Raw genomic sequence first — 144,179 nt, forward strand, 5'->3', positions numbered from 1 at the left:
TATCATATGGTTGTACAGCACAGTACTCAAATTATATTATAGCATATCTTATGATTGTATAGCACAGTGTTCTCAGTATATCATATGGTTGTACAGCACAATACTCAAATTATATCATAGCATATCTTATGATTGTTATAACACAGTGTTTTAAATATATCATATAGTTGTACAACAGAGGACTCATATTATATCATGGCAGTATATCATAGGGTTGAACTAGTTAAACATAAAAATTTGCTATAGCACTGGAAAAACACATCGCAATAACAACTAGCACAAAACATTAACAAGTGAACATCATGAAAAGACTATAGCAGGAACTAAACACAACACAATAAATACCTATATTATACACAACTTACGTAGTGATCAGTTGAGTGTTCCTGTCTAGTGTGTCAGCTACATTAGACTTCCTTACTCTAAGTGCTGCATCAGTAGGTCTCTGGTATGGAGTCGGGGTATGGAGTGTGCTGCTCTGCCAGATCTAGCTTAGCGAATCCAAGCTTTTTAATGGGTTCTGGAACATGAGAGACCTCTAATGACAACTAGATAATTATGAAAGAGTTTTAGACTATCTATGGAATGTTATTGCTCTTAATTAACTAGAATTCGTTGATCATTTCTCAAAGGCTGTTTATAAACTGTTGTACACTTAACCTTAGTGAATGGTGAAACTATTGCTACAGACATTAAAGGTTGACTTGCAACAAAATTCACATTACAGTTATTTGATATGAAAAGATTCACCATGTCTTACTCTGTTGTGTTGAAAGTGCAAAATATGTGGAAAGGTGATTACAAGCTCTTAAAAGCTCAAAAAAGAGCAGAAAATCGCAGCCACACGAGACCGCCGTAGTTTGGATTCTCTTTCCAAAACAACTCAAATGTGACGTATTTGTGAGAGATGGTTTCTGTTTACACTTTCATGCAACCTTATTCGTCGAAATATTTTCACAAATATACTTAACGCATTCAATAAAACCATGTCTATTGTTCTTACGCGTCTGTTTTATCGTCATCGAAATGCTGTTACTTTTAACAGCGATAACCTATAACTTACCGTAAAAATTTGTTTAATTTTTCAGCCTTAGCTTGAAGGAGTACATATTATTGTCTGATAATCATGACGAGCCTGTTGGTCACCTGTGATAATCGAAAAGTGCTGCAGAAATTATTTGCGAAGTATTGGGTCACATGATCAGATTATGACTTGCCGATTAGACCAAACTGAAACAAAACTGTAAAGTAGCGAGCATCTATATTTGATACGGGGTCTTCGGTAAAACCCGAAGTGTTTGTCATAAACTGCTGCTACGATAATTTTTATATTGAGCTTTTTATTGGCCTTTCAATTTACGTGAGAACATCACGTGACGAGACAATAACCAAATTTCATGGCTACGTCATCGAAATAAAAAGATTCCAATCTATGGGGGCTTTTCATTTTTGAGCTTTTAAGAGCTTGTAATCACATTTCCACGTATTTGGCACTTAAAACACAACAGAGTAAGACATGGTGAATCTTTTGATACTAAATAACTGTAATGTGAATTTTATTGCAAGTCAACCTTTAAGATTAGCACTCAACAGAGAGTGGACAACTCATGGTTGTGATGCTCAATGGGAATACTCATCTCATAAGTTGAGCAGAAAATAATTAAGTTTACAATCAATTAAGCCTGTGATCTACATGTAGATCAGGAAACTCATCACCCACTTCGCAATCATCTTCTGTCATACAGAATAGAATTCCAGGCCTTTAATAAAAACAAGCAAAAGTCAGATGGTTGGCGTAGCAGCCACTTGCAACAAAGGTAAAAAGCTGAAGCCCATCTGTATGTGCCAGGTATATGTATAAGAAAACCAGCAGCCATTCAACCCAGTGCAATAATTATTAGATACAATACGATTAGCAACTATTTTACAACTCTACCCAGTATATTAGTGACACCCAGTTTACTAGTAACACCCAGTGTACTAGTGACACCCAGTGTACTAGTGACACCCAGTGTACTAGTGACACTCAGTGTACTAGTGACACTCAGTGTACTATTGACACCCAGTGTACTAGTGACACTCAGTGTACTAGTGACACTCAGTGTACTATTGACACCCAGTGTACTAGTAACACCCAGTGTACTAGTGACACTCAGTGTGCTAATGACACTCAGTGTACAAGTGATGCCCTGTGTATTAGTAACACTCAGTGTACTAGTGACACTCAGTGTACTAGTGACACTCAGTGTACTAGTGACACCCAGTGTACTAGTGACACCCAGTGTACTAGTAACACCCAGTGTACTAGTGACACTCAGTGTGCTAATGACACTCAGTGTACTAGTGACACCCAGTGTACTAGTGACACTCAGTGTACTAGTGACACTCAGTGTACTATTGACACCCAGTGTACTAGTAACACCCAGTGTACTAGTGACACTCAGTGTGCTAATGACACTCAGTGTACTAGTGATGCCCTGTGTATTAGTAACACTCAGTGTACTAGAGTACCAATCAAATAACATCCTCATCACAAGTATGCAACCCAAATCAATTGCAGCATCCCGTTGTTATGGCAACTTGTTTCCCAAAAGAAAGGGTACTGAGATTACATTACTCAGCAGCTTCTGGAATAAATAAATTTCACAATCATTTTCAACAGAAAACTTCTAAATATTCATATCCAAATTTTTGTCTCACTCAAATGGCATTATTCATTGTCAATGTACATTGGTAGTGGTGTCGTGAAATATTGCTAAGTATGCCAGTAAATCACAGAGAATAAGTCTGTGCACAACTATTCCAAAATCCATGAAACTTGACCCTTAGCGCAGGTGATAGCGTGCCAGGCAGAGCATAGTGAGTTTGAACCCGCATGTTGCAATCTTTTTTCATTTTCAACTGCGGACAGACAGACAATTTTTGTTATACTAAAGATTTGCTAGTTCCTCTGCACATATTAGGAATTTTATAATGATCTCTGTTATTTTGTCTTACTTGAATATCAGACAATTTTGTGCTGCTTGGATATCAGTCTAAGTATGATGTCTACTTGATAGATTCTACTTACACTCTGTTATTCTCTTCCTTTTAACATTATTAAACCTGCAGGTTCCTTTCCACTGCATTTAACTTCCTTCAGTGTAGGATGAGATAACTCTACATTTAAATGAACAGCCTGATGAACCTAAAAAGTAAACCAGAGAATGTAATTATTACAATTGAGAAACTAGCACCAAACTGAAAGGTAATCTAGAGTGGCATTGTTCATTTACCCCACAGTAGTACTTGACTACAAATATCAATGATTTGTAGTTAGTTTATTCTTTAAAGGTTAGTTATAAATACTAGTAATGCTTGCTTCTTTAATAGCTCTTGAAAAGTTAAACAATTATATTTCTACCATCAACTTCTTTTAAAGACAGTTCTGTGTGATTCCTATTAGAGGCACCAAATCATTGATGACTGATGTTTGTCTTTGTTTGGTGATGAAATAAAGTTTAACAGAAAACTCCAAAAGACCACTCTAGTTTGTAACAATATTTTACCTTCATTTATTTATTTATATTTTACCTTATTTTTCTTGTTGGGTGATGAAACAACGTTTTAAGATGTGGTTGCGTCAAAAATATCGATTTAAAAAAATTAAAACCAATAAAAGGCTAAAACCTCAGCTACAGTTTGATGTCATTTTTGTCTTTGTACACCAATCCTGTCCAGAGACATATTCGTTTGAATGAGGCCATCTTTTAAAAAGCTCACATTCCAACGGGTACTTCATTCGTGACGTAACTATATAGTGATACATCTGAAAAGAGTCCACGAGCGATAAATATAAGGTCGCTTCAATAGCCAATTACCAGCACGAAATTTTTATATAGGTAGTAATAAATGTTTTCACTCGTAAAACACGTTGTCTGTGATCTCAAATTGAGGGGTTTTACTCCATTATTAAATCGCATGGGCATCGATATTTACTAAATTAATTAACATCGTTACTTTAATGAATTACTCGATCGACACGTTTTATTGACGAACAACAGAATTGTACAAATTGTCGTAAAGTTACTGCGTAGATGACTCCGGGGGGGGGGGGGGGGGGCTTTTGGGAGGCTGTATATCGTTAGTGTGGGCAGCGACGGAATTGTGCGATACAAAGACCTTATTCTACATAGTTTGCTTGACAGCATTACCGTAGACCGGTAGAATTGGTAGTCAGTACTAAGATTCAGAAGAAGCTAATATGACAAGTTTTTAATTTTCCTTGTTTGAGGCCTTTGAGACATTGGTAACAATGTATCTGTAGCTGGATTTAAAATTTTATTCTAGCCAACCCGAGCAAATACAAGACAAAATATATGCCAATTAAGCCGTGTAGAACTAGACTTTTATCGCAATAGCCAATGTGAATACGAGAGATAGAGACAGGCTGTATCACACGTTACATCATTTTGGGCAAGTCTGATCATGCTTTTTTAGCCTGAGCGTTTTTATCGCAATCGAATTTTTTCGAATTTAATCTTCAAATATCTTGACAATGAAATCCCCTAACACAATAAACAACATATCAACTGATAGACAAAGAAAAACACTTTCTTTCAAAATCAACTATATATCAACTAATAATCATTGGAATAAAATAAGAAATATGCATTCATATTTAAATTAATAAAATAAAAATTGAAAGCTCCAACTTTTTGCAGTGCAGCCCAAAAGATTTTCATAAGTTAATTGCAAGCAATAATAACCAACTTGTAAAACAATTTTTCAACTTTCCAATGTATATTTATTTGGAGATCCATGACCAGTTGGAGATAAGTTAGGTCAGCCTTTCCGTAACCATAGCAAACGATAAAATTGCTAACCGACAGGCTCGATTCGCTGAACAATTCTCACGCGTTAGGCTCGGTAGAAAACACATACATCAAAAACTCAAGCATCACTCATCAACAAATGAGTACACCCATTGTTTTATTATCTATAGTCAAAAACCTTATAAAAATAGGCTAAATACCAAACATCATTGCATTAGTACAACGTTCTATGAGCCTGAAATGATTTCTAAAGGCGGTAAATTGTATGACAAGCAAAAATCAGATAAACTACATATAAATTTCAGCACTGCATGAGTAGTCCATACCTTAATTCAGAAATGTGGTTTTAATCTCATTCTAAACTAACCTCTGCACGCGCAAGAAAAAAAAACGAATAAAAATATTAAATTTATCGGCTGTAGTCTAGCTTGGTTTTATTTACAACACCGGGTTTATACAAACTTTTAAAAATTGTTAGGATTTTGGGTTATTATAAATAAACAGCATCACACGGAATCACTAAAAATGATATAGTGACTTTCTTTTAATGACATGACAGGTGTGACAACTTCTCAATACTTACATCCTCAATTTGTGATTATTTCAGTCATGGTCCTAATAAAACATGATATACAAGTATACCAGGTCTAAATGAGAAGCCATGTAAATGGTTAATTACCTGAGTTCTAAATACTATTTTTAGCATCTCTCAAATTTCTAAAGCTTCTCTAAAATTTCATCATTTCTCAAAACAAAAGTTTGACTGGTACAAACCTAAATATTCTGCTATGTATTCAACAGTTGCTTAATAAAATCTTTACTACTCAAGTAATACAGATGGTATATTATGAGCCAATGTTTATCATAAATCCGTGTAGTAGTGATCTTGTGTGATTGGCATAAAGTTATTAAATTTTATTATTTTGTTGAACTTTTAACTGAAACTATCTATACAACATAAGAGACAAAAATAACATACTATATTGGCAAATTCATATAGTGATGCAGAATCAAATAAAACTTTATTGAACGGTTGATACCAGTCATCTGGTTATAATATTTAAATAGACCATTCACAATATCGTTATGAACAAATGAGAACGCATGGATATAAATAAATTAGAAGTTGTCTTCTATACACAATAACTCCTGTGCAAGAGCTTGTGATAAGATAGCCAAACAGAAAAGTGTTCTATTGTTTTTTCAGTTAGTGGAGGAGTGTAGCCACGAAATAGGTAGAGCTTTTTACCATCAGTTGGTAAAGACATCAGGGTGGGCTGCTGTCTGCTTACTCTTGGATATCTGTTGTTAATCTCTATGCTTTTCGCTCTTACCTTCTTAGCTATCTACAAGGTGAAGGATACTTCAGTCTACCGGGTAAATGTCACTATTCAATTTTACTTCCTGAGTCATAAAATAAACAGAGTGTTCTTACGGTTTATCAAATAATAAAACCTACTTAACAAATCTGAACCGCTCTTCGTTACGGCATAACGAATTTTATTCTTGCTCTCCTGTGAGTGCAAGTAGTTAGCCTTATTAGTGGGCTTACTCAAATTAGCCATTGGCAATGTGCCACACTAATGGCAAGTAGCAGGCAACTACATTACCTCCAGTTGTTTATAATCTGATTTCTAATACCTGTGTGAAGCCCTGCATTCCGCTAGTATTCACTATGATAATGTTTAGTCAGAGGTGAAAAATGAATAAAGAGAGTAATTGACACTATTATAGCTATTACTAGGTAGTACCTGCTCCTCAAACAGCCTCTTTACATCACGATGACAGCAGTGTTTATAGAAAGCTTCAACAAGAGCTCTTATAAAGAAGGAACCATGAGCATAATCTCTTGTGGAGATCTAATCTGTAAATACCAACACAGCAGTAGCTCCATTTACTCACAAGCTGTTACTTACAGAACTAGAATACTCATTATTACATTATATAATATTAGCAGAATAAACAGCTCTTATTGGTAACCATGAGATATTGTAGCAAGGGAAGACAAGTCATAACACAATATAAAAAGGTTTCTGAAATGTTTATGTATCATTTGGTAACTCTAAGCCATGAAAATGAGGAGCTTTGGCAACTTTACAGAGATATTTGTTACCAGTGGAAACAGTGCAACTTCACATTGAAGATGATCTATTCAAATACAGATTAAAAATTACAAAAACTGGTCAATTAATAACTGAGAAACCTTTTTCAAGGGGCGCGTACATGACACCCAGCATGTAATATTGACACCCGGTATATACTAGTGACAGTCGGCCTATAATGGTGACATCTAATATACTGGTTAGTGACACCAGGTGTACTAATTAAATATCGCTATACCAAACTAAAAATTGATTGAAACTCAATTGCAGCATCCTATTGCTGTGTCAACTCATTTCCAAATTTGAAGGAAGAATCATCACTTCATTGCTGAGTCTCTGGGTTATTCTGGTTACAAAACCACATGAAATGTATTGCTTGCTTTCTGCTAAATATTCTGCTCAATAAATCCTCAGTAAACGTACACAATTAAAAATAAGAGAAACTATTACCAACAAACAGCTAATTTTAAAAAAATCTTTGGATCCAACCAATGCGTTGTCTGGCAACACAACAGATGTGGAATAGACAACTCCTTAATATTTATACTTGGAAATTGTATAATTTGCTGGTTATTCTGAACATATTAGGAATGTGAAAACTCTTTCCGTTAATTTGTGCTACTTGAATACCAGTTAGTGTACATGATAGAAATTGCACATGATACAAACTATGTAGCGATGTCAGTCAAACAAAATATTATATATTATTTGCTATTAAATGTTCATCAAACTTGCGCATGGGTAATAAAGTGATGAAATTGATCAGCTAATAAGTATTTACTCATCAGGAGATATAATCTCATATTCAAACATGTTTGTATCAGGTCTTATTGTATCCACTTGATGGATTCTACTCTTTCACTCGCCTGTTCTTCCTTCATTAATATTGTAAAACCTGAGGATTGTGTTCCTTCAGTGCAGGATGAGATAACTCTAAAGTTGAATGAACAGTCTAAGGAGCTCCTACAAATGTTCAACTTGGTGCATCATTTTTGAAAATAATGAAAAACTAGCATTTTTTGGCAAAACATTCAAAAGAAATGCTATGCAAAAGTATTTAACTACACCAAGGCAGGACCTGATGACAGAGATTGATGATTTGTATTTAGTTTCTTCCTTGAAAGTAAATTACAAAATACTAGTATTGCTTGCTGCTACAATCTTTACTATAATAAGAGCCGTGTGTGTCTGTACTTCTGTCTGTCTAAAGACAAGACAAGAGAATTATAAATAATAACTATAAGTAACTAGACAATCTTTACTATAATAAGAGCCGTGTGTGTCTGTCTTTCTGTCTGTCTAAATCCAAGTCAAGACAAGAGAATTATAAATAATAACTATAAGTAACTAGACAATCTTTACTATAATAAGAGCTGTGTATGTCTGTCCTTCTGTCTGTCTAAAGACAAGACAAGAGAATTATAAATAATAACTATAAGTAACTAGACAATCTTTACTATAATAAGAGCCGTGTGTGTCTGTCCTTCTGTCTGTCTAAAGACAAGACAAGAGAATGATAAATAATAACTAAAAGTAACTAGACAATCTTTACTATAACAAGAACCGTGTGTGTCTGTCTTTCTGTCTGTTTAAAGTCAAGTCAAGAGAATTATAAATAATAACTATAAGTAACTAGACAATCTTTACAATAATAAGAACCGTGTGTGTCTGTCTTTCTGTCTGTTTAAAGTCAAGACAAGAGAATTATAAATAATAACTATAAGTAACTAGACAATCTTTACTATAATAAGAGCCGTGTGTGTCTGTCCTTCTGTCTGTCTAAAGACAAGAGAATGATAAATAATAACTAAAAGTAACTAGACAATCTTTACTATAATAAGAACCGTGTGTGTCTGTCCTTCTGTCTGTCTAAAGACAAGACAAGAGAATGATAAATAATAACTAAAAGTAACTAGACAATCTTTACTATAATAAGAACCGTGTGTGTCTGTCTTTCTGTCTGTTTAAAGTCAAGTCAAGAGAATTATAAATAATAACTATAAGTAACTAGACAATCTTTACAATAATAAGAGCCGTGTGTGTCTGTCCTTCTGTCTGTCTAAAGACAAAACAAGAGAATGATAAATAATAACTAAAAGTAACTAGACAATCTTTACTATAATAAGAACCGTGTGTGTCTGTCTTTCTGTCTGTTTAAAGTCAAGTCAAGAGAATTATAAATAATAACTATAAGTAACTAGACAATCTTTACTATAATAAGAGCCGTGTGTGTCTGTCCTTCTGGCTGTCTAAAGACAAGACAAGAGAATAATAAATAATAACTATAAGGAACTAGACAATCTTTACTATAATAAGAGCCGTGTGTGTCTGTCCTTCTGGCTGTCTAAAGACAAGACAAGAGAATTATAAATAATAACTATAAGTAACTAGACAATCTTTACTATAATAAGAGCCGTGTGTATCTGTCCTTCTGTCTGTCTAAAGTCAAGACAAGAGAATTATAAATAATAACTATAAGTAACTAGACAATCTTTACTATAATAAGAGCCGTGTGTGTCTGTCCTTCTGTCTGTCTAAAGTCAAGACAAGAGAATTATAAATAATAACTATAAGTAACTAGACAATCTTTACTATAATAAGAGCCGTGTGTGTCTGTCCTTCTGTCTGTCTAAATCCAAGACAAGAGAATGATAAATAATAACTATAAGTAACTAGACAATCTTTACAATAATAAGAGCCGTGTGTATCTGTCCTTCTGTCTGTCTAAAGACAAGACAAGAGAATTATAAATAATAACTATAAGTAACTAGACAATCTTTACTATAATAAGAGCCGTGTGTGTCTGTCCTTCTGTCTGTCTAAATCCAAGACAAGAGAATGATAAATAATAACTATAAGTAACTAGACAATCTTTACTATAATAAGAGCCGTGTGTGTCTGTCTTTCTGTCTGCCTAAATCCAAGTCAAGAGAATTATAAATAATAACTATAAGTAACTAGACAATCTTTACTATAATAAGAGCCGTGTGTGTCTGTCCTTCTGTCTGTATAAAGTCAAGACAAGAGAATTATAAATAATAACTATAAGTAACTAGACAATCTTTACTATAATAAGAGCCGTGTGTGTCTGTCTTTCTGTCTGTCTAAAGACAAGTCAAGAGAATTATAAATAATAACTATAAGTAACTAGACAATCTTTACTATAATAAGAGCCGTGTGTGTCTGTCTTTCTGTCTGTATAAAGTCAAGTCAAGAGAATTATAAATAATAACTATAAGTAACTAGACAATCTTTACTATAATAAGAGCCGTGTGTGTCTGTCCTTCTGTCTGTCTAAATCCAAGACAAGAGAATGATAAATAATAACTATAAGTAACTAGACAATCTTTACTATAATAAGAGCCGTGTGTGTCTGTCTTTCTGTCTGCCTAAATCCAAGTCAAGAGAATTATAAATAATAACTATAAGTAACTAGACAATCTTTACTATAATAAGAGCCGTGTGTATCTGTCCTTCTGTCTGCCTAAATCCAAGTCAAGAGAATTATAAATAATAACTATAAGTAACTAGACAATCTTTACTATAATAAGAGCCGTGTGTGTCTGTCTTTCTGTCTGTCTAAAGACAAGTCAAGAGAATTATAAATAATAACTATAAGTAACTAGACAATCTTTACTATAATAAGAGCCGTGTGTGTCTGTCCTTCTGTCTGTATAAAGTCAAGACAAGAGAATTATAAATAATAACTATAAGTAACTAGACAATCTTTACTATAATAAGAGCCGTGTGTGTCTGTCTTTCTGTCTGTCTAAAGACAAGTCAAGAGAATTATAAATAATAACTATAAGTAACTAGACAATCTTTACTATAATAAGAGCCGTGTGTGTCTGTCCTTCTGTCTGTATAAAGTCAAGACAAGAGAATTATAAATAATAACTATAAGTAACTAGACAATCTTTACTATAATAAGAGCCGTGTGTGTCTGTCTTTCTGTCTGTCTAAATCCAAGTCAAGAGAATTATAAATAATAACTATAAGTAACTAGACAATCTTTACTATAATAAGAGCCGTGTGTGTCTGTCTTTCTGTCTGTCTAAAGACAAGTCAAGAGAATTATAAATAATAACTATAAGTAACTAGACAATCTTTACTATAATAAGAGCGGTGTATGTCTGTCCTTCTGTCTGTCTAAAGACAAGTCAAGAGAATTATAAATAATAACTATAAGTAACTAGACAATCTTTACTATAATAAGAGCGGTGTATGTCTGTCCTTCTGTCTGTCTAAAGACAAGTCAAGAGAATAATAAATAATAACTATAAGTAACTAGACAATCTTTACTATAATAAGAGCCGTGTGTGTCTGTCCTTCTGTCTGTATAAAGTCAAGACAAGAGAATTATAAATAATAACTATAAGTAACTAGACAATCTTTACTATAATAAGAGCCGTGTGTGTCTGTCTTTCTGTCTGTCTAAATCCAAGTCAAGAGAATTATAATTAATAACTATAAGTAACTAGACAATCTTTACTATAATAAGAGCCGTGTGTGTCTGTCTTTCTGTCTGTCTAAAGACAAGTCAAGAGAATTATAAATAATAACTATAAGTAACTAGACAATCTTTACTATAATAAGAGCCGTGTGTGTCTGTCTTTCTGTCTGTCTAAAGTCAAGACAAGAGAATTATAAATAATAACTATAAGTAACTAGACAATCTTTACTATAATAAGAGCCAAGTGTGTCTGTCCTTCTGTCTGTCTGTCTAAATCCAAGTCAAGAGAATGATAAAGAATAACTATAAATTGAAAAAAATCATATTTCAAAAAAGATTATAAAGTGCTACCTCCTACTTGAGAAGCTGGTATGTATCAAGCTGCAGAAACAGTCATACACATCCAGGTGCTTTAAAGTAAATATGATAACTTCCACCTTTTTACGTACACCAGCATTCATAGCAAAAAGTACCAACTTTAACCAGTTTAAGCAGCTATCATTCCACTAAATGAGTTGACCTGATATAAACCATACATGGATTTTGGAAATATTTTTCCTTTTTATAAATCGCGGTAAGACAACTCCCATTAAACAAGGATAACATGTTTTAAGCAGACCTGCACATATAGTAAACATGTTCTCCATTTAGGTAAAAGAATTAAAACAATTCCCTTTTATTCGTATAAATAAAATAACAATAACAAATTTAAAAGTCTAAATTATCAAAAGTTGAAAAATTATTAATAATATAATTATTAATATTATGACGTTGGTACCGGATGAAAATAATAAGAGATGAAAATATGCCTACTTTTAACATAACAGAGTTGGACAATTATTCCAAAATAAGAAGCCATAATGAACAGGTTAGTAAACAGAAAAGGTCTTTATAAGCTTTTTTGACAAAAATTTAATTTAATTGTGAATTTTAAGTTTTTGTCAATGTAAAATTGTGCTCCATTTGCATGAAAAATTCCATTACATATAATAATGGTGTAGGTCAATATATTTTATGAATCACCAAATGTGATGAGACTGTATAAAGTTACATTAGCTGCCCTCATGCTGACTGAAATACTGAAGTACTTTCATAATGCTGCTGTTTGGGCGGCTCTATAACATGACATCTTCTCATGGATTGACAGCATGTAAACATGTCAGTTGATATAATGTTTCTAAGCTCATCTTGTTTTCTGCTTATACACTGTGAGACCAATAACCTGTCTTTACATGTCCAAAAGCTTATGACACAAGGATTAGCATGATTCAATTGCGCTGCTGGGCACACCTGCACTTAGAGTCAGATACTAAAGTAACTAGATGGGCTAACAGGGTTAAACACATATGGGACAAACATTGTTAAACTCGTCTGAGACTAACAGGGTTGAACACAACAGGGAATAACAGAGTTAAAAAAGCTGTCCGGTCAAGACCTACAGATGCTAACCTACATAAAAACATTTATATTACGCACTACGGTAGATACGAATGGTGTTGTTCATACAGACACTAACCTATAACTCTTTATAACTATATTTAACAGTGTTACATGGAAGCTCATTGCACTAAGTGATATGTTTGCTACAGTTTGCATCTAATCAGGCTTTTTATGTGCAATAGAAAATGAGTTAGGAGCATCGATCCATTGTAGCCAAGTGTACGTAACCGCAAGGATGCAATCAAATAACATGCTATAGACCCGCAAGCTTATAAGTTATATACATATAGATAATCTATCAAATGCTATATATTCAAAAATAAGTGACATAAACAGCCAATCATTATAGTTATGCTAATTATGCTATCAAATAATATGTTATAAACCTGCAAGCTTATAAGTTTTTTAATATTTACCGAATGCTACAAATAGATATTTAAAAACAAGTGACATAAACAACCCATAATTATAATACATGCAAAAGCTCAAATTACACTTTTTGAACAAAAATCTTTGCATCATTTGCTCGGCAGGTTGCATCCTGATTGCTTTCTTTGGAACAATTTTATTTCCTCGCTGTTCAAAACCTTTCAAAGTGTCTGCTGACTTCAAATCTTTTTCTGCACTGCTAAACTAGTCGATATTAGTGTCTAAATAATTGCTTTAGCAAAACAAAACTTTTACGATCTTCTATTTAAAAAACTTTTCTGAATAATGATAATCCTTTAGCCGAGGATCACTGCACAAGTTATAGTGCAAGACAACTTACGAACAAATTCGTTTACCAAATTACCGTCTGAAACGCATCTCATCTGTAAAGTTGGAATCTGAGCGTCGGTACTACAATGAACTAAGACAATAGGAAGGATGGTGCTACATACAAACACATGGAAAACTGCTTGTGTATAAAAACCTACCGAGTTCTGGATACTCCAGCACCTCTACCTTTTTAATGCTGTTCTGAGCCAAAACGGCTGCTGTGCCTACTATTGACCCTAAATAGAATCCTCCATGTGTCTCACAGACAAACTTTACCTGTAAAACAAGTTACAAGCCTATGATACAAAATATTAGCCTGGGAGACAAAATATTAGCGTGTGACATAAGATATTAACATATGAGACAAGATATTGGCCTGTGAACAAAGACAGTAGCCTGTGAGACAAGACATTAAACTGTAAGACAAAGCATTAGCCTGTGAAACCATGCAAAAGCTAATACCTGCAGGTATTAGCTTTTGAGATAAGATATTAGCCTGTGAAACAAGATATTAGCCTGTGAGACAAGAAATTAGAATGTGAGACATTCATGAGTTGTCATCCTTTTGTCATCATTTGTCATTTAAATAATCCTATGCTAGTAGTTGTCATATTCATGGCCTACCAATGAGTGTTGTCTTACACACATCTTATTATCAGACATATACTAGCTTCCTGTAACTCTTGTACTTATATATTCACAAGCACCTGTCAAGAGGTGTCATACTTACAGCCTTCATTCCAGCTCCGTTAGCAAGCATGAACCTGCCGCTGCCGGCGACCTTGAATTCTTCAACATATGAGTCCATTCGCCCAACTGTTGTTGACCCGAATAAGCCACAGGCATAACCCTGCAAAGGTCAGCAGCAATCCATAATAGCCTCATAGTTTCTAGGGTTAGGCCAGTAAGGAGTTATTTGCTCTTACCGACACCGAGGGATTTCCGGTATCCGGGAAAACCAATCATTTTCGGTGACAGCTAGTTATCCGCGGCCGGTTTGATATGATCGGTATTTATCTGTAAGAGCCTATCGGTAAATGGTTATCCGGATAGATTTCTGTTTTTGACAGACTACAGCATTACCAGTGACGTGATGTGACGAATGAACTGCTTATGAAAGAGCTCATTTGACGTCTCGCACACAATCGCCATGTAACGGAATGAGACTACAATCGTGCGTCAATTGATGTTATGGTTAATTGCAAAAACACCTCTTTGTCGAACACGACAATCAAAAAGAGTCTCTCGGCGCACATTGGCAATCACAACTTTTTTTTTCAGACATTCTGAAAACACAACACAACCATATACCGAACTACAATACCCACAATACCGAACTTTCTTAGTTGGCAAAGGATACCGAAGATGGTGAATACCGAGGATACGGACACCGGGAAAATCGACTAAAAAGTGCAAGGATATCCTATCCGGCACTAAATTATATACTAGCCCAACACTAATAGTTTCCATAGAGGCAAAGATTTCAGCATTAATCAGTTCAAAAACAATGAAACCTACACACATTTGTAATCATCCTACTCTGGAAACATGAGTGAACAACTCTAACTAATCAGCAAATGAGAATATGGTACATGTAGCAAGGCTACACGGTACACATAATATGTCAACAGTTTAAAACAACAAACAAAGGCATATTAGTATTACCCGGGGAACTTTATGGTGAAAATGCTTTTTTGATACGACTAGCAAAAATACCTCATGTTGCCGGGATTACTTCTATGAAAGGAAATTCACATGTGGTTACTTTTCAACTTTATTAATCAATCTCATCATATTCTATAATAATTATCACTTCAAATAATATAACACTAATCTCTGGATATATTATTAAGCAATGTTGTCTTATTCAATAAAAAACTATAAATGGGCGTGGAAAATTCAGATCTCCTCCTTATATAAACTTCAAAAAAGAAATATGTTGAAGAATGTCAAATAGGTAATTTATCTAAGGGAAATCTATCTATTGTATTTATCTTGGCGAAATTATTCTGGGGTTTTGGCAAGTGGCTGATTAGATCCAATTTGGATTGAAGCGTCAATCCAATAAGATGAGGGTCATAGGTCAGCTGAAACTCAACTAAGCCAAACTTTTTTGCGAAATCGCGTTCAGCGTTATTTTCTTTAAAACAACTTTTTATGTCTAAAACCTGGAGGAGTATCAAAGTAAACCACATGCAGATTTCTACAGAGGACAAACAGACAGACAAACAAAGACAAATTATTTATACATAAATTAATAGACTACCACCAGAGTTTCCAGAGAGTGATTTCAGTCTAACCAAACTTCTGATATCTTTACCAACCCAGTCTACAGTTGTATTTATATGTTTCCTGTAAACTAGGCTAGATTAACTACCTCTGGTGTCTTAGCAGGTCCTGCATAATAGACTGGGTATTTCAGCATATAATCAGGCATGCCCTCTCCATTGCCTAACCTCTCTTTAAGCTTGGCATGAGCAATATCTCGGGCTACCACTAAAGTTCCTGTTAAACTCAACCTGGTCTTGACAGGATGTTTGCTCAGATCAGAGAGTATCTCAGACATGGGCTTGTTTAGGTTGATCTAGAGACAAAAAATATTTTAATCAGAAATGCCCTGTAGTTGTTGCGTTGAGTGAATGACACGGTTTTCTACATATCCTGTCTGAATGTCCAGCATTACACGAGTAATAAAAACAGCTTATAAACAGTGACAAGGAATGTAGTTGCCATTGGCTAAGTTCACTAAGTTACCAATGACAAACTTGGCAAATTTGACTAACTTAAGCTAGTATATAGCTATACTTACTATAATAAGTTCAATGAGCTGTACAGACCGTGAAGCCAGAATGTGTGACCTTATGTGTCACACCACAGCGTTATGTGCATCTTAAAGGATATGATGAGTATCTCCATGAGTAATCCTTTGTATCACAACAAGCCTGTGTGGTTTAGTGGATAGACTGTCTGCCTGCACACCAATAGGTTCAGAGTTCAAATCCAGTGAAAAGTGGATTTTTTGGTCCTAAAACTTTATTGCTATAACCAGACACATGATGTCTATATATAGATACAACGCATGCAGAAATGCTCAAATTGCAAAGAGTAATCTGCAGCTAGAATGATTATTTTAGCTACAGATTACTCTGATCAATCAATGATTATTCAATGAAATATGATCTTTTACTCAAATATCATTTTATGGAACAATTTTTCAAAAACAAACACGATCTTCAAATCTGATTTTAAATCTTATTATTGTGTTTATAGAAGTACTCAAGTGTGCAGGACATTACAATTAGCATGGTCATGCAGGAGGAGATAACAAATGTTGTGCAGGCGTCAGTGCTGAGGAAATCTGCTGAGCCAAATCTGTTGGTATTAACTAAATTTGGTCTTCTGTTTAACATCGTTTTATGAATTCCATTTTCATTGATCAACAGGAAGTTACTTTAAACCACCCATTACCCAATGATATCTTAATAACTGCAGACTGTCAACATGTTTAATGACAAATAGAAGTAAATAGATAAAAGACATCATTACCTTCACAACATCAGAGCTGAGGGACTGTGAGGTAACATCAGGCATATATTTTAAATGTCTGTTTCAAGCTTTTCAAGAAATATACCCTCAGATGTGATCTTTCTCCAAGCCTACCAATAATATACATCTAAATATAGTCTTGTCACTCCCTGGCAGGTGTTCCACACTAAAAGCCTACGTGTGACTTTTTTTCTGACATATTCCATCGACTCTCTTTCCATGAGCCGAGATTAGATATTAAAGACTCTCAATAGAAATAGTTGTGAAAATACGACATAGTCGCTTGTGTATAAAGGTTTTTTGGCCAAAAAAAATTCAGTGTTTGACATTGTTTGACAATATTCGCTGGTTTATCCTTGTTGTTTTAAAAATATTTGCAAAAACAAGATTAACAAGGTCAAACACATCTGGGATTAACAAGGTCAAACACATCTGGGACTAACATGGTTAAACACATCTGGGATTAACATGGTTAAACACATCTGGGATTAACAAGGTTAAACACATCTGGGATTAACATGGTTAAACACATCTGGGATTAACATGGTTAAACACATCTGGGATTAACAGGGTTAAAAAATTGGTCCTACAGCACTAACAGATGCTATCCTACACATAACCATTTGTGTTACAAACTATGGTAGATACCAATTGTGTTGATCATACAGACTCCACCTTATAATCCTTCATAGCTATATTAAACAGTGTTGCATTAAAGCTCATCACACTCAGTGATATGTTTGCTACAGTTTGCATCCGTTCAGGCTTTTTAGTTGCAATAGAAAATGAGTTAGGAGCATCGATCCATTGTAGCCAAGTGTACGTAACCGCAAGGATGCAATCAAATAACATGCTATAGACCCGCAAGCTTATAAGTTATATACATATAGATAATCTATCAAATGCTATATATTAAAAAACAAGTGACATAAACAGCCAATCATTATAGTACACGCAGAAACCTAAATGAAACTTTTTGAACCAAAAACCTTTGCTTCATTTGCTCGGCAGGTTTCATTCTGATTGTCGCTTTATTTGGGACAATTTTATCTTCTAGCTGTTCAAAATCTTACATAGTGTGTGCTAACCTGAACTTTTCTGCACTGCTGAATTAGTCGATATTAGTGTCTAAACAATTATTTTAGCAGAGCAAAACTTTTACGCCCTTCTATTTGAAGAACTTCTCGCAAAAAATAATGATAACCCTTTAGCCCATGCATACTGCACAAGTTATAGTGCGAGACAACTTACGAACAAATTCACTTAACGAATGACTGTCTGAAACGCATCTGATCTGTAAACTGGGGAGAGTCTGTACTACAATGAACTAAGCAAAGAGGAAGGATGGTGCTACATACAAACACATAGAGAACTGCTTATATATAAAAACCTACCGAGTTCTGGATACTCCAGCACCTCTACCTTCTTAGTGTTGTTCTGAGCCAAGGCTGCTGCAGGACCTATTATTGACCCTAAATAGAATCCTCCATGTACCTTACAGGCCTTCATTACCTGTAAGACAAGATATTAGCATGTGAACAAAAATATTAGCCTGTGAGACAAGACATCGGCCTGCGAGACAAGATAAGTTTGTGAGACAAAATATTAGCCTGTGAGCAAAAACATATATTTTATATTCATTTATATATACATTTTGTACTATAAAACTACATGCATAAAACCATAAAATATAAAATTATATACTATACAGAATATAAAGCTAGACACCGCAATGATATCGATAATTAAATTTGAACAGTCCTGTTTTGCAGTTGTTAAACAAATATTATTTTAATGTAGCCAAGAATTGGGGTAATATTTTTAATTGGGGAGGGGGTGGTGAACACCCAACACTTCTATTGTTCGGTCCCTGAGAACCTTCGCTGCTCATTACTTATGACAAAAACTGGTCAGTTAATATATAGATGAGTTTCTAAAGATTCTAACTGGATTGGGGCTTTTGACCTATGACCCCCTTCTAAGGCGAGCCTGAATCACAAATACGAATATCACGTTTGTATCAATAGCAAATATAATTTTATTTGTATTTATAATTATAACACAAATCATGTGCAAATTCTTCTAAATACCGTACACCAGAAATATGTGTAGAAAGCACTGAGAAAAATAAACCAGGGCGCTCATCATTCTAAATAAACTTTAGTGTACGAGAAGGTTCATAAATGAAATTCCTGAAAAAATACCAATACAAACTATTCACCTAGCAACAGAACTATTGACTGAGTTGAAAACAAGTTGTTGCTAAGCAACGAAGCCACCTTACGTAACAGCTAATACTAATAGAAGTGCACCTGCTAGTATAGCCAGGTTCTTTAAAAAATTTGTTGAGGGTCCAAAATAGAGCCCATCTGCAGCTAGTCGACATATGATCATGAACTGATGCTACTAGATATGCAGAAAATGTACTGTGATGCATGCCTACATCTGTCAACGACAACAAAAGCTGGAAAGTCCTCAACTTCAATCTTCCATATTGCCTCCATTCCTAAAGAGTAACCAATCCAGCACAATAATGAAAGTTGTTGTATTATGGGATTTGTTAGGCTCAGGCTATATTGGCCTCCGAGCTCACAGGTGGTCTTGGCTCACAAGCAGTACAGGTGGTCTTGACAATTACGGGAAGTGAATAAAGCTGGATAAAGCTAGTGAATAAAGCTAGTGGGTAAAGCTAGTAGATTAGGTAGTATAAGGCAGTATGGGGAGTATGTAAGGAAGTGTAACGAAAAGTAAGCCTATTATATGTAAGTCTATTTATTGATACAAAATGGTGCAGTTGACAAAATTCTAGATTTTTTGTGGTGTTATCGCTAGCACTAATTTTCTGGTTGTGTTATTAGTTTAATGTTTGACAGGACCCTTTCACGGGCGTGCAGGTGAGGTGATGTGTGGTAGTGTAGCGTTTTGCCGACGAGTTGTGAGGCTGTGAGGCGTTGAAGCAGTGAAGTGTCAAGTGTCGGAGAGGTACAGAAATTTCTTATTCGTTCAGCTGTAGAAGTTGAGAATAAAAAAATTAAACGGAAGATGTAGAGTGAGTTAGTGGCGTAAAATATATTGCGTTGTGACGTGATGGAGATCGGTTATCCAAAGTTGATGTTTGGTGAGCATGGTGATGGTTCGTGGGAGATATTTATAGAAGAAATGAATTTATGTATCGGAAGTGCAGTTGAGAGGAGAGGCTATAAAGATGATGATGACGAAAGAGTGCCTATTATGAGGGGTAGAGCTAGGTTAGTGCCACTATTGAGAGCTATTGGAAATTATAAAAATATAAAATTATTATAAAAATTATAAAATAAAAACTCCGCAAAAACAACAGTTTGTCAAGACAGGCTACCTGAGGATGCACTGTACTTGCTTATCATTTCACATTTAAACTCTTTTACAGAAAACACTTTCTCATGATATTAAGTTGGAAAGTTGGAATGGTAACTGTTATATGTGAAATGGAAATAAACTTTCTGTGCATAAATTTTTTTGTTACTCATGCAACGCCAGGCATTCCCCTAGTATACTATGTATAACAAAGAGACCTGATGAGTGACACCATGAAATAGATTAGTAGTTAGGAAAAATTCAACTTTTCAGATAATTTTTAGTCTAAACAAACAGTCCACTTATTACTATTAGTGTAGCTTTGAATTTTACCTTGACTTATTTATGTTTAGTCATAGAACTAGAGTTGCCCCGATTTCAATATCGGAATCGGTATCGGTGCCGATATGGGTTTTAAGTATCTGAATCGGTATCGGCCGATCTTTTCTTAAAAAATCGGTAACTTCAAATACTTTTTGCAGATCAACTATTTAGCAGAAAACCGTATTTTAGCCTGCTACACTAATCATCAGCTGCAAGTTCCTTACTTTTACCTAATGAATTCCAGGCCTGTCACACAATCTATTTTATGTCTATAGCCTGATAAACATCAACACAGCTGAGGAATCTTTTGGCTTTAGTCAGGACGTAATTGCCTAGTGCAGTATTTCCCAATTACAGCGATATGATTTACTGTAGCCAATTACGAACAAGAGACCAATGATGGGAAACAACAATGCGGTGTAATATTTCTATGTACTAGCATTACGAAAGTAATTTGAGCAGTCGATGCATAAAGCTATGCATCTCTCTTGATCCTGATGATATGATGTATCGTTTGCATCGCATAGAATAAACTCAGTGGTTTATCGGTATTTAGCCTGTTTTCCATCATCTGTGGCAAGTGAATCCTTCTTCAGTACAACTGGCTACATCGCTAGTGATGGAAGATAAGGACGTCTCACTGAGATAATTGAATCACTAACGGTAATTTAGATAAACGTTTATTTGCTCTAAACTTGTACAGATGCATCAGTTCGTTCAGCAGACTTCGTTCTTCTGACTTCTGACTTCGTTCAGAAGACAGACTTCATTATCACAGAGAAAGCTGTACCACTAACAGTAATTACCATTATTAATAGCAGATTACAAGAAACATGGACTGTTTTGTTACTAGATGCTCGGTATGTCAGTAGGTGAATATATATACATGTATATCTTTTTTTCATAAATACAAACAAATAATGTAAATACATCAATATTTATATTTTCTTTGCATTATACTTGTATAATAAAATTAACAATTATCTATGCAATACAAAAAATCTGAATCGGTATCTGAATCGGAATATTTTTCAATAAGAATCGGTATATCGGATCGGTATCTGAATCGGCTGGTGAAATTAGAATCGGGGCATCTCTACATAGAACTACTTTTGAACATAACGTATTATAACTATCTACTGCTACATATCATATTACCGTACTTTTCGGACTATAAACCGCACCCCTATATATGTCGTATCTGCTTTATTTTCCAAAAACCAGTAATAAAACAATATAGGCTGCACCTTTGTATAGGCCGCAGAACTCAGGACGGTGCTTTTTAACACAGTGGCAACTTTGCTGTTTAAAACGGAACAGTGTCTAACGGCACTGTTTCGTATTAACCGATGCTTTTTAACCTAGTGCCTAACGGAACAGTATCGTTAGGCATTGTTTCATATTTTACACAAGTATGATACAAATACTAACTATATAGTATTTACAAATAGTATACAAATACTAACTGCGAATACCTGGGGTTGCACAGGTATTAAAACAGCTTATAAACATTGGCAGGTGATGTAGTTGCCTGCCACTTGCCATTAGCCTGGCACATTGCCAATGACTAATTTAGGTAAGCTACTATCCTATTGCTAAACTTACTAATAAGAGCTGTGAGAGCAAGCTTTAGTGACTTTGCGTAACACAGGGTGCTATGTGTATTTTAACTGACATAATGACTAATATCGCCTAACGAATCCATTGCATCTCGCGTAGCATAGCTGGTTAGATAATCGCCTGGTGAATGGTAGGTTCCGAGATCAAATTCAGCATGAAACGGATCTTCCATTCCTAGATTTTAATAGCTATAAAAAATAATAGCTGCCTTACTGAGCAACAGCGCTTGATCAATTCCCGAGGCAATATACAGTATGACACTATATGGAAGCAAATAGGCTAGTGCTTTCAGTCATGATGTAAAGTCATAGCGTAACGATGTAGAAGCCATAGCTCTTATTAGTAAGCTTACTCAAATTTTTTATTGGCAATGTGCCAGGCTAATAGCAAATGACAGGCAACACTCAATACCTTTCAATGTTTATAAACTGATTTGCAATACCCGGGCAATGTTAGGTACCACAGCTAGTGTATGTATACATAACAAATGAAATTAGTGTTGAACACATCTAAAACTAACGAGGTTACACAAAGCTGTCCTGTCGGCGACTACTACAATGAACTAAACAAATAGGAAGGATGGTGCTACATACAAACACATAAAGAACTACTTGTGTATAAAAACCTACCGAGTTCTGGATATTCCAGCACCTCTACCTTCTTAATGCTGTTTTGAGCTAAGACTGCCGCAGGGCCCCCTATTGACCCTAAATAGAATCCTCCATGTGTCTTACACGCCTTCGTTACCTGTAAGACAAGATGTTAGCCTGTGAACATAAATATTAGCCTATTAACCAAGATAAAAAAGAATGGAAGGCATACGCTTTTTCTAAAAAAAGTACAAACTAACATCACCTGTAAAACTTAGCGGAAAACAAGCGCTGTCAAATAAAAAAGGCAAGATAATTCCAGTTTAAAACCAAACGTCTTCAAAGTTATTTCAATTATATTGCCTAGAAATTAATATTTGTGTCATTTACAACAAAATATCATAAGTTTATGAGCATTTGTCATACAAATAATCCTATGTTAGCAGTTGTTACAATCATGGCCTATTGATGAGCGCTGTCTGAATACATCTTATTGTCAGACATATAATAGTCTCTTGTAAATCTTGTACTTACCGTAAAACCTTTAATTGAACACCATGGCGCTCTATTTTTCAACCCTTACTCTATAGAAGACTAGAAGTAGTCAATTGGAGGGGGTGCTCGAATAGAGACTGGCGGTGTATTTTTCCAATGGCCCATAAGAAATTAGGAAAAATAAATTTAGTTCTATTACGGGTGAAACGAATCTCGCCTATAATTTCACTCTTTTTCCGGTGGAGCGATATCAAACCTCTTGGATGCAATAAATCTGCTAACTCACCTCCAACTTGTCAAAAATCTCTTAGTAAATATGAATCGAAAAACTGAGAAATATCGCTACCAGCTGATATCTATCGCTTGCAATTGACCTGCGATGATATTACAGCCTGTGTCATTCTTTGCAATTTGTTGGCATTTTCAATTTGTATTTCATTCAAAATTTGAAGATATATTTTTATTTTTTATCTATATTTAACATAGTTGAATAAAAGATGATTGCACTCACAGATATGTTTGCTATAGTTTGCAGCTGAAACTAACTAACTGAAACTAAGTGCAATATAAGTGGAGTTATGAGTATCGATCCATTGCATGATCAGATTACCGCAATGATCCTATCAAATAATATGCTATAAATTTGCAATTTTATAAGTTATATAACGATAATCTATGAAATGCTATAAATATATATTCATGAACAAGTGACATAAACAAACCATACTTACATGTATATTACATGCAGAAACACAAATTACCATTTTTAAAACAAAAATATTTCCATCGTTTACTCGGATAGTTCCATTCTGATTGTTGCTTTCGATGGAACAAACATCTTCTAGTTGTCCAATACTTTTCACAATGTCTTCTGGCCTCAACTTTTTTTCTGCACTGCTGCACAGTGGATATTAGTGCCCAAACAATTTTTTGGGAGAGCAAAACTTTTACGCCCTGTGTTTAGCACAAATACAATGTGTAAAGGTTTGCACACTAAGCATAACCTTTGACCCAAAACTTGCAAACCGTTTTTATATGCATGTTCTTCGAATTAAAAAGCCGCTTTAAGCAAGGAAATATTATTAGCCTGAGATCGTTATTCATTATTTCTATGGTGCTGCTTTCAGAGTTTTAACGAAACAATTGCAAAGATTTGGAGTGGACAATAAGAGAATTGAGAGACAATGATTGTTGTTAATGTTAACAATTCATTATGAATATGATTTTGTGGACACTTTTCTACTGATCACTTGGTACTATGGGTTCATAAAAATCAAACATAGTCAAGCTACTACTCAAATGGAGGTGGTGTTCAAATAGAGGGTGGCGCTCTATTTTTCAACCCTTCTTCCATAGCGGTGATCAAATAAAGGTGATGTTCAAATAGAGAGTGGCGCTCTATTTTTCAACCCTTCTTTCATAGCGGTGATCAAATAGAGGTGACGTTCATATAAAGGTTTTACGGTATATATTCACCATATAAGTACATGTCAGGCGTTGTCATACTTACAGCCTTGCTTCTGTTTCCTTTAGCAAGCATGACCATACTGCCGCCAACAGCCTGGAATTCTTCAACATAGGAGTCCATTCGTCCAGCTGTTGTTGGTCCAAATGAGCCACTGGCATAACCCTGCAATGGTCAGCAGCAATACAAAATAGCCTCATAGTTTCCATGACGGCAGATTTCATTAATTAGTTTAAAAAATCAAAGAAACTTACATTTGTAATCGTCCTACTCTGGAGATTTAAGAGAACAACTCTAACTTGATAGAAATAGAGAATGTGATACATGTAGCAAAAACATACATTACACATAATATGTCAACAGTTTAAAACAAGAAACTAAGACATTAGTAGCTTTAAAATGAGAAAACGACTCCAACTTATCAGCAACTGAGCATGTGGTACACTTAGTAAGGGCATACACTACACATGATATGTCAATAGTTTAAAACAAGAAACTGAGGCATATTAGCAGCTGTAAGATCTGCATTAAGCAATAATATATGGTAAATAATATTCAGCTTTATATAGTTTATATATAACTTTAAAAAGTTCCCTGCGGCTAACTGTTTACAGTATATAGACTCTGTGACCATAAGCCTACCTGGCAGACATTAAATTGTAAAAGATCATTTTTAATATAACTAGTAGAAATACTCAGTGTTGCGAGAGTCACCCTATAGAATGAAATTCGCATTTGGTTAATTTTCAACTTTATTCATCAATCCTATCATATTCTACAATAATTATTACTCTCGCTGAATATGAACACTAATATCTGGATATACTATGAAGCAACGTTGTCTTGTTCAATGAAAAACTATAAATGGGAGTGGCAATGTAAGATCTTCCCTTAATATAACCTTCAAGAAACTTTTAGATGTTGAAGAATCTGAAATGAGTAATTTATCTAAATGGGCAATGACACAATTATTTTGAGGTTTTTGGAATGTAGCTGAGTAGCTCAGTTGGTTGAAGCATCAGTCCAATAAGCTGAGTGTCATGTGTTCAAACCTCATACGGACTGGATTTTTTATTTTTTTAATTAAAAAAACTTTTGTGTCTAAAACCTGGGGGAGTATCATAGCAAACCACATGCAAATTTCTATTGAGGACAAACAAACAGACAAACAAAAACAAATTATTCATACATAACTTAGAGACTACCAGAAGAGTTTCCAGAGAGTGATTTCAGTCTAACCAAACTTCTGATATCTTTACCAACCCAGTCTACAATTGTATTTATATGTTTCCTGTAAACTAGGATAGATTAACTACCTCTGGTGTCTTAGCAGGTCCTGCATAATAGACTGGGTACTTCAGCATATAATCAGGCATGCCCTCTCCATTGTCTAACCTCTCCTTAAGCTTGGCATGAGCAATATCTCGGGCTACCACTAAAGTTCCTGTTAAACTCAACCTGGTCTTGACAGGATGTTTGCTCAGATCAGAGAGTATCTCAGACATGGGCTTGTTTAGGTTGATCTGCAGACAAAAAATATTCTAATAAAGGACGATCTGTAGTTGTTGCATTGAGTGTATGACACGGTTTTCTACATATCCTAGATGAATGTCCGGCATTGCACGAGTAATAAAACCAGCTTATAAACAGTGGCAGGTTATGTAGTTGCCATTGGCTAAGTTCACTAAGTTACCAATGACAAATTTAGTAAATTGGCAAATTTGACTAACTTAAGCTAGTATATAGCTAAACTTACTATAATAAGAGCCATGAGCAGGCCAGACCGTGAAGCCAGATTTTGTGACGTTATGTCTCACACCACAGTGGTATGTGTATCTTAAATCTTAATGACTATCTGCATAATTAATCCAATGCATCGCAAGAAGCACGCAAAAAGAACGTGTGGCTTAGTGGATAGACTGCCTGCCTGCAGACCAATAGATAGGTCTGGAGTTCAGTTGACAGTTACTTTACAGTTGACGATGGCGCACCTTTGTCGCCAAGTCCCTGACTCGGCCGACCAGTCTTTACTCGCCTCGCAGTTGACAATCGCGCTAAGAGCGTGGTTCCCATATACGTAGCAAAGCACCGACGGTAATATCGCGCAGCAAAACACTTGCGGTGCTCGGCGCAGTGTAATGTTCACATAAAAGCCACATCGCTAATAATATCGTAAACATAATTGCGTAATCAAATAAAATGTTCACTCGCCATGCCATTCCTATAATGGTGACCTTTACCCGTACAGTGCATTTCGGGAAGGTTTTGCCTGCGGTCGTTTGCGAAATTTGAACATGCACAAACTCTTGCGTTGACCGCCGGCATCCACCGGCGGTGCACTGCGATCCGCGGCGTGTAGGTTCCCATTTTATCGCAATAGCCTGCGTTGCTGTCGCCGGTGCTTTGCGGCGTATATGGGAACCAGGCTTTACACTCGCCTCGCAATTAATCGCCTCGCAATCATTTGCCTTGCAATCAATCGGCTCGCACTTGCGTCGCAATCAATCGCCTTGTACTCGCCTCACAATCAATCGCCTAGCAATTAATAGCCTCGCACTCGCCTTGCAATCGCCTCGTAATCAATCGCCTCGCAATCAATCGCCTCGCAATCAATCGCCTCGCACTCTATCGCTTTGCAATCAATCGCCTTGCACTTGCCTCGCAATCCATCGCCTCTCACTCGCAATCAATCGCCTAGTACTCAATCGCTTCGCAATAAGTCGCCTCGCACTTGCCATCACATTCATCCGGAGCACCGCGCCTGAAGACTCTCGCTGCACTCGGGGCGAAAAAACTCCCTGAGTGACGCCACATCATGGAGTTGTCCTACTTGTGTACAGATAACTGATAATGAAATTGACATTGCTAGGCAAACTGGAATTCTTCAAACTTGCAGTATTGAAAAATTTTGCATGTTTCAAAAAATTCTACAAAATATTTTGCTTTCGCCAGCATTTATTGAATGGAGACTTCTACCTACAGGCTTAAAACACTAATCATGGCTCACCAGTTCTTCGTCTATAACCTGTGCTTTGACATCGTATATAAAAACAGTAATGCGGTTGTATCGATAAAATTTATATGTACTAGAAATTCCACTGTCATACAGCCCACGACCAAAGTGATATTGAAAAAAACGAAAGGGTACTGATGGTTGAGAAATGCAATATTAGCAGTCAAATGGCACTGCAGTGCAATAGGATAACTGCAATGGTAGCTGTAATGTACTGGGTGTGGGTGTTATTATATACAACAAACAGCAATAATGAAAGGAAAAGATTATATGTTTATATCTCTCCCCCTGCAATAGGAGAAATACAATATTGGCCAATATTAGAAGTAAAATGCACTGATATTATTAGAATAATCGATACTATTAATATAGTAATAATATAAAACCAATGCACAATTTTGTTTACATTAGTCATAGTTAGCAATATCAAGAAGTTGTGATATTTATATAGATTTTTAGAAAATCTGTACTACGTAGTCATTGTTCTGTAGTCATCCAAACTTATAATTAAATATCGTAATAATCTCATAAGAATCGTTAAAAAAAATATCGTCATTTCCTTTACTTACACTGCGTTGGACATCAGTTAGAATACCAAAGTACTCAAGTATCTAAAATGTCAGTTTGAAATCGGCAAAAATGAAACGATTTCAGTACTCCTACGTTAATTACGGAAACCGTCGACAATGCCATAAACTGGTGAAATGTGCACGTTATTTTTTCGCGAAATGCGCACGACTTAATTGTTCTATTCTCTGTCGCCCGGCGTTTCAATTTCTGGTCTTAACTTTTATGAAACCGAGCTTTTCAAGCGTTTTGTGACGATTTTTGTCCTAATAAATCTGTCTATTTGTGTATAATCCGATCAGATGGGTAAGTTTTAAGAGAATTTTGATAATTTACAAAGACTTGGTAATATATTTAAATAGGCTTATATGTGTTTTGTATCGTTATTATACTTTAACTAATCTACAAAACGATGGTTAAATTTGTTGATGAAATTTCGAGACAGGGGTTCGTCTCATTGTTGATGAATAATTTTCGTAAGTTGTGTGCACATGCATTTATCATAAAAACTCTCATACTTCGCTTCCGCTCGTTTGTTCGTGGGATAACAGCACAAACAGTACGATGTCAAGGCAGATACAGCATTAGCACCTTACAATAATAAAACATAACGCCAACATGATAGCCTTTTTATAAGATACAATAAGGAAATATATACTGAAAAATATGTTAGAAAATGCTGCATGTGGATAATATGTAGGTGTAGCAGAACATGAAGAACATAGCATGACATAACAATAACATAATGTTAACTCAATGCAAGCATGACACAACAATAACACAATCTTAGTTCAACACAACACTTGCGGATAGACAAAATTTTTTGTTTTTCTGTCGGGTGTATGAACTAACAGTTTTCGGCTTGTGCCTACTTTGGAGTAGGCGACGAACAGCTGGTCATGGCTAAAGCAGGGTGACAGTAAGTCGATACCAGCTGCTCCTTTTTTTCTCACCATCGCCTAGCGCAACGCTCGGAGTACCCGTGCAAGTTCTGTAGTAGCAAGTTACAGTACTCGTAGCTGGAAAAAAATTAGTAACTCAGCTGCTGAAGGAAATGAACATGTTTAGTATCACGAACAGTGGAAAATCCAACCCTTTTAAGTAGTGGAGGTATGGCAATTCATAGACAATAAGCCATTGAATGAGAGTATTTGCCTTTTTGAAGTACAAATTTATTGATAAAACGCAAAAAAATTGTCTAGGTGGCCTGAAAAAAACAAACGTTCACGGTGACCTTTCTCGTTGGCAGTAAATATGAATTAAACATGTAAATTACTACTAATTAATTTATTTAATGAGTAGTACATTTGTTTAGCTGTATAGGCACCTTTGTATAAGCCGCAGAACTCAGGACGGTGCTTTTTAACACGGCAGCAACTTTGCTGTTTAAAACGGAAGAGCGCCTAACGGCACTGTTCCGTATTAACCTACGCTTTTTAACCCAGTGCCTAACGGAACAGTACCGTTAGGCATTGTTTCATTTTTCTTTTACCGCTAGAGGTGCACTAACTGGAGATTTCGGTTAATGCGCCCTAGCGATGAAAGAAAGACCACAGAATAGCCGCACCCTTATATAAGCCGCATGGCTCAAATCATCAGAAAGAAGTAGCGGCTAATAGTCCGAAAGTACGATATTTACTACTCATATTAATTCAGTTCGCTTCGTACGACCGAAATTCGTATGACGAAAAGAGGAAAGACCGCTCTATAAGGTGGACAAATACACCCACACACAGATTGTCGTTTACATAGTAGATAGATATAGGACATCATTACCTTCACAACATCAGAGCTGAGGGACTGTGAGGTAACATCAGGCATATATTTTTGAACGTCTGTTTCAAGCTGTTCAAGAAATATACCCTCAGATGTGATCTTTCCCAAAGCCTACCAATAATATACATCTAAATATAGTCTTGACACTCCCTGGCAGGTGTTCTACACTAAAAGCCTACGTGTCACTTTTTTTCTGACATATATTCCATCGACTCTCTTTTCATGAGCCGGGATTAGATATTAAAGTCTCTCAATAAAAATAGTTGTGAAAACACTACATAATTCATACACAGGAACAAATTCTGAAACACAACTATTAACATAGTAAGTCTAATCTAAAGGAATAAATCATTTGCATTAAACTAGTGTGTGAACATTCTTATACAAAGATTCTGTTAAAAGGCATCCCAAGAGTTGAGACTATGGGTTGTTTATTAAAAGCATGTGACATTCGCATGACCTTCAAAATTGTGATTGTAGGTTGAAACAATTTCATTTTTCTAAATAGCAGGTATTAGATATTGACTAACTGTACTACCCGCATGCGTAATAAAAGATTTTGGACAAAATTTTTTTGTATTTAACATATGAGAACATTTGCCATTCTAACTTTCAAACTTCATATCGTGAGAAAAAGGTTTCATGCAAGTCGAAAATTTTTTGAGCAGGTCAAATAAAAAATAAGACAGCTATAAAAGGGTTCAAATGTAAATGTGAAATAATTAGCAAGTAATAGCTACATTAAGTCTTTCTTGCTACGATTACAATAAAAAATGATTCTGTAATAATACAATTAATATGAACTGAGAAAACAAAATCAAAATCCTGAATATGTTGAATTAATAATAGCAATAACTTTTCGGTTGCCAAGGTTACTGTTCCACCGGAAGCTATCTATCAAAACTTGGAATACGATGATACTGGTACCTCTCGATACTGGTAGAAATGTAAAAATGAGATATCGTACTGTCTTTGTCTGAATGAACGGAGAGACAATGTCGAGGCTCTTCCTACGGAGGTAATACAATTGTCCACATGAAAAGAGTTGGCCTTGACCACGATATAACAATTGAACCCTACGAAAAACCGAAATTAGAAGTTCAAGAAAACACGAAAGAGCATCGGGTTTTATAGAGTTGATAGAATTCATAGCTGCAAATCAAATAGTATGTCATTTAGCGTGTGCGTACGGTATACACGATATGATAATTTCTTTGATCAATACGCCTTGTATAGCTCAATGGTTGAGCGCGTGGATGAAAAGCTTGCAGTTGCATTAGCCATGAGTTCAAATCCATCAGAACTTGGAATTTTAATTCCAAGATTTGAATATCTATAGCTGGACAATCACACATACACGGCCAACTTTGAGAAATATAGATAGAGATGATATAAGAGCCATCCAAATCCATGGATACAGGTTAGGAAAAAATAGCACCTAACAGGATTTGAAACCACAATATTCAGCTTATCCATCAGGCACACTACCAACTGCATCAACCATTCACCTCCCACCATGTTTGAGTTATTTCACATAAACTTATTCTATGTGCTTTCTTGACGCACCTGACAATCTCTCACAATGCATCGTACTGACAGTGTACTAGTTTGAATAAAACTAGACTAGCAAGAAGTCGATGAAAATATGGTGAAAAAAGAGGTGTCTGCGATTACCGATATAGTGTAAACTAGCCTTTAATGATGGGTTTTCAGAACGTAACTTCACCATCGAGTGAAGACTCGGTGAAATGAGCTTTAGACTGTGAGCTGATGCCAATCCTGCAAACTGGGAGCTATGTTGACTTGTATCTTTTTACAATCTTACCTGCCTGTCCGCCGAACAAGATACGCCCATACCAACTGGACAGGAAGCTCCATGGCGTGGCAGTCTCACTACTCTCACATCGTGCACAAAGTATTTTCCACCGAACTGAGCACCGATTCCAATCTGTTGACTCATCTCTTGTATCTTCTGCTCAAGTTGCACGTCCCTGAATGCTCGGCCATGTTCATTGCCTGTAGACGAAAGAGAGGAACATAATCACAGGCAGCTCATGGTAAGCTACTAAAGAAAACTCACACGTGGAATGGTAGTATCAAATGGTAGTATCACTTGCTTGAATATTGTCTTCAGCATACACCAAGTGTATCTGGTGTATGCTAAAATATTTTTATTGGAGTCATTCGTGGGCCATCTTTAATTCATATAAAAATCTAGCTATTGACCGAGTAGTTATTGTGTAAGCTTGTTTCAATGATATCAATTGATGATATCATTGAAACAAGTTGAAAATGTTTCAACTTGTTTCATGATATGCAAGATATGTTAAAGAGCATGCAAAATATAATTTGCAGAACATATTGAATACATCATAGGCCCGTTGCCACCTGTGCTGAAATCTTGTCTGAATTCCACCTAATAGATGGATTTATGAAGTGTAATCAGAGCTGTTTTGACAGGTACTTTTGCATAGCTCGCCTTAATTCCAACGGAACAAATATTGAAAGCTCAAAAAATTTTATGCCCCATACTACTAAGTGACAACAGGTAAGTCCATAATCCGCCAGCCAGGTTCAAGAATGGCCTTATTCCTCAGCTCGGCCTTTGTCAAAATCGGTGGGTTAATTGATTTGGTTTTGAATGCACTATTTCGGTTCACTCGTAAAACCATTTGTTTTGTACTTAAATCAACTAATCAAATGTGACCAGTAAATTCTTTCTACAAATTGATACTAATAATAACTAGATAATGTTGATTATACCCGAATTTTTTAGGATGCAATTGGTTTCCCCAAATATTCAAACAAATTCTTTTCAAAGATGCGAATTGCTTATTTTATTTAGTAACTAGTTTCCGGTGTGGATAGCAACTGAGAACTTAGCTGATACAAAGGCCGGAATGAAACAAGTTAGCTCGACGACCTAATTACCGTAGACTGGAAGAATCGTAGTCAGTACTCAAATGTTTAGACAGCATTTAGAGAAAACTAATACGGCAAATTTTTAATTATCTTTATTTGGGGCGTTTGAAACATTTATAATAATGTATCTGTAGCTAGATTTAACATTTTATTCTGGCAATCATGAGCAATTACAAAATAAAATATATGACAATAGAGCCGCGTAGAACTAGACTTTTATTGCAATAGCCGATGTGAATACAAGAAATATAGATGGACTGTTTCACTATATATATGTACATCATTTTGGGCAAGTATGGGCGCATCTTTTTTTCTGAGCGTTTTTACCGCGATCAATTTTTGTCAATTTCAATCTTCAAATATTTTGACAATGAAACTGCCTAAAACAACAAACGAAATCTCAAATGATAGAAAAACTTGATGCTCTCTGTTAAAATCAACTAAAATTTGACGCAATCATATCTTTAAAGCCGAAGAATTTAAAAATACTTACCTGAAGTAGGTAAGTTATCAAAGTACTTCGTTGAGGCCAATTTAACACATTTTATATTCATTTCGGCGGAAGTTCCTCCAATAACAAAGGCTAAATGGTAGGGTGGACAAGCAGCCGTCCCGATAGTCTACAATAGTGACTTGAACAGTTAAGCTCACCAATATGATCCTATTGGAACTCAGGCTATATCGGAACAAAGACTAACATCCAAAAAACAATACACCCAATTGGAAAACTCAACTCTATAGCAATTTTTAAAAACAAAATGACCTTCAAAAAAGCGCAAAAAAAGATGTAACGGTAAATGCTGTTTCCTGCAAGCTATATTTAGGCGTGACACTTGTCACACTTATAACCTGCCACCTACAGTTGACAGCGGTAAGGAACACACACATATTCCAAACCTGTATTTTCTCATGTACAAACTCCATGAGTTTCTTTTCATTCAGCAGAGCCTTGGTTGCCTGGTAGAGAAAACTCTTGTTAGCCGAGCCACCACCTTTGGCTATGAACAGGAAGTGGTACTCAGAGTTGTCACCGAGTGGTCTGTATTCACTGGTTTATCCTGTTGTTTGAAATATATGCACAAAAACAAATATATGGAACCAATTATGAACACTTTCAAAATATGCTTTTAAACTGAGACATAAAAAGTGTAGAAAAAAACACAGTGCATATTGCAAAAAGCTACAGCAATAGTTTATACATCATAATCTCGCCATATTTTCAAAAACTTCAAATTCGTAAATTTATTATAACACAATTTGTCCTAAACTGCTTTTTGAATCGAATGATTGTATTCTGAATTGTCCTAAAACAATTCTAATCTGGTACATATAGAAATCATCACAAAAAAACTCAAATGACCCAATGTTGAGCCATTATTGCTATAACTAAGGTAGGATTATATTAAAAGCCCACGTTTCCATGACGATAAGCCAGCAACTAATAGTTTACCTGTGACTATCGCAGATTCCTACTTGTATTTGTATTGTACACTCCTCGTGACAAGGCCTCCGCATCATCTCCACCTGTCCACACTTGCTGACCTGCCTATCCTGAGAAATTGTATTCTGATGTACACATTCTGTACGCATGATGCATGCATGATGTACACATAATGTACTCAAGATATCTTTCGAACAAAAAGTACAGATCTATTTTGAATGCAGCCATGTTAAATCTAATTGCAAAATCTAAAGTTGGTACAGCATACTCATAATTATGGCTGTTCCGGTATCTTGACAGTCAGGTAGTACCATACCAGCCGCAAGGTTAGCATTCTTCAAAAACTCCAAGGCTACATAATTGTTATTAGGGGATGCTTTGAGAATATTAGAGAGTGACTAGAAATAAAATATCACTTTGGTGCAAAAATAACAATAATTTTAAAAACCCGGAAGGTCTTTTCGTTGCTAAATAAACCAGACAACCAATCAGATAGTCAAAATCTAAAAGATGGAATCCAAAAAATAAGTATAAGAAATACTAATAAATACAGAACAGGAAATGATAAATAAAAATGAAGGAGCCTACCAAATAATGCTCTTATTGTATGGTTTCTATACTATCTAACCATGGCAACCGTGTTAGCAACAATCAATTACTAGCCTACATAGTTTTTAAGTAATACCTGAAGATGAGCTGGCCTGAGGAGGTGAGATATGTCAACCATAGCCTGTTCACAGAGCAGTGTCAGTGCTTGAGGATCAACCATCAACATATTTTTGCTTTGAAAGGTGCTTGTAGACACAAAGTCAGCTAAAAAAAGAAAATCGGATGATTTTCCTGTTGCATTCCTGATCAGACCTATGCAATAAACTATAGTCATATATAATATTTGTATTCATTTCGGCGGAAGTTCCTCCAATAACAAAGGCTAAATGGTAGGGTGGACAAGCAGCCGTCCCGATAGTCTACAATAGTGACTTGAACAGTTAAGCTCACCAATATGATCCTATTGGAACTCAGGCTATATCGGAACAAAGACTAACATCCAAAAAACAATAAACCCAATTGAAAAACTCAACTCCATAGCAATTTTTAAAAACAAAATGACCTTCAAAAAAGCGCAAAAAAGATGTAAAGGTAAATGCTGTTTCCTGCAAGCTATATTTAGGCGTGACACTTGTCACACTTATAACCTGCCACCTACAGTTGACAGCGGTAAGGAACACACATATTCCAAACCTGTATTTTCTCATGTACAAACTCCATGAGTTTCTTTTCATTCAGCAGAGCCTTGGTTGCCTGGTAGAGAAAACTCTTGTTAGCCGAACCACCACCTTTGGCTATGAACAGGAAGTGGTACTCGTCTCCCTTGGTAGAGTATATCTCTATCTGAGCAGGAAGATTTGTGCCAGTGTTTGCTTCCTTGTACATGTCAAGGGGAGCGACCTGAAGTACGCAGCAAAATATGATTTACTCTTAAGTTTCTATAAAGGCTACAAAATAACTTTCAATACTTTGTGAAATATATTCATTTTTATAGCCAAAAAACTCCAGAGTTGTCACCAAGTGGTGTGTATTCGCTGGCTTATCCTTGTTGTTTGAAATATATTTTAAAAAACAAAATTACAGAGCCAATTACGGACATTTGCGAAATTGGTTGTTGCGTGTAGACACGAAAAATGTGCTAAGCGCAGTGGATATTGCAAAAAGCTAAAGCAATAGTTTTTACATCATAATCTCGTCATATTTGCGCAAAAACCTCAAATTTGTTAACCTGTTCTAACACAATATGTTCTAAACTGTGTTTTGATTCGAATCTTATTTTGAAATGTCCTAAAACGATTCTAATCTGGTACATATGGAAATCACAACAAAACTCGACTGACCTAATGTTAAACCATTATTGCTATAACTAAGGTAGGATTATATTAAAAGCCCACGTTTCCATGACGATAAGCCAGCAACTAATAGTTTACCTGTGAATATCGCAGATTCCCACTTGTATACGTGTTGTACACTCCTCGTGACAAGGCCTCCGCATCATCTCCACCTGTCCACACTTGCTGACCTTTCTTTCCTGAGAAATTGTATTCTGATGTACACATTCTGTACGCATGATGTACACATAATGTATTCAAGATACCTTTAGAGCAAAAAGTACAGATCTATTTTGAATGCAACCTTGTTAAACCTTGATAAGTCATTAACAGACTTGCCGAAAGCAGTAAGTATGACTAACTGAATATACAAAGACACCACAAATGAGACAAGTCAAGTAACTCTATAGATAAGTCATTAACAGACTTACCAAAAGCAATAAGTATGAGTAACTGAATATGCAAAGACACCACAAATGAGACAAGTCAGACAACACTATAGATAAGTCATTAACAGACTTGCCAAAAGCAGTAAGTATGAGTAACTGAATATACAAAGACACCACAAATGAGACAAGTCAAGTAACACTATAGATAAGACATTAACAGACTTACCAAAAGCAATAAGTATGAGTAACTGAATATGCAAAGACACCACAAATGAGACAAGTCAGACAACACTATAGATAAGTCATTAACAGACTTGCCAAAAGCAGTAAGTATGAGTAACTGAATATACAAAGACACCACAAATGAGACAAGTCAAGTAACACTATAGATAAGTCATTAACAGACTTACCAAAAGCAATAAGTATGAGTAACTAAATATGCAAAGACACCACAAATGAGACAAGTCAGACAACACTATAGATAAGTCATTAACAGACTTGCCAAAAGCAGTAAATATGAGTAACTGAATATACAAAGACACCACAAATGAGACAAGTCAAGTAACGCTATAGATAAGTCATAAACAAACTTACCAAAAGCAGTAAGTATGAGTAACTGAATATGCAAAGACACTGCAAATGAGACAAGTCAAGTAACACTATAGATAAGTCATTACCAGACTTACCAAAAACAGTAAGTATGACTAACTGAATATGCAAAGACACCACAAATAAGACAAGTCAAGTAACACTATAGATAAGTCATTAACAGACTTACCAAAAGCAGTAAGTATGAGTAACTGAATATGCAAAGACACCACAAATGAGACAAATCAAGCAACACTATAGATAAGTCATTAACAGACTTGCCAAAAGCAGTAAGTATGAGTAACTGAATATACAAAGACACTGCAAATGAGACAAGTCAAGTAACACTATAGATAAGTCATAAACAGACTTACCAAAAGCAGTAAGTATGAGTAACTGAATATGCAAAGACACCACAAAAGAGACAAGTCAAGTAACACTATAGATAAGTCATTACCAGACTTACCAAAAACAGTAAGTATGACTAACTGAATATGCAAAGACACCACAAATGAGACAAGTCAAGTAACACTATAGATAAGTCATTACCAGACTTACCAAAAACAGTAAGTATGACTAACTGAATATGCAAAGACACCACAAATAAGACAAGTCAAGTAACACTATAGATAAGTCATTAACAGACTTACCAAAAGCAGTAAGTATGAGTAACTGAATATGCAAAGACACCACAAATGAGACAAATCAAGCAACACTATAGATAAGTCATTAACAGACTTGCCAAAAGCAGTAAGTATGAGTAACTGAATATACAAAGACACTGCAAATGAGACAAGTCAAGTAACACTATAGATAAGTCATAAACAGACTTACCAAAAGCAGTAAGTATGAGTAACTGAATATGCAAAGACACCACAAAAGAGACAAGTCAAGTAACACTATAGATAAGTCATTACCAGACTTACCAAAAACAGTAAGTATGACTAACTGAATATGCAAAGACACCACAAATGAGACAAGTCAAGTAACACTATAGATAAGTCATTAACAGACTTACCAAAAGCAGTAAGTATGAGTAACTGAATATGCAAAGACACCACAAATGAGACAAATCAAGCAACACTATAGATAAGTCATTAACAGACTTGCCAAAAGCAGTAAGTATGAGTAACTGAATATACAAAGACACTGCAAATGAGACAAGTCAAGTAACACTATAGATAAGTCATAAACAGACTTACCAAAAGCAGTAAGTATGAGTAACTGAATATGCAAAGACACCACAAAAGAGACAAGTCAAGTAACACTATAGATAAGTCATTACCAGACTTACCAAAAACAGTAAGTATGACTAACTGAATATGCAAAGACACCACAAATGAGACAAGTCAAGTAACACTATAGATAAGTCATTAACAGACTTACCAAAAGCAGTAAGTATGAGTAACTGAATATGCAAAGACACCACAAATGAGACAAGTCAAGTAACACTATAGATAAGTCATAAACAGACTTACCAAAAGCAGTAAGTATGAGTAACTGAATATGCAAAGACACCACAAATGAGACAAGTCAAGTAACACTATAGATAAGTCATTACCAGACTTACCAAAAACAGTAAGTATGACTAACTGAATATGCAAAGACACCACAAATGAGACAAGTCAAGTAACACTATAGATAAGTCATTAACAGACTTGCCAAAAGCGGAGTTCATTAGTCAGTTAGCTGAATGCCTGGCATTGCCCGAGTAGTAAAAAGGTCTTTGGAAAACAAATTAATTTTTATTACATGTTTACGCCATTTATCACTTAACTCTAACTGCAGAGAGAATGTAGAAGTTATTCCTACTCAAGATAGTACTATTATCCATGTGAAAAATATTTAGCCTTTCAAGATTTAGCAATCAAGCCAAGGAAAAACCGGAAATAGGAGTGTAACGGGCCAATTGAAACGATACATTTGAAAATTAAAAAATAGGTAATGTAGCAAAATATTAGCTTTCACAAAAATAACAAATGCAAAAGGTAATATTAATAAATAATTAAAAGTGCACATTTAGTGTGTGCAATCGTGAAAAGGGTACAGAGTATATGATGAACATGAGAGGAAAGATAAGAATGTCTTAGACTTGTGGTTAGGTGCGCATGTTAATAAACTTGCGGCTGCAATCTTCATGAGTTCTAAACCAATATGAAGTAAATTTTCCATTTCTAGATTTTAGTTGTTAGAGCTGGACAAACACGGAATGACAGACAACAAACTTTGAGATGAAGTTTTGTGTGAGGTAGTAACAGACTTGAAGCTCTAAAAATACGCACAAAACAGCGTAGGGAACTTGAGAACACCCTCGTTATATCAGAGGTGATCGTAGAAACTCAACCATATCAAGGTTATGAAATTCAGGTCTTCACTGCCGTAAATGATAGTTAAAGCAAGCTTTAGAAATTTCAGTAGAAAATTGCTATACAACTGAATGGCATCTATGAAATTATTCCGAATACAATCGGTGAGCAACGCACTGCCGGGAAGACAACTTCAACTAGATAAAAAATAATACTTTCTCAAATCTTTATTGATAGTGTGTAACTGAAATCTATGCTATATAACATGCAAATAAAACCATTTTATTTAAAATACGGTTGTAAGCTTGTTGTTTACAAATATGTGTATTTGTCTCTGACATACGCATGATGTATACATGATGTGTGCATGATGTACCTGTAAAGCCTGGTTCCCATATCGATTGCGATACTCCGGCGATAGCTTGCGCAGCAAAACGTTTGCGGCGTTAGGCTCGGCGGCATATGTTCACATATAAGCTGTATCGCTAAACATAATCGCGTAATCAAATAAAATGCTCGCTAACCACGCCGTTTCTATAATGGTGACCTTCACCCATACAGTGCATGTCGGGAAGGTTTTGCCTGCGGTCTTTTGTGAAATTTGAGCAGCGCGAAACTATTGCGATGCCGCCGGCAACTAGCGGCGGTACCCGGCGCTTAGGTTACCATTTCACCGCTAATAGCCTGTGGTGCTGTCGCCGGTGCTTTGCGACGTATATAGGAACCAGGCTTAATGTATTCAAGATAGCTTTAGAACAAAAAGTACAGATCTATTTTGAATGCAACCTTGTTAAATCTAATTGCAACATCTAAAGTTGGTACAGCATACCCATAATTATGGCTGTTCCAGTATCCTGACAGCCAGGTAGTACCATACCAGCCGCAATGTTAGCATTCTTCAAAAACTCTAAAGCTACATATTTGTCATTAGGGGATGCTTCTGGGTCTTTGAGAATATTAGAGAGGGACTGCAAATAAAATATCACTTAGGTGTAAAAATAACAATAATTTCACAAAATTTCACAAAACCGGAAGGTCTTTTTGGTTTCTAAATAAACCAGACAATAAATCAGATAGTCAAAATCTGAAAGACGGAATATAAAAAATAAGTATAATAAATACTAATAAATACGGAACAGGAAATCACGAATAAAAATGAGGGAACCTACCAAATAGTGCTCTTAGTGTTTGGTTTCTTCACTATGCAACCATGGCAATCATGTTAGTAAGAATCAATTGCTTGCACACATGGTTTTTAAGTAATACCTGTAGATGAGCTGGCCTGAGGAGGTGAGATATGTCAACCATAGCCTGTTCACAGAGCAGTGTCAGTGCTTGAGGATCAACCATCAACATATTTTTGCTTTGAAAGGTGCTTGTAGACACAAAGTCAGCTAAAAAAAGAAAATCGGATGATTTTCCTGTTGCATTCCTGATCAGACCTATGCAATAAACTATAGTTATATATAATATTTGTATTTACCATTTTGACACATTTGAATATTTATTTTCCTTTATTTATACAACCAGATGTTAAGCCTTGTCTGTATGTTCCATTATACATTGAAAATGTACTAAAAGACACATGCGTTGTACCAGACAACTATAATACCTAGCATATTGGTAGCAAACAAAAATTGAAATGATTTCCTTTAAACAAGGAACAGCAGCATAGCTTTGCATACAACCCATCTGCACGTAGCTCCAGCAACTTACTTTAAAACACAAATATCATCAATTTAAGCACAGCATACACACATTGAAAATAATTAGGCTTACTGTGTTTGAAACATAAGTTTGCAACAAATTTTAAATACTGTTTAAATAATTCCTGACAATAAAACTTTGAATACAATGCGCAAACCTACAAGTTAGCTTTTTGTAAGGTGGGTTTAGAGGCTCTGTGTTTTCAAACATATCCTGGTAATAAAATGGCTTAAGTGTTCCAGTTGACCGTCTAAGCAGACATAGTGGCAGCTTATTTCCGGCGCGAAGGAAACCTTTTGAAAGTGACTGCATATTCTGCAACGGATATTGAAACTAATAGAGGAATAACCAACATTCAAAATGCTGAATCTAAAATGAAGTACATATAGTTTCAGTAAAAATTTTAAAAAAAACGAACAAATTATCCAAACGCAAAACCTTGAAGGGTATTAATTGCGGTAAGACGTACAGCACACATAAACAATCATTGTTTGCCAATGTGAAAATATATTTGCAATAAGAACTGCCAAAACTCAAAGGCATAATTGTTTTTGCAAATAAAGTGATATGCAAACATTTATGTACTGTCGCTTCAACACTGCATAGTGGGGTACGGAGTGCTGGATAAATAAAAGTAGCCATATAAAGGGGCACCAACGAAAAGATTTTGCCGTTGTCAGAGTTCGGAGTTGAAACAATATAATTGAGTAGCTACTTTAGCTGAAGCTCTAAATGAATAGATACGGTAATGGATATCATCAATTTTCTGACAACGATGTAGGAATGGTAACAAACATAATTGACAAAACTTTAGGATTTTGGGTTAAATGCAATAGAACGAGCGTTGAACTTGAAACATCTGAAATGGCAATCACGTGACTTTTACATTGATAGCGATACGTAATGCATGCGCCATATTGGAAAGCTAATCGTGTACTAGTCAGTTTGTAAACAAACAGTGAAAATTGACAGAAACGTACATGTTGAATAGTTATCTTCTAGCTGGGTGTTAATAAAAACTCTTACACAACGTTTAGAGTTCCCTGATAAAAGAAAACCTATTTATAACATATGGAGTGGGATATGATAAGTAGATGTAAAATAGATTTTCTTGGACCATATTATTCATTCAAACTGTTGTATAACAGATGCATAAACCCAGCAAATGGTATATTCAAGCAAATAACAATTGTTCCATTATATTAAAAATTATATTACATATGCATAAACCATAATGGAGAAACTTAGCACATGAAGTGTTTCGATAAAAACAATACATATGCTGCCAAAACAGAAACCGTTTTTAAGATTTAGGTGATAATAGCTCATGAATAAATGATACGAGTAATATAGTATCTGCAAAAGATGAAATAAACTACCACTGCAACCACTAAACAGAAATTAAAAACAGGGGTAATAGAAAATAATCAAAATAATGCAAACAAGGAAATGCAGGAATTAGTGTAATCAGATTAAACTTATACATACACGTTACAGAAACTGTGCAAAAGGAGATTTGTATACCACTGGATATTGAGCCAAGGTGCATCAGAGTTTCTTAGAACTAAATCAGATTACAAATAACAGCACAACAACAGCTACAGATGAATATTACAGTGATTACTTTGTTACTGGCCTTTAAACAGTACTGCTTTAGTATTTTATGCCGCAAAGATGCACCTTCCAGTTTGAATGTACGATGTTAGCCGAATCATGCTGTCAGAGATCGTAAAACGACTGAATAAGGTTTTTCATCACCGAAGCAGTGGTTAGATATGCCATCTGCTGTGTCCGTAAGGTCTTTTCTAAGGCATAGCACATCACTAGATCCTACACTACTGATAACATACACCACACAATGGAGCGGATATGGCTTTACCTTAATACGAAAGTATCGATCTGCAACTAGCAGGATCATGATGACACCGCCTTATAAACGCACCAATCCTCCATTGTTTTGTAGCTCGAGTAGAGTATAGAGATGCTGGTAACGGATACTTGACTTAGTGGTAATCAGCAACTGATGACCAATGCCACGTGACAGCGCTTTAGTTAGCTTTTGCACAATTTAGCTAGCTATATAGACTACACTGTTACCTATAGCATAAATTTGACATCTGAAATCATTGTGAGCTCCACCAACTGATCAACTTCTGGAGTAGCCTGTATGATGAGAATCTCGTTTTGAGCAGTAACATTACCTGTCTTACCAGCATCTGATTTTGCACCACATTTGCTGATAAGTTTGTGAAAGGTAGCCTTAAACTGAGTAACATTAGGATTATTATTCCAACCACCTAAACAAAAGCATCAATGATGACAATTACATAAAATCAACAAAAATGAATGTCTTATTCTCATAAACATAGTACCCTTCAAATACAACAATACAGCTAATAAAATAAGCGAAAATGAAATAGGTCAAACTGTTACCATATTGCTACGTAAAATGAAAATGTGGCAATTTTCACCGGAAGTCATTCGCACACATCTTAGGCATAAAGTTTAATGGAAACTTTTTAATCAAGCATGGATCAAACATGGATTGCAACCATGATAATTATTATTTTAATAGAAATGACAAAAGAACAAATTGCAGAAATACTGCAAAGAAGTACTAACCGTTGCCACAGATGTATTACTAGAGAAATTCACACCAACATCTTCTGCTAAGCTGCAGACATATTCATAAGCACTTGCTGCGGCAGCTGTCGCTGTTTTGTGTGCTGTTTGAGGCTTCTGAAATTTCCTTAGATATACCTACTTCAAGTTGAACAACTTAGCAGCACTGCGCTTGACAATATTGTTTTGAATTCAATCATTGAAAAGCACCATTCAACATTGAAAAATAAACAATTAAATGACTGGGCAGTGCAATCAGTGATGCCACAGCATCTGGTTTCAGTCGAACATTTTGACCTGTTCTGTCAAAGCATGGATCATTGAAATGTTCATTGCAGATAAGTGCCCAAGGACCAGGCTTATTCACTCTTCTGCAGTTGCGATACCATTGTAAATAACCAGAGTTCTCAGTTACTTTGTTTGGAAATATAAAAATTAAATCTAAAATGAAACTGTAGTAGTTAGTTAGCAACAGTAGTAATAACAATAGTATTATTACTCTTATCTCCTTACTGCTAGCTATATCCAGGTACAACAATAAATAATATTATAGGCACTACAAACATTTTTTTCAAATATTTATTTAGAAATATTAATATAATAAAAAGAAATTTGTATTTTAGAAATATTTAGAAAAATTAATATAATAGAAATTTCAAATAATAAAAAACCTTTGTTCTGAAGAAAGACAAAGTTCACTCACTAGCTTATAAATTTATCTAATCACCGACAACATACAGCCAAACTCGTGCACTCAGTAGGTACACTGATCGACTCTCACTCACCCAGTGACTAGTGTAGTAGAACTAACTAGTGGCAGTACTAACTAGTAGTAGTCGTAGACTTTAGCAATAGTAATAAAACTAGTAGTAGAAGTGACTCACTTGTGAAATGTCATGTCCTTTCTTTTGAAAGCATGGTGGACGCCAAGCCATGACATTGTAACTCGTGTAGACATTTTTATATGTTATATCTTGCATGCTGTGTTGTTCTTTTTATTATATGGTTGTTTTACTCGCTGTGCTATCACTTATCATCACTTAAATTGTTGTCATACCAACACACTAGCAATCCTATTTATTCACCTTTTTATCCTGTATTCTTACCGTTAGCCGGAATGGCTTATTCTATTATATATAAAGGAGCACGCTCACTTAGTTGAGCAAAGAAAATGGCCGTACACTACTCGGCTAGTGGAATTTCCTTCTCGAATAAAAAATTGAACGAAACCACACACAATTTATTTCTTTATGAAATCGTCTAGATTGTGCCAAGTAAATGCCAACAAGTTCCTTTACACTGGTGGCAACAGTGGAATCGCCCCGAACCTGGTAGGCACCATCTAGAAATTTGGAAATCAAACTCCAGCAGACCTCCTGCCCTGCTTGCAAAAGCAGCCTCAATAGAAAAAAACCGGAGTAGTATGGCAAACACCGAGAGTTTCGAATCTGGCCAAGATAGCTGTACGGCTATCCCCCACATTCGTAGAGAAACTTTGTGTTTTAGAATAAGCAAGTTATCTAGCACTTCAGGGAAGGGTTGATGACTGGAACTATGCCAACCACCCCCCCCCCACTCTGTAAGGCGCTCGATACTGCCAAAAAAGGCTTAAGCACTCCAAGTCAGGCCACGATTGTCTATAACGGTTCCCTTCACTCGGAGAAAACCTCAAGTCATGTCTCAAAGAAAGACAAGAAGTGTAGACTGGGACATGGACCGACTAGCTGACGCCATTGGGCAACTTTTCAGATTAAGTCGGAACCCACAACCGGCCTCCCAGTTCAAAATGTCCAAGTATAATGGCAGCGGAGACCCAGAATACTTCATTACCGGATTTAGAGAAATCGCAGCTGCAAATAGGTGGGCCGAGGAGACCAGCACACTGCACCTCAGAAAGGCTTTGAAGAGAGAGGCAGAGTCCTGCAAAAGGGCAGTCGGGGTGGCAGCCATCTTTGAAGCCATCCGAGCCCGATTTGGACTATCTCCCCGACAAGCCAGATCAGAGTTGAGCAGTTTGATAAAAGAAACCCAAACCTCCCTGCAGGAACACACAACTGTTAAAAAAATACTATTCTCAGCTACTAAATTTCTACATCAAAAAGGTAAGTACTTCTTATTCAATGTTATATTGTCTATGAATTGCCACACATCCACTACTTAAAAACGTTAGATTTGCCACTGTTCGTGATAGTAAACATGTTCATTTATTTCCGCAGCTGAGTTACTTGTACTTTATTCCAGCAACGAGTACTACAGAACTACAGAACTTGCATGGGTACTCTGAGCGTTGCGATAGGCGACGGTGGAAAGAAAGAGAGCAGGGTATATTACAAAAAAGCGCACCATCTCATTCACTTTTACAAACGCTCCCGATTGAAAATATACCTCAAATAACCTAAAGAGTAGAAGTTTTACAAACTAAAACGATCATCTCTTGAAGCAGTACGATGCCTCCCAAAAAGCCTACTCTACTGCCAAAATGCAAAAAACAGATTGATTCCCGTAGAGAGAGAGACCGAATTCGCAAAGCAGCAGCTAGACGAGCAAAAACTGCTGAGCAAGCACAGCTACGGCTAGAACAGGCCAGAACTGCTACTGCAGCTGCTCAAAGTGCAGAAACTGCAGAGAAAACACAGCTACGCCTACAACAAAACAGAATAGCTACTGCAGCTGCTAGAAGAGCAGAGACTGCTGAACAAACACAGCTACGTCGAGAGCAGGCCAGAATAGATGCTGCAGCTGCTAGAAGTGCAGAGACTGCTGAGCCGACCCAGCCGCGACCCAAATGGCTCAGAGCAGCTGCTACAGCTGCCAGATGTGCAGAAATCATTGAGCAGTTGCAGCGGCAACAAGAAAATGATGCACTAGCTACAGCAGCTGCTCGGCTAGCTGTACATTGCCTGCTCAAGAGTAGGCACAAGCCGAAAACTTTGTTCATACACCCAGCAGAAAAACAATAAATGTTGTTTATCCGCAAGTGTTGCGTTGAATTAACATTGTGTTATTGTTATGTCATGTCTGCATTGAATTAACGTGATGTTATTGTTATGTCATGCTGTCCTTAATGTTCTGTTATACTTACATATCATCCACATGAATTATTCTAACATATCTTTCAGTATATAAAGGCATATATTTTGATGCATTCATTCTCTTTATTGTATCTCATAAAAAGGCTATCATGTTGGTGTTGTTTTATTATTGTAAAGTGCTAATGCTGTATCTGCCTTGACATCATACTGTCTGTCGTGTTATCTATGTAAAATATTACTGATAGTAAATTGAAATTTTTATTAGCACAACCAAATTACTGGTACACTGTTTGTATATACCATGTCGAAACACAGGATATAGACAAACAACTGGTGAGCCCTGATTAGTGTTTTAAGCATGTAGGAGTCTACATTCAATAAATGCTGGTGATAGCAAAATATTTTGTAGAATTTCTTAAAACGTGAAAAATCTTTCAATACTGCCACTTTGAAGAACTTCAGTTTGCCTAGCAATGTCAATTTCATTATCAGCTCTCTGTACAAAAACAAGACAACTCCGACTTGAGTGGTTTGATACTGATGCATTGTAGACTAGCTGTCAAACACATTGCAAATTTCCATTGTTCTCCCCAACATTATTGACATGTATGACTGCATAATTATGTGTATGCAGTCTGATCAGGGAAACAATTTCAGTAAGCTGCATATTTGGAGTTGTTTTACAGTATGAAAGACAACTCTCAATCAAAATTGCTGTACGTGAATCTATTCCCATAGATGGGTAATGCAGCTAGATATATATAAAGGTGAGCGCTCACTTAGTTGAGCAGAGCAAATGGCCGTACGCTCTTCGGCTAGTGGATTTTTCTTCTTTAATAAAAAATTGAACAGAACCACACGCAATTTATTTCTTTATGAAATAGTCTGGATCGTGCCTAGTAAAGGCCAGCAAATTCCTTTACACTGGTGACAACAGTAAAATTGCACCTCTGCATTCCTTTACAAAAGTCCAATCTTGCGGTTTTGAATTTTATGGAATAGCAATAGCGCTGTGCACCTACACCCTTCTGTCTTTTACCTAAGTTATTAGTAGTAATCTCAGTAGTCTGTTCCTTTGATTTAGAGGTGTATTCGTGATGTTACATAGCTATTAAATCTGAAACTAGATTGCTTTCTCACATTGAACACAATGAAATATACTCAAACGCTAACATAACATGGCGTCGGCTGGATTTCCGTACTCGCAAATAACCTTTGCCATTCCATGGGTTTCAGTTCAATGAGAACAAGTATAACGGAATCACCAAAGATTAAATTTGAGGTGTGATAACTCCTTGAAAACGAAACATTTATTTTATAGTTATATCCTGGCCATTATAAAAATTATATATACAATTTCGGTACAGTATAACATTGGTAATGAATATGAAACATGTTGAAAGATTGCTTTTAATAAAGTCTATGATATTCAGATTCTGGTGTTCACCGATGCAAAATTTTAACTGGCAGCAACCACGGCAAAATCTTGAACGCTCAAACAATCCAGGTAGTAGAGCACCAATCAAATTAATAAATTGTCGTCCCAAATCAAAAAACTCAAATTTAATGCTTGTTGATAACCTGAACTAATGAGTATTATAACTCTTGTGAAAATATATTGTAACTCTTGTAAAAATTAAATATAACAACCCTTTTGTATATAACTAAAGAAAGAAAACACTGTTGGAAATGCTGTCCTTTTAAATGTGATTCAAACAACTTGTGAAATATGTTTGGTTGCATACAAGTAGTGAATAACCTGTACATGGTTATATCAACAACAAATCAGTATGTTAACAGCCTGTGCTGCTTTGTCTGTGTTGGGCTGTTTCAACCTATTTGACATCATTTGACAAATACACATTTATGAAACTCAGGCTAAGGATTAGAAAGGAACCCATGAAACAATGGATGGATTATACCAAATGATTAGTTGTACTAGTAAATTGTTGTTGGAGGAAATAAACCCAGCCTTTGAAAACATTTGCAGCACAAGATTAGGTCTAATATATCAGTGTGATCATTTAATAGCCAAAATTCTTTAGGCCTTGAAAGAATTTATTACAAATACATTATTATCCTATAGATATTGATGGGAGTAGACTATGAAAATACATAGACTTGGGTAGCTGCCCATTGCTCATAAATACAAAAGGGATCGATTGGTGCAGGTGTTACAACGTCGGCCCACCAATCTAAATGTCACGAGTTGGAGTATCATTGAAAGTTCTCTTTTATCCTAACCTTGACCTCTGGATACTGATAAATGGCGAGCGGGTAGTATGTACGTACTGCTTTTTTGTAAAATATTTTGTTGTTTTGCTTTCTTGTAGATGTATAAAATGTTTGTTATTAGTTTTACTTTGAAAGTACACATTGCTGTTTAGATAAATATGCAAATCGTTGCGAATGAACGTCGAAGATGTGCGCTCCTCATCAATTTATTGCAAAATTACGGCAATCATGGTCTGTAAAAACCAGTGAGATTGATCATAAAAAATGAAAAATTGTTTGTGTGAAGTAATAATGCTGCACTTATGGTACAGCCCACAAATCAAACAGTCAAGTCAAGTTTCTTCTTTTTGTATGCCTAAAGGAGTTGGTTGGATGATCTTGGGAAAGATTAGGCAATTCACTGTTCTTATAACATTAAAATCCCTATAATGTAAATGTTCTTGGAATGCATTCTTTACGTTGTAGGAGCGCGTACTGTACACATCATAGGGTCTGCTTAATGTTGTCGACTATTTACAATTCCTGTGCAAAAGTTTGTGATAAGATAGCCAATCAGAAAAGTGTTTTACTGTCTTTCAGGCGGTGGAGGAGTGTAGCCAGGAAATAGGTAGAGCTTTTTACCATCAGTTGGTAAGCACATCAGAGTGGGCTGCTGCCTGCTTACTCTTGGATATCTGTTGTTAACCTCTATGCTTTTTGCTCTGGCCTTCTTAGCTATCTACAAGGTGAAGCATACTTTAGTGTACCGGATAAAAGCCCTGCTTCAGTTGCAGGAGTATTATGGTAGACAGGAGAACAGGCTTGTGAAGGGGCATGAGTTCCTGATGACTAGACATGCGGTTGGTGAAAGTGATAAAGAGGTCTTATGACGAGTTGAGAGTTTGAGCAGATATGATGAGGTAGCTAATAATGCTGATAGAGTAAGGTTTGCTCTAATAGTAGCAGTCAACGGTTGAGAGATACAGAAGTGAGTGGAGACTAGATGAAGAATGCTGATTCGACATGAGATATGTTGAATGAGATATTGAGGACTAGGGGGATGGTAAATAACTTGGACAGGTTGTTGAGAGTGGAGAGTAGAAGTGGTGACTTGAGAAGTGAGATTAAAAAGGGGGTAGTGAGGGTGTCAAATGAAAGAAGTCGAGATAGTACCTTAGAGAGAGTAATAAACGAAGTTATAGTAATCGTAATAAACGATTTGGCAGGCATATAGTCTTCCATAGGTACAGTAGTACTAAAGGTAGTAGAAAGTATTATTGAGATGGCAGTGATGATCGTGATGTTAGTATATATGGGGCAAGGAGCCGAGAGTATATAGAAAATATATATATATTTTCTTTATACTCTATATAGAAAATATATGTATATTTTCTATATAGCCGAAATAATATAGTAAAAACAGAAACAGTAGGTATAAAGACTATAACAAGGAGAGGTATGTCTCTGGACATGGACGAGGTAGTAAAGAAGGTAGTGGAGAGAAAGTTTCCTCCAATCGAAAGGGTAGTAGTCATGAGATGCGGAGTTGTCCCATCATTAAGTATTTTTCTTGTAGGAAGAGTGCACGTAACCTGTGACTGCAGGGACAAGAATAGAGCAGTGAGATACAAAAGGTGAGGTAGCTGAAGTAAGCAAGGTGATAACCTTGACAGCAGCCATGATAGATATGGTAGTCGAGGTAGTAGTAGGGAATGATCGTCATAAGTAATACTAGGTGAATGCCTGGCATTGCTTGAGTAATAAAAAGATTTTTGCCCAGATTTATTTTTCTTTAACATAAACAACAATTATCATTCTAACTTTTAAATGAAGGTGTTTGTTTATTTCTTGTATTTATGTATTTATGATTTATGTATGCTTTATGCACACTCGTTCAAGATTTAAAACAGAAAACAGACAGTGGAAGGTAATGTAGTTGCCATTGGCTAAGTTTTTTCCTTCAATGAATTTTAGTAACTTAAGCTAGTCTAAATCTTTAGTATAATAAAAGCTGTGTCCATCCATTTGAAGCCAGCATTAAAAAACATATTGCGATTAATAGGTTTCGAACTCGTACATTCGCATGCATGAATTTGAAGCCAAGCACTAAAACTAAGGCTTGGAAGAAGGCTTCAAGTAAGGCTTGGAATAAGGAGAATAAGGCTTGGAGACTAAGGCTTGGAAGAAGGCTTCGAGTAAGGCTTGGAATAAGGAGAATGAGGCTTGGAAACTAAGGCCGGGAAGAAGGCTTCAAGTAAGGCTTGGAATAAGGAGAATAAGGCTTGGAAACTAAGGCTTGGAATAAGGCTTCAAATAAGGCTTGGAATAAGGAGAATAAGGCTTGGAAACTAAGGCTGGGAAGAAGGCTTCAAGTAAGGCTTGGAATAAGGAGAATAAGGCTTGGAAACTAAGGCTGGGAAGAAGGCTTCAAGTAAGGCTTGGAATAAGGAGAATAAGGCTTGGAAACTAAGGCTTGGAAGAAAGCTTCAAATAAGGCTTGGAATAAGGAGAATAAGGCTTGGAAACTAAGGCTTGGAAGAAGGCTTCAAGTAAGGCTTGGAATAAGGAGAATGAGGCTTTGAAACTAAGGCTTGGAAGAAGGCTTCAAGTAAGGCTTGGAATAAGGAGAATAAGGCTTGGAAACTAAGGCTTGGAAGAAGGCTTCAAGTAAGGCTTGGAATAAGGAGAATGAGGCTTTGAAACTAAGGCTTGGAAGAAGGCTTCAAGTAAGGCTTGGAATAAGAAGAATGAGGCTTGGAAACTAAGGCTTGGAAGAAGGCTTCAAGTAAGGCTTGGAATAAGGAGAATGAGGCTTGGAAACTAAGGCTTGGAAGAAGGCTTCAAGTAAGGCTTGGAATAAGGAGAATAAGGCTTGGAGACTAAGGCTTGGAAGAAGGCTTCGAGTAAGGCTTGGAATAAGGAGAATGAGGCTTGGAAACTAAGGCTTGGAAGAAGGCTTCAAGTAAGACTTGGAATAAGGAGAATGAGGCTTGGAAACTAAGGCTGGGAAGAAGGCTTCAAGTAAGGCTTGGAATAAGGAGAATAAGGCTTGGAAACTAAGGCTTGGAATAAGGCTTCAAATAAGGCTTGGAATAAGGAGAATAAGGCTTGGAAACTAAGGCTGGGAAGAAGGCTTCAAGTAAGGCTTGGAATAAGGAGAATAAGGCTTGGAAACTAAGGCTTGGAAGAAGGCTTCAAGGCTTGGAATAAGGAGAATAAGGCTTGGAAACTAAGGCTTGGAAGAAGGCTACAAGTAAGGCTTGGAATAAGGAGAATAAGGCTTGGAGACTAAGGCTTGGAATAAGGCTTCAAGTAAGGCTTGGAATAAGGAGAATAAGGCTTGGAAACTAAGGCTTGGAAGAAGGCTTCAAGTAAGGCTTGGAATAAGGAGAATGAGGCTTTGAAACTAAGGCTTGGAAGAAGGCTTCAAGTAAGGCTTGGAATAAGAAGAATGAGGCTTGGAAACTAAGGCTTGGAATAAGGCTTCGAGTAAGGCTTGGAATAAGGAGAATGAGGCTTGGAAACTAAGGCCGGGAAGAAGGCTTCAAGTAAGGCTTGGAATAAGGAGAATAAGGCTTGGAAACTAAGGCATGGAATAAGGCTTCAAATAAGGCTTGGAATAAGGAGAATAAGGCTTGGAAACTAAGGCTGGGAAGAAGGCTTCAAGTAAGGCTTGGAATAAGGAGAATAAGGCTTGGAAACTAAGGCTGGGAAGAAGGCTTCAAGTAAGGCTTGGAATAAGGAGAATGAGGCTTGGAAACTAAGGCTAGGAAGAAGGCTTCAAGTAAGGGTTGGAATAAGGAGAATAAGGCTTGGAGACTAAGGCTTGGAAGAAGGCTTCGAGTAAGGCTTGGAATAAGGAGAATGAGGCTTGGAAACTAAGGCTTGGAAGAAGGCTTCGAGTAAGGCTTGGAATAAGGAGAATGAGGCTTGGAAACTAAGGCCGGGAAGAAGGCTTCAAGTAAGGCTTGGAATAAGGAGAATAAGGCTTGGAAACTAAGGCTTGGAATAAGGCTTCAAATAAGGCTTGGAATAAGGAGAATAAGGCTTGGAAACTAAGGCTGGGAAGAAGGCTTCAAGTAAGGCTTGGAATAAGGAGAATAAGGCTTGGAAACTAAGGCTTGGAAGAAGGCTTCAAGTAAGGCTTGGAATAAGGAGAATAAGGCTTGGAAACTAAGGCTTGGAAGAAGGCTACAAGTAAGGCTTGGAATAAGGAGAATAAGGCTTGGAGACTAAGGCTTGGAATAAGGCTTCAAGTAAGGCTTGGAATAAGGAGAATAAGGCTTGGAAACTAAGGCTTGGAAGAAGGCTTCAAGTAAGGCTTGGAATAAGGAGAATGAGGCTTTGAAACTAAGGCTTGGAAGAAGGCTTCAAGTAAGGCTTGGAATAAGAAGAATGAGGCTTGGAAACTAAGGCTTGGAAGAAGGCTTCAAGTAAGGCTTGGAATAAGGAGAATAAGGCTTGGAGACTAAGGCTTGGAAGAAGGCTTCGAGTAAGGCTTGTGTTATGTTTCTGCACAGAAGCAATCAAATAGAGTATTAAATTAGAGAAATGTGGTTTATTGCACTCTCCAGAGACAACTGATTTGATAACAGAAAACCCAAGTATTTATATGTTTGGTCATAGAAAAGCTTTGTAAAAGCTACAAGCATTATTAATAGCTATAATGAGACAGTACTATATAATATTAGCTTGTATAAAGCTTTAGCTAATAAGCATAATGTTTGTTGGCAAAGTACCAATAATACTTGGCACTTGCATGACACCTCCTCACTAAGCTAAAGGTTCTTTCTGGTTCTCTTAGACCTTCGGGGTTTGTCTCTGCTATACTCATCTCCATCAGGTAGACGAGGGTTGCGTGGTCTTCTTCTAGACGGAGGTTGCTCTGTTACAGTTGTAGGGGCTGGTAGTTGCAGTTTTGTCTCCTCTGTTATATCAGGTTTATCTCCAGGGTCTTGATCTTCTTCTGTTGAGTATCTTGGTCTGAGTTGTTCAACATGTCTTCTCCAAGTAGGTCCCTTTGGTACCACTTTGACATTGAGACTACGAGTTCCATATCTCTTAGTAACAATGGCTGGAACCCATCTAGGTTGTCTGTTGCGTCTAGGTCCATGATACAAGGCATAGCATGGTGCTCCAAGATTGTAGCTGTGTATCTTGCTAACTGTCTTTTCTGCAGATCGGTTGACTTCTCTGGATTGATGAAACTGTGCTATGTGTGCGGGTGATGGCAATAGGGTGTCAATCTTGCATCTCATCTGTCTTCCATTCAGCAGCTGACTGGGAGAGTATCCTGTAGGAAGTGGTGTCCTTCTATAGTGCATCAGGAACTGTTGTAGTGCAGATTTAGGTGAGAGTGACGATTTCTTCATGGCTTGTTTGAAGGATTGTACTAGTCTTTCAGCTGCGCCATTTGTAGCTGGATGGTAGGGTGCTCCAGTGAGGTGAACAATGCTTCTCTCTTGACACCACTGCTGAAACTCTCCTGAGGTGAAGCTGGTAGCATTGTCAGTGACTATGGCGTGAGGGTATCCAAAGTGTGCGAATATCTCCTCTAAGATGTCTGTGGTAGCTCTGGTAGAAGTAGATGAAGTCCTGTGTATGCATGGATACTTTGAGTAGGCATCTATCATCACTAGCCATTGGCTGCCCATGAAGTTCACTGCATGATCTAAGTGAAGACGACTCCATGGCTTCTCAGGTAGCATCCAGGGATGTATAGGATACTTCTGTGGAAGCTTCTGGTGTTCCGCACAGGCAGTGCACTGTCGGCTTGTCTCCTCTATATCAGAGTCAATGCGAGGCCAATAGACAGCAGTTCGAGCTAGCTTCTTCATTCTTTCCATTCCAAAGTGTCCAAGGTGAAGGATCTTTAATACTTCCTGTTGTAACTTGACAGGAATGACTACTCTGTTGCCATATAGAAGACAACCTTCAGTGATAGAAAGTGAATCTGAGATCTTGTGGAAGAGTGACAGCTGAGTCTCCTTCATCTCTTTGTTACCAGGCCATCCTTCTGCTGTGTAGCGCATTACTGTGGCTAGTGTTGGGTCTTTCTTTGTCTCCTTTGCTAGAACATTGTAGTCTGTAGAGTTGAGCTGTTGTCCAATAGTGTGAATAGTGCATACTGTATCAACATCATCCTCATCTTCTCTTGCATCAAACTCTTTATCAGGTCCAACTGGCAGTCTTGAGAGGACATCTGCATTTTGATGATGCTGGGTAGATCTGTATTCTATGGTGTAGTCATACTGATTTAGTACCAGTGCCCATCTTGCTAGTCTGTTGGCTGCTAGAGCTGGAACTCCTTTGGTAGGTCCTAGAAGTGTGAGAAGAGGTCTGTGGTCAGTTACCAAGATAAACCGTCGACCATACAGGTACTGGTGATACTTTTTTAGAGCAAATATGATTGAGAGAGCTTCTTTTTGTATTTGTCCATATTTCCTCTGTGTGCTGGTCAGTGTTTTTGAAACACTGGCTATTGGTCTCTCACTTCCATCAGGATAACGATGAAATAGTACAGCTCCCAGTCCAGTTTCTGAAGCATCACATGAGATTCCAATGTCAAGATCTGCGTTGAAGTGTGCTAAGACACTATCAGTTGATAGCATATCTTTCAGTTTGTTGAAGCTCTTTTCTTGTTCAGTGCCCCACTTCCAGGTCTCTCCTTTGCGTGTCAGTTTATGCAATGGTCCTGTGAGTTGTGACAGATTGGGTATGAACTTGCTGTAGAATTGTGTAGCTCCTAAGAAAGATCTTAGCTGAGTTATGTCTGTTGGGACTGGCATCTGTTGTACTGCATCTGCCTTCTTTCCTTTAGTGATTCCCTTTGAAGTGAGTTTGTGTCCCAGATACTCTACTGTCGGTTGAGCAAAACAGCACTTGTCTTTTCTACATCTGAGCCCTCTTTCTTCTAATCTTTGAAGAAGTCGACGTAAGTTTTGTAGATGGCTCTCTGCATTGGCTCCACTCACTAGTATATCATCTAGGTATACTGCAACTCCTGGGAGGTCTTGTGTCAGTTGCTCCATGATTTCTTGAAAATACCCTGGTGCTGAGCTTATGCCAAAGGGCAACCTCTTCTGTAGTAGTACTCCTCGGTGTGTTGATAGTGCTAGTCGTCGTTGACTTTCTGGTGCCAACAATATTTGATTGTAGGCATCTGCTAAATCAATCTTTGTGTAGCAATAGCCTCCACCTAGTTTTCTGATTAGATCTTCTGGTAGTGGGATAGGTTTCCTATGTGTTTCTAACTGATTATTGATAGTCTTGGAGTAGTCTCCACATACTCTGATCTTCCCTGCAGCTTGACCTGTTGTAGATTTGCGTACAGGTACAACTGGTGTTCCATACTGGTTGAATTGAGTTGGTTCCCATATGCCTTTAGCTACACCTGCTTCGTATGCTTGGTTGAGCTCTTCTGTCAAGGCAATAGGAACTGGTCTGGGTCGGCAGAAGACTGGCTTTGTTGAAGGTTTGAAGTTTATCTCTAGTTCAAAGTTCTTGAGACATCCTAGCTCGTCTTTGAATATTTCTGGAAATTCTTTGCACATCTCCTTACACTTGATTTGTAACCTCCCATCTGGCTGGTTCTCTGTGATTGTTGATACAAGGTTCTGTTGTAGCTTGTCATCAATAGAGATGCCTAGTTGCTGTATAGCAGTTCTTCCTAGTAGGTTGAGATCTTGTACAGCACTAATCACAAATGGTAGTCTGACTTCTTTCTGTGCATCCAATTGGGCAGTTAGCTCACATCTGCCAAGCGTCTCTATGAGATGTCCTGAGGCTGATTTGTAGTTAACTGTAGTAGGTTTTAGGTTTGGCTTTCCTAGCTTCTCCCATATTGATTTACAGATGAAGTTGTCACAAGCTCCAGTGTCCAGTTCAAGTGTGAAGTTGTCTCCCTCCAGTTTGATGTTTTCAGCAAGTTTCACCATCTTGGTTGATGTGCATTCTATCATCTTTACTGGTTTTCCTGCTGCAGATGATTTCTTTTTCTTGCATGCTCTTTCTATGTGACCTTGTTTAGAACAAAAGTTGCAGGTGGCTGCTTTGAATCTGCAGTCATCCGCTGTATGGTTAGTTCGGTCACATCTGTAGCATAGCTTTCCTTCCTTCTGCTTGTCAGGTGTAGAGTTGTTTTTCTGGAGTGGTTTGTATCTTGATTTCTGTTGAGCAACCTTGTTGACTTTAGACGAGTTTCCATAAACTGTCTCTTTGGCAACTTTAGCTGCTTCTTCTGTTTCCTGTGCTATCTGTATAGCTTTGTTGAAGTTGAGTTCATTGTCCTTGACCTTGAAGAGAGATTTGAGAACTGCTTCATTGTTTACAGAGCAGATAAATCTTGTTCTGAGAGCCTCATCTAATGGATCTGTAATGTCTATGAAGGCACATGTAGTTGCATCCTGACGAATTCTGGCAGCTAACTCTTGAATAGTTTCTCCAGGTTTCCTCTGCATGTCACTCCAATACTTGTAACGCTCTCTAACAATGAAGCGCTTAGGGTCATACTGGTCTTTGAGAAATTCCAGTATTTCATCCATGTTGAGGTCGTTGATCTGCTTGGGTGTTGAAAGCTGAGCTGCCATATTACTAAGCTGCTTGTAGAGTGTAGGCTGTTGGTTGGTGAGAAAAGTGCCAGCAATCTTGTCTTGATGAATAGAATTTGCTGCAATGAAGGTGTTGAATCTGTCTATGTAATCTGTTAGTAGCTCTGCTGTTGGGTCAAAACCTGGGAAGGCTGGAACAGCGGTTGCAGCTGTTTCTTGTTTCCGTTGTAGGTTTTGTAGTAGTAGCTCCATCATTTTCTTATTCTCCTCCATTCTTTCATCTTGCTGACGTCTGTATTCCTCTTGTTGCTGCTTGAACTCCTCATGCTGCTGTTGTCTATGCTCTTCTTGCTGACGTCTGTATTCCTCTTGCTGCTGTCTCTGGTCCTCCTGCTGCTTCTGCATTAGCTTGATCAGGTCTGCTACTTCTGCCATTGTAGTGGTGCAATTTTGAACAGTTACTCTTGTAATAAACTAGAACTCTTTGTATCTGTTCAAAAGAGAAATCCTTGTCGCCAATTAGCTTCTGTTATGTTTCTGCACAGAAGCAATCAAATAGAGTATTAAATTAGAGAAATGTGGTTTATTGCACTCTCCAGAGACAACTGATTTGATAACAGAAAACCCAAGTATTTATATGTTTGGTCATAGAAAAGCTTTGTAAAAGCTACAAGCATTATTAATAGCTATAATGAGACAGTACTATATAATATTAGCTTGTATAAAGCTTTAGCTAATAAGCATAATGTTTGTTGGCAAAGTACCAATAATACTTGGCACTTGCATGACAGCTTGGAATAAGGAGAATGAGGCTTGGAAACTAAGGCTACAAATAAGGCTTGGAATAAGGAGAATAAGGCTTGGAAACTAAGGCTTGGAAGAAGGCTTCAAGTAAGGCATGGAATAAGGAGAATAAGGCTTGGAAACTAAGGCTTGGAATAAGGCTTCAAGTAAGGCTTGGAATAAGGAGAATGAGGCTTTGAAACTAAGGCATGGAATAAGGAGAATGAGGCTTTGAAACTAAGGCTTGGAATAAGGCTTCAAGTAAGGCTTGGAATAAGGAAAATGAGGCTTGGAAACTAAGGCTTGGAATAATTGTGCGTAAAATCAAATATATGACTTCTCACGGCGCATGAGACTGGAAGCCTTTGTCAAAGCCTTTGTTTTCCTTGTCAAAAAAGAGTCCATGTACCCAGTGGTCGCAGGGATAAAAATAAAGAAGTGAGATAAAATACGAAAAAATATTGACACTAGCAGGAACCAAGCTTGTGCATGCAAATGTACGAGTTCGGTTCCTGCTAGTTGCAATATTTTTTCGTATTTATATATACACCTCAAAGTATAACAATATTCACTAAGATACTGTTTAGTAAAAGGTGAAAAATGAATAACGACAGTTACTGACACTATTATACAGGGTTGGCTCGGTTCATAACAGCCGAAAAAAAACGGGTTTTATGATTTTTTCATCATTTTTTGTGAAAAACATAATATTTTAAGCTCCTAGTGGTTCCTGTGTGGTATAAATGCAATTATATGTAATTATAAACTGTGGAAGTTCATTTTGGACACAATAGTAATTTGATGGCAGAGCTCAAGTTGAAACTACATGAAATCCTAGCACAACAATGAATTAGTGAATTTCCTTTTCAATTGGTTTTGAAATATGAAAACCATGTGAAATATACTAATCCAATCATCGTCTCTAATAATGAATGAATACTTTATCAAGTCTGGCCAGTGAGAAAGGATTGCATATACATAATTAGAAATTAAAATGATGAAATCCTTTTGGGAAAAAGCTTTAAGTTTGCAAATTAATATCTCATTTATTGGGCGCAAGCCGAAGTAGTTGGATTGTTAGAGTTCAGTTAATTTTTTTTGAGTTTTGAAAAGTTAAAGTTGTGCCTCAAATTTCCAAGATGCCTCGCAAACAGGATCCAGTTTGGCAGTTTTTCACTCGAACTGCAACAGGCAAAGATTTTAAGACAAAACGTAATAGGTGTGCTGTAGTAACGCAAGGTCACGCAGATAGGCTTACAGCTCACGTAGAAAAATGTCAAGCTGAAAACACCAATTTAGACAGTGATGCTAGTATTCAGGTGATACAAGTTGAGTCATCTGCCAATGCTCGAAACACTAGCAATGCATCTGCATTATGCTCTACTCTTCACTACCACACAATTAATCACTTAGATAAAAGTTCCTACTTATACATAGAGCTGTATGTAATATATCCACTTTATGTTATAAGATTTCTGCTCTGTATTTCATCAATCATGTTTTATTAAAGATTCATTCTGAAATTTCCATGTTTTCTCTCTTTTTTCCCATAACAACTCTCACAGTACAATTTTCACAAGATGATTTCACATATGCATGTTCAATACTCAATCATGCAGCTCTAGTAAGTGATACTCAATGGACTTGAAATTTCAAAAACTTTGGTGAATTATTAAAATCATACAAACCGGTTTAACCATAAAAACCTGGTTTTTCCATTTTTCCGTCTTTTTCATAAAAACTATGGTTTTTTTCTAACACTGCTATTATAGCTACTACTAATTAGTACCTGCTCCTCAAACAACCTTTTCACATCCCGATGACAGCTGTGTTTATAGAAAGCTTCCACGAGGGCTCTTATAAAGAAGGAACCATGAGCAACATGTCTTCCAGAGATATAACCTGTAAATACAAACACAGCAGTAACGCCATTTACTCACAAGCTGCTACTTACAGAACTCGAAATGCCATTGGATACTACAAGCATGACTTGCTTTCGATTGAATGCGAGAAAACAACACATGACATGTATATATAAAGGTTTTCAAAAGAATTCATCTCATTATTATAATCAACGGACAACTGATCAAAACAAATGAGAAGCTGCAGAGATTGTACAGTAATATCTGTTACCAGGGAAAATAAGAAGATGCAGAGATTGTACAGAAATATCTGTTACCAGGTAAAATGACAAGCTGCAGAGATTGTACAGAAATATCTGTTACCAGGGAAGATGAGGAGCTGTAGAGATTGTACAGAAATATCTGTTACCAGGGAAAATGAGAAGCGGCAGAGATTGTACAGTAATATCTGTTACCAGGGAAAATAAGAAGATGCAGAGATTGTACAGAAATATCTGTTACCAGGTAAAATGACAAGCTGCAGAGATTGTACAGAAATATCTGTTACCAGGGAAGATGAGGAGCTGTAGAGATTGTACAGAAATATCTGTTACCAGGGAAAATGAGAAGCGGCAGAGATTGTACAGTAATATCTGTTACCAGGGAAAATAAGAAGATGCAGAGATTGTACAGAAATATCTGTTACCAGGTAAAATGACAAGCTGCAGAGATTGTACAGAAATATCTGTTACCAGGGAAGATGAGGAGCTGTAGAGATTGTACAGAAATATCTGTTACCAGGGAAAATGGAGAGATTTAAGATTAAAGATGATCTTCATTAGCAAAACATTAAAAGGTAAAAAAACTATAATTTTAGTGATCAGTTTAAAGCTGAGCAAAACTTTGCAAGCATGAAAATATATTACCTACAGTTATTACAAGCTGGAACTTACTTTGTGTATGTACACAGGGGTTGACAGAGAGTCTATAGTCTAAATACATACAGCCATACTTGACATGTCTAGTGTCTAATTCAACTACTAAACTGTTTAACAGCAGGTCCACAGGCTAGCAGCTTTGATTATTGCAGAAAAAACTGAGACAACAATAGAGAATTTAAACAGATGTAGTACATATCACCTCTGTGTTACCATCCAATGAATAGGTAAGACTATCTCCAACCACAGACCCTATATTCATTGTATGCATAAGTAGATGATTTACCAGGAAAGCTCGGATTCATGATGAAAAAGTCATCCCTCGCCAAGAAATCAGTTGAGTTAGTACTTGTAGACTGAGAGCTAGATGTGGAAGGGAGGACAACAGTTGGAGTAGGGTCTGGAGATCTATAGAAATGAGGGATATTCTCAAATGGTAGATCATAGCTGTCTGTAATAGATAATCATATGTTACCAGCAGCTGTGTAATTACACTGTGTTATGGAGGAGGTAACGGCAAGTAATTTAGGTATATCCAGACATTGACGTAAAAGGGATCCATCCCTAAATGTCAGCAAAATCTGATGGTAGTTGCTAAAGTCAGCAGGTAAAATTTCTCAACTGGCAGTAAGTCTGGCTGTATAAATTAAAGTGTAAATAGAGAATTGTCAACCTACTTCCATAGGAACTTTCAAAAATAAGTAGCTTGGGTTTTCCTGCCATGTGAGGGAAACACCGAGGAGACAGCAGATCGTATACTGAACTACGAGGGATTGCTTGCTGGTCTGTACCATAGAGATGTGTCTCATTACCATGTGTCATGACTACGAGTACAAACATGCCATAGTCTTTGTGATCTTCAACCTCTGTCTCCTCATGTATAGCTCTCAGCATCTCCTGTATATATTATATGAAGTTGACCTTCACTCTGTATCATCTACTCAGTTGTTCATTTTAAGGCTTCTTATGAAGATAAAACAAGTGGTCTTACATTTACTAGCTACTAAAAGCTATGAAACCTGACAACCTTGATAACAAAAGCTTAATCATTCAATCTATCATAACCGCACTGTTAAAACTTCTGATGCCATGAAAAACAACATTAATTATAATAGAGAAAGCTTTATAACAAGATTCTCTATTAACCTGTGCAGGAAGATCCTCATGGATTTTGTTTACAAAAGACAGGCTTTTAAAGAGCCCATCTATATTTTGCTGATCTATTTGTGACCCAGCTCTTTCACTCCCGTCGCTGTCTACGCTGCCATCAGGTGCAGCGAAGTGGATGTTGTTGATGATCAAACAGCGCCCTCTCACAGGAGTTGTCATCCCATAGACCTAAACAAAACAGGATTGGCAGTTGACAAGAGTTCCAACTTTAATGATCCTTTGGAGGTGCCATGAATGATGAAGTTTCATACCATGAAAAGAAACTTACAGATGACGAATCAAAGAGTTTCTTAGCCCAAGCTTTTCTACTTGGTTTCACTCTCAAGCTGATGATAGCCAAATCAGCTTTATGTTCGTCCAAGTAATCCAAGCTATCAGACAGCTCACTGTCATCACCTTCAGTTGTGAGTTGAGACTGGAGTTGTACTCTCTCCCCTCTCTCGTCTTGTATGGATGATGATGATGGGATTTGAGGCCTTAGATGTGCTGTAATTTTGATAATTTGGTAACATATATGACGGTTTGATGAGAAGGAGTAGAAAGAGAGGACCTGTCTTTGTTTGAACAGTTGATATTATCTATGATAGTAGATTTAACTAAATGCCTTCATGGAAACTGCTACATTGTAAATCAAGAACAATCAGACCTTGAGTATTTTCAGGTACTCTACTATATAAACGGCAATCGTTGTCTGTCTGTCTATCTGTCTGTCCGCTTTATAGAGTACCGTACTTTTCCGACTATTAGCCGCTACTAGGTATCTAGGGCGCATTAACGGGATTCTCCGGTTACTACACGCCTCTACTCATTGAACTTAAAACCCCTGGAATGGCAAGAGGTCATTTGCGAGTACGGAAAGCCGGTCGACGCCATTATCAGTTAATGTTCAAGTTAATTTCATTGTGTTCAATGTGAGAAAGAAATCTAATTTCAGATTTAACAGCTATGGAAGGTCACGAATACACCGCTCAATCAAAGGAACAGACTACTGAGATTACTACTAATAATTTATGTAAGAAACAGAAGGGTGTAGGTGCACAGTGCTATTGCTATTCCATGAACTGCAAAAACCGCAAGAATGGACTTTTAAAGGAAAAGGCATGACATTTCACAAGTGAGTCACTTCTACTACTAGTTCTATTACTATTGCTCAAGTCTACGACTACTAATAGTTGTGCTACTACTAGTTAGTACTGCCACTAGTTAGTTCTAATACACTAGTCACTGGGTGAGTGAGAGTCGATCAGTGTCACTACTGAGTGTACGAGTTTGACTGTATTTTGTCGGTGATTAGATAACTTTATAAGCTAGTGAGTGAAATGTTCTTCCTTCAGAACGAAGGTTTTTTATTATTTAAATTTTGAATTTTTGTTATATTAATATTTTGGAACTACAACCCATTAGGTTATTTTTAAATATTTATATTTGAAGGAAGTGTTTGTCGTGCTTATAATATTATTTATTGTTGTACCTGGATCTAGCTAGCAGTAAGGAGATAAGAGTAATAATACTATTGTTATTACTACTGCTGCTAACTAACTACTACAGTTTCATTTTAATTTTTAGATTTCCAAACAAAGCTACTGAGAACTCTCATTATTTACAATGGTATCGCAACCGCAGAAGAGTGAATAAGCCTGATCCTTGAGCACTTATCTGCAACGAACATTTCAATGATCCATGTTTTGACAGCAGGTTAAAGCATTCGACTGAAGTCATTTAAAGGTAATATTTTTCAATGTTGAATGATACTTTTCAATGATTGAATTTAAAACCATATTGTCAAGCACAGTGCTGCAAGGTTGCTCAACTTAAAGTAGCTATATCTAAAAAAAATTTAGAAACCTCAAACAGCACCCAAAACAGTGACAGCTGCCACAGCAGGTGCCTATGAATATGTCTGCAGCTTAGCAGTTGTGTGATCTGTTCTCTGTGATTCTTCATCTTCATTTCTGGGATTTAATGTCCAACGCATAAATTATGCTGTCCTTTTTATTGTGTGTTAACTGTGTAAATGTTTTTTTCTTTTCCTAGTTGTTGTAATAAAACTACATAATACTCCTGCAAATCATAAATTCCAAATTGATAGCAATAACTTGCAATTTAGAACACAAAACATCTTTTTGGAACAAAAAAATCAAAAAAATTGATTTAAATAAAAAAAATCAAATAAAACAATAGAAATCGATTTTTTTGATTTAAAAAATATCATCGATTTTTAACAACCCTGCCTACAACACAACAGGGTAAGACATGGTGAATATTTTCATATCAAATAACGGTAATGTGAATTTTGTTGCAAGTCAACCTTTATGCCTAAGATGTGTGTGAATGACTTCCAGTGAAAATTGTCACATTTTCATTTTACATAGCGATATGGTAGCATTTTGAGCTGTTCTATTTTCGTTTATTTTATTAGTTGTATTGTTGTATCTTAAGGGTACTATGTTTATGTGAATAAGACATTCATTTTTGTTGATTTTATGTAATTGTTATAATTGATGCTTTTGTTTAGGGGGTTGGAATAATAATCCTACTGTTACTCAGTTTAAGGCTACCTTCGCAAACTTATCAGCAAATGTGGTGCAGAATCAGATGCTAGTAAGACAGGTAATGTTACTGCTCAAAACGAGACTCTCATCATACAGGGTACTCCAGAAGTTGATCAGTTTGTGGAACTCAATGATTTCAGATGTCAAATTTCTGTTATAGGTAACAGTATAGTCTATATAGCTGGCTACATTGTGCAAAAGCTAACTAAAGTGCTGTCGTGACCTTGGCCGTCAGTTGCTGGTTACCACTAAGTCAAGTATCCAGCACCGACATCTCTATACTCTACTCAAGCTACAAAACAATGGAGGATTGGTGCGTTCATCAGACGATGTCATCAGGATCCTGCTAGTTGCAGATCAATACTTTCGTATTCATACAAAGCCAGATCCACTCCATTGTGTGGTGTATTTTATCAGTAGTGTAAGATCTAGTCATGTGTTATGCTTTGGGAAACACCTTACGGACACGGCATATGGCATATCCAACCACTGCATTGATGAAAAACCTTATTCAGTCGTTTTATGATCTTCGACAGCATCATTATGCTAAAATCCTACACTCAAACTGCAAGGTGCATCTTTGTGGCATACAATACTAAAGTAGTACTTTTTAAAGGCCAGTAACAATGTAATCACTGTAATATTCATCTGCAGCTGATGTTGTGCTATTATTCCTAATCTAATTTAGTTCTAAGAAACTGATGCACCTTGGCTCAATATCCAGTGCTATACAAATCTCCTTTTACACAGTTTCTGTAACGTGTATGGATAAGTTTAATCATCTGATTACACTTAATTCCTGCATTTCCTTGTTTGTATTATTTTGATTATCCTCTATTACAACTGTTTTTAATTTCCGTTTAGTTGTTGCAGTAGTTCATTCCATCTTTTACAGATTATACATGTATACATTATATTATTGTTGTTTATTATTATTGTATACATTATACATGTATTATACATATCATACATTCATAAGCTATTATCACATAAATCTTGAAAACAGTTTTTGTTTTGGCAGCATACCTATGTGTTGTTTTTATCGAAATACTTCATGTGCTAAGTTTTTCCATATGCATTTATGCATATGTAATACAAATTTTAATATAATGGAACAGCTGTTATTTGCCTGAATATATCATTTGCTGGGTTTATGCATTTGTAATACAACAGTTTGTATGAGTAACATGGTCCACGAAAATCTATTATACATCTACTTATTATTTGATATATCTCACTCCATATGTTATAAATAGGTTTTCTTCTATCAGGGCACTCTAAACGTTGTGGAGGAGTAGCTTTCATTAACACCCAGCTGGAAAATAACTATTCAACATTTCTGTCATTTTTCCCGTTTGTTTACAAACGGAACTAGCATTCGATTAGCTCTTCAATATGGCGCACACGTTACGTATTATTATCAACGTAAAAGTCACGTGATTGCCATTCCAGGGGTTTTAAGTTCAATGCCTCTACTATACATAACCTATTCAGTTTTACACAGAGCACGTCATATCTGGTTAGCGCGCCTCTTTACGGCGCCCAACGATATTTGCACGTTCAGACAGCAAAATTGCGGCCGTGTGGAACAGCGCCGTTCTGAGTTCGACAGCCTATAATACAGCTATACAAATGTACTAATCATTAAATAAAATAAATTAATGAATAGTAATTTACATGCGATTAATATTTACTGCCAACGTGTAATGAGAAAGTCACACGAACGTTGATTTCTTGCGGTCACGGGAAAACGCAGTTCTCACCTACTACATTTCTACCACGGGTACTCCGAGCGTTGCGATAGGCGACGGTGAGAAAAAAGAGAGAAGGGTATATTACAAAAAATCACACCATCTCTTTCACTGTTAGAAATGCTCTCATCTGAAAATATACATCAAATAACCTAAAAACCCAAAAATTTACCAATTAAAACACTCACCTTTACCAACAATACGCAACTTACAAAAAACACTTGCGGGCGGAAACGAGCGTCTAATGTAGACCTTTGAATATCGGGATTCGATATATAACGGCTACAAGAAAAGCTTACGAAATGAACTTTTGACCTCGTCGTTGGATTGGTCACAAACGCGCAAATACTAACATGTAAAGGCTTGGGATTTTCCTTCAGTTCATTGACTTGTCTCATTCCACTCGTCGCTGGCGTTACCGTTCAAAGACAAGGCGTTTGATCAACGAGAGTTCTGTTGAACTATTTGTAACCTGGAGAAAAAGCATATAAACGTGTGAGTGAGGGTTTTCCTAGCCGCAACAATATTCATCATAAAGTAAGTTCAATAACAACAAAAGACACCATTACTTGATTCAGTGTGCTTTCACTTGGCCTAACAGCTTTCTTCTTACACAATTCACTTGACACTCACTGTATGGAGTGTAAGGTATTATTAAAATCTATCAAATTTAATTATCATTTTTATGCAAAAATTGCTACATGCTAATGATTGGAAGGCTTCTGATACAGTTACAATAAAGCAATATATGTAAATATATTTTGTGGTCCGCATAATTTCACTGGTGTATAGCAACTTTGAGATTATGACATTACATTTTGCCAATATAACATTTTGCAGTATGAATGCCCAACAATGTCGAGCCATCGAATTAGCCATGCTGGGACACAGTTTTCTGCTAACCGGGAGTGCAGGTGGGTTCAGAATGTACACTAACGCACTATCATTTATGGTCGTGGTCAACTTTTTATTAACACACCTCTCTTTGTCCTTTAGCTGTGAAATGCCAAATTAGCTTAACTTCAATTAGTCATTACTTATCCTATTATCAGCTTAAAACATGAAAAGGCAAAAGTAAAGATGGGTTAAAATATTGTTGATTGGATAAAGATTCACGCTGTACAAACCTTTGGAGACGGGCCCTACATTTTCATTCAAATTTCGACTCTTATTTCCGAGTTCAATCCCCAGACAAGTGCACTATGCTGTACACAAAGCAATAACGCAATGCATTACATAAATTTAGATGTATTGACGTTGATGCTAATTAAAACTTGTGCAGTAGCGCTGACACTAGGCTGATTCAGTATATCAGAATATATGAAGTTGCTGATGTGCACTTATGTGTATGTGCGTGTTTTATTTTATGATGAGTAACTAAAAGAACATATACAATGTAGACGGAAATGTTAACACACAGTTGTAAGAATATGCACCATGAACAGTATATTAAAATTTCCAGTGTTCCATAGCACTGCAGCAATTTTTGCAGAACGTGTACTCGTCATTGTTGGATGTATTTGCAGGTATCTAGCAAAATTGGAAATTTCAAGTTTGGTTTATTTTTATATTTAAATGTTCATGCTAAAAATCTTGCATTATAAAACACCAAACTCAGTGGCTCAGCTTTAAAACCTGACGAGGTTTCTTATTTGCCAGGTTTTTTATGAACTTTGAATTGGCCATAGATATATATATATATATATATATATATATATATATATATATATATATATATATATATATATATATATATATATATATAGATATATATAGGTATATATATCTATGGAATTGGCACTTTAGCTTGTAAACAGATAATTTTATAATAATTTAAACAGATAATGCCTTCTCTTTATTTTCAAAATTTCAATGTTAAACCGAAGTTTGTTGCGTTGTTACTTTTTAGTGTTACCTTCGACTATTTTTATGGGATTTGACTTCTACAAATCTTCCAAAATCAGTGAATGGATCCATGGTAGCTTTTAACTTGACACTAACTGTAGTTAGTATGTTCTTCTAGGCTCAACATTTAGTACCAAGTATTTATAATTTCTTTATATATATAAATCTCAAAGTGCTTGTGCTCGCGCACACGCTTGCAAATGTTCATGACCATGATCTCACTGATAATATTATGCCAATGTCCCCAAATTAATGGTCAAAACATCATACACACCTGTGATAATGATTTTACCATCAAATTGAGGACATTGGCATTGTGTTGACATTATTTATGACTGTCCGTGTCCTTTTGTTATAATTGGTGATAATATTTCCACAACCAAAATGGGGCTATTTTATAGCAATAGTTGGTTAAAGGTTGACTTGCAACAAAATTCACATTACAGTTATTTGGTATCGAAAGATTCACTATGTCTTACTCTGCTGTGTTGTAGGTGCAAAATATGTGGAAATGTGATTACAAGCTCTTAAAAGCTCAAAAACGAACAGTTAATCGTCGCCATCCATAGTTGATTAGATTCAGTTTATTTCCCTGACATATTAATCCATTTGGTTATTGTTTTGACGCGTGATGTTCTCACGTGAATTGAAAAGCCAAAAAAGGCTCAATATAAAACTTCTCGTAGCACTAGTTTATGACAAACACTTCGGGTTTTACCGAAGAGCCCGTATCAAATATAGATGCTCGCTACTTTACAGTTTTGTTTCGGCTTGGTCTAATCGTCAAGTCGTAAACTGATCATGTGACCCATACTTCTTGCCAAATAGCGCAAATACTTTTTGCAGCACTTTTCGATTATCACAGTGTACCAACAGGCTCGTCATGTTTATCAGACAATGAATATGTACTCCTTCGAGCTAAGGTTAAAAAATTAAACGAATTTTCACGGTAGGTTATAAGATATTAGTGCTGAAAGTGACAGCAATGCAATGATGATGAAATAGACGCGTAGGGACAATAGACAGGGTTTTATTGAATGCGTGAAGTATATTTGTGAAAATATTTCCACGAATGAGGTTGCATGAAAGTGTAAACAGAAGCCATCTTGTTCAGCTACGTCCCATTTGAGCCGTTTTGGAAAGAGATTCTAATTTATGGCAGTTTCGTGATGGCTGCGATTAACTGTTCGTTTTTGAGCTTTCAAGAGCTTGTAATCACATTTCCACATATTTTGCACTTAAAATACAGAGTAAAATATGGTGAATCTTTTGATACCAAATAACTGTAATATGAATTTTGTTGCAAGTCAACCTTCAAGGTTTCCCAACCAATGGCTATACTAACAAATACTCTTGCTCTTATATTTTTACCATTATCTTGGCAACATCTTATTACAATTGCTTTTAGATTGTTGTTGACTAATTGTGCTCTTATGATAGTTGTGTAATGTTCCAAACTAATGGTTCGAATATAATAAGCATTTGCTGGAATATTTGGGTTTCCAAATTTTTGATATTTCATATTTTCTCATCAATTGTAACAAGTTGAAGAAAACTTTTTATAGCAGCTTTAATATGAATTATTACTGTGCGTACCGATAAAATTGATCAATGCTCCCAAACCCATGGTTAAGAGATCATACACACCTGCGGTTATATTTGAACCTGCAAACTAGCAACAACAAATCTCATTGGCCTTGAGATGCTTTCTGACTGCAATTGCATTTGTAATACAGTAATTGCCGGATGTTCTCAAACTAATGGTTCAATTATCATGGACACCTGTGGTGATGGTAGAGCTAGTGTTAGGCATCTTCTACTTTATATTTGGATATAATCATGTCATGTTAAAACAATACTTATGTTTACACACGTGCCGACGTGCCCACGCATTAATTTAATTTTAGGGACAGGAAAGTCGTACACTCTAACTAAAGTGGTAGAAAAGCTGTCTTCCATGAAGAAATCGGTAATGGTTTGCTGTACCACAGGAATGGCATGCAATGTGCTATCAAAGCTTGGTACAAAAGCCCGAACTGTACATGATGTTTTTGGGCTCAAGGACGGAAGGTTGGTAGGCTCATCCAAACACATCCATGACTTTTACAAAAGTTCATCTGTTCATAGAATATTAGTAATAACAAAAAGTTAAATGTTGTTTTTGTTACAAAAAGTAAATATAAAATTTGTTTTGCGATAATCTATCGTTATTGCCTGCGAGTGAGCCTCTATTTACTTGTTATTTTTTAACGAACTCTTGATGTTACAATGTATGACAAAATGTTTCTGTTTAGATATTCAGTATTACAGTTGCTGTCACTGTTCAAGGACCAGCATGACGAATACTATAGCATTAGGAAGTTAAGGTCTGTATTTACGTAAATATATATAGTGATATCACACTGTGCATGTTTATACAAACTTCATGTTGACATACCATAAAATAGTAGGCTATGAGTTGAATGGTTTACTTGATATTTGTCATATGTGACAAGTCAAACCAAATCAACTCTCATTCCGTGATCATTCCTGTGTTCAGCATGTGCAAATATATTTTTGTTTCGCTCAGTCTAGGATATTGTTATATCCTAACAAATAAAACTTTGTCTTTTGCAACTTATCAGCCTTTTTAGCATATCTGTAGCTGTGATATGCCATATTTTATAGTTATGATAAAATAAACTGGACATCATTAGAAATTTGTTTAGCGATTTTGTAAAAACTATTCCTGCTGACAATGTATTTTTATCAGAGGTCATTGTTGCTTTTGATATACTAAAGGAAACTAAAACCTACAGATAGCCATTTTGGGTGCGTGTGCTGGTCTAGCCGCTTCGAGAGCATTTCAAGTTCATGAGCCGGTATTTGGGCATAGTGTAATCAATGATATACAGCCCCCCTGGGGCTGTATATCATTGGTGTAATAGCGTTACTCATCAATCTATATTTAGAGATTGTCTGCAAACATTTGTTTGGTCAAACAGGTGTGGTCTATTAATGAAAAAATTCTGAGTAATCCTTGTTCAAAGTTCAACATCGCGGCCAGTTGATAATTACAATTGGTAGGTATTAATAGACACTCATAGGAAGTAACGTAGCCATCTAAATGTTGGACTTGGAGTAGAGTGATGATGAGGAAATCACAGCAATTACAGAAGAAGAGTTTCTAGATCAGGGTCCTGGTGATTTTGGGGATCTTACGGACTTTGACTAGAATTTAGATTTAGCTCCAACTTTAGCAGATCATTTGAGAAAATTATTGCCAAATCACATTTTGGTGACTACCACTCAAAGACCCTATACTAGGAGTAGGGCAATTATTTTTCATCGTATACCATACAAAGGACACTATTTTAAATGCTGATTAGTGTTTCAACATGCGTTTAAATGCTACCCTTAATTAGTAGTTGAATATATTGGTAAAACACTAATTCTATTCAAACCGCACTTTCGTGCTACTTTTCCATATTTATAATTTGAAAATTTTAGCAACAACAATAGCATCATCAGATGCAAAAGATTTTCTCAGCTTTGCAAAAAATTTATGTGTTCTATGTGAAAATGTAAGTGCTTTTATGTTTAAAATGAGATTTCGTGGATCCATGTCCTAATCTGTAGATGATGTTGATTTAATTGTACCTGAACGCAAAATTGGTTTATGTAATTGTACATGAAGTAGCTAGGCTTACAACTTGCATGAACGGCCCTATCCTTTGTTTTTTCGTGACGTCATTCTATCGTTGTCGGCCATCTTCATAGACAACTTTTATCGTTAAAAACATCAAGCTTCCGCAATGAATTTTTGAAAACGGTTATTTTGTTTGCAATTTTTTATTATAGTGTCAAAACAACACAAACAACAAAAATACTATTAAATAAGAGAATGACGATCGTTTTCTACAAATATGGCGGCTTTTTCATGAACGAGCGCGTGTGGAAACGGCTTGAAACAAAGCGATGGATAGCATAGGCTCTTCCATGAGTGTATTAAAACAATATTCCTATATGTGAAATTGTTAGAATAAACTACATGTAGATATGCGCGTATTAGAAAGACTACCGCATTAACCAAATTATTTGCAACAGAAAGATAAACACCAGATGCATATAAACCTGCAAAAAATGTTAATGGTCTGCAGTGCCGAGTTTGTATTTCTCAAAATGTAATTTGAAGCCAATTTATAACACTTCACTCTCGTTTGTTTCTCAAGGCTGTCAACTTTAGCCTTAGAACTCAATTAATTGTATACATAAATTAATTGGTAAATGTTTTTACATCTAATAGGCATAGTGACTCACAATATGTCGTTGCGTCATTAAAGGTTGACTTGCAACAAAATTCACATTACAGTTATTTGGTATCAAAAGATTCACCATGTCTTACTCTGTTGTGTTGTAGGTGCCAAACCTGTGGAAAAGTGATTACAAGCTCTTAAGAGCTCAAAAACGAAAAGCCGCCGTAGATCTCTTTATTTCGATGGCGTATCCATGAAATTTGGTTATTGTCTTGTCACGTGTTGTTCTCACGTGAATTGAAAGGCCAATAAAAAGCTCAATACAAAACTTATCGTAGCACTAGTTGATGACAAACACTTCGGGTTTTACCGAAAACCCCGTATTAAATATAGATGCTCGCTAGTTTACAGTTTTGTTTTGGCCTGGTCTAATTGGCAAGTCGTAATCTGATCATGCGACCCAATACTTCGCAAATAGTTTTTGCAGCACATTTTGATTATCACAGGTAACCAACAGGCTCGTCATGATTATCAGACAATGATATTTACTCCTTCGAGGTAAGGCTAAAAAATTAAATGAATTTTTACGGCAAGTTATAAGATATCACTGCTAAAAGTGACAGCATTCACAATGACAATAAAACAGACGCGTAAGAACAATAGACATGGTTTTATTGAATGCGTGAAGTATATTTGTGAAAATATTTCGATGAATAAGGTTGCATGAAAGTGTAAACAGAAACCATTTTTCACAATTACGTCACATTTGAGCCATTTTGGAAAGAGAATCCAAACTACGGCGGTCTTGTGTGGCTGCGATTAACTGTTCGTTTTTTAGCTTTTGAGAGCTTGTAATCAGATTCCTACATATTTGGCACCTACAACACAACAGAGTAAGACATGGTGAATCTTTTGATATCAAAACACTGTCATGTGAATTTTGTTGCAAGTCAACCTTTAAAGTTGATTTGGTTGGACAAGCCACACATAATTGCTTATGCTGTTAGTCTTGTAAATACTCTAGCCTAATGAATTGTTTGCAGGTTGGCAGAGTGTGACGTGATGCTGATTGATGAAATCAGCATGCTGTCGGTCCACACTTTATTGACATTATCTGCCATAATGCAAGATATTAAAAGAAATTCCTTGCCTCTAGGAGGAGTGCAGAGAATATCTGTTGGTGACCTCTTTCAGCTGGCTCCAGTTGCCAACCTGATCAATGGAGACATTGGCGAGCCTATATATAAGCATGTAGACATTTCTGCTTATATTCCTCACAAAGTGAATTTAGTTGAGGTATGCATACAACTACTGACCACATCATAATATAACCCAGTATTCTGCACTAAACTTCAATACAGTCAAACCTCAACACTTGCAGTAAATTCGTTCCAATGTTGACCTTTTTTTCAAAAATCTTGTTGAAGCAAATGTTCTTACGAGAATACATTGTATTTTGTTCAATTACATTTTGAGCAAAAACCTCATGTAATTGGAATGCTGTTGCAGATAGTAAGAACAAGGGATAGGATGTTAGCCAATGCTGTTAGAGAGACAAGTGATGGTTCAGTTTCGGCAGAGACCATGGAATTCTTGAAGTCCAAATGCAGACCTCTTCCATGTTCCGATCGAGACAAAACTGTTTTGTACGCGCGTAACTTTGACGCATGGGCCCATAATATTGCTTGCGTGAACCGATGGTCTGGGAAAATTAAAAAATATCTAGCAAAAGACTCAGGCTCCAAGGAAATACTACGCAGAAGCCCTGTTCATGAGGTATGGCTATTTGAACAACACAAAGTTAATAGTTAGCCCGCAGTTTTTAGCAGAAAAATTTTTGATTGTTTTATTCTAAGCAGCATTTTATTATTTAGTATTGCTTACATAATATATTACATAATATTACTTACGTAATATATTTCTCTGTTTAATTGTTGTTCTGTATTGCTTGTAGTGAGTTATCTTGCTTGGCATGTTATTACTACACTCATCTTGCACTTACATGTAGCTAGGCTGAAGAAATTGTACATTTTATTTCTGACATGCACTACTTTCTGACAGACAAACATATGGAAATGTAGGAATGAGTCTTTAATCAAACATGATCGATGAAATGCAGGGCAGAAATCTTATCACATAAAGTGAATATTTTACATACAGCTCTATGTATAAGTAGGAATTTTAATCCAAGTGATTAGTCATGTGGTAGTGTAGAACAGAGCATAATGCAGATGCATTGCTAGTGTTTGGAGCAGTGGCAGATGACTTAACTTCTATCACCTGAATACTAGCAACACTGTCTAAATTGGTGTTATCCGCTTGACATTTTGCTACGTGAGCTTTAAGCCTATCTGCGTGACCTCGCGTTATGACAGCACACCTATTGAGTTTTGCTTTGAAACCTTTGCTTTTTGCAGTTCAAGTGAAAAACTGCCAAACGGGATGCTGTTTGCGAGGCGTGTCGGAAATTTGAGGCACAACTTTAACTTTTCAAAACACAAAAAAACTTGATAAACTGAATTCTAACAATCAAACTACTTTGGCTTGCACTCAACCAATGAAATATTAGTTTGCAAACTTAGAGCTTTTGCCCAAAAGGATTTTATTGTTTTAATTTCTAATTATAAGTAATCCTTTCTCACTGGCCAGACTTGAGAAAGTATTTATTCATTATTAGAGACGATGATTGGATTAGTATATTTCACATGGTTTTTATATTTCATCAGTAAAGAGATCAAACATATCACTTGATAAAACCAATTGAAAATGAAATTCACTAATTCATTGTTTTGGTAGGATTTCATGTAGTTTCAACTTGAGCTCTACCATTACTTTACTAGTGCCTAAATAAACTTTCACAGCTGATAATTACATATAAATGCATTTCTACCACACATGAACCACTAGAAGCTTAAAATATTATGTTTTTCACAAATAAATAATGAAAAACCGGTTTTTTTCGGCTGATTTAAGCCATTGGTGTAAACCAAGCCAACCCTGATTAATAATCTGCCCTTCAATTACTGATATGTATTCATTTTGATTTGGCTTATCATATGCCCATGCTGTTGCATTGCACAATAACAATGCATGGATTTATGGTACTATATAGTTCTATATATACATTTTAGACTCTTCTTCTGAAAGAGGGAGTGCCAGTTCTTCTTCTCATCAACTTGACAGAGTCGTTGGTAAATGGCTCCCGTGGAGCGATTGTTGCCATGCAGGATACTTGTGTTGAGGTCAAGTTTGAATGTCAAGATGATCCCATTGTTATCAAACCTCACAAGTTTATCTAGTAAGTTTTTAAACAACTTCGGGATGGCTGCGCTTCATATCAGTAGTGAGTTATGTAAGGCAGTATTATTTGGGTAAACGACAGTTGTGTTGCTAAATATAGACCATGCTGAAGATCTGTAATGGCACCCCATGACTCAGTTGTTTAGCTTTTTTAGTTTATAATCACATTGTTTTGTTCGTAGCTTCAACCCCTCACGTCAGATGACTAGCGGCTGCAGATCACAGTTGCCTCTGTCATTAGCGTTTGCATTGACAGTCCACAAAGCCCAAGGAATTACGCTTGATAATGTTGAAGTATGCTGCAATAATATGTTCAAGCCTGGACAATTGGCTGTAGCTATAGGGCGTGCTAGAACTGCAAACGGGCTATGCATCAGGAACTTCCATCCTGAGCACATTGTACCACCCTCTGCAGAAAATGTGAGTCAGCTATCCAGCATGAGCTGTAAAAGCATAGTGGATGACTGTAAATGCTGCAACATGGTCATCTCTTCTTCTGCTTCATTTATCACTTATGACTCATTGGATGCGCTGGAAGAGTCTGACAGTTTGCTATCAAGCAGCTCGAATGAAGAAATGGATGCAGTACCCGATGCCCGTCCTTCCAATCACAATTGTGCGCAGTTAATCTTGCATGAGGATTTATTTGCGGCACCAATCACTGAGGAACAGAAGATCTATAATGACAAAGTTAAAGCGCTATGTTCGAATTCTCGCTTAGGAAACACTTACATGCTTATAAAGCAAAAGCTGTCAGACTTGTGGCAACGATTTGTTACAACAAAAACTAGTTCCCAGTTCACAGACTTTCTAGCTGCTAGCCATGCTTACTCAATCGGGGAGTTGCAAATAGAGTTAAAACATTACAATGATATTTATCTTGACATTCTGGTTTGTCTGTTTAGAAAAACTCAAGAAAAATTTATATGTGAACAGCAACAGGTCGGTAGTCCGCCTTCCACCTCTACAGAAATTGGTGAGGATCAACCATGGTCAACTGCTGGACAGGGTACGCTAAGGAGGCTAGCTGGGCGCACTGTCGTACAAGTTGAAAGACACTTTCAACGAAAAATGAGAACTGAAGTTTTTCAAGGACGCGACATCTCACAGCTAGATTCTATTTTGAACCATGTGCGCTATTTGAAGACCTCATCTACAGCAGTTCTTGCAGGCCGCTATCCAAATACTGCTGAAGAAACAGAACGCCGTCAAAATTATACTCGAGGCTTAGTCAGCGTAAAGGATGAGCTTTTTGAGTTTATTCTTGAACTCGAGAAGGAGCGGCTCAAATTACACACTACCACTAATGCCTCCAAATATGGGTCCGATGTTATCGCTGTAGCATATAAAACACTACAAGAAAATGAAATTCTGCTAGGCGTTTTTTGTCATATTTACCATCAACTAGAAAACAACAATCTTGAAGTCATGCAGCAAATTTACAAGAAGTTTCTAGAAAAATACATGCCTGTGGCTAATAATACGTTTCGGAAACGGCTGATGATAGACTTGGGAGCAGAACGCAAGCAGGCTCTTCGTCCAACCATCACTGCTCAGGCAAAAAAGGTTACTATTTACTATAAATAATAAATGTGGTTGGTATAATAATTCCAGTTTTATCACCTTTCTACATTTTGCGTCTAGTATTAAATTGATAAAAATTCCGTTTACTATGATCATTTTTAGAAGAAAAAAAGCTCAAGCTGTGAAAGCGCAACTGCGGAAGGAAGCAAACGACCTGTTCACCAAGATGACCATGTATGTAGCAAGTAATATAGACATGAAATATACTTGTTGATTGGTAATATCAATAATACACTTTAATAAAATAGATATCAACTGCGTTATTAAATCTTATTGATTAAATAATTTGTCATGGAAACATCAAAAAACATTCATTTCACTACTTTTAATGCAATCTAAATAGCTATGAAATAATAAATATACCTTCCAACTTGCAAATATGTAAAACGTGCATTAATAACATAATAATAACATTTTTAGCAATGAAACTGTTTGCTCTGTCACTTTAGGAATAGTTGACATTGTTTATAATTATGTAACAAATTCAAGGACACCGAGAGATGCAAAATGGCTGCATGCACGAAAGATGCCGGTGCAGAGCAGCTGCAGTGGATTCAGTGTGATGAATGCCAGGGGTGGTATCACAAGGCTTGTTTGAAGATGACCAATGCTGAATGGAAAGCAGCTACAACAGACCAGAATATGCCATGGCATTGCGACTCATGTTTGATTATTACAGATGATGAACTGAGCGATTAGGTAATTATCTTACCATTATTTGTTGCGAAATGTTGCATTTGTCAAAACCTTTACTGGATGTGCTCCACCTACGACAGCTGAACTTGTTCCTCCATTTCGTTTTTTGGATACAATGTTTTGTCCTATGACTATGCTATTTAGATTCCTTCCATACGCCAGGATAGTAGGGTTTGTGTTGCAACCATTAAGAACACCTCGTTGCGATGAGAAGAGGTTTTCCACAAGGTCCGAGTTTAACCGATGAAGATATACTGCTGGAGATAAATTCTGAGTCAATCGTATCTTTACATATGACAGCGTAGCTTTAATCATTGAGGTTAAATCTTCAAAGGCTTGAGGGGATATAAAGGCTTTTGGATGAATCTTAGTTTCGTTCCAGCTGGCAAACCATTGTAGAACATGTTCGTTTGATTGGAGTCTTGGGTCAAGCATGCTTGTCACGGGCGAACTACTGGTATAGGTTTCTACCAACTGACTGGTATAAGTTAAAAATTCTATCGTGCCATTCAGATCGGTACGAGCAGCTGCATCTTTATATACCTAAAAATACAATGGAAAAGTTAGTACAAAAATTAGCATATTAATTCACAATGTAGGTCCAATTACTACTGCTTTAACCAGTTATAGTAATAACTAAAAGGTTTGGGATATGCAAACAAATACAGTCAAACATGGATAACTCGGCCACGGATAGCTCGAAAACATGGTTAATTCGAACAGTTTCTTTGGTCCGTTCCCACGTAATGATAAATTGCTATAGATAACTCGAACTCAACACTGTTAATTCGAACTGTTTTTTTGCCCAACGGCTACCGAAACGGTTGTTATCGCTTTAGAAAATCACTTTATTCAAAGCCATAGAGGTAAACCTCATATTTTCGTAATTCATAAGCGTTGTTATTACCACCATCGGCAAAATAATTTTGTCAACGACTTTTCTAAAGGTTTGGTCAAATTTGATTTATACTGCTATACGATTAATAGCACGGGCTTGCCGGGTCACGCGCGCAAGGATTTTCGCCACGCACATACAAAACAAAAACAGCATGTTGTTTTGTACGTGCGTGGCGAAAATTATTGAGTGCGTGACCCGGCTAGCCCGTGACGAATAGTTTTCCGACGTTGATTCCGTGTTGAATCAACGTCGGAATGTTGAATGTTTAAAACGTCTTAAAATTCTTTTTATTAAACGTATACGTTGTCATAGCTAAAAAACTATTCATCGTTTGACCTTAACACAGAATACGTGTGTACATTCAATAAGTATCCATTCAAAAAGCGTGAGTGATATACAATGTACCGTTAAACCTCGTAAAACTTTTAATTGAACTGCCTCGGAGTGTTGCTCTTAACGAATCCCAGGTAAAGTAAGGGATTTTTCTTTGGTAACTTTTTCTTGAAGTTGCATAAACTTCAAGAAAACTCGGCAAAATTGATCGTGGGTAAAACGCTCAAAAGAAAAAGATGTATTTTCTTTTGAGCATTTCAACAACGATCAAGTTTTGCCAATGTCAATCTAAAAAAACGTCCTGGCAATAACATCACCTCAAACAACAAACCAATCTCAAGTGATAGAAAAATCTCTATACTTTTTGATAAAAACGTTTTAAACTTTACATTAGAAGCATTTAATTTGAAACAAGCCATTTGTGCTTTTGATTTATATTATAGTTTGCATATGTACATGTATCTACTAATAAATAAGTAAATACATGGACTTGTGACAGTGCTCTGATAACTTGAATGCTCTGATAATTCGAACACTTTTGCTCGGTCCCATGAAGTTCGAGTTATCCATGTTTGACTGTATGTGACAATTCACTTCTTTGGTTCTTTTAGCGTATTAATGTAACTGCATCATTTCTAATTTCTCATTCTGTTCACTACCTTATACATAAAATTTCAAAGGTCTTTTCAATTCCTGAATTTTATCCACTTGTAGGCCTAGTCGCTATTAGTGAATGCTCACTAGGTATACTACTTGAGAAGTGAAAGAAGCTGGCCAAGACTCGCACTTCCAGAGAAAGTGAATGTCCTTGCTCATCCATTCGTATGACACTTAAAGATGTAGTTGCGTCAAATTTGAGTTGATCCTAAAAGAAAGTATTTTTCTTTGTCTATCAGTTGATATGTTGTTTGTTGTGTTAGGCAATCTCATTGCCAAGATATTTGAAGATTAAAATCGAAAAAATTTGATCGCGGTAAAAACGCTCAGGTCGAAAAAAATGCCTAGACTTGCCCAAAATGATGTAACGCGTGATACAACCTGTCAATATATCTCGAATTCACATCGGCTATTGCGATAAAAGCCTAGTCCTGCGCGGCTCTATTGGCACATATTTTATCTTGAATTTGCTCGTTGGCTAGAATAAAATTTTAAATCCAGCTACAGATACATTATTATGAATGTTTTCAAAGGCCTCAAATAACGAAAATTGAAAATTTGTCTTACTCGCTTCCTCCAAATGCTGTGTAAACATCTGAGTACCAATTCTACCGGTCTACGGTAATTAGGCCAAGCAAACTAAATTGAATAAGGTCTGTGTCGGCGCAGTTCTCAATTGCTACTCGTACGTGAAACTACTAGCTGTCCAAGCTAGTAGCGGTATATTGCGAAAATACGAATAACTTTTTCTCATAATATCCAACTTTCGTTGTGTTTGACAGAGACTAAAGTGAAAAGGCAAATAATTATTTTGTAAGTCAATTAGTATTTTCATTTGTTTTGATCTGTTCCTCTATAAATTAAAACAACATTAGCCCTACTACTTTAGTTCATAGTTGCAGCACGCTGTGTTAGTTCATTCAACTGGTTTACTAGTCAATCTGTCATTTCAATTGACGAAAACATTTTAATTATAAAATATTAATTGTAGTCATACAATTAATATTTTATTTCAAAGTTTTTCAAGTTATAACAAGTTATTCAACTTCGTTCACTTTTACGTGCTTTAAACTTTTTCGTTTTAAGATAAGATAGACACACCACGTATTTATACGAACATTATATGCTATAAAACTAATCTCGACCATATTATGGATACTAAACATTTTCTTCAAATTTACAGGTTACGACTTGAATAATTTGATATTTTTCTATTTGTTAAGAATAGTCGGCATAATCAGTTTCGTTGTAGCAGTGAAATGTCTTCAAGTCTGCATAAACAGTTTAATGTTTCGTTGTAGCAGTGAAATGTCTTCAAGTCTGCATAAACAGTTTAATGTTTCGTTGTAGCAGTGAAATGTCTTCAAGTCTGCATAAACAGTTTAATGTTTCGTTGTAGCAGTGAAATGTCTTCAAGTCTGCATAAACAGTTTAATGTTTCGTTGTAGCAGTGAAATGTCTTCAAGTCTGCATAAACAGTTTAATGTTTCATTGTAGCAGTGAAATGTCTTCAAGTCTGCATAAACAGTTTAATGTTTCGTTGTAGCAGTGAAATGTCTTCAAGTCGACGTGGTTTTGTCTCTTGTGCCGCAGCTAATTGTGAAGAGACCAAACATCTATTTGCTTGGCTTCCGGGTAAGGACATCAACAGATGTACAGCGAGCCAAATGGACAGCATTTGTGAAGAAGCATGTAGTAAATCTTCAATATAATAGCACATCTAGAATTTGCTTCCGGCATTTTACTGAGGAATGCTTCAGCAACTACCACCAGTACAAGTACCAGCAAGAAGAAAGTATCCAGCTCATGTTAAAGAAGCACTCGAATGTTTCCCACACGAAACATTCACATTAAAGCTGATTCTGTTGCTACCCCAAGGAAGCAAAAGCCAACTACCCTTTTGCCTACAAGAGAGCGGAGAGCAGTGGCGCAAGGCTTACTTTCTGATGCGTAAGTGGTGTTGTAAGAGGTAATAAAGCACAGTAGAAATCCAACTAGGAATCCTTGAATTTCACAAGTTACGTTATGAGCTTCCAATTTGAAAATATAGAACAACTCGTGTTTAACGGAAAAACAATTCTTGTCTATACATTGCAGTGTTTCTGCAGTACCTAGGACAGCAACCCTTTTTCCTCATTCACGATCTAAAATACCAGTTCGTAATCCTCAGCCTGCCGAGTCCTTTGGACCTGGAAAGTCCTCTAAGGTTGACAAAGGAGTACAGCTACGGAAATGTCTTCACCATCCTAAATATCGGTTGATTTCAACCCAGACCGATGCTAAACAGTGAGTACAGTTTACCTGTTTCATATGATTGGAAGTGATTCTTTTTTACAATATATATTGATAGTCTATAAACATTTATTCACAGGACTGATCTTCCAGCCTCACCGCCATCTAAGAGAAAAATGCCAGTAGTCGATGAAGCTAGCTCCATTCCTTCTACATCTAAGCAGTTACAACGTTATTCTCCAATTATGGAGAGTGATACTAGTGATGAGATGCAGGAACGAGAGGAAGATCTGGTAAGTTTTAAATACTTTGATAAAATGTCATAGCATTTTTTTCCTTTTCTTATGCTTATTTTACGTTAAAGACTTAGATGAATTTCCTAAAATGCCATAGCACTTCTCTTCATTTTCTATGCTTCTCTTAGGGTAAAGCCTTGGATGAAGAAGAATGGGTGACTGATTCAGATAACACTGAGACGGAATACGAGGTTTCAGAAGAAAGATTTGAGGGGTAAGAAATATAGTAACTGCTAGTTCGTATTTGATAATGCGTATTATTTCATCGATTATATGTACTCACTGCCTTTACACCAATATTTATTTTAGCCTGCTTGCAGTAAGTATGTGTGCGCTTCCTGAAGAACCTAAACATAGGCTTGCCTTGTCATGCTACTTGCTTTCTCATGCCTGCCTAACAACGCTATTTTACATGCATGATGTAGAACCTCCAAGTCTAGCATCAACTGGTCCTAGCTACAGGTCCATTAATAAAGTAGAGGAAGCAGCCAGACACAGGAGACGAGGAGTGTATGTCAAGCCACATTACCTTCCGTTGGCAGAGTTGGAGCTAGCCAAGCGGAGAGCTATTCAAGGGAAGAAGAAGGCAACTACATAGAGCCCCATGTAGGTAGGCACTTGGATGTTTGTTCTGTGAGATGTTCATACTGCATAATTATTGGTGTGATTTAGTCTGTGCATTGCAGGCTGCGGCATGTGTTTGCAATAACATGGCTGGTTCAGGCCAATGATCTGTATCCCATTTAATTCCTGTGATTTTTCTCTGTTCCTATTGTGACTCTGTTTGCTACAATTATTTTATTTTGTTTGCTGAAGATATACCGTTTGATGTACAATCTCCAAGTCTAGCGTCAACTGGTCCTAGCTACAGGTCCATTGATGAAGAAGAGAAAGCAGCCAGACAGAGGAGACGAGGAGTTTGTCAAGCCTCGTTACCCTCTGTTGTCCATCTGTATCCCTTTTACTTTCTGTGATCTTTCTCTGTTCATATTGTAACTTTGCTACATTTATTTTGTTGGTCGTTTGCATTCATTTTCTTTTATTTTGTAGGCTATATATATTATGCCTACAAAATTAGAATATATAAATATATTATAATATGTATAGTATATATAGTATATATATTATGTATATTATAATTATATATTTATATATATTATTTATATCATATAATATTTATAAAAAGATCGACTTAGTGCGGAGCGCTGGGATGTGCCAAAGTGGATGCCATCCGCGGTACTAAGTTGGACGCCTTCTGATGTGCCTTGTGTGTTTCGTTGAGCCTCAAATATAGTAGGATACCTCAGTCAACGGCTCAAGGCACTGATGGAGGAACCTTAGCAAGATGCAGACGTTGACGTCGTGCTAAGGCTGAGTAGCCGCATGTTCGAAAAGAGCTATTCGAATGTGGTGAAACCAACTGCATCATGTATTCATCATAATCTAGACATTGTTAGTATGAATTTGTAGAAAATCTTCTGCTGATCATTTATATGATTAGTTACAGGATTTTCTGACCATGTCTGAGTCTCACTTCGTGCAATGAATAGAGCTTTTCACAAATCTCTCAATATAAGCTAATCATGCAGCTGATGATAATTTATAAGCCAGTCTGCCAGACAATATTTTGGCAAATGTTGCAGGACGATGAAGACGTACAGTCAAACATGGATAAATCGAACTTCACGGGACCGAGCGGAAGTGTTCGAATTATCAGAGCGTTCAAGTTATCAGAACACTGTCACAAGTCCATGTATTTACTTATTTATTAGTAGATACATGTACATATACAAACTATAATATAAATCAAAAGCACAAATGGCTTGTTTCAAATTAAATGCTTCTAATGTAAAGTTTAAAACGTTTTTATCAAAAAGTATAGAGATTTTTCTATCACTTGAGATTGGTTTGTTGTTTGAGGTGATCTTATTGCCAGGACATTTTTTAGATTGACATTGGCAAAACTTGATCGTTGTTGAAATGCTCAAAAGAAAAGACATCTTTTTTTTGAGCGTTTTACCCACGACCAATTTTGCCGATTTTTCTTGAAGTTTATTCAAAGATTACCTCACTTTACCTCGCTTCTGAAGGGCGATCGCCAAGCGGATGTTTGGTATAAATCAAATTTCGCCAAACCTTTAGAAAAGTCATTGACAAAAATATTTTGCCGATGGTGGTAATAACGACGCTTATGAATTTAGAAAAGTTGAGGTTTACCTCTATGGCTTGGAATAAAGTGATTTTCTAAAGCGATAACAACCGTTTCGGTAGCCGTTGGGCAAAAAACAGTTCGAATTAACAGTGTTGAGTTCGAGTTATCTATAGCAATTTATCATTACGTGGGAACGGAACAAAGAAACCGTTCGAATTAACCATGTGTTCGAGCTATCCGTGGGCGAGTTATCCATGTTTCACTGTATTTAATTTTTTTTGTCACTCATCTTTTGTTAATGATTATAGCTACAGGTCAATTAATGAGGTTGAGGAAGCAGCCAGAGAGAGGAGACGAGGAGTTCGTCAAGCCTCGAGTAGTTCGTCAAGCCTCGTTACCTTCCGTTGTCTGTCTGTATCCCATTTACTTCCTGTGATCTTTCTCTGTTCGTATTGTAACTCTATTTGCTACATTTATTTTGCTGTTTGCATTCATTTTGCTGTTTGCATTCATTGTCTTTTATTTTTTTATATATTATACATTGCCTACAAAATTTAAATGTATAAATATATTAATTTATATTAAATATAAATTTATATTTTTATAGTATATAAAAATCACTCTACGTGAGCTTTTTAAAAGATGTCCTCATTCAAATGCATATATCTCTGAACAGGGTTGGTCTACAAAGACAAAAATGGCATCAAATTGTAGCTGATGTTTTAGCCCTTTATTGGTCTTAATTTCATTAAATCGACCTTTTTTACGCAACCACATCTTTAAGAAAGATTTGGTAAGTATTCATGTTCTCAGCAGTGTCAAACCTTGCATTTTTGTATCACCTGTATTTTTGTTTTCAAGTGTTGCTTTTGGTGACAATACACACTCTTACCAATTGGTTGATGTCACGTTTTAGACTCAGAGAATGAGTAGTAAAGTTATTTAATGATCTGAGGCTTCATGCTTAGTAAATGTTTAGCATTTTTGGAAATTTAAGTTCACTTGACCGAAACAATGGGTGCACTATTTCTTGAGTAAGGGAGTTTTGGCTACCTGAACAAAGTGTTGCATAATAAATGATGCCTTTTACACTTATTGGAGGTTAAAATAATCCTTTAATTTATATTATTTTGGTTCTTTCAAGTTTTAGGAATCTAATATTACATACATTTACAGTACCTGGGTAGTAAACTAGAAATAATGAATCATAGTTAGCTAATTCAGCAGCTTTCCAACAATTTTTTACAGCACATGTCTGTTATAATATTCATCTATTGGCATAAATGAACTGATTTAACTCCAAAATAATAGATTATACTTGCCTTCATCAGATGTAACATCTCCTTATTCAAAACTTCGACCGCCAAACCATTTCGCATCAGTTCACTATTATCAGGATTAATATGATGTGGAGAAAGCTTGTGGTAAACGCAAAGATTGTTAGTACAATAATCCCAGTTGTAAGCATCTCTCCAGTGTGACCAGAGAATGTGATTGGGCCCATGTCGAAGTAAGCGCATACCTCCATCCTTGCTCTTTAAAACGCTATTCCTGATCTTCTTAAACTCATGCTGTAAATTACATAAATGATTTCTCAGCATTTCTTTTCAATAATTGTATTGTTTCAAATTATTTTGGAGAGGTAATCATGCCGTAAAATAAAGCTTATTGGCTGTTGATATATTACAGCAGTCATTACTGACTATGTTAAACATAATATGTTTAAATGTGTATTTTATCGCCTGAAAATCCATGTATTTATACCATACCATAGGATCCATCATCATAACAATTGGTTGTTTGTTGAGATCAGTCGTTGTGTACGAACACGTATCCACACCATCGTTCGGAAAGTGCATACGCAAGAATGATCGGTTGTTTGATGAGCCATCCAGCAGCACACAGTTGACCTAGAAAAATATCAGTTGAGGGTTTATAATGCGCGTATAGTAAACAAAGTAGATTAGAAAGCTTATAACAACACAAATTTTTTAAGCACGACGACTAGTTTTTTTTAGGTTGAATACTTGAAAAACAAAACCGGCTTATGCTTTTTTTGGTGAAAATGGAGGGATAAGCCTTGACGTTTTCACTTAGGGCCTAATCAAAAGATTAATAAAGTGATGAAGTTTTTGTTTCTGAATGAGCATAACGAGCAACTTTGGTTCGCACCGAGATTAAAATGGTGGCATTTTGCGACACCTTAAAAGAGTCTTATAACAAATAAGGACAACACTCACAACACCCAATGAGCGCAAGTATAAAAACTATTAAATATGTTTCAGAATCATATGATATAGCTGGACTTCTGATATGTTAAAATAATCATCTCATACTATAAATCTGTTTTCTATGACATCGTTGCAAATTGTGTCAACATAATTTAATGCATATGATTTGGTTACATCGTAAAAATTCATTTAATATAATAATCTACATAAATCTCTAAGTCTGTATGTCCACCTATAGCTGTATGTCCACCTATAGCTGCATGTCCACCTATAGCTGTATGTCCACCTATAGCTGTATGTCCATCTATAGCTGATTATAGTCTATCAACGTAAATGTGCTTTGCGCTGGATTTCATCTCGAGACCTTGTATACTTTCAAGTCTTCAGCAATGTATTTAATTCCGATACCTCATTTTTACATTTGTATCTACGTTCAAAATTTTGATGGATAGCTGCTACAGCAAAAGTAATCTTTTTTATACAGACAATTCTATGTACCCTTTGTTATTATCAATTCAACATATTCATGTCGTTTCATGATTTTTATTTCGTTTTTTCAGTTCGTATTAATTGTCTCAGTATCAAATTATTTTTGTTGTAATCATTGTAGCAAAACAGACTATTTAGCCATTACTTTCTAATTTTTTGACGTTTAAACACCTTTACAGTGGATTTGCTTTTTCTCTTAATTTATTTGAACTGCAGAAACAGTTTTCTCAAGGTATAAAATTAGAACTGTAAATGTTGTATATGTTAAATAAAAAGATTTTTCTGTTAAAAGATTTGTTATTACCAGGGACAACGCCAGACATTCAACTAGTATAAAAAATAGTCATCTTTGAATCTGATGCATACAACCCTTGAGGTAGTTACCTTGAAGAATATTCTTGTTAATTGTCTAATGGCTTCCCAAACAATGATGAAAATCTCAGACGCTACAGCTTCCGTTGTTGCAAAGTAGGCAATTGGAAACCTAAACCCCTGATCACCGAGAAATACAAGCTGGAGAATATGCGTTGCTAATTTACGCCGAGTACCTGAAATGTAAATAATTTCAATACAATTTGCAAGAAATATGCTTAGCACAAGCGCCTTGTGTGGACAAGCTCATATATAAAATTCTCACTATCACTAGCCTGATGCCTACCGATACGCTGTTGATGCAAATTCTGTGCTGGTCCATAATCGGTGTAGCCTGTAAGTGGTGCATCTGGTTGGCTCGACTGCAATTGGAGACTCTGCTGCAATGAGCATTCATATCCAATTGATTATTCAGGAACGCCATTTTAAATCAGTGTATCACAAATAATTGTTTAGGTGCTTTTTAATAAAATATAGAAAACATATCTCCTAGAATGCAGCATGTGATATGCATTAGTTTGGTCCTACTGGTATCTATAAACTGTAGTCCTCCACATGCTGCTTTTAATTATTTTTAATCTGCATTTTTAGCAGCAAAAGAGTTGGTTACAAGGCAAACATTGGACCATTTATAGAGATCAGGGTAATCCTGAACCCATTCAAGACAAAAACTACCATAATGTTCATAGAATTGTGAAAATTGGATCTGAACACAGCAAGCGTATACCATTGTGTATCACCCTATGCATAGAGAATCTGAAAGTTTCCTTTTGACATGATATATGCTAGCATATATTAGTAATTTCCATGTAATAATTTATATTTCTAACCTGAATTAGCATCTCATCAATTATTAAGCAGCCATGCCTGCCTTTCTCTGAAATGTTCTTTTTATTGGCTTCTAACAGCATCCAGTCTAAATGTTCAGCATTGAATCCAGGTTTTTGAGAAATGAAATTTTTGTACTTGATAAGATGCGTAATGGATGGCAGGACAAGGTGCTGTTGAAGAATTTCATAAGACTTCCGGCTCGATAATAAAATCGATAGGCTGAACTGAATTGTGCTGAAATGAAAGCATAGATATTTATTCATAGCTAAAATAGTTTGTTTTATTCAAAGTGCTTTCTTGCACAGTGGAGGGATCTCTGTACAAACGACTTTGGGCCAATGTTTTTTTAATATCAAACATACCTCAGGAGAAATATACTATACACAGGTTTAAAGATTCTAGTGATAAGCACATTTAGAAAACAAACTGTGAATAAAAGCAATTCATTTGTCCAGTATGAAAAGTGTTAGTTGCAAAAATGCGACAAAAATTCTATTATACACGCTTAGAGACCTTTTGCAATAGACATTGAAAGGTTTTTTCCTATTGAGTAGAGTGTCATTAAATTGAAAACCACATACAGCAGCCCTGACATCAGATAAATAAAAAGTATTCCAAAACCAATGACTCAATAAGTTTATATACAAAACTTTATTTGTGAAAAATCTCTTACCAAAGATTTTACTGTGAGCGTCAACTACCATCTACTTGAGCGTTGTAAACTGCAACTATTTGTAAATCTTTAAGTAGTCATATTAAGAGCCTCTATAAGTCTAATACATTGATATCCATGTGCAAGATTGCAATCCACAATTGGTTTAAGTCTTTCCGTGTCCACGAAACATCTTAAGGATAAATATTTAATTTAGCAGGAATCCACATAGAAGAATAAAGTTTTGTTAAGCATTCTTTAGTACTTGTTACGGCATCAACTATTTTCCTATTAGAATGATTAAATGCAGAGAAAAATTTTGTAAAAACTTACCTAATCTTCCATCTGCGTGCTGTTTTGGAAGATTTAGAAGATTGATCAATAATGTCTTGGAGGAGTTGCGTGAAGTTGTGATGATTTTTAAGATCTGGTGGAAAATAACTTATAATTTTGTCAATATCTATGGTCTGAGTAGATGGTCTGTCGTCAGTAGATGAGTCAAATGGTATATAGTCCTTATCAGAAGTTAAGTCGCAATCTGAATCACTGACAGTAGATGTCAAATCGCAGTCAGAGTCCTTGATGTCACTTGTCTCTGGATTGTTTGTAGCGCTTTGCACTTCCCTTGTATTTATGACCCGAGTATCCTGAATGTCGAACTTCACAGCTGAGTAGCTGTGGTCCAACAAAACGTGGTGTGGAAAAGTTGTGACATGATCATTTCCTTTTCTAATCAAGCCACAGTAAACTTGCACTCGTTTGCCATCGACTGTTGGCCCTTTCATTGTGCCAATAGATGGGAATACTTCATGCAGTACAATGCCAAACTGTCTTTTACTCAGTCCTGAACAATGACTTCTATAATCGTCATATGCAGAACTGATAAGAACATCTCTGTACCTTGAAATATTTCCGAAAGCATAGCTTTCTTTAATCCTGGTACAAATAAAAAATAACAGGAGTTATACTATTGGTTCCAGATATATGCGCAATATATACGGGCGATATATATGTAATCAATCTATAAATCTCAGTGTTGGTCTTTCTCAATTTTTGTCTCTTTGTTTGTTAATCCTTGTCCTATAACAATTAGAATCTAACAATGAAAAATCCACATGGCACAAGATCTGATCTCGGAACCTCAACATCAAGAGCCAGCAAACTTACCCATTGGACTACACTTGCAACTAAGCATAGCTGTCGATAATAGTGAAAATATTCATTGCATTGGTTAAGATACTCGCGCTTGATGCGCTAGCACTGTTGATCGTTATGCATAATGTCACCAGTGATAAGTTGGCCCAAACGCGAGTATTGTTTTAGTAAAGCTTTTAGTAAAGATCTAGTTGTCCAGGCAAGTTACTCAAACTCATTACGCAATTTATTCTATTCCCGTGCAACGTCAGGCATTCGGCTTTTATACATGTATATATTAGTAATCTATAGAACTTGGCAATGTGGAGGAGATAACTATGGCTACAACACATATATTATTATGCAACAACTATAAAATTGACACTGATAAACAGTGCAACGAATGATAGTACAATGTATATTGGCATATAAACTGAAAAGGCGAATAAAATTGGAATGACAAGTTGCTTTTTACTTGCTTGACTGGCTAATCGCGCATGAAAGGTTATACAATGAACATTAGAAACTTGTTGCAAGTAAATGCCATCAAGAAGATTTAACAAATGTCTGTTCTTGGGTCACACAATCAAATGATGCCTCAGAGGAACAGCTGTTAGGTTTTACAGCAGTCAGCTACCATTTTGAACTATTAGAATTAATCTAAGTAATTCATATTAAATTACCATCTTTTGGCTGCTACTTTAGCTGTTTTCTTTTCGTCATTCATTATGATATTAAAATTAATATAATTACATAACCCAAAAACTAGTTAAATTTCACAACTGACTATCGGCATAAAATCGTTAGAGCGCGTAACTAACGATTTATCTGATTTATCTGAGCGCGTATTTATCTGATCACTATGCGACATCAATATCTGTCTACAATCATAAACAGAAGTCTCCGCGAAAACTAATTGAATGTAGAAATTTTAAAAAACTTGCTGAACATCTACCAAATACAAAAGACAATACATTTTTAAACGAATTAGCTCAGACCAATGATGTCGATAGTCAAGCAACGTTAATTGAAGAGTGGGTTAATTCTCTTGTAGTTGAATTATCTCCAATTAAACAGTTACGAGTTCGTGGAGACTCTCCACCTTGGTTAAATTCTGATCTAAAAAAGCTAGTTGCTATGAAAAACAGGTTTTACAAGAAAGTGGTCAGCTCCGATAGACCTAGGCAGTGTCTAAACAGTGGATGGGCGCAATATAAAAAATTCCGAAATTTTGTTCAGCAAAACATCAAACAAGCAAAACGTGATTACTATAACAAACGTTTGAGCACTAATGCCAAGACATTTTACAGTGAAATAAACCCACTACTGGGAAAATCTAAAAAATGTGCTTCCAAAATTTTCCTAGACAATGACGGAATTACTGAAAAAGATCCAAAAAAGGTAGCTATGATTTTAAACAAATTTTTTTCAGATATATATAGCCCAGCAACTAATATTGCACTAACATCGTTACAAACATCCGAGCATAATTTTAAATTCAAATCTGTAACTGAAAGAGAAATCCAATCTACCTTCAAAACCCTTAAACCAGGAAAACGAGGCGGAGTCTTATCTATTCCTTCTGAAATATACATAAAACTAGCTCATAGCCTAATCCCAGCTTTAACACTTCTGATTAACAATTGCTTTAAGACCAATAAATTTCCTAACATTTACAAAAAAGCTATTGTCACGCCTCGATTTAAAAAAGGAAACCCTTTGAGCTGTAATAACTACAGACCCATATCTTCACTTCCCATTTTGTCTAAGATTGTTGAAAAGATTATATCTTTACAGATTAAATCATTTTTAGATACAAACCAAAAACTTTCAAGTAGACAATTCGGTTTTCGAAAGTGGACCTCAACATCACAAATGCTTCATTATATATTTGACATTATTGCTAGTCACCTTGATAAAAAAGATTCACAATATGTAGCCTTGGTGTCTCTTGACATAAAGAAAGCATTTGACACGGTTGACCACTCCCTTCTAGTTGACAAACTTAGTTATTTCTTTTCATTTAGTTCACCAGCTACTAAATTAATTCAGTCTTATTTGACCAACCGCAGCCAGGCAATGAAAATTGGTAATACTCTGTCAGAATTTTTAGCTATTCGTAAAGGTGTCCCTCAAGGATCTATTTTAGGGCCTTTACTTTTTAACATGATGGTTAATGACATGCTAGATAAAAATCCAAACGCTTACTCCTATGCAGATGATACAGTAATTATTTCTTCAGCAAGTACTCAGATAGATTCTCAGATGCTATCAATAGAACAATTTAATAGAATGCAAAACTGGTACCTATCTAATGGGTTATCTCTATGTGTTGAAAAAACACGATTTATTATTTTCTCGAATCGAGCAGTTGATTATAATAGAACTTTGAAGCTATGCAACACTGAAATCCAAATTGAACACAATATAAAATTACTTGGGGTCACAATTGATGCAAATTTTGGTTTCAATACGCATATAAAACTAACAGTGACCAAGGCAAAACAATGTTTATATGCTCTTCGTAAGATTCGACATCTTTTGTCTGTTGAAGATGCTAAATTAATATATACTTCAATAGTCCGAAGTCGTCTTGAATATTGTGCTACTTTGTTTATGTTTCTTGGTAAATGTCATTCAGACCAAATTGAGGCTTGCCAAAATAAAGCGGTGCGAGTAATATGCAAAGCACCTAAATCCTTCTCAGTAACTGATGGTCGTCGATTATTGGGCCTACATACTCTCGCCAGTCGGCGTTCTTTCTTTTACAGGCAGTTGATAGGCAAAGTGGAGGTAGCTACAGTGGCCAGTGCTCTATACAAATATATTCAACAGGATAGTGAGAGACACCAAATAAGCCTAAGATCACAATGCTCATTAATAACACCATCTATTAATAAGAACTATGGCAGACAATCTTTTAAATATAACGCTATCAAGATTATGAAAGAAGAGGTATTAGATCCTGTGAATGAGCTGTCATTTGATATTGATTAACTGGCCATACTGTGACTACTGACCATTCTAAATTTTATTTACTAACACTGGTATACTAACAACATTGAATTAAAATTATTAAAAACCATCGGTTGTCACTTTACAACCATAGCTGACATAAGAATAGTAGAGTATTGTGTCACCCGCGTTAAATTTTTTTTAAAAATGACCATACTAATAATTACTAACTTGGAATCTAAATACTCAATCAACTCAGCTTGCATATATATATACACTATATATATATATATACTCAGCTCAATCAACGATCTTATTATCCTCTTATAGAAATCATATTATTGTAGCCACTATCAATTTTATTCTCAATTATCATATTATACCACATTATATTAGCTTTAATTTTTAATTATGAGGTCAACAGAACAGTATTTTCTCATGAAAACCTCAATAAATAATATTCACAAACAAACAAACTACTTTCTTCAGCAGCCACCAGCACGGCATATGTCAAATAGCGCGCCTGCAATTTTGACCACGTAATCTTATTGGCTAATAATTATTGTCGATGCAGAGACGTGTAGCGCAACGAGGCTACATGGCTCCGAGTCGATGAACTTAGGGGGAAATCCCAAAACCTTTGCTTTTGGTAAATACGCGTTTGTGACCAATCCAACGGCGAGGTCAAAAGTTCATTTTGTAAGCTTTTCTTGTAGCCGTTATATATCGAATCCCGATATTCAAAGGTCTACATTAGACGCTCGTTTCCGCCCGCAAGTGTTTTTTGTAAGTTGCGTATTGTTGGTAAAGGTGAGTGTTTTAATTGGTAGAATTTTGGGTTTTTAGGTTATTTGATGTATATTTTCAGATGAGAGCATTTCTAACAGTGAAAGAGATAGTGTGATTTTTTGTAATATACCCTTCTCTCTTTTTTCTCACCGTCGCCTATCGCAACGCTCGGAGTACCCGTGGCTAAATACCAAACATCATTGCATTAGTACAACGTTCTATGAGCCTGAAATGATTTCTAAAGGCGGTAAATTGTATGACAAGCAAAAATCAGATAAACTACATATAAATTTCAGCACTGCATGAGTAGTCCATACCTTAATTCAGAAATGTGGTTTTAATCTCATTCTAAACTAACCTCTGCACGCGCAAGAAAAAAAAACGAATAAAAATATTAAATTTATCGGCTGTAGTCTAGCTTGGTTTTATTTACAACACCGGATTTATACAAACTTTTAAAAATTGTTAGGATTTTGGGTTATTATAAATAAAAAGCATCACACGGAATCACTAAAAATGATATAGTGACTTTCTTTTAATGACATGACAGGTGTGACAACTTCTCAATACTTACATCCTCAATTTGTGATTATTTCAGTCATGGTCCTAATAAAACATGATATACAAGTATACCAGGTCTAAATGAGAAGCCATGTAAATGGTTAATTACCTGAGTTCTAAATACTATTTTTAGCATCTCTCAAATTTCTAAAGCTTCTCTAAAATTTCATCATTTCTCAAAACAAAAGTTTGACTGGTACAAACCTAAATATTCTGCTATGTATTCAACAGTTGCTTAATAAAATCTTTACTACTCAAGTAATACAGATGGTATATTATGACCCAATGTTTATCATAAATCCGTGTAGTAGTGATCTTGTGTGATTGGCATAAAGTTATTAAATTTTATTATTTTGTTGAACTTTTAACTGAAACTATCTATACAACATAAGAGACAAAAATAACATACTATATTGGCAAATTCATATAGTGATGCAGAATCAAATAAAACTTTATTGAACGGTTGATACCAGTCATCTGGTTATAATATTTAAATAGACCATTCACAATATCGTTATGAACAAATGAGAACGCATGGATATAAATAAATTAGAAGTTGTCTTCTATACACAATAACTCCTGTGCAAGAGCTTGTGATAAGATAGCCAAACAGAAAAGTGTTCTATTGTTTTTTCAGTTAGTGGAGGAGTGTAGCCACGAAATAGGTAGAGCTTTTTACCATCAGTTGGTAAAGACATCAGGGTGGGCTGCTGTCTGCTTACTCTTGGATATCTGTTGTTAATCTCTATGCTTTTCGCTCTTACCTTCTTAGCTATCTACAAGGTGAAGGATACTTCAGTCTACCGTGTAAATGTCACTATTCAATTTTACTTCCTGAGTCATAAAATAAACAGAGTGTTCTTACGGTTTATCAAATAATAAAACCTACTTAACAAATCTGAACCGCTCTTCGTTACGGCATAACGAATTTTATTCTTGCTCTCCTGTGAGTGCAAGTAGTTAGCCTTATTAGTGAGCTTACTCAAATTAGCCATTGGCAATGTGCCACACTAATGGCAAGTAGCAGGCAACTACATTACCTCCAGTTGTTTATAATCTGATTTCTAATACCTGTGTGAAGCCCTGCATTCCGCTAGTATTCACTATGATAATGTTTAGTCAGAGGTGAAAAATGAATAAAGAGAGTAATTGACACTATTATAGCTATTACTAGGTAGTACCTGCTCCTCAAACTGCCTCTTTACATCACGATGACAGCAGTGTTTATAGAAAGCTTCAACAAGAGCTCTTATAAAGAAGGAACCATGAGCATAATCTCTTGTGGAGATCTAACCTGTAAATACCAACACAGCAGTAGCTCCATTTACTCACAAGCTGTTACTTACAGAACTAGAATACTCATTATTACATTATATAATATTAGCAGAATAAACAGCTCTTATTGGTAACCATGAGATATTGTAGCAAGGGAAGACAAGTCATAACACAATATAAAAAGGTTTCTGAAATGTTTATGTATCATTTGGTAACTCTAAGCCATGAAAATGAGGAGCTTTGGCAACTTTACAGAGATATTTGTTACCAGTGGAAACAGTGCAACTTCACATTGAAGATGATCTATTCAAATACAGATTAAAAATTACAAAAACTGGTCAATTAATAACTGAGAAACCTTTTTCAAGGGGCGCGTACATGACACCCAGCATGTAATATTGACACCCGGTATATACTAGTGACAGTCGGCCTATAATGGTGACATCTAATATACTGGTTAGTGACACCAGGTGTACTAATTAAATATCGCTATACCAAACTAAAAATTGATTGAAACTCAATTGCAGCATCCTATTGCTGTGTCAACTCATTTCCAAATTTGAAGGAAGAATCATCACTTCATTGCTGAGTCTCTGGGTTATTCTGGTTACAAAACCACATGAAATGTATTGCTTGCTTTCTGCTAAATATTCTGCTCAATAAATCCTCAGTAAACGTACACAATTAAAAATAAGAGAAACTATTACCAACAAACAGCTAATTTTAAAAAAATCTTTGGATCCAACCAATGCGTTGTCTGGCAACACAACAGATGTGGAATAGACAACTCCTTAATATTTATACTTGGAAATTGTATAATTTGCTGGTTATTCTGAACATATTAGGAATGTGAAAACTCTTTCCGTTAATTTGTGCTACTTGAATACCAGTTAGTGTACATGATAGAAATTGCACATGATACAAACTATGTAGCGATGTCAGTCAAACAAAATATTATATATTATTTGCTATTAAATGTTCATCAAACTTGCGCATGGGTAATAAAGTGATGAAATTGATCAGCTAATAAGTATTTACTCATCAGGAGATATAATCTCATATTCAAACATGTTTGTATCAGGTCTTATTGTATCCACTTGATGGATTCTACTCTTTCACTCGCCTGTTCTTCCTTCATTAATATTGTAAAACCTGAGGATTGTGTTCCTTCAGTGCAGGATGAGATAACTCTAAAGTTGAATGAACAGTCTAAGGAGCTCCTACAAATGTTCAACTTGGTGCATCATTTTTGAAAATAATGAAAAACTAGCATTTTTTGGCAAAACATTCAAAAGAAATGCTATGCAAAAGTATTTAACTACACCAAGGCAGGACCTGATGACAGAGATTGATGATTTGTATTTAGTTTCTTCCTTGAAAGTAAATTACAAAATACTAGTATTGCTTGCTGCTACAATCTTTACTATAATAAGAGCCGTGTGTGTCTGTACTTCTGTCTGTCTAAAGACAAGACAAGAGAATTATAAATAATAACTATAAGTAACTAGACAATCTTTACTATAATAAGAGCCGTGTGTGTCTGTCTTTCTGTCTGTCTAAATCCAAGTCAAGACAAGAGAATTATAAATAATAACTATAAGTAACTAGACAATCTTTACTATAATAAGAGCCGTGTATGTCTGTCCTTCTGTCTGTCTAAAGACAAGACAAGAGAATTATAAATAATAACTATAAGTAACTAGACAATCTTTACTATAATAAGAGCCGTGTGTGTCTGTCCTTCTGTCTGTCTAAAGACAAGACAAGAGAATGATAAAGAATAACTATAAGTAACTAGACAATCTTTACTATAATAAGAGCCGTGTGTGTCTGTCCTTCTGTCTGTCTAAATCCAAGTCAAGAGAATTATAAATAATAACTATAAGTAACTAGACAATCTTTACTATAATAAGAGCCGTGTGTATCTGTCCTTCTGTCTGTATAAAGACAAGACAAGAGAATGATAAATAATAACTATAAGTAACTAGACAATCTTTACTATAATAAGAGCCGTGTGTGTCTGTCCTTCTGTCTGTCTAAATCCAAGTCAAGAGAATTATAAATAATAACTATAAGTAACTAGACAATCTTTACTATAATAAGAGCCTTGTGTATCTGTCCTTCTGTTTGTCTAAAGTCAAGACAAGAGAATGATAAATAATAACTATAAGTAACTAGACAATCTTTACTATAATAAGAGTCATGTGTGTCTGTCCTTCTGTCTGTCTAAATCCAAGTCAAGAGAATTATAAATAATAACTATAAGTAACTAGACAATCTTTACTATAATAAGAGCCATGTGTGTCTGTCCTTCTGTCTGTCTAAATCCAAGTCAAGAGAATTATAAATAATAACTATAAGTAACTAGACAATCTTTACTATAATAAGAGCCGTGTGTGTCTGTCCTTCTGTCTGTCTAAAGTCAAGACAAGAGAATGATAAATAATAACTATAAGTAACTAGACAATATTTACTATAATAAGAGCCGTGTGTGTCTGTCTTTCTGTCTGTCTAAATCCAAGACAAGAGAATTATAAATAATAACTATAAGTAACTAGACAATCTTTACTATAATAAGAGCCGTGTGTATCTGTCCTTCTGTCTGTATAAAGACAAGACAAGAGAATGATAAATAATAACTATAAGTAACTAGACAATCTTTACTATAATAAGAGCCGTGTGTGTCTGTCCTTCTGTCTGTCTAAAGTCAAGACAAGAGAATTATAAATAATAACTATAAGTAACTAGACAATCTTTACTATAATAAGAGCCGTGTGTATCTGTCCTTCTGTTTGTCTAAAGTCAAGACAAGAGAATGATAAATAATAACTATAAGTAACTAGACAATCTTTACTATAATAAGAGTCATGTGTGTCTGTCCTTCTGTCTGTCTAAATCCAAGTCAAGAGAATTATAAATAATAACTATAAGTAACTAGACAATCTTTACTATAATAAGAGCCGTGTGTATCTGTCCTTCTGTTTGTCTAAAGTCAAGACAAGAGAATGATAAATAATAACTATAAGTAACTAGACAATCTTTACTATAATAAGAGCCGTGTGTGTCTGTCCTTCTGTCTGTCTAAAAATTACAAATGGAGAAAAATTCAGGTTTCAAAAAGATTACTAATCGATATGAATTGTCCTAATCTCTATTTTCGCGGAGCAAAGATTTTTGCAAAAATAATGATAACCTTTTAGCCCAGGTGCAAGATAATGAACTGAGTTCAAATAAAAGCACCAATCAGAATACAACTGTCCAGCAAATAATGCCAGTATTTTTGGTTAAAAAATGTTTGGTTTTGCTTTTGCCTGTATTATATATACATTTGCTTATGTTACTTGGTTTCAAATATATAAATTTAACATTTTAACATTTGATTGGTAATTATAGTGCAACTTATTAATTTGCAGATTTGGAGCATAAATCTGCAATTGGTAAGTTTCTATTTAAAAAGTTTTTGAATAGAATAAGCCAAGGTACATTGAGTGATAAAAGTTTGATGATAACCCTTTAGCCCGTGATCACTAGACAAGTTATAGTCTGAGAAAACTTTCCAACATATTCGCTTAACGAATGACCGTCTAAAACAAACCTCATCTGTAAAATGGGGAGAGCCTGTACTACAATGAACTAAACAAATAGGAAGGATGGTGATACATACAAACACATAGAGAACTGTTTGTATATATAAACCTACCGAGCTCTGGATACTCCAGCACCTCTACCTTCTTAATGCTGTTCTGAGCCAAGACTGTTTCAGAGCCTACTATTGACCCTGAATAGAATCCTCCGTGTGTCTTACAAGCCTTCATTACCTGTGAAACAAGATATTAGCCTGTGAACAAAAATATTAGCCTGTGAGACAAGACATCAGCCTGCGAGACAAGATACGTTTGTGAGACAAGATATTAACATGCGAGACAAGATATTAGCCTGTGAGACAAGATATTAGTCTGTGAACAAAAATATTAGCCTGTGAACAAAAATATTAGCCTGTGAGACAAGGTATTAGTTTGTGAGACAAGATATTAGCCTGTGAGACAAGACGCGAGTGTGTGAGATAAGATTTTAGCCTGTGATACAAGACATCAGTCTGTGAGGCAGGATTTTAGAATGTGAGACAGGATATTAGCTTGTGAGCTAAGATATTAGCCTGTGAGAGAATTTATTATCTTTTGAACCAACTTATAAAATATCAGACACCCGCTGTCTGAAATAAAAAATTTGCTAAATCCCACAAGAAATTTATTCAGAATGATGCAGTTTGCTTATGAAGGGTAAAAATATCCACCATTAAATGTTTCCCTTCTTACTGGACAGAAGCCAAGTGTTTTGACAATTTCATTCCTGATTTAACTTAAAAAGCCTATTATTTTCTTAAACAAATATAACAAAGTTTACACCCAATCAGTCTCATCTTAAACTGATTCTATAATTTACAAAAACTCTTCAAATATTGTCAAATAAAAAGACAAGATAACTCCAGCTATAAACAAAATACCTTCAAAGCTACCGTAAAAACTCTAATTGAACGCTGCCTCTAATTAACCATCACTATTGAAGAAGAATGAAAAATAGAGCGCCACTCTAGGAGTGAGGGCCACTTTCATTTGATCGTTACTTTGACGTTCTTTGATCGTTACAAACCCACAATATCAAATGACCAGTAGAAAAGTGTCTACAAAATTGTACTAATAGTGAACCGTTTACATCAATAACACTTAACTCTCTCGTTGTTCAACTTCAAACCATTGGGTTTTTTTCATCAATATTTTGAACACAATGCCATAGAAATATGTACTAACTGTTTAAGGCTAATAGTAGTTCCTTGTTCCACGTAGTTTGAGATTTTGATGTGAAAAAAACGGTTCATATTTATGATAGTTTATCGGTTTACAAGCAATAAAGTTTATCATTACGTGTACTTGTGCGAAATGCAATGGGCAAAAGTTTTGCTTTTCAAAACAAGTTTATTTTGATGCAGTTTAGCAGTGCAGAAAGAGAGTTCAAGTTGAGAAACATTGTAGAAGGTATTGTACGACTGGAAGATGTTTGTTCCATCAGAAACAACAATCAGAACGCAACTATTCTAGCAAACGATGCAAATAGTTTGTTTTAAAATGTTAAGTTTTTGTGTCTTAATGTATCATAAGTATGGTTGGTTTATGTCACTTGTTCATGAATATAAATTTGTAGCATTTGATAGTTTATTGTTATATAACTTATACATCTGCAGATTTGTTGCATATTATTTGATAGCATCACTAAGATAATCTGATCTTACAATTGATCAAAGCTCATAACTCCACTTCTAATGCACATAAAAAGCCAGTTTTGGCTGCAAGCAGTAGCAAACATAGCAATGAGTTAAATATTGCTCATTAGATGTTAGAAGAAATATTTCTCAGCTACTCAATGCACATTTATTAAAATAACTTTGATAAATTTAGGGTAAGTTGGCAGAATTATTGAATAAAAAAGGTTAACATCACTGCCGGAAGGCGAGGGTAAAATATAGGCAACATTCGCTTCGCCTGTAAATGAGCTAAATTTATCTTCTCAATGTATTGCTGAATGCAACCAGCTTTTGCTGTAACACTAGCCTTTTTTATACAGACTTCAATGTCTTTCTTCATTTGTTCTCTTGTTCCATTTGAACAGCGCGGAAACACTATCTCATGATGTGAAGTTTAAAAGTTAGAATAGTAAATGTTGGATGTGTTAAAAAAAGTTTTCTATGCAAATACTTTTTTAATCTCTTGGCAATGCCAGGTATTCATATAGTTTTTCATACAAATATAAGCAGACATACCCTAGTGGCAGCTTATTTCCGGCGTGAAGGAAACTTTTTGCAAGTGACTGCATGCTCTGCAATAGATGTTGAAACTAAACAGAGCAATAATCAAAATTCACACTGCTGAAGCAAAAAAGAACAGTACATGGCATTGTAGTGAAATAACAAAAAAATGATCTAATCGCAAAGCATTGAAGAAGGGTCTTAATTGTGGTAAAACAAATAGCAAACGTAAACAATCATTGTTTGCTAACATGAAAATATATTTGCAACATGAGCTGTCCGGACACAAAGGTCTAACTGCTTTTTCAATAAAGTGATATGCAAATATCTATATAATGCTGCTTCAACACTGCATGTTGGTGTGTATAGAGTGCTGGATAAATAAAACTAGCCATATAGGGACACTAAAGCAAATATTTTGCCGTTGCCAGATTTCGGAGTTTAAACAATATAATTGAGTAGTTAATTTAGCCAATGCTCTAGAGGGCTGGTCAGAAAGGTAGAGATTAGATATTATAAATGATTCACAGCGATGTAGTGATGTTTACAAACCTTGTTGACAAAACTTTAGGATCTTGGGTTAAACAAAATGGAGTCGCTTGTGATTAAATTTAAGGTAGGATAACTCCTAAAACCAGTTATGAAAATGAGATGCATGTATACAACTTACATTTGTATATACAGTCAAACATGGATAACTCGGCCACGGATAGCTCGAAAACATGGTTAATTCGAACAGTTTCTTTGGTCCGTTCCCACGTAATGATAAATTGCTATAGATAACTCGAACTCAACACTGTTAATTCGAACTGTTTTTTTTGCCCAACGGCTACCGAAACGGTTGTTATCGCTTTAGAAAATCACTTTATTCAAAGCCATAGAGGTAAACCTCATCTTTTCGTAATTCATAAGCGTTGTTATTACCACCATCGGCAAAATAATTTTGTCAACGACTTTTCTAAAGGTTTGGTCAAATTTGATTTATACTGCTATACGATTAATAGCACGGGCTTGCCGGGTCACGCGCGCAAGGATATTCGCCACACACATACAAAACAAAAACAGCATGTTGTTTTGTATGTGCGTGGCGAAAATCCTTGAGTGCGTGACCCGGCTAGCCCGTGACGAATAGTTTTCCGACGTTGATTCCGTGTTGAATCAACGTCGGAATGTTGAATGTTTAAAACGTCTTAAAATTGTGTTTATTAAACGTATACGTTGTCTGAGCTACAAAAAACTATTCATCGTTTGACCTAAACACAGAATACGTGTGTACATTCAATAAGTATCCATTCAAAAAGCGTGAGTGATATACAATGTACCGTTAAACCTCGTAAAACCTTTAATTGAACTGCCTCGGAGTGTTGCTCTTAACGAATCCCAGGTAAAGTAAGGTAATCTTTCCATAAACTTCAAGAAAAGTCGGCAAAATTGATCGTGGGTAAAATGCTCAAAAGAAAAAGATGTCTTTTCTTTTGAACATTTCAACAACGATCAAGTTTTGCCAATGTCAATCTAAAAAAACGTCCTGGCAATAACATCACCTCAAACAACAAACCAATCTCAAGTGATAGAAAAATCTCTATACTTTTTGATAAAAACGTTTTAAACTTTACATTAGAAGCATTTAATTTGAAACAAGCCATTTGTGCTTTTGATTTATATTATAGTTTGCATATGTACATGTATCTACTAATAAATAAGTAAATACATGGACTTGTGACAGTGCTCTGATAACTTGAACGCTCTGATAATTCGAACACTTGCTCGGTCCCGTTAAGTTCGAGTTATCCATGTTTGACTGTACTAGAAATTCCACTGTCATACAGCCCACGACCAAAGAGATGGCCAGAGATATTGGCAAAAAAATAAAGGGTACTAATGGTTGAGAAATGCAATATTAGCAATCAAATGGCTCTGCAGTGCAATAGGATAACTGCAATGGTAGCTGTAATGTACTGGGTGTGGGTGTTATTATATACAACAATGAGCAATAATGAATGGAAAAGATGTTTATATTTTCCCCCTGCAACAGGAGAAATGCAATATTGGCCAATATTAGAAGTAAAATGCACTGATATTCTTAGAATAATCAATTTTATTAATATAGTAATAATAGAAAACCAATACACAATTTTGTTTACATTTCAAAACGTCATAGGTAGCAATATCGAGAAGTTGTGGTATTTATATAGGTTTTTAGAAAATTTATTTAAAAAGTGTTTGGTCATGACAAACAACAACAATGAAAGGAAAATATTACACGTTTATATCTCTCCCTTGCAATAGGAGAAATGCAATGTTGGCCAATATTATAAGTAAAATGCACTGATATTATTAAAATATCCAATATTGTTAATATAGTAATACAGCAATAATAGAAAACCTATGAGCGTTCACGCGTCTCGAAGATTTCTGCAAACTGCAGCAAAATAAAAGCTGTTATAAAAGTGTTATAAAGCTGTAGGCCTAATTTACTGTAATGTATGTAAACTGTGTACTATACACAGTTTGAAAGTTGGTTGCGTTGAATGTAGAAAGGTTTTGATAAGCGATCTTTAACAGAAAGCCAGTAGGAGCATTCACGCGTATAAAACTGCAGCAAAATAAAAAAAATGTTATCGTCATAAACGGGCGTTGTAGTTCGGCCCTAGCTGGTACGTAAGTTGTAAAGAATTTCGGCTAACGTTTTAAATAATGAAACCTTCGGTGATTGGACAAAAAACATAGGCTGATAAACGGTGTACCATAATTTCGTACCTGTAAATCGGTCTACGCCTCAAACGGTCTACGTTTATTACAAAAACCTTCGAATAAATTCGATTACAAGTAAACAGCACCATAGACTGGTGAAATGAACACGGTTTTCTCGTGAAATACGCACTACTAAATAGTTCTACAATCGGTCGCACGGCTTTATTGGCGTTTCAATTTTCGGTCTTAACTTTTATTAAACCGAGCTTTCCAAACTTTTTGTGGGAATTTTCGTTCAAATAAATCTGTCTATTTGTGTATAATCCGATCAGATGGGTAAGTTTAAAGATAATACCGACGGTTTACAAAGACTTGGTAACATATTTAAATAGGTTTAAATGTGTTTTGTATCGTTATTATACTTTAACGACTTTACATTCCGATGCTTAAATTTCTTGATGAAATTTCTAGCCAAGGGTTCGTCTCATTGTTGATGAATAATTTTCGCAAGTTGTGTGCACATGCATTTATCATAAAAACTCGCACACATCACTCCGCTCGTTTGCTCGTGGGATGAACAATATTTATTGTGGTAATCAATAGTCATATTTTACCAACATGTTTTCCACAAGGTACTACAACAAATAAACTAACTAAAAAGTGTACAACAAAAAACAAACAAAGTAAAAGTCCAAAGTTAAACTAAAAACTAATATAATAATGTTGGAACTGAAAGCGTAAAATATGTAAAAAGCAAGCTTGATGATTGATATGAGTGTTTAAACAAAAAGTAGACAAATAAAAGCTCTGTGAAAATAGTTCTGCATATCTATGACAAAAAATTTCTAGTTATGAGAATAACGGATAATTTTTTTTAAAAATAGGTAAGACTAGATGGTGAATGATATTATTGGTCAGAGGATAGTAAGTGTAGTTTGAGTTTTGTTTTAAAAGATTGCAGACGAAGAGTTTTTAAGTGAGTGCAGAGGTTGTTAAATGAACTTAGCAGGTTGCTGTTGAGTTTTTTGTGGTTTATGGCACTAGGGAGTTTAAATCTGGTCCTGGTTTTGTGACCATGGTTTACGGTTTGAAAGTTATAGCTGAGATATTTAGGGCAGTTATTGTGGATTATTGAATGAGCAGTGATGCAGGTAAAGCATTGTCATAGCTTAGGTAAGGGAAGAACACCAGTAGTGCTTGTTTTTAAGTTGGTTGGTGGAAAGCGATGGTTTTTATGGGGTATATTTAGGTCTTTGCATTTAGGTTGCAAAGCTTTCTTTGTACCATAAATAGTGTGCTAGTATATTTTACAAGTGTTGTAGGGTGGAACACATGTAGGCCATATATAAGATAAAGATGGATAAAATTATAGTAATATAGTCAGGCAGTATCAAAGTTCATAAGATAACGAATGTTGTAAAATAAACGTAGGTTAGATTATATTTTATTTGAAAAGAATAAGATGTGGTCCAGCCATGATAAAGAGTCGTTGATGATAAAACTAAATAATTTAGAAGTAGATGGTCTTGCTAGGGTGCTGTCGAATATAGAAATTGTCTGAGGGAAATTCAATGGTGGTTTACTACGATGTGGGATTTTGAGATGTTAAGAGATATTTGATTTGTCACGCACCCCTGTTGGATATGCGTTAGGTCTGCATTTATTTTAAATTGGAGGCGTGAAAGGTCAGCTTCGGATATAGAGAATGAGGTATCATCAGCATAAACATGAGGTGTGCTGTGGAGTTGTGACTTAAGTAAATCATTTATAAAAAAATTAAAACAGTGTGGGTGCAAGAATTGAACCTTGTGGAACGCCAGTAGCTATAGGTAGAGCATCTGAGCAGATATTTTTCATTTTCATGCATATATAAGTCCGTCTATTCAAATATGACCTGATGGTGTCAAGAAACTTACCAGTTATTCCTACTGTATGTTTGCAAGTTTTGAAATAAGGATGCTATGATTAACCATGTCAAAAGCTTTTTAGAAAATCAAGAAATATAGTAACTAAAATACTTTTGTTTCTGACCATGTTTGACCACGTAGAGTCGAGATGATGAATGATGGTGATGCAAAAGTGGTTTTTTCTAAATTCTGACTGTAAGCTGCTTATAGTTTTGTTGCTATCTAAGTTTATTTGAAGCGCAGTAAGTAAATGTCTTTCGTAATATTTAGAAAGTATTAACTAACTGTGGCTAGAAATCAGTTGCATTGCACCAGCATTCACAGGGCACCAGCAAACATCATCATTAATAAGTGACTAGGTAGGAGATCACTTAAACTGCACCAGCATTCACAGTGCACCAGCAAACATCATCATAAATAAGTGACTAGGTAGGAGATCACTTAAACTGCACCAGCATTCACAGGGCACTAGCAAACATCATCATAAATAAGTGACTAGGTAGGAGATCACTTAAACTGCACCAGCATTCACAGGGCACTAGCAAACATAATCATAAATAAGTGACTAGGTAGGAGATCACTTAAACTGCACCAGCATTCACAGGGCACTAGCAAACATCATCATTAATAAGTGACTAGGTAGGAGATCACTTAAACTGCACCAGCATTCACAGGGCACCAGCAAACATCATCATAAATAAGTGACTAGGTAGGAGATCACTTAAACTGCACCAGCATTCACAGGGCACTAGCAAACATCATCATAAATAAGTGACTAGGTAGGAGATCACTTAAACTGCACCAGCATTCACAGGGCACTAGCAAACATCATCATAAATAAGTGACTAGGTAGGAGATCACTTAAACTGCACCAGCATTCACAGGGCACCAGCAAACATCATCATTAATAAGTGACTAGGTAGGAGATCACTTAAACTGCACCAGCATTCACAGGGCACCAGCAAACATCATCATTAATAAGTGACTAGGTAGGAGACCACTTAAACTGCACCAGCATTCACAGGGCACTAGCAAACATCATCATAAATAAGTGACTAGGTAGGAGATCACTTAAACTGCACCAGCATTCACAGGGCACTAGCAAACATCATCATAAATAAGTGACTAGGTAGGAGATCACTTAAACTGCACCAGCATTCACAGGGCACTAGCAAACATAATCATAAATAAGTGACTAGGTGGGAGATCACTTAAACTGCACCAGCTTTCACAGGGCACCAGCAAACATCATCATAAATAAGTGACTAGGTGTGAGATCACTTAAACTGCACCAGCATTCACAGGGCACCAGCAAACATCATCATAAATAAGTGACTAGGTGGGAGATCACTTAAACTGCACCAGCTTTCACAGGGCACCAGCAAACATCATCATAAATAAGTGACTAGGTAGGAGATCACTCAAACTGCACCAGCTTTCACAGCGCACCAGCAAGCATCATCATAAATAAGTGACTAGGTAGGAGATCACTTAAACTGCACCAGCATTCACAGTGCACCAGCAGAACAACTGTATCTCCTGGGCCATTTCCACTTGTCAGAAGCCAAAAGAAGTGGTATTTTCCTTCAAAAGCAGTGACAAATTCGGAGCTGTGATCCTTGCGAGTAAAGGGTAAATGATCGGACCACTACCCTTAGCTTGCTAACCAAAATCTTTTTCAGAAAATAGAGAATTTTTTTGCATCGCTTTACATTTGTATTTTAATTACGTATTTTTCAGTCAGCATGAGTTTTTTTAAGAGCATATATACAAATACTTTATTTTTCTTACTGAGACAGAACACACACACTTGCGTACTTAGAGAGTTAGTTAAATCAATAAATTGTCATTATTGATCTAGGAACTTTTGTATATTTATATATATATATTTCTCAAAGTTTGTGTATTTGTTCGTCGTTGTATATGTCCATTTATAGTTATCAAAAACATGGAATAAAGAATCCGTACCGCAGAAGATTTGATCTCAGACCCTCCCGTTTGCCAGTCAAAAGCCTTACCAATTCAGCCACTGGCAATTTCCAGACTAATAGCAAGTGGCAGGCAACTCTCAGTCTATAAGCTGATTTTTAATACCCAAGCAACTTCGGGTAGCACCGCTAGTATTATATATAATAGTCCTCTTGTATACGACTAAAGAACACACTGTTGGAATTGCTGCCCTTTTTAATGTGGTTTAAACAGGCTGCAGAGTTTGTTTGTTTGTTTGTATACAAGTAGTGATAACCAGTACTTGGTTATATCAATAACAAATCACTATGTTAATAGTCTGTGCTGCTTTGTCCTGGGATGTTTCAACCTAACTGACACCATTTGACAAATACACATTTATGAAACTCAGGCTAAGGATTAGACAGTATCCCATGAAGCAATGGATGAATTATACCAAGTGATTAGTTGTACCAGTAAGCTGTTGTTGGAGGAGATGTACCCAGCCTTTGAGTACATTGCCAGCACAAGATTAGGTCTAATATATCAGTGTGATCAATAAATGGCCAAGTCTTTTGCCTTTGAAGGATTTTATTGCAAATACATTATTATTCTATAGATATCGATGGGAGGGGACTATGAAAATGAGTTTATTGAAAAAAATAGTATAGCAGATGCTCTTAAGATATATTTTGAGAAAACATGCAGCACAGGAAATAAAAGGAAAATACTGGTCACCTGGTCATAAGATGAAAACAGATCACCCAGAATATTATAAATAAGAACATATTCATATACAGTAGACGCTACTACAATGTAAATAATTCAAAGGAAACATTTATCAAAAATTCCGGCACGGGATTCGACCTGCATGCAAATCGATGTCCCAAGTTTGATTTAAAATTCCTTCGTTTCGACATGTACCTGCTGCATGAGTCGACCTTCTTTTCTGGCTCACAGCGTTTGATTACCAATAGTTCAGTCGGCATAACAGGCAGGTGACGGCTAGCTGGGGAAATGGTATTCTAAGATGCCACCAACAAAACCACCCATGCGCTTTTCTGCGGTCAGCAATACGTAAAAAGACGAGAGAAAACAGTTCTAGTGAAGACCATAAGGTATAAAAAACTTCCCATTAATAGTGGCCCACCTCACCAATAGAACAAAAACTGCCGCCTGTGATAATGCATATACTTTTAACATAAATTCCAAACTCCACAAGACAGATTTCTGTCAGGACTTTGTGTGCAAGAAAAAGAATAGATGGATGATAGTGGATGTGTCAAATAAATTACCAAAATGTTGGTATGTAGTCAAATACTATTAAAAAAGGCATATAATTGGAAAAAAGATATGTAATTCCATAAGAGAACCCGAGCGATAAGAATTTGAATAGTTATGAATGGTACTTTGTGTTTGATCCGTCTCATGTTAAGTAGTACTACTAGTATTTTACTATTTTATATCTCATGACTCATCATATTTAAATTGGTGGATCAACCCTTGAACACCTGTACAATTCAACTGCCTTAAGTACTCCGGAATAACTGTGCGAATAATCATTCTCTGTGCTTCATCGGCACACATGATGATCTCTCACGGCACACTAGACTGTCAGGGTACTAGCATACATAACAGAGATACCCACATGCCGTTTTCTCTTTCAAGTGCAACGGGAGATAACACAATATTTTAAGGTTAACTATGGAACTCTCGCTATTCGAAACCATGTTGAGAACTTGCAGTGATATTTTACGTTATGTGAAACTTCTTACAGAGCACGAATCAAAGACTACAAAAGTTCTTTATGACGTGTAATTTAGTTAATAGGGAGGTTTACATTATAGGAGCGTCTACTGTATGTTGGAAGTTGTCTGCTATATACAATAGTTTCTGTGCAGAAGCTTGTGATAAAATAGCCAACCAGAAAAGTGTTTTATTGTCTTAAAGATAAATGGCAAGCAGGTAGTATGTACTGTATGTAAATGTTCTTGGAACGCATTAGTTACGTTGTAGGAGCGCGTACTGTATACATCATAGCAGGGTCTGCTGAAAGTTGTCCACTATTTACAATTCCTGTGCAAAGGTTTGTGATAAAATATGCAATCAGAAAAGTGTCTATTGTCTTTCAGGGGGTGGAGGAGTGTAGCCAGGAAATAGGTAGAGCTTTTTACCATCAGTTGGTAAACACATCAGGGTGGGCTGCTGTCTGCTCACTCTTGGATATCTGTTGTTAACCTCTATGCTTTTTGCTCTGACCTTCTTAGCTATCTACAAGGTGAAGGATAATTTAGTGTACCCAGTAAAAGCCCTGCTTCAGTTGCAGGAGTATTATGGTAGACAGGAGAACAGGCTTGTGAAGAGGCATGAGTTCCTGATGGCTAGACATGCAGTTGATGGAAGTGATAGAGAGTTCTTATAACAAGTTGAGAGTGTGAGCAGATATGATGCGGTAGTTAATAATGCTGATAGAGTAAGGTTTGCTCTAATAGTAGCAATCAATGGGTTGAAAGGTAGAGAAGTGAGTGGAGACTAGATGAAGAATAATGATTCGACATGAGATATGTTGAATGAGGTCCTGAGGACTAGAGAGAGAGAGTGAATAACTTGGACAGGTTGTTGAGAGTGGAAGAGTAGAGGTGGTGACTTGAGAAGTGAGATTAAGAAGGGGGTAGCGAGGGTGTCAAATAAAAGAAGTAGAGATAGTACCTTAGAGGTAGTAAGAGACGGTGTGATTTGGTAAGCATATACTCCTCTAGAGGTAGTCCTAGAGATAGTAGAAAGTATTGTTGAGATGGCAGTGATGATCGTAATGTTAGTAGATATGGAGCAAGGAGTTGAGAGTATAGTAAGGATAGGGACAGTAGGAGATATAAAGACAATATGTTAGTAGGTATGGAGCAAGGAGTTGAGAGTATAGTAAGGAAAGGGACAGAAGGAGGTATAAAAACTATAGCAAGGAGAGGTATGTCTCTAGACATGAAGCAGGTAGTAGAGAAAATAATGGAAAGAGTATGCTACAATTGCAAATGTAGTGCTCTTGAGATGCGGAGTTGTCCCATCATTAAGGGTTTTCCTTGTAGAAAAAAATTCTATGTACCCTATAATTGTAGGGAAAAAAGCAGAAAAGCGGGATACGACAGGGGAGATAGCAGCAGTGGACTAGTAGGTAGTCGTGACAGCAGCTATGAGAGGTATGGTAGTCGAGATAGCAGTAGGGAGAGATCGTTATAGTAGCTAATACTAGATAAATGCTCGACATCGCCCGAGTAATAAGAAAGTTTTTGCCCAAAGAATTTGCTTTTATTTAACATACATGTATACAACAATTACTATTGTAACTTTTAAAAGAAAATGTTTGTTTAGTTCGGTGTATTTCTCCGATGCCTAATTCAAATATTTGAATGCTCTAGGTTCCCTTGTCACTGGACTCACTCAAGACCACAAACCCATTGTTAGTACATCGTTGCTCTTAAAAACACTCACAGCCTCTGCTTGCAGCGAGCTAAACAGACATCATACTTCATCTTCAAGGGTTGCTCACACATTAAGTTAAATTTGTTATATTAAATTAATATATATCGCTAATATAGCAAACTAATAAACTGGCAGTCTCATGCTTCAGATTCTCATGTGTAATAACTATGTGCACACCTATTCTTAGACGTGCAAAAGTGATTGAAATCCAAATGTGGTTGGGGTCAAATCGTAAGGGAATCCAATAGCCCGGGTTCAATTCCCACTCCGTGTAGTCTTTTTTCCTAACACTCTCAACATGGCCTCAGATAGACAGACACGGCTCTTATTATAGCAAAGATTAGATGAATGCCCCGTGTTGCTCAGGTGATAAAAAAGTTTTTGCGCAGAAAATTTATTTTTATTGAACATATACAACACTTGCCATTCTAACTTTTAAATGAAAATGTTTGTTTATTTCTGTGTGTGTCTGGCCAATGCACAATTCAAATATTTGAATGCTCAAGGAATAAATAAAACAGATTGTGGAAACATATTTCTTACATCTTATGCTGCGCATTCATTCAAGATTTATAACAGATAATAGACAGTGGCAGGTAATGTAGTTGCTATTGGTTAAGTTTCTTTATTCAATAAATTTTAGTAACTTAAGCTAGTCTAAATCTTTAGTATAATAAAAGCTGTGTTCATCCATCAGAAGCCAGCATTATGAAAAAACTAGGTAGAATTGCCGGCGTTGCACGGGTATTAAAAAACAGCTTATAAACAGTGACAGGTAAGGCTAATGGCGAGTGGCCTACCACTCGCCATTAACCTGGCACATTGCCAATGCTAATTTGACTAGGCTATTAAGCTAACTTACTAAAAAGAGCCGTGAGAGCAAGCTTTAATGACGTTGCGAAACACAGATTTGCGTATTTTAACCCAGATAACAACTCATATCGCCATATGAGTCCAATGAGTCTCCCGTAGCCTAATTATTTAGGTAATAGCCGAGTGAACGGGAGGTTCTGAGATCGAATCTTCTGCCATACGGATTTACCATTGACAGATACTAATCAATATAGTATCTTCAGCAATGCTGCTGCGCAGTTTGGGCCTCATCATTATTTCTTTTTTTTCTGTTTTCATATTTTTTTGATGAAATAAAAAAACAAACTATAGACCGAATCACAGATGATAAAATTTCAGATTTATTAGAAAAAGCATTGCAACTAGCAGGAGTAGAACTCATGCATTCGTGTGCATAGAATCAAACCAACCACACTACAAATAAGGTTAGGAATAAAATAAGGCAGGAATTTAAAATTGAGGCTTGGAGTAATTGTACATATAATTGGATATATGATCTCTCACGGTGCATGGGACTGCGAGTGTGCTAGATAGCACGCATATGTTAAATAACTTTAACTGGACATTCGAATGACAAAAAGACCAACTTGTGAATTAATGATATTAGATAGGTATAAAAGGCATGTCACAATAAATGGAAGTCTAAACAAGAATTAGTCATTTCCTGAATTATACTGGGTAAACGACACTATTAAATTATTATTCTTGAATTATAAAGTAAGCAGAGTTTTCTTATAGTTGATCAAATAATAAAACCAACTTAACAAACTTGTGGCGTCTAAAAAGCTGAAAGCAACAACTTTAAGCATAACAATCCATATAAATCTCAAAGTCTGTGAATCCGTGTGTAGTTCAGAATGTCCAGCTATAGTTATTAACATATTGGAAAGACTCCACATCGCAGAGGAATTGATCTCAGAACCTCCCGATTGCCAAGGCAAACGCCTTACCAATTTAGCTACGTGAGTTTGATAGATTAATTGGGTGATATATGTCGTTATGTGGGTGAAAATATGCTACCGCTCTTCGTTACGCATGACGTGATTTTATTCTTGCTCTCCTGTGAGTGCAAGTAGTTAGCCCTTATTAGTGAGGTTACTCAAATTAGCCATTGGCAATGTGCCACAGTAATGGCAAGTAGCAAAACAACTACATTACCTCCCATCGGTTATAATCTGATTTCTAATACCTGTGCGAGGCCCAGCATTCCGCTAGCATTCCCTAAGATAATGTTTAGTAAGAGGTGAAACATGAAAAACGAGAGTTATTGACACTATTATAGCTATTATTAGGTAGTACCTGCTCCTCAAACAGCCTCTTCACATCCCGATGACAGCTGTGTTTGTAGAAAGCTTCTACAAGGGCTCTTATAAAAAAGGAACCATGAGCATCATGTCTTTCAGAGACATAACCTATAAATACAAATACAGCAGTAGCTCCATTTACTCACAAGCTGTTACTTACAGAACTAGTAATGCCATTGCACACTACAAACAGGACTTACTTGCTCCTGGGTTCGAGAAGACAATACATGGCACTACGTGTATATACCGTAAAAACTCTAATTGAGCGCAGCTCTATTTGACCGCCACTACGAGAGAAGGGTTGAAAGATATAGCGCCAGGTTCTCTTTAAACGCCACCTCAATTTGACCACCACTTTGACTTTTATGAACCCATAATATTAAGTGATCAGTAGAAAAGTGTCTACACAATCGTATTATGATGAAACATTTACATTAATAACAATCAATTCCTTGATTGTCCAACTTCAAAACTTTGAAAGAAACACCATAGAAATAACCAATAAAGGTCTCAGGCTAATAGTAGTTCCTTGCCTAACACGGTCTTGATACTTCGAAGTACAAGTACCTAATTTTAATTTTTTTAATGTACCGATTTAATTTTACGTTGGTCAATGAACATTAACAGCAAAACCATAGAAATACTTGATATCCGTCTCAAATTAATATAGATTTTTTAATGCGGTCTTTTTACTTCGAAGTAGCCTACATATATACAAACAGTTTAAAATTACGATAGTAGATGAACTTTGAAAGCAACACCATAGAATTACTAACTGTCTTAGGCTAATAGTAATTCCCTGTTTAACGCAGTCTTAATACGTCGAAAAACATGCATTTAAAAACCGGTTTGTAATTTTTGGGCCAAAGGTTACTTTTGGCGAGGAAACTTTTACGCGTTGAAATTGAGCTAAATGCAATGCGTAGAATGTTTCCTCTAGCAAAAAATTGTTTAGATGTTATTATCGACTAGTTTGGCAGTGCAGAAGAAAAAATATGTCTTCAAATTTAGAGTGAAATAAAAATTGAAAATGTTAACCAATTGCAAAGTAGAACACAGGCTATAATATCAGTGCAGGTCAATTGCAAGCAATAGATATCATCTGGTAGAGATATTTCTCGGTTTCGCAATGCACATTTATTACGAGATCTCAGACAAGTTTGAGGTGAGTTAACAGATTTATTGTATTGAAAAGGTTTAATACCGATCCACCGGTAAATGAGAGCGAAATATAGGCAACATCACTGGCCTGTGGTAGGGCAAAAAGTATCTTCTAAACCTATCTGACCGCTGCTATGGAGGAAGGGTTGAAAAATAGAGCGCCATGGCGTTCAATTAGAGGTCTTACAGTATATAAAAGATTTCGTGAATAAACTCATCTCATTATTGCTTAACAACTCAGAGACGTGGAAAATGAGAAGATGCAGAGATTGTACAGAAATATCTGTTACCAGTGGAAATGAGGAGCTGCAGATATTGTACAGAAATATCTGTTAACAGAGAAAATGGAGAAACTTAAAGGTTGACTTGCAACAAAATTCACACTACAGTTATTTGGTATCAAATGATTCACCATGTCTTACTCCGTTGTGTTGTAGGTGCCGAGTATGTGGAAATGTGATTACAAGCTCTTAAAAGCTCAGAAAAGCCGCCATAGATTAGAATCTCTCTATTTCTCTGATGTTGTCATTACAGTTTGGTTATTGTCTTGTCACGTGATGTTCTCACGTGAATTGAAAGGCCAATAAAAAGCTCAATATAAAAATTATCGTAGCACTAGTTTATGACAAACACTTCGGGTTTTACCGAAGACCCCGTATCAAATATAGATGCTCGCTACTTTACAGTTTTGTTTCGACTTGGTCTAATCGGCAAGTTATAATCTGATCATGTGACCCAATACTTCGCGAATAACTTCTGCAGCACTTTTCGAGTATCACAGGTGACCAACAGGCTCATCATGATTATTAGACAGTGATATGTACTCCTTCGAGCTAAGGTTAAAAAATTAAACAATAGTTATAAGTTAAGTTATAAGATATCGCTGCTAAAATAAACAGCATTACAATGACGATAAAACAGACGCGTAAGAACAATAGACATACCCTACAGGATGAAAATATTCGTTGGTCATAAAAATTCGCAATTTCGCGAACAGTCAATCCCGCGAATTATTAAATTCAGTGAATAATTAGTTCTATTTTAAATCACAAGAGAGAATAACTACTGCATCAAATTGAAAACTAGTCGCTAGCCTAGTTTTTAATGTAAATACTAAACGTAATTGAGTTCCAAAACATTTTTAAAATCATTGCCCGGGCTTTGAGCTGACACCATTGGCAATGCATCACATTTATTTACAAAATTATTCGAGGTTGTCACAAGATATGCAGAACGGCGTCATCGCAAAAATAGCCGCGAGGCAGAAGTACTAAACGTAGCCGAGTTCCAAAACTTCTTTAAAATCATCGCCAGGCTTCGAGCTTTATTGCCATTGCGTCAAACTTTACAAAATTATTCAAAGTTTTTACAAGTTATTCGGCATGGCTTCAGCATAGCAAAAAAGCTCTCCTAGTCTTTCTACATTAGAATCAACTTCATCAATCTCTAATACCGAAGTCAAGGACGATCATGATTCTGATCTGGACATTATGGTATGTATTTGATTTGCAGTGCAGATACGTTTTTCCATAATCAACTGCATTAGTTAATTTTTTTGTTTAAAAACTGATCGCTTTTATTAAATACTTCAGCTATTGTTTTTGTACTTCCTCAACACTCGTTAATATTTTTTCTTTTTTGTGTTTACTGCAGATTGAGAATGAAACAACCTACTCCGATTACGAAAACTAGAGACAAGTAGTAATATTCATCAAGGCAGGAATATTGACAGAGAGGCAACCAGTCAACCTAGACCCCTTCATCGACAACAACTCCTTGATATCGCTGTAGCAAACATGATTAAATTATATATTTTATTTCATGTATAGATATATTATAATTTATTACAAACTTGAGTGTACAAATGAAATATTTCAAATACAAATAAAATTTTACAAACGATAAATGGAGTAAATATAAACAGTTTAGTCCATATGGCGGTTGTCTAGCAATAAAATTAAACTGGTACTCTTGATATGTGAATACTAGCGTGTAATGGTGCTTTCTGACTAGTTATTTTACTAATAGCAGATCTGTCGCTGTCACTGTCTTGGGTAGGTGTTGAAGGCGATTCTCTCACTACTACATGGCTGGTAAGCAAGCTATCATCAGAACTCTCCTCGTGGCTTACTATTGCAAAGTTCTGCCGGTTGGCCAAAGATTTGTGCTCGTAAAGGCGTTTTTGTTCCTTTTTTAAAAACAGATATATTCTTCTCGTAAGTAGCTGCGGTCACTTCAACCTCAATTTCCAGACCTCCCTGAATGATTGGTGATATTCTAAGAATGACATCTACCACCCTTGCAATCATTGTTCTTCGGTGTATGATGAAAAATCTCTCACACTAAAACAAATAATGAAGCAGGGATGGAAAAAAATACGGTAGTATTGCGTTTTACCGAAGAACCAAAGTAAAATTCAACTAATTTAGTAAATGTAAAAACTCATTACTTACCACAAGTTGTTGGCTTATCAAAGGCCTCCAAAACGATGAATATTCGTGAAAACCTCTGGACGCTGCAAAAATTGTTTACCGTGGAATAGCATGGTCGCCTAGCAGTTGCAAGCTATATATAAACCGGAACACACGGTGTGCGCATGCGTAGTAATAACTATTACTAGCCGCAATAGAGTTAACTTTTCCTAGAGAGTGGCAGTTTTCAGCCGCGAATAAATTCATCCGCGAACATGCATGGAAAAACAATTTTCGCGAAATATAACTCCGCGAATAAATTCATCCTGTAGGGTAGTTTTATTGAATGCGTGAAGTATATTCGTGAAAATATTTCGACGAATAAGGTTGCAAGAAAGTGTAAACAGAAACCATCTACCACAGCTACGTCACATTTGAGCTGTTTTGGAAAGAGAATCCAAACTACAACGGTCTCGTGTGGCTGCGATTAGCTGTTTGTTTTTTAGCTTTTAAGAGCTTGTAATCACATTTCCATATGTTTTGCACCTACAACACAACAGAGTAAGACATGGTGAATCTTTTAATATCAAATAACCGTAATGCGATTTTTGTTGCAAGTCTATTTTTGAGATTAAAGATGATCTTCATTAGCGAACATTAAAAAGTACAAAAACTATAAATTTAGTGATCAATTTAAAACTAAGCAAACCTTTACATGGCATGAAAATACATAACCTACAGTTATTACAAACTGAAACTTACTATGTGTATGTACACAGGGCTTGACAGAGAGTCTATAGTCTAAATATATACAGCAATACTTGACATGTCTAGTTGTCTAGACAACAACTAGTCTAGCGTCTAGACAACTACTAAAATGTTTAACTGAAGGTCCACAGGCTAGTAGGATTAATTATTGAGAAGAAAAATAGAGACAACAATATAGAATTTAAACAGATGTAGTACATATCACTTTCTCTGTGTTACAATCCAATTTATAGGTAAGACAATCTCCTACCAAAGACCCTTTAATATACGCATAAGTAAATGATTTACCAGGAAAACTCGCATTCATGATAAAAAAGTCATCCCCTGCCAAGAAATCCTCTGAGTTTGTACTTGTAGACTGAGAGCTAGATGTGGAAGGGAGGGCAACAGTTGGAGTTGGGTCTGGAGATCTAGAGGAATGAGGGATATTCCCAAATGGTAGGTCATAGCCGCCTGTAATAGATATTCATATGTTATCAGCAGCTGTATAATTACTCTGTGTTATGGAGGAGGTAACATTAAGTAATTTAGGTATATCAGGTGGCGATCAGAACTGTAAAATGGATAGTAAAGATCCTCAGGGTGTTGTGTGAAATTTGTTGATTTCTGTAGAGTTGTCTACTCTCACTATGCATACATAGAGTTACCATGAGCCTTATCAACAGCTATAGACACATTCAATCAGTGAAACCACATCAATTGATCCATAAATTCTTTCACTTCTTTCAACTTCTTTCTATTTACATGAGAAGCAATGTTAGTCTTTTTATGATGGAGAAATTTCCTAATCCTGCCGATCTAAAGTCAGTAGTTAAATTACCCACAAATCTCATACTCTTACAGCTATAAAACACATAATATTTCTATGCCTACTACCGTACAGGATGAAATTATTCGCGGAGTTATATTTCGCGAAAATTGTCTTTTCATGCATATTCGCGGATGAATTTATTCGCGGCTGAAAACTGCCACTCTCTAGGAAAAGTTAACTCTATTACGTCTATCAATAGAGTTAACATTACGCATGCGCGCATTGCGCGTTCCGTTTTCTATTTAGCTTACAACTACGGGTGGATCGTACTAAGCTATAAATTCTTTGTTGCGTTCAGAAGTTTTCACGAATATTCACAGATTTGGAGGCCTTTGATGAACCAACAATTTGTGGTAAGTAATGAGTTTTTCACATTTACTAAATTAGTTGAATCTTACTTTGGTTCTTCGGTAAAACGCAATATTCACGTTTTCCATCCCTACCAATTCATTATTTGTTTTAGTGTGAGAGAGAGATTTTTCATCATACACGGAAGAACAATGATTGCAAGGGTGGTGTATGTCATTTTTAGAAGATCACGAATCATTCAGGGAAGTCTGGAAATTCAGATAGAAGTGACCGCAGCTACTTACGAGGAGAATATAGCTGATTTAAAAAAAAGAGCAAAAACGCCTTTACGAGCACAAATCTTTGGCCAGCCGGCAGAACTTTGCAATAGTAAGCTACGAGGAGTGTTCTGATGATAACTTCCTTACCAGCCATGTAGTAGCAAGAAAATCGCCTTTAATATCTACCCAAGACAGTAACAGCTGTAGAGCTGCTATTACCAAAATAACTAGTCAGAGAGCGCCATTACACGCTAGTATTCACTTATCAAGAGTATCAGTTTAATTTTTTTGCCCTAGACAACCGCAATATAGACTAAACTGTTTATATTTACTCCATTCATCGTTTGTAAAATTTTATTTGTACACTCAAGTTTGTAATAAATTATAATATATCTATACATGAAATAAAATATATAATTTAATCATGTTTGCTGCAGCGATATCAAGGAGTTGTTGTCAATGAAGGGGTCTAGGTTGACTGGTTGCTTCTCTGCCAATATTCCTGCCTTGATGAATATCACTACTTGTCTCTAGTTTCCGTAATCGGAGTAGGTTGTTTTATTCTCAATCTGCAGTAAACACAAAAAAGAAAAAAATCTTAACAAGTGTCAAAGAAGTACAAAAACAATAGCTGAAGTATTTAATGAAAGCGATCAGTTTTTAAACAAAAGAATTAACTAATGCAGTTAATAATGGAAAAACGTATCTGCACAGCACATCAAATACATACCATAATGTCCAGATCAGAATCATGATCGTCCTCAACTTCGGTATTCGAGATTGATGGAGTTGATTTCAATGTATAAAGACTAGGAGAGCTTTTTTGCGATGATGAAGCCATGCCGAACTACTTGTAAAAACCTTGAATAATTTTGTAAAGTTTGCTGCAATGGCAATAAAACTCGGAACCCCGGCAATGGTTTTAAAGAAGTTTTGGAACTCGGCTACGTTTAGTACTTCTGCCTAGTGGCTATTTTCGCTATGACGCCATTCTGCCTATCTTGTGACAACCTTGAATAATTTTGTAAATAAATGTTATGCATTGGCAATGGTGTTAGCTCAAAGCCTAGGCAATGATTTTAAAAATGTTTTGGAACTCACCTACGTTTAGTAGTTATATTAAAAACTAGCCTAGCGACTAGTTTTCAATTTGATGCAGTAGTTATTCTCCCTTGTGATAAAAATAGAACTAATTATTCACGGAATTTAATAATTCGCGGAGTTGACTGCTCGCGAAATCGCGAATTTTTATATCCATCGGATATTTTCATCCTGTACGGTATATGGCAGGTATTACCGACATGTGTTGAACCTTTCAGTATATTTACTTAATACCAAGATATAAACCATATGATTAATTTACTACTGCTGCAAGACATTGACGTAACAGGGAACCCCAACCAAATGTCAGTGAAATCTGATGGTAGTTGCTAAAGTCAGCAGGTAAAATTTCTCAACTGGCAGTAATAGTGTTTGGCTGTATAAATTAAAATGTCAATAGAGAATTGTCAACCTACCTCCAGAGCAAGCTTGAAAAATAAGTAGCTTGGGTTTTCCTGCCATGCGAGGAAAACACCGAGGAGACAGCAGATCGTATACTGAAGTACGAGGAATTGCTTGTCGGTCTGTACCATAGAGATGTGTCTCATTCCCATGTGTCATGACTACGAGTACAAACATGCCATACTCTTTGTGATCTTCAACCTCTGTCTCCTCACGTATAACTCTCAGCATCCCCTGTATATATTATATGAAGTTGACCATCACTCTGTATCATCTACTTAGTTGTTCATTTTAAGGCTGCTTACAAATATAAAACAAGTGGTCATACATTTACTAGCTACTGAAAGCTATGAAACCAGACAGACATGATAAAAAAAGCTTAATCATTCAATCTATCATAACTGCACTGTTAAAACTTCTGTTGCCATGAAAACCAACATTGTATATAACAGAGAAAGCTTAATAACAGGATTGTCTATTAACCTGCGCAGAAAGATTCTTATGGATTTTGTTTACAAAAGACAGACTTTTAAAGAGCCCATCTATATTTTGCTGATCTATTTGTGACCCAGTTCTTTCACTCCCGTCGCTGTCCACGCTGCCATCAGGTGCAGTGAAGTGGATGTTGTTGATGACCAAACAGCGCCCTCTCACAGGAGTTGTCATCTCATAGACCTAAACAAAACAGGATTGGCAGTTGAAAAGAGCTCCAACTTTAACGATCCTTTGGAGGTGCCATGAATGATAAAGTTTCATATTATGAAAAGAAACTTACAGATGACGAATCAAAGATCTTCTTAGCCCAGGCTCTTCTACACGGTTTCACTCTCAAGCTGATGATAGCCAACTCAGCTTGATGTTCGTCCAAGTAATCCAAGCTATCAGACAGCTCACTGTCATCAACTTCAGCTGTGAGTTGAGACTGGAGTTGTACCCTCTTCTCTCTCACATCTTGTTTGGATGATGATGATGCGATTTGAGGCCTTAGATTTGCTGTAATTTTGATAACTTGGTAACATATATGACAGTTTAATAAGAAAGAGTAGAAAGAATGGACCTGTCTTTGTAAGAACAGTTGATATTATCTATGATAGTAGATTTAACTAAGTGCATACATGGAGACTACTACATCGTAACTCAAGAACAATCAGACCTTGAGTATTTTCAGGTAATCTATTATAAAATTGCAAATATTTGTCAGAGAATATGAGTGCTTCTTCTTTAACCAATAAAAATTATTGTTATAATTATGTTATTTGCAAGTTACATAGAGCACTTACCACTAGAAATAGCATGTCTTTGAGAGATAACTTTGGACAGGTACTCTGTCACTTTCTGTGTTTCATCATCTGAAAGGCTGTAACCTACAACCAAAAGAAAAATTAGCATGAATACAAGTTCTTCCCATAGCAACCATTGAAACCAAATCGAAATTAACTCACATGGGTAGACGAGTGGAGAGGGAATGGTGGGCCTCCCACTTGCCTCGCTTTTAATTTCTCGCTTGCTGCAGAATGTAGGCTGAAATCCAGAGAAAGCTTCCGCATCAACTTTTAATTGGCATTTCATAGGATGACCAGCTACTGTTAAGAACACGGGACAGAGCCAATCCGGATCCACAAAGGTACCAGGGTGAGGATCCCGTAAATACAGACAGTGGGGGCAGACAACTTTAACTGACGGTCGACAGGCTTTCCAGGTTGATGTGATGTATTCCAAGATAAGCTGAGTGGTTTCTATGAGACGCTTCCAAAATGAGGCAAGAAGTTGCACTGAAGTTGAAACTTGAACAGTAACTCTTTGCTCTGCGAAGAAATGGATAAAATGGGTTGAACTTTCCCCGTAGTAAATCGTTGAGCCGTTGTTTCGAACCTTCATAGTTGAATGAAGACTGGTTTCCACATTCAAAAATTTCACTATCGCTAGATGAAATGCATAGATGGGTAAAGGCAAGCCTCCAAACTGTATATCAAGTCGAAGCTGAAGATCTCCATCCGTCTCCCAAGAGCCATCCATGCTAGACTGAGAGGCGAAAGGAATGAGATAGTATTCTTTTGAACGCTTATGCACTGGCCCATGCAACACCTTAAAGCTTCTCAGAAGCTCTACAGACACTTTCCAGGGAAACTTGCTTGACTCATTTGTCAACAGATAGTACAGAAGAGCTGAGTCTAGTATACCATCATGTTCAAAGTCCTCAACCATTTCCTCGTATTTAGGTTTGTTTATCTGCCGACCTTGATACAGAAATGATGTAAAGGAAACCAGCCGCTCTTTCCACTGCTCTTCTGGTCGATGATGAAACAAAAGAGATATTGTTTCGGTGATATGATGAATTTGGTGAAAGACAAATGGTTTGAGGGATGCTATTTGGTTATACCAGAAAATGCTACCAGTGTTGTGCATATATCGTAGCACTGTGTGAGATTCCTTGACGGAATACTTCTCCTCAATAAGTGAAAGATTTATGACTGACTTATCAGTTTGATCCGTCACAAACTGTGTGATTTCATTCCATGCTTCAGGAATAAATGTTTTGAACGTTTTACATCTCTTACCTAAAGCCAGTTTGAGCTTCTCGATGTTCGACGTTTCTGTCTGGTCATCACTGAATATAAAAACTTCTTCAGGATGAAATACTGGTGCTTTGGTATTCGACAAATGTAGGATCTTCTGAAACTCTCCGTGCTTTGCGCCATGAAATTTACTTTCCTCTGTTAGCATATTTCCCCGGAGTTGCTCGATCTTCTCCAAGAAGTTGTCTTGGCAGACTTCTACACTCTGATTTGAGACCGCATCAGCATGAGTGAACACAAGTAAAGGCGGGCCAAGAAGGGGACAAGACAAATATAAATGAGACATCCAGTCCCAGCACGTTTCTTTCACAGCCACCCGTAAACCCTTTATGTGTGAAATTTCCAGAAATTGCTTAAAACTCACAACAAACAATGGTATACTATTTTCTTTCAGCGCATATTGATAAGCAATATGGTAAACATCTTGGCCTCCGTGATCGATAAGGTTGGCAGTAGAATCTGGTAGCTTCAAATCGTGAACTTCAAAGCCTTTTGTGGCTTCATCTATGAAGGACACGTCTGACTCGGATCGCATTGTCAAAACACGTTTCCCTTGCCGAAGACTTTTAACGATACTAGTTTTTCCAGCAAGGGAATTTCCCACAATGGCGACTGGTGCATTACAGACTTCTATTTCTCTTCCCTGGCTAAGTGCTTTGAAATATTCCCGAATCGCATGAATTCCATCCTCACATACAGCGTATGGGGGAGATATTAGTTTTGTACATCCATCACAGTACAGCTCTTGAAGTTTGTTGAGAGCCATAAACTTTTCATCTATCTTTGTGAGTTCATAGTTATAGCTGATGTCAAGGTCCGTCAGCTCTGTGAGATGGAACACAGCTTCAGGTACTTCCTTCAACTCATTCCCGCTGATTCTAAGCTCCTCCAACTGACTCAACTTGCTCAGCCTACATAACAACTGAAGCATATTAGTCTTATCTTAATGTTATTTATCATTGTATTTCTTTACTAGGAAATCTTAACAGTAACACAAGCTAGCATCACAACCATAATATTCCATCTTATTTCAACTGAGTGTATATTCTACCTCTAACAATGCAGTACTAATAATTAACCTTATCACTTCTGCTGAACATGTCAAAGAGACTAGACAGTAGATATAAAACTTTCTTTAATCATAACAGGTGTCTCTGTAGCAGTTATGAAAAAACAAGAATTTAGGGCTAGATAATTTCCTTCCCAGTTATTTACAACACTGACAAATGATGCCTGGATTCCTTTTTTAGAAGGTTAGAAGGTTAGAAGCATTTATAAATATACAAATATATTTATAAAATGAAAATATATCTTAAAATTTAGAATAAAGCAAAAAAAATCAAAACACCATCAAATTTCAAAGCAGTGCACAGGGCCACATGCTAAATTATCATCCAAGGTTAATTGTAAGCAATAGATATCCACTGGTAAAGATATTTATCGGCTTTCAAATACATATTTATTTAGAGATCCTTGACAAACAGATTTATTGCATTGCAAATCCTTCGCTCTGCCCGGAGAAAACTGAAAACCAAGACTACATTCATTTCCCTGCTAAAAGGGTTAAACTTGCCTACTCTAAAATCTGACAAGCTATTTAAAGAATACAATCCAGCCTCTATTTTAATGCCACCTCCATTTAACTGCTAATGATACCCATCTGATCGTCACTATGGGGAAAGGGCTGAAATATAAAGCGCCATGGCAATCAAATAGAGGTTTTACGGTATCTGTAAGAATATTTTCTAGCAAATCTTTTCACAATTGTATCAGTTAACATAATGACAAGCCAAGTTTACTGGCAGCCATTATAAAGCTGTTATGCAATTTTTTCCATCCAATAATTATAGCTATAGCGGATGCAATTGACATGCAGTTACATTTGAAAAATTGACAAATGACATGCAGTGACTTTTGTATGTAAGTGAGAGATATGGAAGGCTGGAAGCATTTACGTACTGCAGTCAATTTTTACAGATAACTCACAAAACATGTATTTAATAGAGTCATTAGTGTGATAATCAATTACCATGATAGTAAATCATTATTCAACAGGATTAATAAACAAGTATGTATTTATAAATTATGTTGAATAAATAAAACTATAAGATAAACATTAAATAGTTTGAAACACTAAATTGTTTGATATTTAGTAAAATAAAATGCTTCTGAAAACCATAGATGGTGAATCTCATTTAGCATGTATAAAACAATGAAGAACTAGTAATATTAATAAAGGAACATTTAAACAGAAACTTCATAAAACCTGTAAGGGATAATTTAGATATGACATATTGTAAGATTAGCTTTTGAGTTTATTAGAGTATAAATGCTCCACATGGAGGTTAGATCAGATCTAAGAAAGATCCAGACCAACCTGACCCAGGCCAGCAAGTATTGAAGCTAGACTTGAGCCCGATTATTTAACTTAATTTGCAGGTCTGAAATAAAAAAAACCTGAAATTTCATATCACAAAGTTTAAAAAAAAACTAAAACAATCGACAATTTTTATGATCACAATAAATGTGTTTACACAATGAAATAACAGAATTCACAGCATAATAATCACGGTCATTACAATTATTTTCTAATACACAGTATTGGTGTAATGGAGGTATTACCTACTGCACAATAAGCAGTGCTGGATGTAGTTGCAGTGTTGCTAGTGCGCGTTTCACAGTGCTGGTTCCATTAATAACTTTTGCACTACACTATAGATCTATTAGACAATCTGACATAAGTGTATGTCACATATCTATATCACATATACATTCCCATGTCTATGTATAGAAATGTCCATGTGATATAGACAGATGTCTGTGCCTTGGTTATATGTACATGTATGTTTGGTATTAGTTTCTCACATGAACTTAGCATACTTAGGCTGATCTCAGCAGCCAGAATTTCTCACACAGACCAGGTTGCAGTGGATTCCTTTGGCAGCTAATAGTAGGAACAGACTCGATCTGCTGAGACCACACATGAGTGATCAGATTGGTTGACAGACTGGAGACAATCAGAGCTGAAGCTGTTTACGCTGAAGCTGATTTCGTTTCCAACTTTCAAACACCACGATTATGTGCAATGTGTAGTAACAGTGACAATGCTGAACAGACACATGGAAATCCAGCAGTGTCAGGTTATCCACAGTATCAACTTCATACTAATGAATAGTTGCAGTATGTATGCAGTTTAAAGTTTTGAAGAAAGCATATTCACAGCATGCATGAAATACTGGGTTTCAGGTAATACATCATGGAAATAAATGTGCAGTAGACCGTAGTGGGTAATTGCCAGTTGGAGTGCAGTTACAGTAAATGTCTACTGTGCATTAGAGAGATGTAATGCACTAAAATGTACTGCGATGATGCAGTGCAGTTCTAATAACTACAGAGCAGATGGGCAGCTAAATTGAATGTTCAGTTATCATAATAATCTGTATGAATTATTAAAATAAACCAAACTATCACATGTACTGATAAGGCATCAATCCATGATTTATTATTGTATATGTACTATATTGATTAATTTATCTATTTTATTGTATTCCAAATGTAAATATACTAAAACTAAACAGTTAAATATATAAAGTACAGTGAACATTTATTATATGGGAGGATAGAAGACATTAGCTAGAGGGTCACTTCCTGAGAAATTAGTATGGAAATACATATTTGATCAGTATTTATTCCTCTTATATCCTGAATGTGATGTGTGAATGTTAAGATAATACATGATACAGAAAAGAAGGATTATTATTATAACTACTCCTCTATATCTTGCATGTTGTGTTTGCTTCTTTTAGCATATCGCTAATAATTCTGTTTATTATAACCATGCCGACGTGTTAGCAATTCTATTATTCTTACTTTTATATGATTTCCTACTCGGTTCCATTAGCAGGAACGGATAAAATGAAAGTATATATGGGGGGCGATGTCGATGGTAGAGCGGAGCAGTAGTCACAAGCTCCACGACTAATGGAAATTCCTTCGGAATAAAACGCAAGAAAAACCAAACTAACTTTCTTACATTTATACAACTTTTATCACAAGCGAGATCGTGCCTGAATAAAGGCAAACCAAAATCCTTTACAGTATATTCTACCTCTAACTATTTGATATTTAGTAAAATAAATGCTTCTGAAAGCCATAGCTGGTGAATCTCATCTAACATGGTATAAAAATTATGACTGAATATTTAACAGTAAAAATGTTGAGTAATAACCAATAAAGAGATATTTATTGTTATATTGCCCAACATCCATTTGAATTGAGTCTAGAATCAGCAATGCATAGGTTTAGTGATAATGAGTAATACAAATAAAGGGTACAATATACTCTAACATATTCGAAACATTATAAACCCACCTGATTTATATATTTTTATTGTTTGGATGATTCATTTATAGTTTGGACTCCATTTGATTTAACAGACTGTCATGTTTTAGTAAAAGGTGAATTTTGTATTTTGGATATTATAGCTACTTCATTACTTGTGACAAAAACTTGCTCATATTTTATGTCGTGAGTGCAAATAATTGTATGTAGAGCTGATCTTAAGTGTGAATTTGACTTTATAATGATTTATTTTATAGATTTTATAGAGGTTGCTATCAAATTGAGAAATAAAATAAACTAGAAATTCCACTGTCATACAGCCCACGACCAAAGTGATAATTGAAAAAAAGAAAGGGTACTGTTGGTTGTTGAAAAAGTATATTGTTGACAAATATATTTATAACAAGTAAAACCTTAGTTATGATTTTACTCACTGATATCAACCTTTTTACAACTAAACCTGCATATTAAGAAGATTTGAACAGTTTGTAGTCTCAGCCTTCTAATGTTTATGATCATATTTTAGGATGATTATTAATAGTACATAATGTGTTGGGTGGTCTCTACCACAAGACAGTGAACATGGATGTACAGAGACCAAAAGCTATGAGGAATGAATGTGTGGCTACAATGAAGTAAAATTGGCACATCATATTAGGTGATTGTATCTTTAAATTTCATCTTTAAAATCTGCTGCACAGATGATAACATTTGAATTTCGACATACCAAAAATATTGAAAATGATCAACTTGGTATGTCAAGGTTTTACTGTACTAAGTTAGAAACCAGCTATGTTTTTCCTTTGATCTCTTCTACTAATTACTAAGTGATCAACACAGTATTCCTTGAGCCAATCAGGAGCTTTGAACGAGATGAATGAAAGCCAATCAAATGCTGCCACTTGGCTAGAGCAAATAAACTTGTGAATAAAAAGCCAAATTCGAAGAACTAGTAATATCAATAATGGAACATTTAAAATGGAAACTTCATAAACCCTGTAAGTGGTAATTTAGATATGACATATAGTAAGATTAGCTTTTGAGTTTATCTACATACATGCATATATTTCTCGTATATATTTGTCGTCTGTTTTCCTTCGATATGTCCAGCTATAGCAATTATAATTTTGGAATTAAAATTTCACATTTTGCTGGACTTTAACTCACTAAGATTGCAATTGCAGTTTGATAATCCAGCGCTTTCACCACAAGACCACAGAAGCTCTTGCAATTGCACGCTGTTACTACACAACGTATAGACCCTTTTCCGTTTTCATACCAAAATGACGTATTAATTTAAACTCTATGAACCTTTGTAGCTCTATGAAACGCGATGCTTTTTCTTCCTTGCCGTAATTAGGACTAATTTGTTTTCAGCAAATCGATATCAACAATAGACTCTCTCGAAATTGAACATTGGTGTGGTGGTTAAATTCTATTAACTCTTTCATAGGTCCAAACACACTAGGCGAATTTATCGCGTGTGTTATGAGGAGGACGTAGATGTCGTTGGCGTGTGTGTAAACTAGTGCTGGGCACGGGTAGTAATACTTGTTGAACTCGCGGGTTTATCTTTTCTCGAGTATCGGGTAATAGAGATTTCGGGTATTACGGTCCTTCAGGTTCGGGTTTTGACTTTCGAGTTCGGGTTTTGGTACACGGATCCGTCGGGTAGTGTGAACAAAAACTCGGTCTATTGCGCCCTGCCCTCTTAGTCTGAGGCCACAGGGCATTTCTGTGTCATTTTTTGCGAAGGAAGCACGACAATGGGGTTTAACGGGTCTTTAATTTAATAGATAGAATAAAGCATCTCATACCTTATTTACCATACCTACTAGAGATATTGTAGTCAAGCAGTGATTACTTGTCATTAAAAGGTGAGTAGAAATACCTAAATCAAATTTTATTTGCACAATTAGCCAAATCGGGCTTCGTATACAAATCTATTCCTTTTTTAATACGGCGCGTGTTCGCTTCCACCAATAACACATAGGTCCTTAGTCTGTTGCCGGTATCGCCTTGTTAGAAACTGCCATCAGCCTTGGTAGTAGCAGTGAAACTTTAATAACTCTGTTTAAATTGATTACCACAGCTAACTACAATATTATGGATTACATAATTCATTATAACCAAGTTTTACTAAGCCAACAAGCCTTACTAACAGAAAAAGCCGATAATGTAAAGTTATTTTTTATGAGATTTGGAACACCATCTACAGTAAGTCAGAGAGGTCCATAGCAAACCAAATAAAGCTATCGTAGCAACTCGGTGTTTGGCAACTCGGTGTTTGTCTTATGCAAATACCACACTGAATGCTTGACGAAAATTGTTAGTGAGTGGAATAGCCAAGAGCTTCTCAAGTTGCTAAGAATCTCAAACTCCTGAAAAAACTAAGGTGAGATCATAGCAAACTCATTTACTTAATACTTCGATTAATACTATAATGACTCATCAATCATCAATCAAAGATTAAATGCATTGCTTCATTGAAAATCTTGCGTTTCCTTCACCTAATTATGCATTTTCTAAAACAAAACTGCTTCTTGCTTGAGTATTGTTTGTTGGTGTTTACTGTAGCCAGCTGGATCAATGAGTGATAAGTGTTGATTATAATGAATCATTTTCAAACTTCTCAGTCCATATTTTACATATTGATTAAAAACTATACAATAAATTACTCTCTGCCATATGTATTGTTGCTGTGTCTTTAGACACTCTGTGTTTCATACAATCAATGGCTTAATGCAACTTGTTTAATTTGTTTAGGCTAAGACAGTAGCACTACATAACATTACATGTATTAGCTAGACTTATATTATTGGGTTTCATAAATAGAATACCTATTGTATATTTTTGTAATAAACCAGTAATGTTGGATTATTTGTTATATAGCATGCTTATGCTGATCATTATTAAGACTTACCCTAGGACACTTATGTATTCGCGGCATCTAACTTTCGCGTTTTCACGGCAACAGCCTCTCGCGAAAATTTCATGAGCGAAACTAAACTATCATAACGAACGAGCGGAAACGCGAAAATAAATGGCATTCTTCATTGATATTCACAATAAAATCGTCATATTAGAAATGCAGGCATTTTTCGGGTGTGGTTGGCTCATTGGGCAAGTTTTGCTAAACTCATTATAGCCAATACACCGACTGAGCAGCTTGGCAAAACATTAAGATAATAAGTTTTTTTTGGAAAAGCCTAGACAAATGAAGAAGATGATGATATTAGTTTAGTCATTGAATTTGTAACTGATGAGGATGACAGTCTGGTAGGGAATTTCATAAAACTGAATAATAATTATTGTGGTGATGAATTTTATTACCAACCAAAAGCAATAACAACTCGGGGCCATGGCCACCGCGGCACCGCGTGCTATAAATACTTGAGTTCTATTATTGGTACAACATCAGTCACTGCATAAGGGACCTTGACGTCATTGATAGTCCAGGAGACAAACTGCAGCAAGCGATCAAATTGCATTATTGATCTCGCCTACACATTTCTACCTGCGGTTCACAAATACAAACTACCGACTTTTCGGACGATTAGCCGCTACTTTTTTCTGATGATTTGAGCTATGCGGTTTATAGGTAGGCCTACAAGGGTGCGGCTAATCACTGTGGCTTATTCTGTGGCTTTTCCTTTCACCGCTAGGGCGCACTAACGGGAATCTCCAATTAGTGCACTTCTAGCTGTGAAAGAAAATACGAAACAATGCCTCACGGTACTGTCCCGTTAGGCACTGGCGTCGGATAATACGAAACTGTGCCGTTCTGCACTGTTCCGTTTTAAATGGCAAAGTCGCTGCCACGTTAAAAAAGCAGTCCTTAGTTCTGCCTATAGTAAGGTGGGGCTTACGTATTGTTTTATTACCGTTTTTTTGGAAAATAAAGCACATGCAGCTTATGTAGAGGTGCGGTTTCTAGTCCAAACAGTACGGTAGTGCCAAATTGAAAAATATTTCGTACCAGTGAACTGGACCTGAGGAATCTAATGTTTGTTCCACTGCATTTATTTTCACATCACTTTATTTTGGCACTCATCAGAGCTGCGAAATTAAGTTCCAGCGAAATTTTACTCTGTATGCTACTCATGAAACTAAATACTAGCGAAATATAAGTGTCCTAGGGTAGCGCGCTTATTTACAAAATTGGAGACTGTAATGCTTTTAGAAACATCAAACCAATTTCAACACAGAGTGTAGTACTTTCATGCAATTGTATGATTATCATTTGACTGGTGGTTTGGTTAGTTTTAAATTATTATATTGTGTCATGCAGAACTTATGCCGTATTATTGTGTTATTACATTTTATTCTGGTGTACCGTATTATAATAACTGTATTGTATTGAACTGCGTTGCATTGAATTGTGTTATAGGATTTCTGTGTTGCATTATGTTGTGCGATATTATTTATTGATACATATTTCATTGTATTTTAATTTATTGTGTTATATTGTATTGTTATAGTGCTCACATATCAATTATTACCTTACAGAAGTATGTGACATATGAGTTAACTAAATATTGTTGTGGCAAAAGCCAGAGGGTGTCTATCTATTTTTTTCATGTAGGGCTATGCATATTGCCTACATATCCAAATCAGACCTGTACCTCTTCCTATTTTTAAGAAAGTTTTAAATTTATCGCTACATGCTTTGATAGATCGGTTTTTCTGATAGGTTATGATGTATGCTTATTGCACCATAAACATAAGCTCATATATGTCTATATGATAATTTTGTATTTTGAACTCATTGTCTGTAATGGATGTGATTCTTTACTTTGTAGTCAGCCAGCAGGGACTCAATATGACAGACATTTCTCGTCGTCAGCTTAGCCACTGGTCTGCCAGGAACCCTCTTCATACTTTTTACAATAGGACCTGTACAGTTGCTGATTGACAGGCTATACTGTATACCTTATTGGATACACTGTGATCTTGTGACGCAGACCAACTAACGAATAATGTTTGATTTTTTTAATTAAATTATTACATTGCTGGGCAACATGTGACAAGCATAAAATATTTATTATGTTTCTTTTAGTGCTTTCCGTTGGTGCATGTTATTTACTTTTTATTTAACTGGCAATTACATGCAAAAATTTTGCTTAGCTTTAGATTTATTGTACTGGTAGCGTGTTAAAACAATATGTCTGCAGTATGTTCGATGACAACTAACTTTCTGGATGATTTATTAATATTATAGAGCTTTGTGTGTGTATCTTGGTACATTGTATGATTATTATATGGTATAGCATGTTTACCTAGGTGCACAGTCTGTTTATCATGATACATCGAAAACTTTCAATTGATTCTAGAAAGTATATTGCAAAGTATTTAATAAAGCTATTACATAATTATAATCTTGAAGCTCATCATCACTCTCTATCTGATTACCATCCTCAATCCTATCAATCGTTTAATTGCTGCAGTCTACACAACCACATAGACTTGTACAAACTCTTTTTGCATGGGCAACTGGTCCATTAGACAAACTGCCTGGAAATAGCTCTGCGCTCACTAGGAAAGCATTGCACAGAATTTCCATCATCGTCTTTACTCTAGCCAGGGTTTGTGGGATCTGGTGGCATGATTAATGGCTGAACTGTCCACTGCCCTAATGCTGCTTGGTAATTGATCCTCATTAAATGCTGACGGAAAGAAGCCTCTTAGTGGAAGGGTTTTCTCATAAGATGCCCCTGGTGAGAACAACCTGTATCTGGCATCGGTTAGACTTGTAGAATGAAGCTGGCCATAAAGGTGCAGTGTTGAGCGTGTTAGTTCGTTAAACAACTCTTTATCCATTAGACTGTGGTATTTGATTATAGTGAATTATACAATCCATGATAGCTTGGGAAATCGGTATAAAGAGTGAATTACAGTTTTCTATTGTTACTACCAACGCTGTCATACTACAAACCTAATTGCTATCGGGGTAACTTAATAGCCCCGTACTACAACATGCCGTAAATGTAGGTCTACGGCTCTGATTAGCTGGTTAGACTGATTGCACACGGCGTAAGAAAGACTTTATTTTTATATTACTACTCAACGTTGAATAGCCAATTACTCCTCGCTTATCAAATAAAATAGCAGTAGGAGACAGGATTAATAATGACTAGGTTAAAAGCATGCATAAATATTAAGCTATCATAGACCCTATGTTCTGCCACTTGTTAACACGAAAATGCCCTGTGGCCCCCAGACTATTTTGACTATTAACGCTGTGAGTACGAATGTCAGCCGAAAAAAACTGAAAAATAATAAATAAATTGAAAAGAAATATAATTGCTTTGTAAATTTGAAGATATGTCGGTTTAGAAAATATAAACATAAAATCCTTATCAACAAACCCGATACCCGAAAAACCCGTAGACAAAGAAATACCCGAGCCTAGCACTACTAGCTACCCGATACCCGAAAAACCCGAAAAGAAGGGGGCGGGTCTAAACCCGTTGGCCAAGAAGTACTCGTGTCCAGTACTAGTGTAAACACACTTGAGCGATTCACTAGCAAACGATAACGCGGGCACGCTCACGCACACGGGCACGATTTGTTATGAGGCCTCTTTCACATTCACGGATTTTACTCTACAAGACATGAAAAAACGATTTTTGGATTTTTAACATAAATATTTTACGATTTTTATATATAGTTTACTTTATAATAATTTTTTATATTCAACATATTAAATATTTATCATTCTCAAGATGGTCAACCTGCGCAACGATTTACTCAGAATGTTGATATTCAACTAGGATTTTTTGTACTTTTTGTGTGTTATGTCGTACAGGACTGGGAGTGCTTTTATTACATTTATGAACAATCCAGTGTTAGTTCTGACGATGTTTCAATCGTAACAAAATAGCGAAATGTTGCTGCTGTAATTTGGTAAAAATCGATAGGAAATAATTAACTGCTATAATAGTGCATTCTGGGAAAAATCAACCAATCTAAATGCATCTCGCTAGCGATAACGTAGTGAAGAGAATGTCTGGCGTTATCGCTCTGCATGAGCTCGCTGAGCGAGTTCTAGCCCAGATTAGTGCCACGCAGCGCGATATCGCTCTAAATACGGCCTAGTGTGTTTGCACCTTATAAAACATGATGCTTTTAGCGTTTTGGTGAACTTCTATTTTCGGCTTTTCGTAAGGTTCAATTGCTAAATCGTGATGAAGGTCAATATTTTTCACGGGGGACTATTGTATTACCTCGAGTAGGAATGGCCTCTATATTCTCTCACCGATCGGTCAGACAAAGACAGTACAATATCTCATTTTTACATTTGTACCTGTATCGAGATGTATAGGATAGATGGATAACTGCTGGTGGAACAGTAACTTTTTACACACACACTTCTACGCAAGAATTGTTATTATTAATTCAACATATTCAGAACTTTTATTTTGTTTTCTCAGTTCGTATTAATTGTATCATTACCGAATCACCTTTTATTGTAATCGAAACAAAACCGATTTAATTTAGCTATTACTTGCTAATTATTTAACTTTTACATTTTAACACTTTTATAGTTGTTTTATTTTCTTTATTTATTTGACCTGCCAAAACATTTTTCTTATGGTATAAAGTTTGTAAGTTACAGTTGTTTGACAAAGTCTGAAAATCTTTACAGTTGTTTTATTTTCCATCTTAAATTGTTTCAATTACATAAAACACTTCTCATGATATGTAGTTTGAAGATTAGAATGGCGAATGTTGTTATATGTTAAATACAAATAAATTTTCTAACCAAAGACTTTTTATTATCTGGACAACGCCGGGTTGTACAGCTAGTTAGAGTGTAAATGCTCCACATGGAGGTTAGAATTGATCTAAGAAAAATCCAGCCCAACCCGACCCATGCCAGCAAGGATTGAAGCCAGACTCGAGCCTGATCATTCAACTTTATTTGCAGGTCTGAAATAAAAAAGATGAAATTTTATAACACAAAGTTTTTAAAAATTAAAATAATCTACATATTTTTATGATCACAATAAATGCGTTTACACAATGAAATAACATAATTCACAGCATAATAATCACGGTCATTACAATTATTATCTAATACACAATATTGGTACAATGGAGGTATTACCTACTGTACAATAAGCAGTGCTGGATGCAGTTGCAGTGTTTCTAGTGCGAGTTTCACACCGCTGGATCCATTAATAACTTTTGCACTGCACTGTAGATCTATTAGACAATCTGACATATGTGTATGTGACATATCTATATCACATACACATTCCCATGTCTATGTATAGAAATGTCCATGTGATATGGACCGATGTCTGTGTCTTGGTTATATGTACATGTGTGTTTGGAATTAGTTTCTCACATGAACTGAGCATACTTAGGCTGATCTCAGCAGCCAGAATTTCTCACACAGACCAGGTTACAGTGGATTCCTTTGACAGCTAATAGTAGGAACAGACTCAATCTACTGAGACCACACATGAGTGATCAGATTGGTTGACAGACTGGAGACAATCAAAGCTGAAGCTGCTTACGCTGAAGCTGGTTTCGTTTCCAACTTTCAAACACCATCGATTGTGTTCAATGTGTAGTAACAGTGACAATGCTGAACAGACACATGGAAATCCAGCAGTGTCAGGTTATCCACAGTATCAACTTCATACTAATGCATAGTTGCAGTATGTATGCAGTTTAAAGTTTTGAAGAATACATATTCGCAGTATGCATGAAATGCTGGGTTTCAGGTAATACATCATGGAAATAAATGTGCAGTAGACCGTAGTGGGTAATTGCCAGTTGGAGTGCAGTTACAGTAAATGTCTACTGTGCATTAGAGAGATGTAATGCACTAAAATGTACTGCAATGACACAGTGCAGTTCTAATGCATCACAACCATAGTTTGTGGACATGAAAATGATTTTGTTCCATTATTATCCACTACCATGATTATTATTCCATGATTTATTATTGTATGTGTAATGTATTGTATATTCATCAGTATTTTTGTATTTTTGTAAATTTGTAATGAAACTCTTAGTTAACCATAAGACACATGATACACAAATACTGCGTAAATTAATTAATATCTTTAGAGTATATAAATCCTACTGAAAAATATTATTACATAACATAAAATATTAATGCAATTTTAAAAATTTAAAACAAATCTTTGCATGTGGTAGCAAGAGTGAAAAAGATTCTGAAATGCTCTGGTAGTGAATGTACTTATTTTGCTCAGAAATTTCCTACAGAGAGACTGAGTTATACTCACGATTCAGGGAGGTCCTGAAGTTGGCACCCGTCCAAGTATAGCCATGTGAGAGATTTAAGAGCTCCAACAACCTCAGGGAGGCCTTCTTTGAAGTTGTTGTCACTCAGCAGTAGCGACTCCAGTTGAGTCAGAGAGGATAGACTGTAATATATGCATGTGATAAATTAAAGGTATAATAGTATAGGATCACAGGCTATGATAAAGTATCTCAGCACATAAAATGAATTTGTTCTACTATTAAATGAAGAACTACAGAGCAGATGGGCAGCTAAATTGAATACTCAGTTATCATAATAATCTGTATGAATTATTAAAATAAACCAAACTATCACGTGTACTGATAAGGAAACAATCTATGATTTAATCTTGTATATGGAAATGTTATTGCTATTTAAATAGTTCAACATCTTTTACATTGAAATCAAACTTTTAATTAAATACAGTCAAACTTCAACTTACGAAGTGCTCCAACGTACGAGAAACTTGAGATACAAGCCAGCTTTTAAGCAAGTTTTAGCACCAACATACGAGCCATGTTTGAGATATGAACATGTGAATCAGTAGCCAAGTATGTCAGAGGTGTTTTATGAGAACAGCATCACTCTGTATTATTTTCAACTGTTCAGGTTATACTTTTGTAGCGTGTTTTTAGCGTGCTATTTTCAGTGCAGAATTATGTGAATTAAAAGTACTGTGCATAGACCAAAAGTTTGCCAGTAAAATAAAAGATAATGCAAAGAAAACCAAATGATAACAATTGATATTAAACAAAAAATTATTGAAAAATATGCGAAATGTGTATGCGTGATTGAGCTAGCTCAGCAATATGACCGAAATACATCCACAATCATCAAACAGAAGGATTATATTCAGGGCATTTAGTTCGCAAAAAGACTAACCATAGTTTCTAAACGACGCAGCGATCTTAACGACCGCTGATGGAGCGCCTGCTCAGGCATTAGATAAAAGATAAACAATTGGCCGGTAACAGCGTAGGTAACTGAAACGATGCTATGAGAAAAGGCTGACGCTATCTATCAAAACTATAAAAATAGACATTCGGACAAGTTGGCTAGTGGTCCTGAATGAACCCTTTGTGACGACACCTGTGTTCGTCCTAATCGCAATATGTTGAAAGGGCGACAAAAGCAAACGTCCTTAGATAGGTTTGTATTAAAACGGCCGGCTAGTCGTGAAAGCGAAACAAAGGAAAAATTAGCCAACTAGCGAGCAACTTTAAAACTATGAACGCCGAAGAAGTTTTAATAATGTTAAGTTAAAAATGAAAGTTTGCTTTTAGGTTTGCTTCTGAGTTTGTCTTTTAAGATTTTGATTAAATCCAAATTTATCACAGTCCACTGTTGTAATGACGGATAACCTATATCTCCCTCTCTGGCAAATCTGATGAATGATAATGCGGAAAAAAACCAAATGATAACAATTGATATTAAATGTAAAATTATTGAAAAATATGAGCAAGGTGTACGAGAGATTGTGCTGACTGGCCAATATGACAAAAATACATCCACGATATCCACAATTATCAAACAGAAGGATAATATGAAGGGCATTAACCCTGTAAAAGGACAAACCATGCAACTAGCGATCTTCATGGCGAGATGGAAAGATAAACATAACATAAAATATTTAAGTAATTTTAAAAATTCAAATAAATCTCTGCAAGTGGTAGCAAGAGCAAAAAAGATCCTGAAATGCTCTGGTAGTGAATATACTTATTTTGCTCAGAAACTTGTTACAGAGAGACTGAGTTATACTCACGATTCAGGGAGGTCCTGAAGTTGGCAGTTGTCCAAGTGTAGCTTAGTGAGAGAAGTAAGAGCTCCAACAGCCTCAGGGAGGCCTTCTTTGAAGTTGTTGTACCTCAGCACTAGCCCCTTCAGTTGAGTCAGAGAGGATAGACTGTAATATATACATGTGATAAATTAAAGGTATAATAGTATAGGTTCACAGGCTATGATAAAGTATCTCAGTACATAAAATGAATTTGTTTTACTATTAAATGAAGAACTACAGAGCAGATGAGCAGCTAAATTGAATGCTCAGTTATCATAATAATCTGTATGAATTATTAAAATAAACCAAACTATCACATGTACTGATAAGGAATCAATCCATGATTTATTCTTGCATATAATATTAATATTCAATATTTTTAGTTTTTTACATTTGAAATCTCAACTCTCAATCTTTGAGATACATGTACGAGCACGCGAGTCAGTAGTCAAATATGTCAGAGGTGTGTTATGAGAACAGCATCAATCTGTATTTTTAAGCTGCTCAGGTTATACTTTCAATTTGTGTTTTTTATGTGAGCGTTTATCGAATTGAAAGTACTGTGTGTAGACCGAAAGCCAACTGACACGATGAAGGAGAATGCAGAGAAAAAACAAATGATGGCAATTGATATTAAATGTGAAATTATTGAAAAATATGAGAAAGGTGTACGAGAGATTGAGCTGACTGGCCAATATGACAGAAATATATCCACAATTATCAAACAGAAGGATAATATGAAGGACATTAGGCCAGCAAAGAGACTAACCAAAGTTTACAACTGGCGTAGCGATCTTTATAGCGGGATGGAGAGACTGCTCATGCTTTGGATAAAAGATAAACAATTGGCCGCTGACAACGTAACTGAAACGATGCTATGTGAAAAGGCCAGTGCTTTCTATCAAGACTATGAGAATACACATTCGGACAGGTTGGCTAGTGGTCGTGCATTAGTCCTTTGTAATGACACCTGTGTTCATCCTTTTCGCAACATGTTGAAAGGGTGACAAAGGTCAATGTCGTTAGACATTGACCTTTGTCAAATATTCAAAAATTCCTATGTTTCTCTCAAAACGAACGGCCGATCATGAGAACACAACAAAAGAAAAAATAGCTAGGCCATGAAAAGAAATTTAAAACTATGAACGCCAAAGAAATTTTAATTACGTTAAATTTAAAATAAAAGTTTGCTTTCAAGTCTGTGCATCAGAATGCAAACTCATCAAAGTCAAATGTTGTAATGCAGAATAAATTTTCTCTCCCTCCTTGGCAAATGCTAGCGTTAGCTGCTATTGTATGTATTTAATTTTTAATTTCAATTAATCATATTTCCTTGCATTATTTTTTATTTGTTGCTTTTTGGAAACATGTGGTAAGTTAGGACAATTACCAACATGTTTTTTCAGATACAATATCTTGTTTTAAGTGTTTTTGTTTGTATTTTTCAGAGTATGGAAACCATAGATATATATATAGGTTTATATATCTATGATGGAAACCAATCAATATATATTTAATTGTTCTATACAGTCAAACATGGATAACTCGTCCACGGATAGCTCGAACACATGGTTAATTCGAACGGTTTCTTTGGTCCGTTCCCACTTAATGATAAATTGCAATATATAACTCGAACTCAACACTGTTAACTTGAACTGTTTTTTGCCCATCGGCTACCGAAACGGTTGCTATCGCTTTAGAAAATCACTTTATTCCAAGCCATAGAGGTAAACCTCAACCTTTCGTAATTCATAAGCGTCGTTATTACCACCATCGGCAAAATAGTTTTGTCAACGGCTTTTCTAAAGGGTTGGTGAAATTCGATTTATACCAAACATCCGCTTAGCGATCGCTCTTCGGAAGCAAGGAAAGTGGTATTCGTTAAGAGCAACCCTCCATGGCAGTTCAATTAGAAGTTTTACGAGGTTTTACGGTACATTGTATATCACTCTATCACTCACGCTTTTTGAATGGATACTTATTGAAGGGACATGTATTCTGTGTTCAGGTCAAACGACGAATAGTTTTCCGACGTTGACTCCGTGTTGAATCAACGTCGGCATGGTGAATGTTTAAAACGTCTTAAAAATTGTTGTAATTAAACGTATACGTTGTCTTAGCTAAAAAAAACTATTCATTGTTTGACCTAAACACAGAATATGTGTGACATTCAATAAGTATCCATTCAAAAAGCGTGAGTGATATACAATGTACCACGAAACCTCGTAAAACTTCTAATTGAACTGCCTCGGGTGTTGCTCTTAACGAGTCCCAGGTAAAGTGAGGTAATATTTGCATAAACTTCAAGAAAAATCGATCGAAAAAAATTGATCGTTGGTAAAACGCTCAAAGGAAAAAGATGTCTTTTCTTTTGAGCATTTCAACAACGATCAAGTTTTGCCAATGTCAATCTAAAAAAACGTCCTGGCAATAACATCACCTCAAACAACAAACCAATCTCAAGTGATAGAAAAATCTCTATACTTTTTGATAAAAACGTTTTAAACTTTACATTAGAAGAATTTAATTTGAAACAAGCCATTTGTGCGTTTGATTTACACTATAGTTTGTATATGTACATGTATCTACTAATAAATAAATACATGGACTTGTGACAGTGCTCTGATAAGTTGAACGCTCTGATATTTCGAACACTTTCGCTCGGTCCCGTAAAGTTCGAGTTATCCATGTTTAACTGTATATAAATAAATTGCACCGACATGCGAGTAAATTGACATACGACAGTCTCGGAATGCATTAAGCTCGTAAGTCGAAGTATGACTGTATATGAAACCTGATACACAACTACTGTGTGAATCAATTACAACTTTTAGAGTAAAAAAATCACGCAGAAAAAAATTATTACATAAGTTTTATATAATTTTAAAAATTTAAATAAATTTTTTAATGAGGTAGCAAAGGAAAAAAGATCCTGAAATGCTCTGGTAGTGAATATACTTCTTTTGCTCAGAAACTTCCTACATAGAGACTGAGTTATACTCACGATTCAGGGAGGTCCTGAAGTTGGCATCTATCCAAGTCTAGCTCAGTGAGTGTAGTAAGAGCTCCAACAGCCTTAGGGAGGCCTTCTTCGAAGTTGTTGTCTCTCAGCACTAGCTTCTCCAGTTGAGTCAGAGAGGATAGACTGTAATATATACATGTGATAAATTAAAGGTATAATAGTATAAGTTCACAGGCTATGATAAAGTATCTCAGTACATAAAATGAATTTGTTCTACTATTAAATGAAGAACTACAGAGCAGATGGGCAGCTAAATTGAATATTCAGTTATCATAATAGTCTGTATGAATTATTAAAATAAACCAAACAATCACATGTACTGATGAGGAATCAATCTATGATTTATTCTTGTATATGGAATATATTATCTAAAGATTCAATATTTTTAGTCTTTTTTAAATTTGAAATAAAACTCTTAATTAACTGCAATCATACTTTGATATACAAGAAACTTGAGGTACGAGCCAGCTTTTAAGCAAGTTTTAGCACTAACATACGAGCCATGTTTGAGATACGAGCACGTGAGTCAGTAGTCAAATATGTCAGAGGTGTCTTATGAGAACAGCATCACTGTATTTTTCCACTGTTCAGGTTATACTTTCAAATTGTGTTTTTTATGTGAGCGTTTATTGAATTGAAAGTACTGTGCGTAGACCGAAAGCCAACCGACACAATGAATGATAATGCGGAGGAAAACCAAATGATAACAATTGATATTAAATGTGAAATTATTGAAAAATATGAGCAAGGTGTACGAGTGATTGTGCTGGCTGGCCACTATGACAGAAATACATCCACAATTATCAAACAAAAGGATTATACTCAGGGCATTAAGCCTGCAAAAGGACTAACCATAGTTTTCCAATGACATGGAGATCTTCATGGCGAGATGGAGAGACTGCTCATGCTTTGGATAAAAGACAAACAATTGGCCGCTGACAGCGTAACTGAAACGATGCTATGTGAAAAGGCCAGTGCTATCTATCAAGACTATGAGAATACACATTCGGACAAGTTGGCTAGTGGTCGTGCATTCGCCTTTTGTGACGACACCAGTGTTCGTCCTTTTCGCAACATGTTGAATGGGTGACAAAGGTCAATATTGTTAGCTATGTTCCTTTTAAACGACCGGCCGATCATGAGAACAAAACAAAACAAAAAACATAGCTAAGCCACAGAAGAAATTAAAAACTATGAACGCCAAAGAAATTTTAATTATGTTAAATTTAAAATAAAAGTTTGCTTTCAAGTCTGTGCATCAGAATCCAAACTCATCAAAGTCAAATGTTGTAATGCAGAATAAATTATCTCTCCCTCCTTGTTAATGCTAGCGTTAGCTGCTATTGTATGTATTTAATTTGACAAAAAATTATTAGGCCTACATACCATAAAATTTTAATGTAATTTTAAAAATTCAAAT

At 35.9% G+C, this 144,179-nt stretch overlaps 3 protein-coding genes across 3 annotated transcripts; all 3 read right to left on the reverse strand.

Annotated features, from left to right (window-relative positions):
- Positions 1–434: 434 nt before the first annotated feature.
- LOC137404798 (fumarate hydratase class I, aerobic-like) lies at positions 435–17,159 on the reverse strand. Its single transcript, XM_068091029.1, has 5 exons — positions 17,115–17,159; positions 15,946–16,152; positions 14,299–14,418; positions 13,727–13,844; positions 435–520 (listed from the first exon to the last, which is right to left on the reverse strand). The coding sequence occupies exons 1-5, from the start codon at positions 17,157–17,159 to the stop codon at positions 435–437; spliced, it is 576 nt and encodes a 191-aa protein (XP_067947130.1).
- A 42-nt stretch (positions 17,160–17,201) lies between these two features.
- Positions 17,202–41,751, reverse strand: LOC137404799 (fumarate hydratase class I, aerobic-like). The gene is made up of 19 exons (XM_068091030.1): positions 41,692–41,751; positions 41,090–41,217; positions 40,653–40,791; positions 36,640–36,740; positions 35,903–36,109; positions 35,535–35,628; positions 35,346–35,473; positions 34,929–35,058; positions 34,670–34,799; positions 34,117–34,258; positions 33,713–33,839; positions 32,123–32,313; positions 30,298–30,408; positions 26,258–26,464; positions 24,987–25,106; positions 23,021–23,138; positions 19,558–19,620; positions 18,509–18,586; positions 17,202–17,224 (listed from the first exon to the last, which is right to left on the reverse strand). Exons 1-19 carry the CDS (start codon positions 41,738–41,740, stop codon positions 17,202–17,204), a joined length of 2,286 nt encoding a protein of 761 aa, XP_067947131.1. The 5' UTR covers positions 41,741–41,751.
- An 8,233-nt stretch (positions 41,752–49,984) lies between these two features.
- On the reverse strand, positions 49,985–62,838 carry LOC137404800 (cell death protein 3-like). The gene is made up of 5 exons (XM_068091031.1): positions 62,656–62,838; positions 62,187–62,406; positions 61,796–61,960; positions 60,520–60,632; positions 49,985–50,137 (listed from the first exon to the last, which is right to left on the reverse strand). The coding sequence occupies exons 1-5, from the start codon at positions 62,836–62,838 to the stop codon at positions 49,985–49,987; spliced, it is 834 nt and encodes a 277-aa protein (XP_067947132.1).
- Between the last annotated feature and the right edge of the window lie 81,341 nt (positions 62,839–144,179).

The sequence above is a fragment of the Watersipora subatra genome, chromosome 9, assembly GCF_963576615.1.
Source record: "Watersipora subatra chromosome 9, tzWatSuba1.1, whole genome shotgun sequence".
Lineage (NCBI taxonomy): Eukaryota > Metazoa > Bryozoa > Gymnolaemata > Cheilostomatida > Watersiporidae > Watersipora > Watersipora subatra.

Excerpts from the sequence above, each read along its gene's own strand:
- LOC137404798 (XM_068091029.1), bottom strand. The coding sequence starts at position 17,159 with ATGCCTGATGTTACCTCACAGTCCCTCAGCTCTGATGTTGTGAAG. Across the intron at positions 14,419-15,945 it reads GACCTGCTAAGACACCAGAG|GGTTATGCCTGTGGCTTATT; the intron begins GTAGTTAATCTA and ends TGACCTTTGCAG. Across the intron at positions 521-13,726 it reads GCTGGAGTATCCAGAACTCG|AACCCATTAAAAAGCTTGGA; the intron begins GTAGGTTTTTAT and ends CTCATGTTCCAG.
- LOC137404799 (XM_068091030.1), bottom strand. The coding sequence starts at position 41,740 with ATGTTTGAAAACACAGAGCCTCTAAACCCACCTTACAAAAAGCTAACT. Across the intron at positions 36,741-40,652 it reads TGGAACAGCCATAATTATGG|GAAAGAAAGGTCAGCAAGTG; the intron begins GTATGCTGTACC and ends ACAATTTCTCAG. Across the intron at positions 35,059-35,345 it reads TCAGGCCAGCTCATCTTCAG|TCACTCTCTAATATTCTCAA; the intron begins GTATTACTTAAA and ends TTTTATTTCTAG.
- LOC137404800 (XM_068091031.1), bottom strand. The coding sequence starts at position 62,838 with ATGACAACTCCTGTGAGAGGGCGCTGTTTGATCATCAACAACATCCAC. Across the intron at positions 61,961-62,186 it reads TTTTGAAAGTTCCTATGGAA|ACAGCTATGATCTACCATTT; the intron begins GTAGGTTGACAA and ends TATCTATTACAG. Across the intron at positions 60,633-61,795 it reads CATGAATCCGAGCTTTCCTG|GTTATATCTCTGGAAGACAT; the intron begins GTAAATCATCTA and ends TTGTATTTACAG.